This window comes from Pantherophis guttatus, chromosome 6, assembly GCF_059756535.1.
Source record: "Pantherophis guttatus breed Tessera chromosome 6, ASM5975653v1, whole genome shotgun sequence".
Taxonomy (NCBI): domain Eukaryota; kingdom Metazoa; phylum Chordata; class Lepidosauria; order Squamata; family Colubridae; genus Pantherophis; species Pantherophis guttatus.
Window position 1 is genome coordinate 3,926,088 of NC_142068.1, and position 115,339 is coordinate 4,041,426.

The 115,339-nt window shown below is 44.8% G+C and overlaps 1 protein-coding gene and 1 long non-coding RNA gene across 4 annotated transcripts; one reads left to right on the top strand and one right to left on the bottom strand.

The window, feature by feature from the left end:
- Positions 1 to 18,744: 18,744 nt before the first annotated feature.
- Positions 18,745 to 98,623, bottom strand: NMUR1 (neuromedin U receptor 1). Of its 3 annotated transcripts, XM_060684934.2 has the most exons (4): positions 98,539 to 98,623; positions 95,779 to 95,829; positions 26,580 to 27,553; positions 18,745 to 20,313 (listed from the first exon to the last, which is right to left on the bottom strand). In XM_060684934.2, the coding sequence occupies exons 1-4, from the start codon at positions 98,592 to 98,594 to the stop codon at positions 19,913 to 19,915; spliced, it is 1,482 nt and encodes a 493-aa protein (XP_060540917.2). In that variant the 5' UTR covers positions 98,595 to 98,623; the 3' UTR covers positions 18,745 to 19,912. The 3 variants fall into 3 exon arrangements, with proteins under 3 accessions (XP_060540917.2, XP_060540918.2, XP_087728147.1); XM_060684935.2 differs by lacking the exons at positions 95,779 to 95,829; positions 98,539 to 98,623 and adding an exon at positions 46,898 to 47,080; XM_087872021.1 differs by lacking the exons at positions 95,779 to 95,829; positions 98,539 to 98,623 and adding an exon at positions 43,920 to 44,096.
- Positions 98,556 to 105,300, top strand: LOC117658606 (uncharacterized). The gene is made up of 3 exons (XR_004589313.3): positions 98,556 to 98,629; positions 101,120 to 101,305; positions 104,939 to 105,300. It is a non-coding gene; the product is annotated as an uncharacterized LOC117658606 (long non-coding RNA).
- The last annotated feature ends 10,039 nt before the right edge of the window (positions 105,301 to 115,339 follow it).

Sequence of the window (115,339 nt, forward strand, 5' to 3'; positions counted from 1 at the left end):
TTTGATGCTTATTTAATTATCAATAAACTAGCTGGACGCCCGTGCGTCACTACGAAACTATGTGCTCGGGCTTGATAAATTGACACTTACAGCCTGAAACTTAATGTAGAATGTGTAACTCCGTAGCATCAGAGTCTGTTAATATAATGCAACTGGCAGTTGGAACAGAGAGGGAGGGGAGAATGTCCCAGCCTGCAGCATCCATCGGTATTCATCTGGCTAGCATCCTGTCAGTGTGTGAGAGAGTTGAGGGGTATTTGGAAACAGTATTTGCTGTGTGAGCAAGGAGGAGACAGGAAGGAGGCTGGGCGTGGCTTAGCTCAACTGTTCTGTAGTAAAGCTGCTTCCTGCTGTGAAAGTAAAACTGAAAGTGAAACTCCTCTCCTCTGCTTGTGTTTTGCATTTGGAACAGATTTCTTTTGAGGTGGGGAGGGGGAGTAGAACACCTTAGCATCAGAGGGCTGTTTGGAAAGTGAAACTGTATTTGCTGTGTGAGCAAGGAGGAGACAGGAAGGAGCCTGGGCATGGCTTAGCTCAAGTGTTTTGTATTAAAGCTACTTCCTGCTGTGAAAATGAAACTGAAAGTGAAACTCCTCTCCTCTGCTTGTGTTTTGCATTTGGAACAGATTTCTTTTAAGGTGGGGGGGGTTACAACTTCTTAGCATCAGAGCATGTTAATAATAATATAGGAAATACTAATGCTCTGATCGTCGTTTCGAAAAATCCTTCCTTAGTGAGCACCTAGAAGCCAAGAGGAACATACATGGCAAATTTCAAGGTTGTAGGCTTTACGGTTCTGGAGATTTCGTGATTAATGCGTGAGTAGTTTTCGCTTTTATATATATAAATGATTAAGAGTTTCAGCAAACATTCTAGACAGTTACAAGTACCAAAAGGGAAAAAACAGAGATAAACAAGAGGAAAGAGATCAAAGAACTTAATATCAATAATTTACATCATAGGTAGTCTTCAACTGATGACCAAAATTGAGGCCAAAATTTGTGTTGCTGAGAGAGACAGTAGTTAAGTGGGTTTTGCCTCATTTTACGACCTTTCTTGCCACCTTCATTAAGTGAATAGTTGTTAAGTTAGTAACACGGTCGTTAAGTGAATCTGGCTTCCCCATTAGCTTTGCTCGTCAGGTCACAAAAGGGATCACATGACCCTGGGGACATTATGAGCGTCATAAATACGAGTCAGTTGCCAAAAGTCCGAATGTTGATCTGATTCTGGGGAAGCTGCAATGGGCATAAGTTTGAACAACAGTCATCAATGACTTTTTTTCAGGGCTGTTGCAACTTTGAACAGTCACTAAATGAATTGTTGTAAGTTGAGGATGACTTGTATCTGTCTCTATTTATCTAAATCAGAGAACTTTCCAGAACCCCTAAAAAAAAACCATCCGGTAGCCTAGATAGTCACCAGATCTTTGGTTTTCCCAGTTTTAATCCTTTTATGCACATAACAGCAGCAGAATAGAGATGGAAAGTAGGCCACCAGGTGATCTTCCATTCCGCACCATCAAAGAAAGAAAAAAATGGGTGAAAAGATTTTCCTCAACTTATGACTGGTAGCTTAGCAAATGTTCAAAGTTACATGCCTGAAAAAGGGAACTGACAACCCAAGTCTGAAATTTTGATTGTCGCCTTCCATGGTTATGTGACTGCATTTTAGGCGCTCAACGAGAGGCCTACATTAGCATCTTTTTGCAGTGTCTCCTGGTCCCGTTGCCACAAACACTTCCTTTCACTTCTTGACAAAACTGCCGAAGCGAAACATGGGATTGCTTAACAACCGCTGTGTTCACTTAATGACTGCTGGGGAAAAAAAAGTCGTAACATGGAGTCGGTCCCACAACCGACCCGATTTCATAACTTTTTCGTGGCTATCGTTAACGACTTGTTGCAGTCGTAACTTTACGAGCGTTAAGACTTTTGACCCTAATAGTGGCAGCCTCCATTATGGTCGTAATGTGAGGACTAACTGTATTTCAGGGGTGTCAAACTGTATTTCTTGGAGGGCCGGATCACCATTGTAGTTGTCCTCTGCCGGCCGGCCGGTGGGGGGGAGAGAGGAGACAGGACAGACGGCCTCCTGCAGGCCAAAATGGGACGCAGGGGGGCATCAGCAGCCCGCAGGTGGCTTCCCTCGCCCCATTTGGGCCAGCAGAGTGCTGCAGGGTTCTGCCCCAGCTACGGACCACAAAGAACGCAGCACACACAAAGTCCGTACAAACCTTAGTTTACTAATTAAGGACTACTAATGAGCTTTCTTAGTAGTTGTTTGAACACAAGTACAGTTTAAATCAGTCTTTGCTGTGGTTGGCAGAATGCCCAGAAGCAATTTGCAGGAAGCTGATAAGATAAGCAAGACAAAACATGAAGGTATGTGAACTAATGAGCTTTCTTAGTAGTTGTTTGAACACAAGTACAGTTTAAATCAGTCTTTTCTGAACAAGGGCTGTTCATTTAACTTCATTAACAGCCGATAAGAGTCCAAGAAATAATAACTCAGTTCTGAGGTACAGTCTTTCAGTTAACTGTAAGCTTGCTGTGGTTGGCAGAATGCCCAGAAGCAATTTGCAGGAAGCTGATAAGATAAGCAAGACAAAACACGAAGGTATGTGAACTAAGATGAACTAAAGATCCTTGGTAGTACAGTGGTCTAAGGCACCCTGTTATTAAGCTGGTTATTAAGGTAGGTAAATTGAGGACCCAGTTGTGGGGGCAATAAGCTGACTTTGTATAAATATACAAAAGGATGAAGGCTATTGCTGAGCACATTGTAAGCCGCCCTGAGTCTCCGGAGAAGGGCGGCATATAAAACAAATTAAAAAAAAAAAAAAAGATGTTCCCTGAAAATTGCTTCAGTTGGCGTTCTTCCTTAAATAGGCTAAAGGAGTGGCCAATTAGCCCCAAGCCTTACTCTCGAGGAGACCTCCTCCTGAGGAGCCACTCCTGCCTTTTGGCAGCTCTGCGCGCCCGTGCATCGAGAAGAGGCTCCTCCTCTTCTTCCTCTTCACCCATGGAAGCTTCTGGAGGTTCTGAAGGTCGTGGCTGAATCCCTGCCTCTGGCACCACATCTTCTCCAGCCTCCTCACTGTCCGACTCGAGCGCCAGCTGCACAGGCTGCTGGCACAGAACCACACCAGCCTCCTTGCTGTCGGAATCAGCTACCAGCTGCACAGGCCGCTGGCGGGCCACAACAGAGGGCGTCCAGGCCGAAAAGGGGTACGGGGGGGCCACCTGCAGCCCCCCTGCACCCCATTTTCCCTAGCAGAGGCACCGCAGGGCAGTCCTTTGCTATTTCCAGGCCGGCCCCGCTGGCCAGATCTAAGCACCCTGTAGGCCGGATCCAGCCACGGGCCTTGATTTCATCTGGGTCTGCTTGAAGTGAACGATTGTAAGAGCTGTCCTAGTCAGTGGTGGGTGGTAGCGGCAGGGGTGGCGGGAGGCTTCTTCCACCCGCCCGGATGTCTTTGCGCATGTGCGGAAGCTTCTGCGCATGGGGAGAAGTGTTGCGTCCACGCGTGAGCGCCCGCGCGCCCACAAGCAAACCGGTAGCGACCGAAATTGAAACCCACTAACTGGTCCTAGTGGTGTGAAGGGAATATTTTCATTTAGCTTTATTTAGTCTGACTTAACAGGAAATTGGTTAGCTAGCTTCCACCAAGCAATATCGCAGCCGAGTTGTGTGGCATTAAGCTGCCAGGCAATTAAGGAGATTGTATAAGATCTACCTGGGAATTAGGCTGATTAAACAAATAAAGGCAACAGGCACTAACCGGATGGTATCAAGTCTGTTTAATAACAGCCTCGATATTTTCCTCTTGGTGCCTGTTACCTTACTCGCGTAATTCATCCGATTTCCAAGTTAGATCTTACGCAATACCCGGAATAACAAATTCTGGGTAATTGATATTTGAAAACCACCGTTGGGGGTTTTTAGCAAAGAGAAGGAGCGCAAATAAGCACCAGATTTAAAAAGCTGATTTCCTGAATGAGGAATTAGTGAGCCGTCCAATTGCTGCGATCCGGGGAGACGCTCGGCTCTCCAAATTAAAAAGCACATGGCTTCGTTTGCACAGCAGGGTAAAAACTTAGTTAACATTAACACCTTGGTTGTCCCAAATGTTTTTTCCCCCCAAGAAGCAATTGGATTTTCTGGTTTTTCTTTGAAGACGTTTCGCTTCTCGTCCAAGAAGCTTCTTCAGCTCTAACTGGATGGCAGGGAATGGAAGGATTTATACTCCTTGCAGACAGCTGGTCATTTGCATCCTTTTTAGAGAGTCCTTGAGGTCAACTTGGAGATTTATCTGCGTCCTCAGGGACACCCGAGTGGTGCAAATGGGTGTGGAAGCCTTCTGGGAACTGCTGAAAGGACCGTGTTGTAGGCTGGAGATAGATAATGTTGTATTCTCTCTGTTGACGCTGTTCAATTCTGACCTAGACGGCCTCTTTGACTCCTCTTTCAAACCAGCGGCCCTCTCTGTCCAAAATGTGGACTTTGCTGCCTTCAAAAAAGCAGACAGACAGATTAACAGAGATGGAAGGGACCTTGGAGGTCATCTAGTCCAACCCCTTGCCCAAGCAGGAGACCCTACCTACACCATTTCTAACTGACGGCAGTCCAGTCTCTTCTCGAAGGCCTCCAAGGATGAAGCTCCCACAACTTCTGAAGGCCACTTCTGTTCCATGGGTTGATTGTTCTCCCTGTCAGGAAATTCCTCCTCATTTCCAGGTTGAATCTCTCCTTGGTCAGTTTCCATCCCTTGTTCCTTGTCTGGCCTTCAGGTGCCTTGGAAAATAGCTTGACCCTCTCCTCTCCTCTCTGGGGCAGCCCCTCAAATATTGGAAGATGCTATCCTGTCTCCCCTGGTCCTTCTCTTCACTAGTCTAGCCATGTCTTCTGTCCATCCATGGTTCACTCAGATGTCTTTCTTTCTTTCTTTCTTTCTTTCTTTCTTTCTTTCTTTCTTTCTTTCTTTCTTTCTTTCTTTCTTTCTTTCTTGTGCTTTGGAAAATAGCTTGACCCCCTTCCTCCTCTCTGTAGCAGCCCCTCAAATATTGGAAGATGCTCTCCTGTCTCCCCTGGTCCTTCTCTTCCCTAGACCAGCCATGTCTTCTGTCCATCCATGGTTCACTCAGATGTCTTTCTTTCTTTCTTTCTTTCTTTCTTTCTTTCTTTCTTTCTTTCTTTCTTTCTTTCTTTCTTTCTTTCTTTCTTTCTTTCTTGTGCTTTGGAAAATAGCTTGACCCCCTTCCTCCTCTCTGTAGCAGCCCCTCAAATATTGGAAGATGCTCTCCTGTCTCCCCTGGTCCTTCTCTTCACTAGACCAGCCATGCCCAGTTCCTGCAACCGTTCATCGTATATTTTAGTCTCCAGTCCCCTCATCATCCTGGTTGCTCTTCTCTGCACTTTTTCTAGAGTCTCAACATCTTTTTTATAGTGCGATGACCGAAACTGGATGCAGGACTCTAGATGTGGCCTTACTAAGGCTTTATAGAGTGGTATTAGTAAATCCCTTGATCTTGCTTGTATCCCTCTGCCGATGGACTGCTGAATCTTGTCTGCAAGGAATATAAATCTTTCCCCTCCCCACCATCCAGTCAGAGCTGAAGAAGCTTCTTGGAGGAGAAGCGAAACGTCTTCAAGGAAGAACAAAGACCATCCAGTCAGAACTGAGGAAGCTTCTTGGAGGAGAAGCAAAACGTCTTCAAGGAAGAACAAAGACCATCCAGTCAGAACCGAGGAAGCTTCTTGGAGGAGAAGCCAAACGTCTTCAAAGAAAAACCAGAAAGTCCAGCTGCCTCTTGGAAAAAAAGCACTTTTGAGACAACCACTATCTGGATGACTGAGAATCTCAATAGATATTTAACCTTGGTTGCTTTTTGGTGGGTGGGTGGTGTCAGGTTTCCAAGTGATGAAACCCATTCAAAAAAAAAACAAAAACGAAATAAGGCAAAGTCCATCTTCCAAAACAAATTTCTTTTATTTAGGTAGGCATCAAATCGGCAAAGTCTGTTGTAATTGTAATTGTAAACCCATGGTTTACAAGTTGCCTTCGGAAGTTGTGGAAGCTTCATCACTGGAGGCTTTCAAGAAACGATTAGACTGCCATTTGTTAGAAATGGTGGAGGGTCTCCTGCTTCGGCGGGGGTGGACTAGATGACCTAGAAGGTCCCTTCCAACTCTATTAATCTGTTAAATTCCGGATCTGACACAAACCGGAATTACGCCACGTAATATTGTAAGTTAGAAACATCCTTCAAAAGTCACATTCTCCAATAAACACTTGAAATTTACTCCTCAATTGTTTTTACCGGGTATAACGACGGATTGTACAGTATTAGAGACTAAATTGATTTTGAATTTAATATCAGCAGCAAGGCTGTTGGTAGCGCAATACTGGAAGAAGGACTCTTTGCCTACTATTGAAGAATGGACACTGAAAGTCACGAACTTAGCAGAAATGGCGAAAATTTCAGCGTATTTGAAGGACTACACGCAAGAAAGATACGTATCCGAATGGAGAAGATGGATTGATTAAATTCAAAATAAGTATCAGACAAGAAAATATCAAATAGCTTATGAATGAACGTTAAGTATGAAGTATTATGTTATCTATAGTGGAGTTAAGGTTTCAGGGGGGATTTATAGTCTGAGGATAAATAGGTTAATTTAGCTTATGATTGTTAATTGAAATACCTTGTATTTTGCTCTGAGAAGTCTGGGGGGAGGGGAGGGAAAGGGTGGGGGGAATATTGGGGGGAAAAATTCTTTTTTTTCTGTAAAACTTTTCAATTAAAAAAAAAAAAAGAATGTGGTGAGCCCGAAAAACCCCCCTTACCAGGTAAAGAGAAAGAAAAGGAACAAATGAGTATAATAGAGAACGAAATAAATGACTACACATAGAAATTGAATGTGTACAGGTGGTCCTCGGCTTATGACCACAATTGAGTCCAAATTTTATGTTGCTAAGTGAGATGTTTGTTAGGTAAACTTTGCTCCATTTTACGATTGGGAATTGGACTGGAAGACCTCCAAGGTCCCTTCCAACTCTGTTATGGTGATACAAGTACTCCTCGACTTACAACAGTTCACTTAGTGACCGTTTGAAGTTGCTGAAAAAAGTGGCTTATGAACATTTTTCACACTTGTGACTGTTGTAGCATCCCCACGATCACGTGACTTACGTTCAGGTACTAGACAAGTGACTCACATTGTCCCGGGGTCGTGTGATCCTCTCTTGCGACCGTCTGACAAGCAAAGTCAACGGGGAAGCCCGATTCACTTAACAACCGTGTGACTAATTTAACAACTGCAGTCATTCGCTTCATAAATGTGGAAAGAAAGGTCATAAAATGCGGCAAAGCCCACTTAGTAAATGTCTCACTTAACAACCGAAATGTTGGGCTCAATTGTGTCATAAGTCAAGGACTACCCATTATTCTGTTTCGTAAACTTTATGGATCTGGAAAACGGATTGATTCGGCAATTGTGAAGTGAGTTTTGCCCCATTTTATGACCTTTCTTGCCACGGTTACTAAGTGAACCACTGCGGTTGTTAAGTTAGGAACGAGGTTGTTAAGTGAATCTGGCTTCCCCATTGATTTTGCACCCCGAGAACAAATATCAATCCCAATCTCAAGAAATTCCAGGGGCTATTTCGGAAACTAAAACTCAAATTTTCGGAAATGATGGCCCAGACATCTTCATGAGGAAAACAGTCAAAAACGTCATTGATCATTCCACTTCAGGGAGGAAGCCTTCCAATGCAGGTAGTCCTCGACTTAACGACCGCCATTGAGCCCAACATATCTGTTGTTAAGGGAGACATTTGTTAAGGGAGCTTTGCCCCATTTTACGACTTTTCTTGCCACCGTTGTTAAGTGAATCACTGCAGTGGATAAGTTAGTCAGCTGGTTGTTAAGCGAAATCAGGTTTTCCCCATTAACTTTGCTTGTCAGAAGGTCGCAAAAGGTGATCCCGTGACCCCGGGACACTGCGACCGTCGTAAATCGAGTCGGTTGCCAAGCATATGAATTTTGATCATGTGACCCCCGGGGAGGCTGCAACGGTCATAAGTGTGAAAACTGGTTAGAAGTCCCTTTTTTTCAGTGCCGTTGTAACTAAAAGAACGGTAGTAAGTCGAGAACTATCTGTACTTAAAACTCTGGAAGAAAATAACATTTTTTTGAGCGATCTGCTGAAATTGATAGAAACTTAGCCAGTTTTTTCCTCCCCGATTTGTACAACAGTGGGAAATTTTCTCAGGGTAGCCAAGAGTTTCTCAAGGCCAATAAACACTCCGGCTTTGAATTATTGCCTTTCTTGGAGATTTTCCTGCAGCTTCTAACTTCTCGGCTGGTGAGATTTTTACGGCTCGCAAACTTTCAACCCTATTTTTTGAGATCTTTCAGGAAAGGAAGAGCCAAAACTTTAGGTGAACATTCAAATCTTAAGCTTTTGCCAGCCGTCGATCTGCCCCAGCTACGGACCAGGGGTGGGTTCTAAATTTTTTTACTACCAGTTCTGTGGGTGTGGCTTATTTTGTGGGTGTGGCTTGGAGGTCATGTGACTGGGTGGGCGTGGCTAGCTGGTCAGTCATTTCTGGAAGGTCCTCGCACTTACGACCAGTCCTCGCACTTACGACCCGACTCATTTGTTTGCTTTTAACACTGATCAGCTGTAGGACGGCCCTTTGAAGCCCCGCGGCAAGAGTTTAAACAGTTTTTTTCCCTCTAGTCATCAGCTGGGACTCAGGAGGCAGCAATAGGTTGGGGGTGGGACCAAATAAAAGGTAAGAATAATGTGGGGGGCTGTGAGGGCGGGAGGGGAGAACCGGTTCAGTGACGTCATATCGTCACCGCTACCGGCTCGGCCGAACCGGACCGAACCGGGAGGAACCTACCACTGCTACGGACCCCAAAGAACGCAGCACACCCAAAGTCCGTTCAAACCTTAAGTTACTAAACAAACCAGTATTTTACAACAATGGCTGTTAATTAACTGCATTAACAGCTGCCAAGAATTCAAAGAATAATAAATGAAAGCTTACTAGGGTTGGCAGAATGCCCAGAAGCAATTTGCAGGAAGCTGATAAGATAAACAAGACAAGACAAGAAGGAATGTGAATGAAGTTGTTCCCTGCAAATTGCTTCAGTCGGTGTTCCTCCTTAAATAGGCTAAGGGAGTGGCCAATTAGCCCCAAGCCTTATTCTCGAGGAGACCTCCTCCTGAGGAGCCTCTCCTGCCTTTTGGCAGCTCTGCGTGCCCGTGTATTGAGAAGAGGCTCCTCCTCTTCTTCCTCTTCACCCATGGAAGCTTCTGGAGATTCTGAAAGCCCTGGCTGAATCCCCGCCTCTGGCACACATCTTCTCCAGCCTCCTCATTGTCCGACTCGGGTGCCAGCTGCACAGGTTGCTGGCGAATCACCACACCAGCCTCCTCACTGTTGGAATCAGCTACTAGCTGCACAGGCCGTGTACGGGCCACAACAGCCATTGTCGAAGGGTGGAATATAAAAACCTTTTTATGCGTTTGGCATTTTAACAATCACTGTGTTTGCAACAACACCCCATAAATCTGGCTTCCTCCCTGATCAGTATTTGAGAGTTCAGGATAGAATGGCTGATTTTAAAAATAAATAAATATATCAAAGGAACAAAGGAAGAAATCAGATTTTGTAAGAAACATTTTTTTTAAAGAGGCATGCAGTCAAACATCAGCTAGCGTCTGTTTGGTCTGTCAGATTGCCAGACAGACAGGCAGGCAGGTGGTCCTGGACTTACAACAGTTCATTTAATGACTGTTGGAAGTTACAACGGCACTGAAAAATGCGACTTAGGACCGATTTTCACACTTACGACCGTGGCAACTTCCCCAAAATCACATGACCAGAATTCAAAAAAACTTGATGACTGATTCATATTTATGACGGTCACAGTGTCTCTGGGGTCATGTGATCCCCTTTTTGTGACCTTCTGACGAGCAAAGTCAAAATGGGGAAGCCGGATTCACTTAACAACGGTGTCACTAATTTAACAACTGCAGTGATTCACTTAACAAATGTGGCAAGAAAAATCATAAAACGGGGCAGAACTCACTTAAGAAATTTCTCCCTTAGCAACATGAATTTTGGGCTCAGTTGTGGTCGTAAATCGAGGACTACCTGTACAATGTCACTGCAATGTCAGACAGTCATTAAGTGAATAGTTGTAAGGCAAAAACCACCTGTATGTGCAATAGAATAGAATAGAATAGAATAGAATAGAATAGAATAGAATAGAATAGAATAGAATAGAATAGAATAGAATAGAATAGAATTATTAATGGAATGGAATGGAATGGAATAATAGAATAGAATAAATATTGGAATGAAGAATAGAATAGAATAGAATAGAATAGAATAGAATAGAATAGAATAGAATAGAATAGAATTATTAATGGAATGGAATGGAATGGAATAATAGAATAGAATAAATATTGGAATGAAGAATAGAATAGAATAGAATAGAATAGAATAGAATAGAATAGAATAGAATAGAATAGAATAGAATAGAATAACAGAGTTGGGAAGGGACCTTGGAGGTCTTCTAGTCCAACCCCCTGCCCAGGCAGGAAACCCTACACCACTTCAGACAAATGGTTGTCCAACTTATTCTTCAAAACTTCCAGTGTTGGGAGCATTCACAACTTCTGGAGGCAAGTCGTTCCACTGATGAATTGTTCTAACTGTCAGTAAGACAGGGAAGAAATAAAGTTTCTTTATTTCTCAACCTGAACAACTTTAAGATAGGTGGACTTCAACTCCCAGAATCCCAGAAGCCATGAAGGAATAGAAAATGACTTGATGGTACATAATCAATCAATCAACCAATCAATCAATGCCTATCCTGTTGACAGATTTATCCCTAAACCGGACTGCCAAATGAACCTCTGATGCTTCAAACCAACTTTTATCATTCGGCCAGGTGATTTTGACTTCACAACAGCTAAGACAACTGCTCTATCAATATGAATATTGATTGATTGCTAAGATATATCCTCCCCATGCAAAATCTAGTAAGGTAAATAGCAAGTAAAGAATAATGTAGATAAAAGAAATAATGTGAATAAAATAGGAATCATACAGAGTCAGATATATGGGCTCTGGGGGACCCTCTCTATTCACATTATTATAAGGGGAAGACGTGCTTAGATACATGAACTCTGAGAGACCCTCTCTATTCACATTATTCTAAGAGAGGAAAGTGCTTGTTGGAAATTACATTAACAAACAGTTAAACCCCTTTAAGTGGTAATATATCTTCTGAGACCTAGATGTCACGGAAAGGACTGCTATATGGAAAAACATCTGAGTGACCTGACTGTGAATGACACAAAGACCTACATGTTACAAAGAGTTACTTAATCCAATGAATTTACCCAAGGATAGTAGTAACTCTCCCATTAGCAACTCCGAGCACTTAAGAAAAGTTGTGTGGCTAAGATAATTTTGTAAACTAAGATTAATGCTTTAAGTAATTAGATGAACTTATTATACAGTGTATATAACCATAGAAGGAAAATCAGATGTATGATCTCATGATTAACCATATATGGAAAATGTATGATCTCACTGAATCCTTTGTCTTAGAAATGTATAAAAACCATTGTATCAGAGTTCTTTCTTTGTTCAAAGCTTCAGGTACAAATCTGGCTCTGAACCTTGCGCAATAAAGCTGTCTCTGACTGACCTGGGAATGTTTTTTAGTCCTTCCATTCCACTACACTAGCAGATGGATAAGGTGCAGATGGAGCTTTTTTCCCCCCTTTGTAAATAAATCACCAAAAGCAGCTTCTGTTTCTTAGCTGGGGAATTAAGAAACAATATAAGAATAAGAAGAGAAATAAGATGTGATTGGATCTAATTAAAGAGCAGGAAGAAGTTCTTCAGAAACAAGACGGTTGAGGTGAATCTGCTCAGTTTTTCATTCATCCTGAATCTAATGCTAATCAGGACTGTTGCATAACCTGAGTAAATTAGGAATCCTTAGCCTGAAGGGCTCTCTAGTCTGTCATAACTCCCGATCAAGAACATAATAAGGAAGAAGAATTAAAATCCAGAAATCATCAGCTGTTAGCAGCAGAGATGGGGGAAGAAATCTCATTTGAAAGTTAGAAATTACTGGTACTCAGAATAATAGGGTCCTTCCGGGACCATGTAGGCAGGGGTGAAATGCTCCTGGTTTTGGACCGGATCGCCCGATCCAGTAGCGATGGCAGCGGGTGGTTCGGAGAACCGGTAGCAAAAATCCCTGCAACCGCCCCCCCATGCCCAGCTGAGCCGCGAGATCATCAGAGGCTGGTTTTTTTTACTTTTAAAAGCATTTTTTCTACAGCCGAAGAGGTTGCAGAAAAAAAAAACGCTTTTAAAAGCCTCTGACGATCAGGCAACTCAGCTGGGATCGTCAGAGGCTTCTAAAAGCATTTTTTTCTGCAACCTCTTCGGCTGTAGAAAAAATGCTTTAAAAGTAAAAAAAAAAACAGCCTCTGATGATCTCGCGGATCGTGGCTGATCCCAACGATGAGGAGGCTGGTGTGGGGTCGCGCCAGCAGCCTGCGCAGCCGGCGCTCGCGTCGGACAGCGAGGAAGCTGAAGAGGATGTGGTGCCAGAGGCAGAGAGACTCAGCCTGGGCCTTCAGAACCTCCAGAGGCTCCTTCAAGTGGAGAGAGCGAAGTGGAGGAGCCTCTCCTCAATGCTCGGGCACGCAGGGCTACCAAAAAGCAGGAGTGGCTACTCAGGAGGAAGAGGTCTCCTCGAGAGTAAGGCTTGAGGATAATTGGCCACTCCCTTAGCCTATTTAAGTCGCACGCAGTTAGTAATTTCTTGCTGGAAACAACGTGCAATTATTACAGAGCATTTTTGAAGAGTGAGTGTCTTACCGTATCTTGTTTTCTGGGCTGGTTGCCAACCTTTGCCGGACTTTGTTTATTCTTGGTACGTTATAACTTTGATAAGGACCGTTGGTGTGTGTCACAATCCTTGGGAATCCGGAGCTGGGGCAGAACAACTATCCATCTTGTACACAGCCCCTTTAGCCTGGTTGAAGATCAATTAATCAGAATAGAGTTGGAAGGGACCTTGGAGGTCTTCTAGTCCAACCCCGTTTAAGCAGGAAAACCAATACAGTTTGAGACCGGTGGCTGTCCAATCTCTTCTTTAAAACCTTTGACCTTTGCACCATGCCCAGGATCACGTGATCAAAATCCAGATGCTTGGCAACTGACTCATACTTACGACGGTTGCAGTGTCCGGGGGGGGGTGTCACGTGATCCCCTTTTGCGACCTTCCGGCAAGCTAAGTCAAGGGGGGCAAGCCAGATTCGCTTAACAACCGGGTGACTATCTTTTCAACTGCAGTGATTCACTTAATGACCCTGGCATGAAAGGTCGTAAAACGGTGCAAAACTCACTTAACAAATGTCTCACTGGACAACAGAAATTGTGGGCTCCATTGTGGTCGTAAGTCAAAGACTACCTATGCTTAACTATGCACCAGAAGGGTTTGGAGGAGGAAATGAGATTTAATTTGAATGAAGTGTTTCATCCTGCAATTTCTTTCAGCCCACCCAGATTTATTCCAAGAATAGAACAAAATACAGGTAGTCCTCCACTTACAACAGTTCATTTAGTGACCGTTCGAAGTTACAACGGCACTGAAAAAAGGGACTTATAACCGGTTTTCGCATTTACGACCGTTGCACCATCCTTATAGTCACGTGATCAAAATTTGGGTGCTTGGCAACCGGCCTGTATTTATAACGGTTGCAACGTGTGATCGCCATTGGCGAGCTTCCCAGCTGGCTTCAATAGGGGATACCGGATTCACTTAGCGACGGCAGGTGATTCGCTTAAGAAATGTGCCCAGAAAAGGCCGTGAAATGAGGCAGAACTCACTTAACGACTGCTTTGCTCTGCAAGAGAAATTTTGGGCTCAATCGTGGTCGTAAGTTGAGGACTTCTTGTACGAAAAGGTAGGCAAGGTAATGAAAAGCCAAATGGGAAAAAAAAATGGCTTACGTGTGTCTGCCTGTGTGAAATCCCGGGTGCTACTAAATGAAAACGTCCTTCTTTAATTAAGATATATTTCTTCAACCCGATTGCATTGAAATCACCTTGAGGCTATCTGAAACACACCGGAGGCGTTAGATAATAAAATGCGCTTTATTACTTTTATTTATTGCTCGGTGAGCAATTGTGAATCAACCAAGCCAAGGTGAAGGAAAGCAAGAGAAATATTTGTATTTTCTCTTACTGGTTGGGAATGGGTGAAAATTCCAAAGGGGACACCTGAGGAATACAGCGGTTCCTCAATTTACGATCACAGTTCAACCCCAAATATTTATTTATTTATTGGTTCGATTTATATGCCGCCCTTCTCCGGAGACTCAGGGCGGCTTACAATACGTTAAGCAATAGCCTTCATACTTTTGTATATACCTGCTTAGTAGGGCTTTCGCCCCCCCCCCCAGCAGTGCTCTTTTTTATACAAAGTCAGCTTAATGCCCCCCACAAACCGGGTCCTCATTTTACCTACCTCGAAAGGATGGAAGGCTGAGTCAACTTTGAGCCTGGTGAGATTTGAACTCGCAATAATTGCAGGCAGCTGGTGCTAGTTAACAGCACTTTAATCTGCTGCGCCACCAAGGCTCTATCTAATATTGAGATAGATGTTAAGTAGGTTTTGCCCAGAGGTGAAATCTGAACCGGTTTACTACTGGTTCGCTGGCTGCGCATGTGTGCCATGTGCCAAAGGCGTGCTATGCGCACACATGCACTGTGCACACAAAATCCAAGCTGTGCATGTGCAAGCACAGTGCACGCCAAAAGGAGACTTGGGAAGGTAAGTAGAACAGCGCAAGGGGGGGGGATGATCAGCTGTGCGCGCGATCATCGGAACCTTTTTTTACCCTTTAAAAGCATTTTTTTACTACCGGCTTGGGCAAATAGGTAGTAAAAAAAATGCTTTAAAAAAGTAAAAAAAAAAAAAAAAAAGGCTCCAGCGATCGTGCGGCACAGCTGTGATTGTCGGAGCCTTTTTAAAAACTTTTTTAAAGCATTTTTTACTACCTATTCGCCGAACCGGTAGTAAAAAAAATGCCTAAAAAGTAAAAACAAAACAAAACAAAAGTTCCGACGATCAGCTGAGCGACTCGCGATCATTGGAACTTTTAAAAAAAAACCTTTTAAAGCATTTTTAACTTTAAAACTTTAATTTTAGCAAAAAATGCTAAAAAAGTTAAAAAGAAAGTTCCAACGATCGCGTCGCTCAGCTGATCATCGGAACTTTTCTTTTTACATTTTTTACTACCAGTTCAGCGAACCAGTAGCATTTTTTACTACCGGTTTGGGCGAACCAGCCTGAACTGGTAGCATTTCAGCCCTGATTTTGCCCCATTTTATGACATTTCTTGCCACCGTTGTTAAGCGAATCACTGTAGTTGTTTAGTAAAGGTAGTCCTTGATGTACGACTACAGCTGAGCCCCAATGTTTTGTTGCTAAGGGAGATATTAGTTCAGGGAATTTGCTCCATTCTACGACCCTTCTTGTCATCGTTGTTAAGTGAATCACAGCCGTTGTTCAATTAGGAACATGGTTGTTAAATGAATCTGGCTTCCCTGTTGTCTTGTGCCTTTGCTAAAGGCCACAAAAGGAGATCACGTGACCCCAGGACAATGGTCATAAATGCGAGTCGGTGGCCAAGCATCTAAATTTTGATCACATGACTATGGGGATGCTATAGCGGTCGTTAAGTGTGAAAAACGATCATAAGTCACTTTTTCCAGTGCCGTTGTCCCTTCAAATGGTCACTGAATGAAGTGTTGTAAGTCAAGGACTACCTGTAATACGGTTGTTAAGTGAATCTGACTTCCCCGTTGACTTTGCTTGTCCGAAGGTCGCGTAAGGGGATCGTGTGACCCCGGGACGCAGCAACCGTCATAAATATGAGTCAGTTACCACGTGTCCGAATTTTGATCATGCAACCATGGGGCTGCTGCAAGGGTCGTGAGTGTGAAATACTTCCTTAGGATTTAACGGTCCTAAGTCGCTTATGTCTTAACTGTTAGCAAACAATTTGTTGTAAGTCAAGGACTGTCCGTAAAGGAAGAACAACACAATTTTCACAGGAAGAGTAATTTATTCTTTATGCCATGGCAGCCATCTTCTCTGACCTTGGAGTCGTAAGCCAAAATATCAGGACTCTGTCCCCAAACTGCTTAGATTCCCTTAAGCATGTTCATACCTCACCTTTAATCCAGTTTAAGGGTCTATCGCAATGATGGCTAACCTTTTTGCGATCGCATGCCAGGAGGGGGGGGGGGCTGCGCACGCCCATACCCACACCCATAATTCTGTTGTGGCTTCGTTACCTGAGCCTGTGTCATCGGCAGGAGAGGACTCCGAGAGTGAAGGAGAGGAGTTGGCAAGGCCTCCCTCTCCAGGACCCTCCTCTCTGGCAATGCCTTCGGTGTCCGCCGAAGGGCAAGAGATAGGGCCGGGGCCAAGCACGTCCACGCAGCCACAGATGGACAGTGATGAGGGTAATGAGTCTTGGCTGGATCCACACCAGCGTCGCAGAGAAAAGGCGTGCCTGAGATTAGGCTGAGTCACTGGACCACTCCCCACAAGTTATAAAAGGGAGCGTGGTGGCCAGTCAAACCTTGTGACGAACAAAGCTGAAAGCTTCCACGCCATTCTGCATTGCCGGACTTTTTGCTATAGACTTTGCTGGATTATCTCTGGACTTGATTGACTCCGTAATTATTGAGCTGTTTCTTTTGATGTACCAGAAGTGGGGAGAAGTTATCTCTCCTCTTTGTAACTAATAAACTCCTGGCAGGCAGCCACTAGGTTGTTGCCAAGGTCCGTTATCATAAGGAAAACGATTTTGCCGGCTGGTTTGGTCTTTAACTCTTGAACGTCTGTTGGTGTGTGTGCGTGTGGTTGGGGACAGAACAAATTCTATGCGCCCTGCCTCCACATGACCCCCCCGCTCCTGGCATGCGATGGCATGGTAGGCCTGTTTTTTGCTCTCCCCAGCCTCCAGAGCCTTTCTAGGAGTCTGGGGAGGGCAAAAACGGCCTTCCCCACCTCCCTGGAGGCCCTCCGGAGGCGAAAACGGGTCATTTTCAGCCTCCGGGGGTGGGGAAGGCCATTTTCGCCCTCCCCAGACTCCTAGAAAGGCTCCGGAGGCTGGGGAGAGAGAAAAACGGGCCTTCCCCACCACCACCCGAGGCCCTCCGGAGGCAGGAAACAGCTTGTTTCCCTACTCTGATGGGCCCAGAAGGCCCGAAAATCAGAGCTGACCTCGCGTCCCCACCAATATGGCGACGCATGCCACCTGTTCGCCATCACGGGTCTAGCGGTTGCATTCACACAATCTGCTGTGCTTGGTTAGATTAAAGCCGGATCGCCGCTGTTACTAGCTACTGTATGAACTTGGTTTGTTGTGGACGGTCCAATCTATGGAGCTGTTGTGGCTCCGTTGCCTGAGCCTGGGCTATCGACAGATGCAGACTCTGAGAGTGAGGGAGAGGAGTTGGCAAGGCCTCCCTCTCCAGGACCCTCCTCTCTGGCACTGCCTCCGGAGGACACCGAAGGCCAAGAGATAGGCCCAGAGCCAAGCACGTCCCCACAGCCACAGGTGGACAGTGACGAAGGAGATAAGTACTGGCTGGACCCTCAGCAGAGGCGCAGGGAGAAGCGTGCGCAGCAGAGGGGAAGACGTGCCAGAGATTACCTGAGTCACTGGACCACACCCCACAGGGTATAAAGGTGGGTGAGGTGGCCGGTTCAGTTTGTGACGAGCAAAAACTGGAAATAATCCATGATCTCTGCGTTACTGGACTTTGCCTGCTTTATTGGACTGCATTTGGATTAATCCTTGTATTGTTGAAACTCTGCCTGTTTTATCAGAATGCTTGCAGTCTAATCTTTGTTTTGTGTGAGTAAAGTCTGAATTGGCAGCTAGCCACTGGGTTGCTGCCAGCTTTATCTTCAAAGAGTTTTGTCGTGTGGCTTATTAACTCCGGGCCGTCTGTGGGGGTCCGTGTGTGGTACGGGGACAGAACAGGAGCGAATCCAGAAAATGGCTCCCTCCAGAAGTTGTGGGAGCTCCATCATTGGGGGTTTTTAAAGTAGAGACTAGACAGCCCTTTGTCCAGTGATGGGATTCAAATAATTTAACAACCGGTTCTCTGCCCTAATGACCAGCTGGGTGGGCGTGGCCATGGTGGGCGTGGCCATGGTGGGCGTGGCCATGATGGTGTGACAGGCAGCACTTGGCTTCCTGCATCCCCAGGGACCAAAAACAGGCCACAAGGGGGAGGGGGATGGGGATACGCCACCCACCCCTGCGCCCGTTTTGGGCCTAGTAGGCCTCTCTGCAGCCTCCTGGGAGTAAAAACGGGCTGCTGGGGGGGCACACTGCCCCCCCGCGCCCCATTGTGGGCCTACCTGGGAGCCAAAATGGGGCATGTGGGAACTGCTGGAAGGGGCGGGGTGGGGAGGGGCAGAGCCAACCAGCAATTTAACTACCGGTTCTTCCGTACCAGCTCAAACCGGCCCGAACCGGCTGAATCCCATCACTGCCTTTGTCCGGAATGGTATAGGGTCTCCTGCCTGACCAGGAGGTTGGACTAGAAGACCTCCAAGCTCCCTTCCAGCTCTGTTAATCTGTACAGGTAGTCCTCGATTTATGACATTTTAAATTTTTATTAAGTTATAAGGTATTATAAAATACAAAAGCAAATAAGAGGACAGTGAGGGGGAAGGGAAAAGAGGAGAGAAAAGTGAGGAAGGATAGGGAAAGAAAAAGAAAAAAAAAACCCATTGACTTCCGACTCTCTCTGTTACAGTAGAATAAGGCATGGACCACAAATCACAACTTTTTGTTTTACCGTAATAGTGTGAACCAGCCATTTCTATAAAAATCTATCAATCTAATCTGTAAAACCCAAAATTAAGAGTTACATTCTTTTCCACCGCAAGCACAAAGTTCAGAAGCAGTTTCCACGTGGAAACAAAAGTACTTGTATTCTTTTCTTTAAGCAAAGTAGTCAGTTTTTGCCATTGCAGGCCAACTCCATCAGCTTCTGCAACCGTCCTTCCGTAGTAGGAATCGAAGGTAGTCCTCGACTTATGACCACAACTGAGTCCAAAAATCTCCATGGCTAAGCAAGACAGTTGTTAAGTGGAGTTCTGCTCCATTTGATGACTTTTCTTGTCACGGTTGTTAAGTGAATCACTGCCGTTGTTAAATGAGTAACCCGGTTGTTAAGCGAATCCGGCTTCTCCATTGAGTTTGTTTGTCAGAAGGTCGCAAAAAGGGGGGTGACTTGACCCCCCCAGGACGCTGCAACATAAATGAGCCAATTTGCAAGCATCCAAATTTTGCAAGCATCTGGCCATAAGTATGGAAAATGGCCATAAGTCCGTGTTTTCAGCGCCGTCGTAACTTTGAATGATCCCTAAATGAACTGTTGTAAGTCGACGACCACCTGTATCACAATAACAGAGTTGGAAGGGACCTTGGAGGTCTTCTAGTCCAACCCCCTGCTAAGGCAGGAAACCCTCTACCCTTTTCAGACAAATGGCTGTCCGAAAGTCGTCAAACTCCTGGGGACACGGCAACCGTCGTAAATATGAGTCAGTTGCCAAGGGTCTGAATTTTGATCACAGGACCAAGGTGTATGCGACAACGGTCGTTAAGTGTGGAAAACGGTCATGAGTCACTTTTTTTCAATGCCGTCGTAAGTTTGAACAGTCACTAAACGAACTCGAGGACTTCCCGTAATTCTCACCACAAGCTTTTAGCTCCTGGCATGAAGGCCGCCAAGGAGACCGACCCGTTGGGAAAGCCCTCAGAGATACGGGTCTTCTCGTTCAGCCATGTTGTCTCCTGCAGGGCCCCCTTCGTTGTCCTCCATGTCAGACAGGGGCAGCCCATGGCTTCCTGGGACGTGCTCCAAAACGGTGCTGCGGACGGTGGTGCGCAGGCTGCTGGGCGAGCGCTTGTGGGACCTCCATTTCTGGGACCGCCTGTGGCACATCACGTCCTTGAACATCTCGCGGAAGCGGCTGGACATCAGGTTGTAGAGGATGGGGTTGGCGGCCGAGCTCAGGTAGAAGAAGACCCCCGAGAGGATGTGAACGTACTGGAACATGCGTTGCATCTGGTCCGTCCAGTGAGTGACGAAGCTCCAGACGAGACGGTCGGTGTGGAAGGGGGCCCAGCAGATGCCAAACACGACCACCAGCATGACTGAGGGGGAGAAGGACGGGAAAGCAAAGTTAGAGACAGAGGATCCTTTGGGTCGATTGGCTGATTGGACAGAAGGTCCTCCCGTTCTAGCCGATCGACGGAGAAGAATCGAAAAGAATAGAAATAATAGCTTGGGATTGAACTGACGGATCCTTGGGGCTCTCTGAGCTTGGCAGTTTTCTTGCAGATATTTCATTAAGATCAAGGTAAAGGTTCCTCTCGGACATCTGTGCTAGTCGTTCCTGACTCTAGGGGGCGCTGCTCACCTCTGTTTCAAAGCCGAAAAGCCAGCGCTGTCCGAAGACGTCTCCGTGGTCATGTGGCCGGCATGACTCAACGCCAAAGGCGCACAGAACACTGTTCCCTTCCCACCAAAGGTGGTCCCTGTTTTTCTACTTGCATTTTTTACCTGCTTTCGAACTGCTAGGTTGGCAGAAGCTGGGACAAGTCACGGGAGCTCACCCCGTTACGCGCCACTAGGGATTCGAACCGCCAAACTGCCGACCTTTCGATCGACAAGCTCAGCGTCTTAGCCACTGAGCCACCGCGTCCCTCACAGACGCGGTGAAATGAATTTGGTAATGAAAAAACATTTCATTACCAAACTAGAAAACATCATCAGTGCTAGGAGGGAGTGGGGTTTGTGGAGAGGAGGAGGAGGAGGAGGAGGAGGAGGAGGAGGAGGAGGAGGAGGAGGAGGAGGAGGAGAAGAAGGATGACGACTGTGGAGACTTTGGTACTCTGTGAGCTTGGCTGTTTCTTGCAGACATTTCATTACCCAGTTAGGTAACATCATCAGTGCTAGAAGGGAAGAGGGTTTGCTCCCTGTTTATATATAAGTGTGTTGCCCTGTCAGTTGGCAACTCAAAGAATGTAATAGTAAACAACAATCTCATCAAGGAACTACAAAGAATTACTAAGAACATTTGCACTGACATTGACAGCGCTAGCCACTACCGTATTTCCCCGAAAATAAGACCCTGTCTTATATTTTTTTGAACCCCGAAATAAGCGCTTGACCTTATTTTCAAGGAGGTCTTATTATTTTGGGGCGCATAGAGCAAGACGGGGCTCCTCTTGCCGTCTTACCTGATTTCCAGCTCTGTCTCCCTAACCCTAACCAGAGGAAATGGCGGGGACCATGCATGCGTTTAAATATTTTCGGGGAGGGCTTATTTTTGGGGAAATACGGTAGTATATAAAAAGAGAACAAACCCCACTCCCTTCTGGAACTGATGATGTTCCCTAGTTGGGTCATGAAACGTTTGCAAGAAAACAGCCAAGGACCCCACCGCCCTCCTTCCTCTTCCTCTTCCTCCTCGTCCCCTTCTCCTCCTCTCCGCAAATCTCACTCCTTCTAGCACTGATAAGGTTACTTAGATAGGTCATGAAACGTCTGCAAAAAACAACCAAGCTCAGAGAGCACCAAGGACCCCGCAGCCCTCCTTCCTCTTCCTCTCCTCAAATTCCACCCCCTTCAAGCACTGATGATGTTCCCTAGTTGGGTCATGAAACTTTTGCAAGAAAACCACTCAGCTCAGAGAGCACCAAGGACCTTCCAAAGGTAGATAAAATCAGGACTTGCATCGAGATCCGGAAAAAGAGAAGGTTCTCTCCTACGCATTGTAACATTAAAGGGGAGACCGAGTGGCGAAACAGTGAAAGTGCTTAGTTACCATCAAGGAGATACGGGTTCTAATCCTCTAATTCCTTCGGTTCGTATATAATCTTGGGCTATTTTCTTCAATTGTGCTCACACTCTTTGTGTGTTGTGCAACCTGTTTGTCGGTTTGCGGCTCTCTGCATTGGGCAATTTCAGAAGATAGATTGATCGATGTATTTTTTTAAAATATTTGTTTATTTATGTAAGTATTAAATTTCAAAACCGCTCATCAATCTCGCAGAGGGACTCCCTCCGGGGGACACTGAGGGTTATTAAAGCTGGTAATTCAATTACCAGGTTCAGCTTGTCGTTCGAGCTTAACCGGGATGTAGGCTGTGAAAATGTCAAGACCTTTTGCAGTGTTGCATTTTTGCATTTGCTAACCGCCTCTAATTTTCTGCCTGATTGCAATATTTCTGTCAGCACTTCAAGCTGCATTTACTCTAGTGCTGACATAAGAAGGAGAGGCGGAGGCGTCTGGAAAGGGACGTTTGACTTTTCACCTACTTATTTTCCCTGGAGATAATATCCCCTAGGAGATGGGATGGGAGAGGGGAAATTCCTTTGAGCTGGAGCAGTAGATTAGGGGTAGAGTGACTTGGAAGATGGCCAATGAGTGCAGGGGAGTGGGGAACGGAAAGGGAGGGTTTTGGGTCTGGAAGTCAATGTTGGCTACGATGGAGTCGGAGTTAGAATGTCGTGCTTAATAAATGGGAGTTTTTCTTCAAAGACTTTGTTTGAAATGCAATTTATTTGAGACGACCTCGAAACCTGACAATTTCATTTTGTTGCCGTTTCTTCCCTCCTGAGGAGGGGAAAATCAATTGTAGGGGGTGAAAGATGATTCAAGCAAGTGAACAGTTCTCGGCGTGTACTTGAAAGGGCTCTTCAAATCAGCTGCTTTGCTCTCCTGCTGAAATGTACGCTTAACAGAATGACCGTGTTGGAAGCGACCTTGGAGGTCTTCTAGTCCAACCCCCTGCTCAAGCCAGGGGTCGGCAACCTTAAAACTCAAAGAGCCACAAAGGTCTTAACCGGAAGCTCCCGTTCAATTCTAGAGCCGACCGGAAGTCCGGTTCCCCCACCACAGAGTCTCCTCCTAGCATGGCGTCCTTTTTCCTCTGCCGACTGGAAGTCCAGTTCCCCCACCATAGAGTCTCCTCCTAGAGCAACATCCTTTTTCCTCTATCTGTCCTAACCGAAAGCCCTATCAACTGTGGAGCCGACCAGCAACAGGGAGCTGCAGCAGAGGAATGAAAGAGCCACATGCGGCTCCAGAGCTGCGGGTTGCTGACCCCTGCCCTAGATCAGAGGCACCCAATCTTTGGGGCATCAAGGACTGGTTCTGTGTAGAGAGTTTTTTCCGCAGATCTGCATCCTCATGGATGGGGTTTCGCTTGTTTGCGCGGACTGGTTTTTGGCATGTCGTTGTTGTGGCCTGCCAGCGGCAGCCAATTCAGACAGTGAGGGGGTTGGGGAGGAACGTGGGCCAGTCCTGGAGTCTGGGGAAGGCTCGGATGAGGGCTCTGAGTCAGAGGCAGAGAGGGGGCAAAGGGCATCTGGTAGTTCTTTGCTGCCTCCGGAGTCTGACATCAGCGAGGCAAAAGAACGGCGGGAACCTGTTCCCAATGTGCGCATGCACAGAGCTGCCAGGAGACAGGAACAAATAAGGAAACAGGGTCGACTTGGGAGTAAGGCTTGGAGATGATTGGCCCCTCCCATAAGACATAAAAGAGAAGCGAACAGGAAGTGAGCTTTTGCAAGAAGCAATTAGTTCATCTGGTCGGTAAAAGCTGTGGAAAAGTTCCATTTGACTCTGTGCTAAGTTTGGCCTTGCCCTGCCTGTGGCAATTAGTTCTCTGGCAGCATTCCAAGGGAGATAAGGTGGGTGTTTGTAAACACTCCCCTGCAAGACTGTTTGAGAAGCCTTTCGGACTGGGAATGACAATAATTCACAGCCACATGAATTAAAGAGGTTTGCCAGGACTAAGATTGCGCTGTATACTTTCTAGGGAAGCCTAGGTCAGAACAGACATGACCCGGTGCCAGTCCATGGAACAGGGCTTGGGGACCCCTGTCCTAGAAAATTCCAGACAAATGGCTGCCCAATCTCTTTTTAAAAACCCACAACTTCTTGTGGCAAGCAGTTTCACTGGTTAATTGTTCTCACTGTCAAGAAAGTTGTCCTTATTTCTAGGTTGCTTCTCTCCTTGATCAGTTTCCATCCATTGCTCCTTGTCCTGCCTTCGGGTACTTTAAAGAATAGAGTTTCCTGCCTAAACAGGGGGTTGGACTAGAAGACCTCTAAGGTCCCTTCCAACTCTGTTATTCTATTTCTATTTCTTTGTGGCAACCCCTCAAATACTGGAACACTGCTATCATGTCACCCCCAAGTCCTTCTTTTCATTAAACTAGACAGACCCAATTCCTGCAACAGTTCATCATATGGTTTACCTTCCAGCCCATTACAGGTAGGCCTCGACTTATGTCGTAAAATGGGGCAAAACTTAACAAATCCTCACTTAACCGCCTACATTTTGGGCTCCGTTGTGGTCGTAAGTAGAGGACTACCTGCAATCATCTTTGTTGAACTTCTCTGTACTTTTTTCTAGAGTTTCAACATTTTTTTTATATCACGGCGACCAGTGGTGAAATTCAAAAATTTTCCCTTACCGGTTCTCTGGGCGTGGCTTGGTGGGCGTGGCTTGGTGGTGGCGGTCATGTGACTGGGTGGGCGTGGCCTTTTTTTTTTTTTTTTACTTTTTAAGCATTCTTTAACTAAAAAAAGTTTTTAAAAGTTCCGACGATCAGCTGTGACAATCAGCTGTGCCCGCGATCGTCGGAATCTTTTTAAAAACTTTTTTAAAGCATTTTTTTACTACCGGTTCAGGCAAATAGGTAGTAAAAAATGCTTTAAAAAGTAAAAAAAAAAAAAAGGTTCCAACAATCAGCTGTGACAATCAGCTGTGCCACGCGATCGTCGTTTTTTTTTAACTTTTTTAAAGCATTGTTTTACTACCTATTCGCCCAAACTGGTAGCATTTTTTACTACCAATTTGGGCGAACCGGCCAGAACCGGTAGCATTTCACCCCTGACAGCGACCGAATTTGGGTTCAGAATTGGATGCATTTCATTAATGGACATATTTGTCTGCCTCCGCAATCAAATGGACTCTTAGTGACTTTTTTTTTATTTTTTTATTTTTTATTTATATGCCGCCCTTCTCTGGAGACTCAGGGCGGCTTACAATGCGTTAAGCAATAGTCTTCATACTTTTGTATATTTTATACAAATTCAGCTTATTGCCCCCACAAACTGGGTCCTCATTTAACCTACCTTAGAATTGTTGGAAGGCTGAGTCAACCTTGAGCCTGGTAAGATTCGAACCTGCAGAAATTGCAGGCAGCTGTGTTAATGACAGGGTGCATTAAACCACTGTACTACCAAGGCTCCTTAAGACTTCATTTTGAAAATGCAATACGAACGGACCCCGTGTGAATATTAAAACGGAGCTATAAAAATAGAAAGAGGATAAGTGCTTTGCATGCATTTGCATTCAATAATACTTAAGAGCAGTGGATTATGGGCGCTGAAGCTTTGCGGCGAATTGCTAATCAGTTCTGCCCTCTGATCTTGTACTCACAATTTTTCTCCTTCCTTTTTGTGGCTTGCTGAGGTTTTATGCTGCTCAGAATCAAGTTTTTGGCATGCTTTGGAACTGAATAAACAGGTTAGAAGAGGAATAGATAAAATACTGGAGGAAATATAGGCAATCCTCGACTTACACTTCACTTAGTGACAGCTCAAAGTTACAACATCACTGAAAAAAGTGACTTACGACTATTTTTCACACGTGATCATTGCAGCATCCCTCTGGTCACGCGATTTACATTTGGATGCTTTTGACAACGGATTCACATTTACGACGGTTGCAACGTCCCGGGGTCAGGCGATCCCTTTTTGCGACCTTCTGACGAGCAAAGTCAACGGGTGAAGCCAGATTCGCTTAACGACCGTGTGACTAATTGAACAGCTGCGGTGTTTCACGTAACAAATGTGGCGAGAAAAGTGATAAAAAGGGGACCAACTCCCTTAACGAAGGTTTCGCTCAGCAACATAAATTTTGGGCTCAACTGTGGTCGTAACTCAAGGACTACCTGTAATACAGATTGTCCTTGATTTATGACATTTTAGGAGCAGAATTTCTACTGCTAAGGAATTCTTGAGTGAATTGCTAAGCGGGCCATGCTCAGTTTTACAACTTTATTTGGCATGGTTGTTAAGCGAATCGCGCAGTCGTTAAGCAAATCCAGCTTCCCCCATCGACTTGGCTGGTGTGAAGCCTGCTGGAAAGTTTTTTACGTGCTTTCAAACTGCTAGGTTGGCAGAAGCTGGGACAAGTAACGGGAGCTCACACCGTTACGCGGCACTAGGGACTCGAACCGCTGAACTGCCGACCTTTCGATCGACAAGCTCAGCGTCTTAGCCACTGAGCCACTGCGTCCCATTTTCTTCCCTACGTCAACCCAAATTGGAAGCCTCTTCAGACGCCCAACTCTGGGTTCTAGATACTTGGGGGGGGGGGCTTCCCCTTCAACTTACACAACATATTGGTCACCTGCCTCCGCCGAGCTTTCTTCTGTTGGAGGCGGACGCTGTGGTAGTCGGAGTGGCTTCCCGTTTTGGCCTCCAGGGCCTCCAGCAGCTTCTCCTTCCGCAGCTGCAGGCCGATGAGCAGATACAGGACGCTGATGACAGCCATGGGGATGAAGAAGAAGATGATGGTCGTGACCTGGATGAGGAGGTTGTAGACCAAGGGCGACTTCACCAGAGTGCAGGTATCCGAATCGGGAACTACACCCCATCCGGGCACGTAGAGAGTCTGTATCCCGTGTAGGCTGGTGTTCGGGATGGAACAGATGACGGAGAAGATCCAAACCATGAGGATGACCTTCTGGGCGTGGTTCTTGGTCACCACGTACTTGGCTTTGAGCGGGTGGACCACGGCAATGTAGCGTTCCACGCTGAGGGCCGTCACGTTGAGGATGGACGCGAAGCAGACGGCCTCGAAGAGCAGGGTCTTGAAGCAGCAGCCCCCGGCTCCTAAGAGGAAGGGGTAGTTGCTCCACATCTCGTAGATCTCCAACGGCATGCCGAGGAGGAGCACCAGGAGATCCGAGATGGCCAAGCTGAACAGGTAATAGTTGGTGGGAGTCCGCATGACGCGGTGCTGGACGATCACCAGGCAAGTGATAATATTGCCTACGGCCCCCACCACAAAAATCAGCAGGTAAGTAGTGCAGATGGGGATGAAGAAACCCGACCGGCGGGGACCCAAGTATCTCACGCGCAGTTCCTCGGCCGTCATGTTCAGCAGCTCGGGGTTGAAGGGACTCAGTTTGTCCTCCGGCGTGCTGCCATTGATCGAGTCTCCAGAAGCCGCCGGGCCCGGCAGCTCCATGGGGAGGTGGCGAATTGGAAGTCCAGCTTGGAGCAGTTGGCCGAAGATGGCAGTCGTTAAGGGAAACATGCGGTCATTAAGCGAATTTGGGTCTCCCCCTCTCCGTTGAATCAGGCTGGAGAAAGAGAAGAGAAGTAGTTAGCAAGCTGTGGGGATGGAGTGGAGGGGGGACAAGTCCGAAGGCCAGTTTTTAGGATATACGTAGGCAGGGAGTCCTCGATTTACGACCGCAATTGAGGACAACATTTCTCTTATCGATAGCAATAGCACTTAGACTTATATACCGCTTCACAGTGCTTTCCAGCCCTCTCCAAGCAGTTTACAGAATCAGCCTCTTGTCCCCAACAATCTTATTTTACCGACCTTAGAAGGATGGAAGGCTGAGTCAACCTTGAGCCTGGTGAGATTTGAACTGCCAAATTGCAGGCAGCCGCCAGGCAGCAGAAGTAGCCTGCGGTACTGCGTTTTATGCATTCTCTTGCTCAATGAAACATTTCTTAAGTGAGCTTTGCCTCGTTTTGCGACATTTCTTGCCACCGTTGTTAAGTGAACCGCTGCAGTTGTTCAGTTAGTAACACGGTTGTTAAGCGAATCTGGCTTCCCTGCTGACTTTGCTTGTCAGAAGGTCGCAAAAGGGGATCACGTGACCCCAGGGACACTGCCACCGTCATAAATAGGAGTCAGTTGCCAGGTGTCTGAATTTTGAACATGTGACCATGGGGGAGGATGCTGCAATGGTCGTAAGCGTGAAAAACGGTCATAAGTCCCTTTTTTCAATATTGTTGTAACTTTGAACAGTCACTAAATGAACTGTTGTAAGTCGAGGACTACCTGTATCACAATAACAGAGTAGGAAGGGACCTTGGAGGTCTTCTTGTCCAACCCCCTGCTAAGGCAGGAAACCCTATAGTACTGTTTCAGACAAATGGCTGTCCAGTCTCTTCTTAAAAGCCTCCAGTGATGACGCACCCACAACTTCTGGAGGCAAGCAGTTCCACTGGTTAATTGTTCTCGCTGTCAGAAAATTTCCCCGTGATCACAACTTGTGGGGTTTCTTTGGCCAGTTTCCAGTAAAGCATAAAATAACACCCAGTGGGGAAAAATAGGATCCATTTAAAGATCCTGTGATTTGCTTAACAACCATGCAGTTCACTGAACCACCATCTAAAAAAGTGTCATAAAATCAGTTCGACTCAACTCACAACTATAACTCTATGATGAAAATTCCGCTTCCAACGGTAGTTGTAAGTCAAGGATACTGCTGACCAACCTCCTCTGCAGGAAGTCCTTGGTTACAAAGATTCGTTTAGTGACCGCCAGAGTGGTGGGATTCAAATAATTTAACAACCGGTTTTCTGCCCTAATGACCGGCTGGGTGGGTGTGGCCATGGTGGGTGTGGCCAGGGGGTGTGACAGGCAGCACTCCGCCTCCTGCACCCCCCTGGGAGCAAAAACGGGCTGTGGAGACAATGCTGCAGCTCCCTGCGTCCCGTTTTGGGCCTAGTAGGTCTCCCTGCACTTACCTATGAGCCAAAATGGGGGGTGTGGGGATTTCTGGGAGAGGAGGGGAGGGGCCAACCAGCTATTTAATAACTGGTTCGGCCAAAGTGGTGCAAACCGGTTGAATCCCACCACTGTTCTGTCCCCGTCTCACACACGCACACAAACAGACAGCCGGGGGTTAAATAAACTGGCAGACAACCAATTCTTCCGATAAGAAGCTTGGCAGCAATCCAGTAGCTGCTTGCCAAGAACTTTACTCATAAACAAAATACCCACAGTCAAGAATTGTCCAGTTCGTAAAATAAATCCAAGGCCGATAATGTTGTTTCCAAAGATGCAATGTGACTCGATAGTAGTTAGTTTTGTCCGTCACAGAGTCTGAATGGCCACCACGCACCCTTTTATATCCTGTGGGGTTTGGTCCAGTGACTCAGCCTAATCTCGGGCATGCCTTTTCTTCTGTTGCGCGCGCTTATCTGTGTGACACTGGCGTGGATCCAGCCAAGACTTATCTCCCTCATCACTGTCCATCTGTGGCTGCGTGGACGTGCTTGGCCCCGGCCCTATCTCTTGCCCTTCGGCGAACACCGAAGGCATTGCCAGAGAGGAGGGTCCTGGAGAGGGAGACCTTGCCAACTCCTCTCCTTCACTCTCGGAGTCCTCTCCTGCCGATGACACAGGCTCAGGTAACGGAGTCACAACAACCACTGATGACTGCTCAAAGTTACAATGGAAAAGTGACTTGTGATCATTTTTCACACCCGTTACAACATCCCCATGGTCGCATGATTGAAATTTGGATGCTTGGCCACTGGCTGATATTTAGGACGGTTTCAGTGTTGTGTGATCGCCATTTGCAACCTTCCCAGCCAGCTTTTGACAAGCACAAGTCAATGGGGGGAGGGTGTCCAAATTCACTTAATGACGGCATGATTCGCTTAACAACTATGGCAAAAAAAAAGAGAGATCATAAATGGGACACAACTCACTGAACAATTGTTTTGCTTAGCAATGGAAATTTGGAGGGGTTAGTTGTGGTTGTAAGTCGAGGACTACCTACAGCCAATTTCCTGTAATGCTGGCAACGGTCCCCATTTTGCAAAGTAAAAAAAGAATAAATTCTTCTTTTTTTTCCTGTGCCATATCCGTCATCGGACGTTGGTGATCCATGTTGGCGATCCTATTTTTATCAACGGTCAGGGAAGAAATTTGAACCCCACACGTTACTTGCTTTTCCAAATTAAACAGACCAATATCAAAGTGCTTGAAATGATCCACGTATAATTTCTTTTGTGCATAAAATTTTCCCGCAGAAAAAAATGCCATTGCTTGTTATTATTTTCATGGCATTAAAAAGTGGACATGTGGCGATTTTCAATAAAATATTAATTCCCCCAACCAAAGGGGAAGAGAGACGGAATTGCAAGCTGCTGCTTGTTAAAAAAAATACACGCAGCTCTTTATTTTAGCCAGTTGGGAAATTAGGAAAAGAAGAGAAAATAAAAATTGAAAGTCAAATAAACACAGTTTTATTACCAGGACTGATCTAATTCTTTTGCAGAAGATTGAAATTTACTATTTTTTAGAGAAAAAGCACAGAAATGAAACTGATGCCTAAATAAACGGAACAATGTGCAATTTAGGTGCAATAAATGTATGATTATCATTTGCAATGAAATTTAACTGAATGGCATTAATTGCCACAGCAGGACACAATGAAATTGTCGTGATTGAACATCTGGTCAAAATTAGCAAGTGCCCAACAATTTCCATTTCTTTGAAACTCTATTTCTCCCCAATTTAAGATCATAAGAAGCGAGAACAGTCGTAACGGGAGATTAAAAACTCACCGTAATTGTACAATTCAAAAACCCCGAATCTTATGATTCCAGGGAACTAACGAAAAAAGACACAAAATGGGGATGTTTTAAGCGAGACATTTGTGAAGTAAGTTTTGCCCTGCTTTACGATCTTTCTTGTCCTGGTTGTTAAGTGAATCATCACAGCTGTTAAATTAGGAATGATGTTGTTAAGTGAATCCAGCTCCCCCGTTGACTTTGCTTGTCAGAAGGTCACAAAAGGGGCCACGGGACACTGCAACCGTTGTAAGTATGAGTCGGTGGCCAAAAGTGTCTGAATTTTGATCACGTGCCCATGGGGAGGCTGCAATGGTTGTAAGGGTGAAAAACGGTCGTAACTCAAGTTTTTTCAGCGCCGTTGTAACTTTGAACGGTCACTAAATGAACTGTTGTAAGTCGAGTAGTGTAGTATAGTGTAGGAGATGGATCGCCAGGTGGGAGGGGCTGCATTCCAGAGGAGGAAGAGGCAACTCAGCCCAGAGATCGTGTGTGAGAGAATGAGGGTGAAGACAACTCCTTCCTAACAGTCCCCAGAGAATATTGCAGATTCAGATTAAAGTCGAGTCTTCAGCATGGCAATATTTTTTTTTTTCTGTAGGTGTGAAACAATAAAGATCTCAGCTTGGAAGAATCGCCATGTGTCATTCCTGGTTTGAGAAGAGGGGGTCAACCCAGTGGTGGGATTCAGCCGGTTCGAGCCGGTTCGGGTAAACCGGTTGTTAAATTGCTGGCTGGCCCTGCCCCTTCCTGGAGACACCACGTGCCCTGTTTTGGCTCCCAGGAGGCTGCAGGGAGGCCTCCTAGGCCCAAAATGGAGCACAGGGGAGTGTGGCACCCCCCCCGGCCGTTTTTGCTCCTAGGAGGCTGCAGGGAGGCCTACTAGGCCCAAAATGGAGCCTGGGGGGCGCCCCCCCCGTGGCCTGTTTTTGCTCCCAGAGGGTTGCAGAAGGCTGAATGCTGCCTGTCACACTCCCTGGCCACGCCCACCATGGCCACACCCACCCAGCCGGTCATTAGGGCAAAAAACCGGTTGTTACATTATTTGAATCCCACCACTCTGGCGGTCACTAAACGAATCTTTGTAACCAAGGACTTCCTGCTCAGGAGATTGGCTAGCAGTATCCTTGACTTACAACTACCTTGGAAGTGGAATTTTCATCATAAGTTATGTCTGTCACACACCCCTAGCCACGCCCACCAAAACAAAATAATTCTCTCAATTATTATGGCAGTTGGAATGCCAAGGACATTCCAACTGCCGGTTGGCCAGAGGAGGAGGAAAGGAGTAACCAGGCAACCAGCCCATACCCAGATTGGACAATGTGATTTATTTTGGGGGAGAAAAGGGAGACTTTCACTTCCCCCCCACCCCCAAGTTTTTTAATTTTTTTAATTAAAAATAACAAATCAATGCGGGAACAGCGTGGCACCTGGGTGTCATAAATTCTAATACAAATAAAACTAATCAGGTTAATCATAATCATTGCATTCAATCCAGTGGTGAAATGTAAAATTTGTTACTACCGGTTCTGTGGGCGTGGCTTGGTGGTGGTGGGGTTAATATGACTGGGTGGGCGTGGCCAACTTTTTTTTTTTTTACTTTTAAAAGCTTCTGAGGATTCCAGCTGAGCCGCAAGATCATCAGAGGCTTTTTTTTTAACTTTTAAAAGCATTTTTTCTGCAACCTCTTCAGCCAAAGAGGTTGTAGAAAAAATGCTTTTAAAAGCCTCTGATGATTCCAGCTGAGCCGCGCAATCATCAGAGGCTTTTTTTTTTACTTTTAAATTAAAAGCATTTTTTGGCCGAAGAGTTTATAGAAAAAAATGCTTTTAAAAGTAAAAAAAAAATAAAAAAGCCTCTGATGACCGTGCGGCTCAGCTGGGCATGGGGGTGGGGGCCCGCAGGGATTTTTGCTACCGGTTCTCCGAACCACCCGCCTCCATCGCTACCGGATCGGGTGATCTGGTCCAAACTGGGAGCATTTCACCCCTGCCCTGAACATATCGTCATCTCCACTGTCTTGACAATGATTCCCAGTTATTTCCAGGATATTCCAAGGAACTCGTTCTCTGGATCTAGCCGCAGATCCATTCTCTTTCCCTTCTCCTATTTCTCCAAACTTTATCAAGCATATCTGGGATAATTATCAAGAGTAACTGACTCTAGCCAGGGTCGATTTAATGTGCTACTTTTTCTAAATACTTTACTGATTAGAAAAAAGTCTCACTGGCTTGTTAAAAAAGTAGAATGAAAGTCATCTTCCTTTAATTTTAGCTGTACCCCGGAGTTCCAACTCTCCGTGTATTTGTGTGTGTTTGTGTATCTGTGTGTGTACAGCACTTTTTAATATTTTTTGAAATCCTAGGTGGAATAGATCTGATCAATGACTTGGCCATAATTTCAAACAGTGGATCATTTGCCAGAGTTATTTTTTTAATCAAGAGAGCAGAGAACATTTGGAGATGGTTTAATGTCTTCGCTGATCAATCATTGAAAAATCCAGATGAGTCTTTTATAAAAAGTTGTGTGGAAACACCGTTCTTTTTCTCTGCAGTCATTGATCCCTTCCTTTTGCACGTTAGTGTCTTTATGTATTGTTTCATGCTGTCTTCTTTATCTTAATTGTCACGAGTAGCAATTCAAGATAAAGAGCAAGTTAGAAGGCATGACAAAAACTCCTTAATTGTACAACATCTGGAATGACTTCATCATAGTTTCAGTTCAGCAACTGAATCCTAGACTCAGCCAAGTGCAAAAACGCCAGAGAATTCCTGGAAGCTTGCTTGGCATGCAGACAAATCAGCCATCAACAGTCACATAAAGATAAGCAACATTTACCCAACATCCAAAAGAAATAATCAAAAAGCCAAAAGGAAATAAAAAGATTAAAACACCTCCTTACAAGCACCCAGATAAGCAGAAATTAACACTAAGATTAATACTAAACCCATGATGGTGAACCTATGGCACGCATGCCACAGGTGGCACACGGAGACATATCTACGGGCATGTGAGCTGTTACCCTAGTTCAGCTCCAGCGTGCATGTGCGTGCCAGCCAGCTGATTTTTGGCTGGCCCCACCCACACCGCCCCTCCCCTCACAGGAGTCTCCATGCAGCCCATTTTGGATGCCAAGTAAGTACAGGGGTCGGCATTTTTGGCCTTTGCAGGGTCTCCGAGGAGGTGGGGGAGGCTGTTTTCACCCTCCCCAGGCTCCAAGAAAGCCTCTGGAGCCTGGAGAGGGTGAAAAACGGGCTTACTGGGCCCACCGGAAAGTCGGGAAACGGGCTGTTTCTGGCCTCCAGAGGGCCTCCGGTGGGGGGGTGCTGTTTTTGCCCTCCCCAGGCTCCAAGAAAGTCTCTGGAGCCTGGGGAGGGCGAATAACAGGCCTACCGGGCCCACTGGAAGTCGGGAAATGGGCTCTTTCTGGCCTCTGGAGGCTTCAGGGAGGCCTGCTAGGCCCAAAATGGGGCGCACGGGGGGCGGGGGGGCGGAAGGTCGTGCATGCATTTGAGGTGGGGAGGGGTGTGGGGGGCATTGAATTATGGGTGTGTGCATATGCACGTGCGACCACCCCCGCTCCCCGCGCTTTTGGCACGCAGCGGCAAAAAGGTTAGCCATCACTGTACTAGACCAACAATAAAAAACACCTTTTAAATAATACCCTTATCAAGGACCAACCAACTTAGATAAACAATCAAACGGTAAACAACAGCTTAATCAAAGAACCACCAAGAATTTCCCACCAACACTGACAGAGCAAGCCACTAGTATATAAACAGGGAGCAAAACCCACTTCCTTCTAGCACTGATGACATTACTTAGTTGGGTCATGAAACGTCTGCAAGAAAACCATCAAGCTCAGACTCAAAGGTGTTTTTTCTAACCATGACCTTGATGATTGAGAATCTCCATAGACATCCAGCTCAGAAAGAGTCTTGTGGCCCGCCATGCAAGCTATGGATTAAGAATCTAACCTGTATATATTGCCCTGTCCAAAGGGGAGAATGTTAGGATATGGTTTGAGCCTAACAAGTTGTCCAGGCAATATATGTGTTCTGTGACTTTAATATGAATATGTATTGTGTGACTTTAAAGTTTTACTGCTGATTCATTGTAATGCTGAGTCATGCTGTAATTAGATAATCACTAGTTGTGAATGTATTTGAGAAAGGTACTGTAAAGTATTCAGTTGATGATAAGCTACCATTGTGTGAGGAGTTGCTATCATTGTGCTATCATCGTTTGGATGGATGTGCTACCATCGTGGTTTGTTACCAGAGTGAGTTTGTTATTCTAACCAACTACTGTTTGTGTGGGAAGAAGAGTTTTTGTATCACTGGACTGATTTAACTGGCAAAGACTTGGATTGATTTAAAGACTATGAGATTGTTTTTTCACTATAAAGGAAACTTTTGATAAACCAGTTTGCACATCTCTTATTCATTTCTCTCAGCAACGTTTCTCTGTGCTCTACACTCTGCTGGTTGGTAACACAACAACAATATCCTTAACAAGCGGCCTGGGTGGATCGTGGCTGATCCCGACAAGGAGGCTGGTGTGGGGTCGCGCCAGCAGCCAGCGCAGCCGGCGCTCGCATCGGACAGCGAGGAGGCTGAAGAGGATGTGGTGCCAGAGGCAGAGAGACTCAGCCAGGGCCTTCAGAACCTCCAGAGGCTCCTTCAAGTGGAGAGAGCGAAGTGGAGGAGCCTCTCCTCAATGCTCGAGCACCCAGGGCTGCCAAAAGGCAGGAGTGGCTACTCAGGAGGAGGAGGTTTCCTCGAGAGTAAGGTTTGAAGATAATTGGCCACTCCCTTAGCCTATTTAAATCGCATGCAGTTAGTAATTTCTTTCTGGAAACAACGTGTAATTATTACAGAGCATTTTTGAAGAGTGAGTGTCTTATCGTATCTTGTTTTCTGGGCTGGTTGCCAACCTTTGCTGGACTTTGTTTATTCTTGGTACGTTATAAATTTGATAAGGACTGTTGGTGTGTGTCACAATCCTTGGGAATCCGGAGCTGGGGCAGAACAGAGAGCACCAAGGAGCCTGTAGTTCAGCCCTGAGCTAGATGACCTCCCAAGGTCCCTTCTAACTGCATCTTTCTATGTTCTGAATATTCTCTTCTATAGGTGAGTGAGTTGCAATTCAGGGATGCAATCGCCAAAGCTCGGTAAATGATTTTTTTCTAAGTACATACCAGGAAGAATAGTTAAGTAGTCCACATATTTCCTCAGCTGGCTGCCTTATCCTTTCTACACAGGTGTTTCTTACCTGCAAAAAGGAGATCCACACCATTACCTCCTGGCCATCAAACATGATGGTATCTTTGAGGCCCAATCACACTTTCCTTTCTCTTCGAAACCAGCCATTCGTGTCACCCAATTTGAACGGCATTCATTCCAACCCTGCGTAACATTTCCCTGAAGTCGCACCTATGTTTTCCCATTATCATCCTTCACTGAACATGCCACAGTCGGCAAAAACAGCTGTGAGAAGAATGTCGCATGCCCAAAGATGGAAGGATACAGGGAGGAGTGGGGTTCAAAAATTTTAGCAACCGGTTTTCTGCGCCGTTGCTGGGTGGGCGTGGCCATGGTGGGCGTGGCCTACTCGGCCTCCTGCACCACGGAGAGGGCTCTGGAGGCTTTCTTCGAGCCTCCAGAAGGGTGAAAACGGCCACCCTTGGACTCCAGAGGCCGGAAATGGGTCCGTTTCCGGACTTCCGGGAGGTCCATTTTTCACCCTCCCAGAGCCTCCGCGTGGGTGCTGCACTTACCTGGCATCCGAAACTGGCCGCGTGGAGACTCCTGGGAGGGGAAGGGCAAGGTGGGCGGAGCCAGCCAGTCCTTGCAACTACCGGTTCGGCGAACCAGATGTAAAATTAGCATCCAGTTTACCCGAACCGGTCAGAACCAGCTGAATCCCACCCCTGAATACAGGTAATCCTTGACTTACAACCGTTCATTTAGTGACTGTTCGGAGTTCCAAAGCACTGAAAAAAATGACTTAGGGGCTGTTTTTCACAGTTACAACCACTGCAACATCCCCCGTAGTCACGTGATCATAACCGACTTTGCTTGTCAGAAGGTTGCAAACGGGGATCACATGACTGATTCATATTTATGACGGCTGCAGTGTCCTGAAGTCATGTGATTTCCCCCCCCCCCCGCTTTGCGACTTTCTGACTAGCAAAGTAGATGGGGGAAGCCGGATTCATTTAACAACCGTGTTGCTAACTTAAGAAATGCAGCGATTCGTTTAACAAAGGTGGCAAGGAAGGTCGCAAAATGGGGCAAAACTCACTTAGCAAATGTCTAGCTTAGCCACAGAAATGTGGGGCTCAGTTGTGGTCGTAAGTCGAGGACTACCTGTACACCAATTCACACCCTGGAAGAAGGGATGGTGATGCTAGAGATGACAGAATTGATTATTTTAATCAAAGAGAAGAATTTATCATGTTTTATTTCCGTCGGTAAATTACTTCTGGATTTCACACTCCAAACTGGGAAAAAAAGAAAAAGAAAAAAAACTCTGATTTTAGGTTGTGACGATTAGAATTATGTGTTGTTGCAGGAATGGCTTGAAACATTTAGAAATGTAAAGCAAAAGGTTGAGGCTGTAATAGGAGTGAAATCCAGCAGGTTCTGACAGGTTCTGGAGAACCGGTAGCGGAAATTTTGAGTAGTTCGGAGAACTGGCAAATACCACCTCTGGCTGGCCCCCGAGTGGGATGGGAATGGATATTTTGCAATATCCTTCCCCCAGGGGTGGGGAGGGAATGGAGATTTTGCAGTATCCTTCCCCTGGAGTGGGGTGGGAATGGAGATTTTGCAGTATCCTTCCCCTGCCACGCCACGCCCATCAAGCCACGCCCACAGAACCGGCAGTAAAAAAATTTGGATTTCACCACTGGGCTGTAATATGTTTGCATTTTTTCAGAGCTGTGAGCAAGCAGTGAGTCTGTTGCTGGGTGGGTCTCCCAGTGAATAATTGGACTATATTGAGGTGATTTCATCGTCTCCCACAAATTCTACAAATCGAAATCCAGCTCTGGACAAATCACAAACATGACCCGCTTTGGGAGATCGGTAAAGTAAAATACAGATAGTCCTCGATTTATGACTGCAACCGAGTCCAACATTTCTACTGCTAGGAGAGACAGTTGCTAAGTGAATTGTCAGGGATCCAAGTAACAGATCCAACGCAATCAAAACTCTGAGGCCTGGAGTTTCCTCAAAGTAAGAATTTATTAGGAATGCCACATTGGCACAGCTGGTGAAAACCCAACTCTGAAGGATCCAAAGTTTTCCCCTCCCAAATCGAAACTCAAAGTTCTTTCCTTCAGTTCACACATCCATCACACGGTCCAATCAGGTCACAGTCCCCACTCCGGCTGGCTTTAGTCCACGCCTTTCAAACACCTGATTAGAACGTCCTTGGCTCCCACGGGAAAGAATGTTATTTTGGCTACAATTCCCCCCCCCACCCAGTTATCTCATCTCCCCCCTTACGTTCCCAGAGCAGCAACCGGCTTTCGTGTGGCAGCCCTGAAGACTTTCAAAAAGGTTCCGGGGCTGACATGAATTTTGTCCTATTTTATGACCTTTCTTGCCACACTTGCTGAGTGAATCATTGCGGTTGGTAAGCGAGTAACATGGTTGTTAAAACAAAATCTGGCTTCCCCCGTTGACTTTGCTCGTCAGAAGGTCGCAAAAGGGGATCACGCGATCGTGGGACGCTGCAACCGTCATAAATATGAGACAGTTGCCAAGCGTCTGAATTTTGATCAGGTGACCCAGAGGAGGGCTGCAATGGGAATAGAATAGAATAGAATAACACAATAGAATGGAATGGAATGGAATGGAATAGAATAGAATAGAATAGAATAGAATGGAATGGAATGGAATGGAATGGAATGGAATGGAATGGAATGGAATGGAATGGAATGGAATGGAATGGAATGGAATAGAATAGAATAGAATATAGAATATAGAATATAGAATATAGAATATAGAATATAGAATATAGAATATAGAATAGGAATAGGAATAGGAATAGGAATAGGAATAGAATAGAATAGAATAGAATAGAATAGAATATGGGGATGGGGATAGGATAGGATAGGATAGGATAGGAGGATGGGGATAGGATAGGATAGGATAGGATAGGATAGGATAGAATAGAATAGAATAGAATAGAATAGAATAGAATAGAATAGAATATAGAGAATAGAATAGAATAGGAATAGAATAGAAATAGAGCTAGAATAGAGAATAGGATAGGATAGGATAGGATAGGATAGGATAGGATAGGATAGGATAGGATAGGATAGGATAGGATAGGATAGAATAGAATAGAATATAGAATATAGGAATAGAATAGAATAGGAATAGAATAGAAATAGAGCTAGAATAGAGAATAGGATAGGATAGGATAGGATAGGATAGGATAGGATAGGATAGGATAGGATAGGATAGAATAGGATAGAATAGGATAGAATAGAATAGGAGGATGGGGATAGGATAGGATAGGATAGGATAGAATAGAATAGAATAGAATAGAATAGAATAGAATAGAATAGAATAGAATAGAATAGAATAGAATATAGAATATAGAATATAGAATATAGGAATAGAATAGAATAGGAATAGATTAGAAATAGAGCTAGAACAGAGAATAGAATAGAATAGAATAGAATAGAATATAGAATATAGAATATAGGAATAGAATAGAAATAGAGCTAGAATAGAGGATAGGATAGGATAGGATAGGATAGGATAGGATAGGATAGGATAGGATAGGATAGGATAGGATAGAATTCTTTATTGGTCAAGTGTGATTGGACACACAAGGAATTTGTCTCCGATGCAGAAGCTCACAGTGTACATACAAGCAATAAGTGTGGGGGGGGAAAGGTCATAAGTGGTGTTTTTTCAGTGGTGTTGCAATTTTGAATGGTCACTAAATGAATGGTTGTAAGTTGAGCATTACCTATAAGACTTTGATTCTCTGAATCTCCATTTAGCACATTTTGGAGGCAAGGAAAAAAACAACAACATTTATCTTTCTGATTTCTTTTCCAAACCACCAGACCTCGTTTCCAAAGGGGCCCAAACATGATTTACGCTGTGTCATTTCTGCTCATTTATAATACGGGTGTTAATTTTCCAGCTGATATTTTTATCACGGCTGAAACTGTCGTTTGCATACTTGCTTTCCTAGGTAGAGGATGCAAATTTCAGCAAAAGTGCTAATTGCGTCTTTGCACAATTGACATAAATTGTACCCGTAACAAGTAAATCTGGATTGGACACTCTCTGGGATCAACAGATATTGTTCCTCTCCAGCAACCTATTAAACTGATTTTATTGCAACTGAACTATCGTACACGCATAGAAGTGTACCATAAGGAGGGTCAAAGAAGTCAAGATGGCGGCCGTACCTGTGAGATTAAAGCCCCGTTTTGTTAAAACACCTTCTAGTTTACCAGTTGAAATAAGAGTAAATCCAACCACTTTAGGACAGTGATGGCTAACTTTTTTGCCATTGCGTGCCAAAAGTGGGGGAGGGGCGCGGGGCAGGGGGGGCGGGGGGAATGACACGGACGATAGGGGGGTCGAGTGTGCACGTGCCAACAACCATAATTCAATGCACCCTGCACCCCGTGCATGCACGCACAACCCCCACTTTTCGCATGCGATGGCCCGGTAGGCTCGTTTTTTGCCCTCCCCGGGCTCCAGAGGCATTCTAGGAGCCTGGGGAGGGTGAAAACAGCCTTCCCCACTCTCCCGGAGGCCCTCCGGAGGCCAGAAACAGGCTGTTTCCCGACTTCCAGTGGGCCCAAAAATCAGCTGGCCAGTGCACACATGCGGGCTGGAGCTGAGCTAGGGCAATGCTCGTGTGCCCACAGATATGGCTCCGTGTGCCACCTGTGTCACGCGTGCCATAGGTTCTCCATCACGGGTTTAGGATGTTATGCATATCCAGTGCGTGTGCATCAATTCACCCTCATACATCAATCAATCAATCAATCAGAATAGAGCTAAAAGGGACCTTGAAGGTCTTCTAGTCCAACCCCACCCACCCCCACTCAAGCAGGAGACCCTGTATACCGTTTCTTCTGACCTTGCTGTCAGAAGGTCGCAAAAGATGCCCTTGAAGTGATGTCCCAGTGCCTGGAGGCCGTGCGGATCTGGATGGGGAGGAACAGGCTCAGGCTCAACCCATCCAAGACCGAGTGGCTGTGGTTTCCGACGTCCCGATATAGTCAGTTGACGCCATCACTGACTATTGGGGGCGAATCGTTGGCCCCCACGGAGAGGGCTCGCAACTTGGGCGTCCTCCTGGACTCACGGCTATCTTTAGAAGAGCATTTGACGGCCGTGACCGGGAGGATTTTTCATCAGGTTCGCCTGATTTGCCAGTTGCGTCCCTTTCTGGATCGGGACTCCCTACACACAGTCACTCATGCCCTCGTCACCTCCCGCCTGGACTATTGTAACGCTCTCTACATGGGGCTCCTCTTGAGGGGCACCCGGAGGCTCCAGCTAGCGCAGAGTGCGGCCGCGCAGGTGGTAATGGGAGCAACATGGTGTTCCCATGTAACACCCCTCCTGCGCGAGCTGCACTGGCTCCCGGTGGTCTTCCGAGTGCGCTTCAAGGTTTTGGTCATCACCTTCAGAGCGCTCCATGGCTTAGGACTTGGTTATCTATGGGACCGCCTACTACCACCAATAGCCTCCCACCGACCAGTACGCTCCCATAGAGAGGGGCTCCTCCGGGTGCCGTCGGCCAAACAATATTGACTGGCGGCCCCTAGGGGGAGAGCCTTCTCTGTGGGGGCACCTACAATCTGGAACAAGCTCCCCCCAGAGATACAGAGGATCCCAGATCTACACACCTTCCACCGCGCTCTTAAGACCTTTTTATTCCACCAGGAGGGCCTGGCCTAATTTTTTTCCCTCTTTTTAATTACGCAAATTTTAAATTGGGTTTTTAAATGATTGGGGTTTTAATATGTCTTGGGCCAAATTTGTTTCATTCGATTTTACTTGGTTCTTAAATTTTGTATTTATGTCTTTTTACTGTTTGGCTGTTCGCCGCCCTGAGTCCTTCGGGAGTAGGTCGATATATAAATAAAATAAATAAATAAATAAATAAATAAATAAATAATAATAATAATAAAAGGAGACACCGCAACCGTCATAAATAGGAGTCGGTCGCTAAGCGTCTGAATGTTCATCATTGCAGAGATGCCGCAATAGTCAGAAGTGTGAAAAATGGGCCACGAGTCACTTTTTTCCCCCCAGTGCTATTGCAACTGCGAACAGTCGCTAAACAAACAATCGTAAGTCAAGGACTAGCTGCATTCATTTATTAAAACGGATCGATGGAGCCACCCAGCTCGTGGCCAGTGAAAATGGAGGTCTGGGTTGATTTTGATGCATTGTCTATGCTGCAGTCCGTCCCGTCCCCGTCATGCAGGTGAGTGACTCAGAACTGTGATCCACCCACCTCAAAGCTGTCAATCCCCAGTGGCTATGCTGATGGGGAAGGGGGGAGCATGAGATTTTCCAAAGCCCCCCCGCCCCGCCTTTTTAATGCTACCGGTCCAAAATCAAGCCACAAGAATTCAACCTTTTATTTATTTATTTTTAAATTTGTATACCGCCCTTCTCCCTGAGGACTCAGGACAGTGAACAGCCAAGTAAAAGCATAAACTACAAACATTAAAATACAATTAAAAAGATATATATAAATTTGGCCCCATGATTAAAAACAATAACAAACAATTAAAAACATTTTAAAAAGTGTTAGGCCAGCCCGGCTTGCTGGAAAAAGAAGGTTTTAAGGGCACGGCGGAAGGCACCGAGATCCCTTGATCCCTTTCGTGCATGGAAGGCAAGAAAAACATGTGAAAAAAGAGGGGAGGGGGACGGACTGGGGGGGGGAGACACGATAGCAGTGTTACAGTATTTGAGGGGCTGCCACAAAAAGAAGAGGGAGTCAAGCTATTTTCCAAAGCACCCAAAGGCCAGAGAAGGAACAATGGATGGAAACTGAATAAGGAGAGATTCAACCTGGAAATAAGGAGGAATTTACGGACCGTGAGAACAATCAAGCCATGGAACAGAAGTTGCCTTCGGAAGTTGTGGGAGCTTCATCACTGGAAGCTTTCAAGAAGAGACTGGACTGCCATCTGTCAGGAATGGGGTAGGGTCTCCTGCTTGGATGTGGGCTGGACTAGATGACCTACAAGGTCCCTTCCAACTCTGTTCAATCTGTTTCTAATCTGTATCCATCATATTCCATCTCTGCAGCAAGGAAAACTCCGGAGAATTAGAACGATTAATTAGTGGACAACTTCCCTTCAGAAGTTGTGGATGCTTCAACACTGGAGGCTTTTAAGAAGAGATTAGACAGCCATTTGTCTGGAGTGTTATACAGTCTCCTGCTTGAGCAAGGGGTTGGACTAGAAGACCTCTAAGGTCCCTTCCAACTTATTCTGTTTTTTTATCTTTTTCCTTTGTTCCTTCCACTCCCGGCCCCCCCATTTTTCCCCTTCTCCCCCAGAGCGTTTGGAGACCAGAAGAAACTCCTTGATGGAATCTCTCCATGCATCATTAAATACAAATAAAATACATGGAATTATTTTAAATACAAAAATCACGAACTTTCAGATGCAGGATGGAGCAAGGGAGCCCACAACCTGCCAGGATTAATTGAAAGAAAAAGAGAGAGAGAGAGAGAGATGCAAATCAGACAGAGATTGAAAATGCGGGATTATCCAAAACTATTTTCTATTTCACAGCTGCTGCGCGCTGAAGTGGGAACCAGAGACTGGTTAGCACTTAAAAAAAAGAGAGAGAGAGAGCAATTATCATCCCCATTTCACTACAGACACCCAAAAAAGCCACCATCAATTCAGCATTTAAGAGAATTTAAAAAGACAAAAAATACGAGTCTATGATAACATGCAAAGAAGAAAGTTGTGTAACCTACCAAGAGGCTGCAGGCGAATTGTGTCGGAAACATGAAACTGTCCATCAAATGCCCACCGCTAGCTACAAATATTTACAAATATTCAAAAGCAGAGTTTTTGTCTCTAATTTTTACCTGTTTTCTTACTTCCGGGGTCAGCTAAGGAGATCGGCATTCGTGGACAAGAAAGAATACGTTTTGTTTTTCTGGATCTGAGTTGCAGATAAGTCTCTTAAAAGAGCTCCTTAGAATTAAATGCTTCAAGTCGGCATCCTGTTGCTCTCAAGCAGGAAAACACATCTGGAACATCTGCAGAGATGCTGGCTACGTTTTGAGCAAAACGTCCGTCGATGTTTCAAAACCCAACAGTTTGGCAAAGTCCCTTTTTTTCCATCTTAACCCTCCTCCATTGGTGCTTTCTGCTGTGGAGCGCAGCCAGAGGGACTGCATTGAAATGTTGCAGAAGACTGCTGTCTGTCTGTCTGTCCGTCCGTCTGTTGACTTTGACTCTGTCCTCAAGTCAAATGCCCTTCCTGCCTGGATTTACCACGTCACTGCAATTTTTTTTTGTTCTGCTCCCCAAAATCAGGCATGAATTCTATGTACAACGAGGGTGCTCCATCGTCCTTAGAATTCGGGGGAAAGGGAACAGGTGGGTTTATTTATTTTTTTTCTCCAAAATTTCGGCGCAGGGTTTAAAAGATCCCCTGCAAACCTGCATTTTTGCAGCCAGCTGGCTGATTCGAAGAGTTTGCTTGGTTTCACTGCACTGATTTGATTATTGGCATTTTGGATCAATGGAAGCCACTCCGAGGGGTGGCAGGGACAGAAAAATGGGAAATCAATTCAGACAGACCAGCCAACTACTAACCAATTACTGTATACAAGTAAATAAATAAGGCGAATTAAAATACGTTTCTGGAACTGTGTTTCTCCACTCCTGCCTTCGCTGGTTCCTTATCTCTTATTTGCTTTTTAAGGCATCTTATACGGTAGTCCTCAACCTGCAGTATTACACATTTTATTGGTTTGTCGAAATGTAAAATAGAAAGAAAAATTAAAACGATGGGAAGGTAGGGGAGGAAAAAGTGGAAGGGAAAAAGGGAAAGAAAGAGAAAAGCATTGACTTCCGACTCTTTTTAGCACAGTAGATTCAGGTAGCAACGTACAAGCTCATTTTTTTACTTTTGCATAGTAATATATGTAGTCATTTCTACGTAATCCTCAACCTGCGACCACAATTGAGCCCCAAAATCTCTCTCGTTCCATGAGACGTTGGTGAAGTGGGTTTCGCCCCATTTTACCTTTCTTGCTACCGTTGTTAAACGAATCACTGCAGCCGATTAAGTTAGTGACCTGGTTGTTAAGTGAATTGGGCTCCCCCATTGAAGGTCGCAAAAGGGCATCATGTGACCCCCCCCCCAGGACGTGGCCACGGTTGTTAAGTAGGAACCGGTTGCCGAGCATCCGAATTTCGATCACCTACTGCAAAGGTTGTAACTGTGGAAAACGGTCATAAGTCACTTTTTTCCAGTTTCATTGCAAAATGCTGGGAATTTACCCTGATTCCCATCAACGCCACCAGTTTCGAATCTCTCCTTTTTCTTTTCTTCCCGTTTTACTTAAAATGTGTCGCATTCCACATTTTGGGTGCCGGTTTGCAAAATTTCCAGGAAGAGAGAGCGAGATTGCGCCAAAGGCATAAATCCAAAGCCGGGGAAGGAAGAACAGAAAACCGCCTTCTGACCTTCCGATTATTCCTGCAATTTGCCGATTTTATAGCCGCTCTCTCTCTCTCTCTCAATCTAGCCCGCATCGAAGGAAAATGAACTCTAGACATGCACGAAGGACTGCGGCCAAGTCTCACCTTTGCTTTGGATAATCCTCTATTGGCAGACTGCGCGAGAGGATAAATTTTTAAGCTTCCCATCCGTGCTGCCTGGCAGCACTCGAGAAATAAGTCGAGGGAACTGACCCTTCAAATGCGCCAAATTACAGTTTCCATCCTCTCTGATTTAAATATGACGGAAGTCTCATTTTTTCCAAAGGCAGAACTGAGTTAGGAGAGAGGTCCCATATGGTGGAGAAGTTTTTCCTGGGGGTTACAACCGAGGAACAGCCATCTGGGTGTTCTCCAGGAGGTCAAAAGCACAGCCTTCCCTCCCCTTCCCTAGCCTACCTCACAGGCTTGTCGTAAAGGAGGATTCAGTTCCCTCTTTAGAGACAAGAGAATGAAAGGGGGAAAGCCCCCTTCCGATCAGAAATTCCAATTTTAAGTCACGCATTCTGGGTTAGGGAGCGTGGACCCGCAGAAGCCCGCAACAGAATAGTAACAGAACAACAGAGCAATAGAATAAGGGAGTTGGAAGGGACCTTGGAGGTCTTCTAGTCCACCCCCTCTGCTAAAGCAAGAAACCCTGTATCATTTCAGACAAACGGCTGTCCAATCTTTTCTTCCACAGCTTCTGGTAGGGAATTAGGGGTCCTTAACCATCACTAAGCAATCATGATGTTACCTAGTTTGGGTCTGGCAGGAAAACCAAAGCCCCCACATTCCTTCTCCTCCTCTCTGCAAATCCCCCTCCTTTTTAACACTGATGATGTGATCTAGTTGGGTCATGAAAGGTCTGCCAGAAAAACCACCCAGGACCCCTCCCCACACCACCTACAAATATTCTCCTTGATTGGTACCATTGGGGGGTTTGGATTGTCTCAGAAAGCACCAAGCTGCGCAGCCCAGCGAGCGATCCAAGCGCCCTTTTGACGCAGGAGCCCCCCCTGCAGCCTTCCAACTGCGCATCGATGGGGCTTTTGGTTTCCCCCCCCCCGCGTCCCAGCTGATCTCTGCGGGATCTCCACGATCCCGGATCTTTCGCGGGATCCCGAGGAACCCCTTTGCCTTGCAACATACACCCCTGCGCTTCGTTTGCGCCGGATCGAGTCCACCCAACTTTGCAGCCGTCCAAAGATGCGCTGCGCTCTCTTTTCTCTCTCTCTCTGTTCCCCACCCGCCTTCGCTTCTTCCTTTCCGAGAAAAAGAAGTCCCTGCCTCTGTGCGCGTGCAGAGCGCCGGATAGCTGGAGAGGGGCTGGGAATGCAGCCCCGGGACTCACCTGTCCGGCTCCAGGTAGGTAAGAGGAGTCCCCCACTCCCCCGGCCGCGATGCTTCGGCTTTGGATGGCTGCTGGACAGTCGGAGCCTCCGCTTGTGCAGCTGGGAAAGGGGGCACCTTCGCCCCGTCGGCAGCCTCTGCCCGGCCGCGCGTCCGCCCGTCTCAAGCAGCGCTCGGGCTGTCTGCGAGAGCCGGCTCGGCCGCTCTTTTAAAGCGCCAGCAGGGGGCGTGCCCGCCCTACCGCGCCCCCTGCCGGCCGCTCCCCCCCTCCCTTGCAAACTTCAGCGCTTACACTGCGGTTTGCGTGCGCTGCGGAGTTCTCCCCACCCCCGAGTTTGGCAGCGCTCTGCACGCGCTCAGAGGCACGCTTCCTCCTGGACTTGGCTTTGCTAAGGTTGGGAAAGGTTGGGAAAGAAAGGAGGCATGGAGTCTAGGGCAGAGGTCTTCAAACTTGGGCAGCTTTAAGACTTGTGGACTTCAACTCCCAGAATTCTCCCAGAATTCTCCAGCATAGCAGAGCTGGCTGGAGAATTCTGGGAGTTGAAGTCCACAAGTCTTAAAGCTGCCCAAGTTTGGGAACCTCTGGTCTAGGGGGCTTAAGGCGAGCAATGCAGCTTTCGGGGGTGGGGTGCATTAAGAGGAAGTTTGAAGAGTGGGGAGCAGAGCTTCCTTCACTGGTGTGTGTGGGTGTATGTATGTATATATGTGTATATATATATACATACAAAAAGCCAGCATACGTCAGCAGCAGCAGCATACGACAGCTCCGACCTCGCAACAGAGAACCCATAGCTTCTAAATGAAATAGAGCCTGAAGATGACAGGGTTGTGAGCCTGTCGAAACGTTGCTATAAGAAAAACTTTTAAAGTCACTGGTAGGATTTTAGCTGAGGTTTTAAAGACCTTGCAGAGTGCTCTGTAAGGATTTTTAGAAGATTTTACGCTGGAATTTAACCAGGATTTTAAATATTTTAACCAACTTATTTACAATGACGTGGGAAAACACCCGAGATTTTAATTTTTTATATATGTGTATGTATATATATGTGTGCAGGGGTGAAATTCAGCAGGTTCTGGAGAACCAGTAGCGGAAATTTTGAGCAGTTCAGAGAACCCGCAAATGCCACCTCTGTCTGGCTCCACAGTGGGTGGGAATGGAGATTTTGCAGTATCCTTCCCCTGGAGTGGGGTGGGAATGGAGATTTTGCAGTATCCTTCCCCTGGAGTGAGGTGGGAATGGAGATTTTGCAATATCCTTTCCCCAGGAGTGGGAAGGGAGTGGGGATTTTGCAGTATCCTTCCCCCAGGAGTGGGGTGAGAATGGAGATTTTGCAGTATCCTTCCCCCAGGAGTGGGGTGGGAATGGAGATTTTGCAGTATCCTTCCCCTGGAGTGGGGTGGGAAAGGGGATTTTGCAGTATCCTTCCCCTGCCACGCCTACCAAGCCACGCCCATCAAGCCATGCCCACAGAACCTGTAGTAAAAAAAATTGGATTTCACCACTGTGCCTGCGTATAAATAAAGCTGCCTTGTTCGACTAAGCCCAGTTGAGGCAATGCCAGCTTCCCCAACCAGGCGCCCACAAGGGTGCGGTGTGTGTGTGTGTCCCCCATTCGCATCGCGCCTAGCAATCCTGCGGAGGTTGCAAAACCCAGCGCATCTGGAGGGCGCCAGGTTGGAGTAACTGCACACTCGTCCTGCATTGGGTCCCAGGGGAACAATTCAAATCCAAGGAAGAAGTGTGCCTCTGAACGTGTGCAGAGGGCTTCCGAGCTGGGGGGGTGGGGGCGGCTCAGCATAAGGGAGAAAGGGGCAACCCATTGCACAGAAAAGGAGTCTTGAAATAGGAGCGGCCTCTGAAAAGGAGCCGCTTGGACTGACACTTTGCATTGCTTATATTCACGTTATCCTCACGTCGATTATATATTTTCTTTTGTCTCTTTCCAGTCCCTCTTTGGCTATTTGCATATATTTGGGGAGGGGGTTCCATTTGTTGTGACTCCGACCCCCGAGCCCGTCTTATCGGAGGGAGAAGACTCCGAAGGTGAAGGAGAGGAGTTGGCCAGGCCTCCCTCTCCAGGACCCTCATCTCTGGCAATGCTTCAGGTGTCTCCCGAAGGAGAAGAGATTGGCCAGGAGCCAGGTATTTCCGAGCAGTCGCAGTCGGACAGTGACGGAGATAAGTCTTGGCTGGATCCACGTCAGCGCCGGACAGACAAGCGCACGCAGCAGAAAAGGAGGCATGCCAGATATTAAGCTGAGTCACTGGACCACACCCCACAGGGGATAAAAGGGGGTGTGGTGGCCATTCAGGCTCTGTGATGGACAAAACTAAACAACTAGCGAGTCACATTGTATCTCTGAAACTAAGTTATCTGCCTGCCTTGGATTTAATATATCTCCACCCCAGGCCACCCCAACGATGCCCTTGAAGTGATGTCCCAGTGCCTGGAGGCTGTGCGGATTTGGATGGGGAGGAACAGGCTCAAGCTCAACCCTTCCAAGACTGAGTGGCTGTGGCTCCCGGCATCCCGATATAGTCAGTTGACCCCATCACTGACTATCGGGGGCGAGTCTTTGGCCCCCACAGAGAGGGCTCGCAATCTGGGAGTCCTCCTGGATACGCAGCTGTCCTTGGAGGAACATCTGACGGCTGTAGCCAGGGGGACCTTTTGTCAGGTTCGCCTGATTCGCCAGTTGCGGCCCTTTCTTGATCGGGATTCCCTGTGCACAGTCACTCATGCCCTCGTCACCTCTCGCCTGGACTACTGCAACGCTCTCTACATGGGGCTCCCCTTGAAGAGCACCCAGAGGCTCCAACTGGTCCAGAATGCGGCCGCGTGGGTAGTCACGGGAGCCGCATGGCGCTCCCATACAACACCTCTCCTGCGTGAGCTGCACTGGCTCCCAGTGGTCTTCTGGGTGCGCTCCAAGGTGTTGGTTACCACCTTTAAAGCGCTCCATGGCATAGGACCTAGTTACCTTCGAGACCGCCTGCTGCTACCGATGACCTTCCACCGACCTGTGCGCTCCCACAGAGAGGGCCTCCTCAGGGTGCCATCAGCCAAACAATGTAGGCTGGTGACCCCCAGGGGGAGGGCTTTCTCTGTGGGGGCTCCCACCCTCTGGAATCAGCTGCCCCCAGAGATCAGGAGAATCCAAGACCTCGGTGCCTTCCGCCGTGCCCTTAAAACCTTCTTTTTCCAGCAAGCTGGGCTGGCCTAACATTTTTTAAAATGTTTTTAATTGTTTGTTATTGTTTTTAATCATGGGGCCAAATTTATATATATTTTTAAATTGTATTTTAATGTTTGTAGTTTATGTTTTTACTTGGCTGTTCACTGCCCTGAGTCCTCAGGGAGAAGGGCGGTATACAAATTTAACAATAAACAAATAAATAAATAAATAAATAAATAAATAAATAAATAAATACGGACTGGACTTGACAATTCTTTGACTTTGTGTATTTGTTTCGGTTTATCTGACGGAGGACGAACACCTCCCTCTGTGAGTAAAGTTCTTGGCAAGCAGCTACTGGGTTGCTGCCAATCCTGTTATCGAAGGAATTTATTGTCTGCAAGTTTTATTTAACCCCTGGCTGACTGTTTGTGTGCGTGTGACAATCATCGCAGCAAGACTGTCTTGACTCTTTGTACAGGGAGTCCTCGACTTACAACCATTCATTTAGTGACCGTTTCAAAGTTACAACGGCACTTGAGAAAGTGATTTAACGACCGTTTTTCTTCAACTTCAACTCCCAGGATTCCCCAGCCATCAAAAAGGGGGTCACGTCATCCCGGGACACTGCGACCATCGTAACTGTGAGTCAGTTGCCAACATCTGAATTTTGATCATGTGACCACAGGGACGTTGCAACGGTCGTAAGTGTGAAAAACGGCCATACATCCCTTTTTTTCAGTGCTGTTTTAACTTTGGTCAGTTAATGAACGGTTGTAAGTCAAGGACTGTAAATCTTTTTAACTGCACGAAATGCAAATTGCTTTATTTCAGGGCAATTCAAGGTAGAAGTTGATTTTGGGCCCATCTTAAATCAAACAGAAGAGAAAAGGAGAAAGGGAAAACAAAATACAGATAGTCCTCGACTTACGACCACAATTGAGCCCAAAATTCATGTTACTAAGTGCGAAATTTCTTAAGTGAGTTCTGTCCCGTTTTATGATTTTTCTTGCCACATTTGTTAAGTGAATCACTGCAGTTATTAAATTAGTGACACCGTTGTTAAGTGAATCCGGCTTCCCCATTTTGACTTTGCTTGTCAGAAGGTCACAAAAAGGGGATCACGTCACCCCAGGGACATTGTGACCGTCATAAATATGAATCAGTCATCAAGTTTTTTGAATTCTGATCATGTGACTTTGGGGATGTGCAACGGTCATAAGTGTGAAAATCGGTCGTAAGTTGCATTTTACAGTGCCGTTGTAACTTTGAACAGTCACTAAATGAACCGTTGTAAGTCAAGGACCTGTATTTATGACGGTTGCAGCCTTCCCTTGGTCACATCATCAAAATTCAGACACTTGGCCACTGACTCATAGTTATGACGGTTGCAGTGTCCCAGGGTCACAATCCCCTTTTGCAACCTCCTGACAAGCAAAGTCCATGGGGAAATCAGAGTCACTTTATAACCGTGTTAACTAACGTTAACACCTGCAGTGATTCACTTAACAACTGGGGCAAGAAAGGTCATAAAATGGGGCACTGAACAATTGTCTTGCTTAGCAATGGAAATTTTGAGCTCAGTTGTGGTCGTAAGTCGAGGACTACCTGAAGCATCGCTGGCTGGGGAATTCTGGGATTTGGAAGCCCCCCCCCCATCTTAAAAATTGTTGAAGTTGTGAAACGCTGCTTTTGTGGCGATTAGCTTTCCTCGGGATTTGGATATGGGTTTTTATTTCATTTGGGTATAAGAATAGATTGCTGTTACGGGAAAAATACAGTTTCCACCCCACTTGGCTCTCATTTATTTTACAGTTAACGTAGTAAAAAGGTATCGCTGTAATATGATTATTCTGTTTTGATGCTCTTAAAATGCTCTCTTATGTGAAACTGCACTAACAAAATGTAACCGTTAAAGTAGAGGTTTCCTTCGGGGAAAAAGTCAGTCTCTTATTTAGACCTTCATTGGTCTCCGATTTGAATGAACGATGGGAGGATTTAAGGAGGATTTGAGGACCCAGATTGTGGGGGCAATAAGCTGACTTTGTATAAATATACAAAAGTATGAAGGCTATTGCTTAACGCATTGTAAGCCGCCCTGAGTCTCCGGAGAAGGGCGGCATATAAATTAAAGCAAAAAAAGAGAGAGAGAGAGAGAGAGAGAGAACAGAAATAGAAATAGATTCACTTAAAGACAGCACGATTCGTTTAACGATGGCAGTGATTCACTTAACAACCCTGGCAAAAAAAAGTCATGAAATCAAGGGCACATCACTTAACCACCACTGAGGTTGTAAGGCGAGGACTGTTGTGACCCATCAGCAGCCTGTGCGGATTGTAGCTGATTCTGACAGCGAGGAGGCTGGTGTGGTGATGCGCCAGCAGCCTGTGCAGCTGGCACTCGAGTCGGACACTGAGGAGGCTGGAGAAGATGTGGTGCCAGAGGCAGGGATTCAGCCAGGGCCTTCAGGACCTCCAGAAGCTCCTTTAAGTGAAGAGGACAAAGAGGAGGAGCCTCTTCTCAATGCACGGGCGCGCAGAGCTGCCAAAAGGCAGGAGTGGCTCTTCAGGAGGAGGTCTCCTCAAGAGTAAGGCTTAGGGCTAATTGGCCACTCCCTTAGCCTATTTAAGGAGGAACGCCGACTGAAGCAATTTGCAGGGAACAACTTTAGTTCAATCTCCTTTGCGTCTGGATTCTCTGCAAAATTGTTTTTGGGCTTTCTGCCAACTCTAGTAAGACTGTGATTACCTTATCTTAGAATTCTGGTAGGCTGTTAAAACAGTTTATTTACAGCCTTTGTTTTGAAAAAGACTGAGTTATTTTAGTAAATTCAGTTTTGTACAAACTTTGTGTGTGCTGCGTTCTTTGGGATCCGTAGCTGGGGCAGAACAAAGACTACCTGTAGGCTAAATCACCCAGAGAAAAGAAACCAGGGATAAAGCAAGGTTAACCTACTACGGGATGCATGCAAATGATAGTTTTCAACTTATCTAGAGGTTGTAGGAGGTTCTAAGAATTCAGTCTTTTTCATCTCCTTGGGATTGCCCACTTTTTCAAACAGTTTTCCTTGAATTATGTCTGGTTCTTCCTTTCCTGACTACAAGCAGTCCTCGCTTTATGACCACCACTGAGCCCCACAATTATGATGCTAAGTGTGACATTCATTGAGTTTTGCCCCATTTTACGGCTTTCCTTGCCACATTTGTTAAGTGAATCACTGCAGTTCTTAAATTAGTAACACGGTTGTTAAGTGAATCTTTCTTCCCCATGGACTTTGCTTCTCAGAAGGTCGCAAAAGGGGATCAGGTGACCCCAGGGATACTGCGACCGTCGTAAATATGAACCAGTTGCCAAGCATTTGAATTTTGATCACGTGACCATGGGGATGTCGCAACGGCCATAAGTGTGAAAAACGGTTATAAGTCAGTCCTGTGGAAACTTCAAACGGCTACTAAACAGATGGTTGTAAGTCGAGGACTACCTGTACTCAAATCTTTGTCAACATTTATTGATTTCTTTCTGATAAATTTTCGTGAACTCTACTAGTATGCTTTTCCTGGGACTAAACTTATTCATTTGTAAATATTATAAGATCCTCAGTTAATTCTCCTGAGCAAAGTAACATTGGAGATTTTATCTTTTTCCTATTAGAATGACTTAGATACTGATCGTTATTGATTTTTTTTTTTAGGATTTGAAGTGTGTGCATTTAGTATTTTTAATTAAGTTTAATCTGCTTTGGGAAGGGCTTTGTTCTGAACAGCAGGATACAAAGATATTAAATGCTGATTACATATCAGGATTTTGCGAGTTAAGGAGACCCTCCTTCTTCAGATTATATCATTCAGCTCTTGTGTAAACTCAATTACTTTTTTTTAAAAAAAAAATAAGACCAAAGTCTTCTTAGAACCAAGCTGGTAGCAAAATGCACATATCTGTAGAGTCTTTTTAAGCAACAATCTAGAAATAAGTTTGCCCCTGACCTCTCCAGGGGTGGATTTTTAATTTAGCAGCCTATCCTAACCATGGCAAAAAAAAAAAAAGGTCGTAAAATCGGGGCAACTCACTTAATGACCGCCTTGAGCACGGAGTTGTCACATGGATGAATTTCTGTCTCCATCTGTAACTGGAGGAGCAGCGTGCAACCATGCATGTCCAGACAGGCGCCTGGAAGGACACATGTTTCTCCTGATGTGGTGCTGGAAGTGGGAGGTTTACTTGGTTTTTCAGGGATGTCCGGTGGAACCACGATTGCCCGAAATAATCCCTGGGTGGCAAGAGAACTATCGACTTGGCCTGGCACGGCATGAGAACAGGAAGGATGCTTCGAAAACGGAAGCCTCCAATTTTAGGCTCGGCACAGAGAAAAGCTGCCTGCGTCAGCTTATTAAAGGTCAGGTAGTGTGTTTAATGTAGTGAGAAGTCATTTAGTGCCCAAAGTGTGGTTAATTACCCAGGAATTTATGACAGACCCTCCCCAAGGAGAGAGAATCAATACAGAAGAGGTTACTCGGGGCAGAAGTGTCTGGAGTTTGCAGAATACAGCATAACAGAGTTGGAAGGGACCTTGGAGGTCTTCTAGTCCAGCCCCCTGCTCAATCCCTATACCAGTTCAGACGAATGGTTGCCCAATCTTTTCTTTAAAAAACTTCCACTTTTTTTTTGTTACATTCACAACTTCAGGAGGCAAGTAGTTCCACTGTCTAATTGTTTTCACGTCAGGAAATTTCTCCTTAGTTCTAGATTGCTTCTCACCTGGATTAAGTTGGTTTCAATAGATAAAATTTTTGTACAGGTAATCCTCAATTTACAACGGTTTGTTTAGCGCCTGTTTGATGTTACAACGACACTGAAAAAGTGACTTATGATCCTTCTTTATATTTATGACTATTGCAGCATCACCACGGTCACATGATGCTGTGGTCCGTCAGCGGCCTGTGCGGATTGTAGCTGATTCTGACAGCGAGGAGGCTGGTGTGGTGCTGCGACAGCAGCCTGTGCAGATGGCACTCGAGTCGGACAATGAGGAGGCTGGAGAAGATGTGGTGCCAGAGGCGGGGATTCAGCCAGGGCCTTCAGAACCTCCAGAAGCTCCCATAAGTGAAGAGGACAAAGAGGAGGAGCCTCTTCTCGATGCACGGGCACGCAGAGCTGCCAAAAGGCAGGAGTGGCTCCTCAGGAGGAGGTCTCCTCGAGAGTAAGGCTTGGGGCCAATTGGCCATTCCCTTAGCCTATTTAAGGAGGAACACCGACTGAAGCAATTTGTAGGGAACAACTTTAGTTCTCTCTCCTTTGCGTCTGGATTCTCTGCAAATTGCTTCTGGGCTTTCTGCCAACCTTCGTAAGATTGTGATTACTTTATCTTTGGTTTCTTGTAGGCTGTTAAGAAAGTTTATTAACAGCCTTTGTTTTGAAAAAGACTGAGTTATTTTAGTAAATTAAGTTTTGTACAGACTTTGTGTGTGCTGCGTTCTTTGGGATCCGTAGCTGGGGCAGAACACATGATCAAAATTCAGATGCTTGGCAACTGACTCACATTTACGACCATTGCAATGTCCCAAGGTCATGTGATCCCCTTTTGCGACCTTCTGAAAAACAAGGGGGAAACCAGCTTCACTTAACACTGTGTTACTAATTTAAGAACTGTAGCGATTCACTTAACAACAGTGGCAAGAAAGGTTGTAAAATGGGGCAAAACTCGCTTAACAAATGTTTCACTTAGCAACAAAAATTTGGAGCACAATTTTGATTGTAGGTCAAGGTTAGCTATACAGGCAGTAGTTGGTTGTCTTTGTCTGAGACCTGGAAGCTAAAACAGCATTCAGTTAACTTAGTCCTTGGAGAAGAGACCACTCGGCGATCCCAAAACAGCAGGCTCGATTGGGAATTTTAACTGTCCAGGAAGAAGACAATGCGAAACCATTTTTGTATTCTTGCCAAAAAATTTTACATGGAAGGATCTGAGGTTACCTGAGATTCCCCTGAGCATGACTCAAAAAAAGAGGCTGCCTTTTATGACGTGTCATTAGAGCCGTGTTTCTCAACCTTGGCAACTTTAAGATGTGTGGACTACAACTCTCAGAATTCCCCAGCCATGATGAGTCAAAAACTGAATGTTGAAGTTGCCGAGGTTTGAAAATATTATTCTAGAGCACAAGTCTCCAAACTTGGCAGCTTAAAACTTGTGGATGTCAACTCCCAGAATTCCCCAGGAGAAATGAAGAATTACCATCTTGTGCGTTCTTTGTTTCCCATATTTCTCTGGAGAAAATCCACAATCTCAACTGATTTATTCCAGAAACCAATTATATATATGCTTTCTCCTTTTCTCCTTCTGAGTTCACAACTGCTGATCCTTAAAGAAAGCTGGAATAGGCTGCAATAATCCAAATGGCCAATAGATGACAAGAAAGGTTGTTCCTGTTTCTCTTTACTGCCATCTAGTGGTTATCAGCAATATTGCTGAGTATAGAATAGAACAGGGGGTTGGACTAGAAAACCTCCCAAGTCCCTTCCAACTCTGTTATTCTGTTGTTACTATTATTATAAAGCAGTCCTTATCTGATAGGACAAAAGGATAAAAACAAATTGGACTTGTATGGTTTAAAACTTGGCAATTTTAAGATTTATGGACTTCCACTCCCAGAATTCCTCAGCCAGCCAACAGATACATTTTCTTAGTTAAATAGCATTATCTAACAATGGCTTTGTTGTGTCTCTTTCCTACCACATTGTGGTTAACTATGTTTTTGCAACCCAAAACCCACAGCTCTTTGTGGGAGTTGAAGTTCCTACTGTTAGCAATGAAAACCTGGGTCTCTTTCAGAACCCCCAAGGCAGGAGTGAAATCCAGCAGGTTCCGACAGGTTCTGGAAAACCGGTAGCAGAAATTTTGAGTAGTTCGTGTTACAGGTTTCCAAGGATCTAACCCAATGATTCCAACACGAGGTATGCTTGATTCAAGGTATCTTTATTTATATCATGTTTCTATTATAGGTAATCGTCTGGAATGGACCTGGGATGCCTGGACTGTACCTTTTATACCTGGGAGGCGGAGCTAAGGTAAGGAGGGGTCAAGGGAAGGGTCCGGTGGGTGGATGTTAACCCCTGCTATACCATAGACAAGGCGTGTTAGGCAGTCTATCTAACAGTTCGGAGAACCAGCAAATACCATTTCTGGCTGGCCCCAGGACTGGGGAGGGAATGGGGATTTTGCAATATCCTTCCCCCAGGAGTGGGGAGGGAATGGGGATTTTGCAATATCCTTCTTCCAGGAGTGGGGAGGGTATGGGGATTTTGCAATATCCTTCCCCCAGGAGTGGGGAGGGAATGGGAATTTTGCAATATCCTTCTTCCAGGAGTGGGGAGGGAATGGGAATTTTGCAATATCCTTCTTCCAGGAGTGGGGAGGGTATGGGGATTTTGCAATATCCTTCCCCCAGGAGTGGGGAGGGAATGGGAATTTTGCAATATCCTTCTTCCAGGAGTGGGGAGGGAATGGGGATTTTGCAATATCCTTCCCCTGCCATGCCCACCAAGCCACGCTACGCCCACCAAGCCACGCCCACCGAACCGGTAGTTTAAAAAAAATTGAATTTCACCACTGCCCCAAGGTGCTGACATTTTGACACACAAACACATCCTTTGTGGGTACCCCTGCCCTCACCCAAGCCCCTTGCAGACTTCATTTCAACAACATTTGCATTTGCCCAGTAGGAAGCCAGTGAGGATTAAGTCAATAATCAATTTAAACCTCTTTGTGTGAATGGGAGTAATAAGAGCCGTGCCGAATCTTACAACGGACTTCTGAAGCTTTGATTTAAGGCTACAGGTTTACAGTTGCTCCAAGCCGTCTACGAAATACGACATTTTCCAACTCTTATCTTGTTATTTGGCGACAGGCCTATATTTTCTCTTAATGGAGCCATTCCGATTTATCTTTCTGTCCTTTGCTCCACCTTGAACTTGATGGCCTTTAATTTCACCAGATTTTTATCCGGATATCCATTTACAGGTTATGATCTCTCCCCCCCCCCACCCATTTCAGACTACCTGACTCCAGCCAATAACACGTTATATATATCCCTGCTGAGTCTTGCTTTCAAAATTTAACTTTCCCCCCCCTTTTTTAATTAGCTATTAATAGGCTCCGTTAGACTTTAGTTGTCCCCCGTGCTCCATTGATACAGAAAAATAAGGAAATAATAAGGAAAGTTTGATGTGAGCAATACTCTTATGGCTGAAATGGTATAGGGGAGTGATGGCGAACCTTTTTGCCATCGCGTGCCAGGAAGGGGGGGGGAGCGGGGGAGGTTTGTGTGTGTGTGTGCCCACACCCATAAGTCTATGCACCCTACCCCGCGCATTTGACCCCCCTCCCCCCCGCTCCTAGCACACGATGGCCCGGTAGGCCCGTTTTTCTTTCTCACCTGGCTCCAGATCCTCTCTATGCATCTGGGGAGGGCGAAAACAGCCTTCCCCACCGCCTCAGAGGCCGAAACAGCCCATTTCCCAACTTCTGGTTGGACAGGAAGTGACTTTTTTGCTGTCCCCAGCCTCCAGAGACTCCGACACATGCGCACCGGAGCTGAGCTGGCGTGCCAGGCGACGTGGCTCTGCGTGCCGCCTGTGGCACGTGTGCCATAGGTTCGCCATCATGGGTATAGGGTTTCCTGCCTGAGGAGGGGGTTGGACTAGAAGACCTCCAAGGTCCCTTCCAACTCTGTTATTTTATATTCTTAAGTGCTCCAGGTGATAGTTTTGCACTGATCTTTTCTCTCTTTCAAATATGTTTTTAGAGATAGTCCTCAACTTACAACCATTTGTTTAGTGTCTGTTCGAAGTTACAACAGCAGTTTAAAAAAAATGACTTATGGCCGTTTTTTGCACTGAGGATCGTTGCAGTATCTCCATAGTCATGCGATCAAAATTCAGACGCTTGGCAATTGACTCATATTTATGACGGTTGCCGTGTCCCCGGGGTCACGTATTCTCCCCCTTTTGCAACCTTCTGACAAACAAAGCCAGATTCACTTAACAACCATGTTACTCACTTATCAGCTGCCGTGATTCACTTAACAACCATGGCAAGAAAGGTCGTAAAAGGGGGCAAAATTCAGTTAACAACTGTCTCACTTAGCAACATAAATTTTGGGCTCAATTGTGGTCGAGGACCACCTGTACAATTGGTTCGTTTAACGACTATGGAGTTCATTTAACAACCACTGCAAAAAGGGTTACTAAATTTGGGGCGGTTTTGTGGTGACCTGCTTAATGACCACCATGACACACAACTTACAAGGCTAAATTATAGCAATAGCACTTAGACTTATATAAGGCTTCATAGTGCTTTTATAGCCCCTCTCTTAGCGGTTTACAGAGTCAGCCTATCTGGGTCCTCATTTTACCAACCTCAGAAGGATGGAAGGCTGAGTCAACCTTGAGCCGGTGAGATTTGAACTGCCAAACTGCAGCTAGCAGTCAGCTGAAGTAGCCTGCAGTGCTGCACTCTAACCACCTCGGCTCTAAATTATGACTAAATGTCATAATTGCCACTCTTATGACTAAATTATGGTCGTCAGTAGAGGTCTACTTATACTGACTTGGAAATGTGGATTAATTTGGTTCACTTCAATGATGTGGGATGTCTGCAGAGCGTGATCAAATAAAGTCAAGATAATGGCTTCCACCAGACGATTGAAGCTCTGCCTGTTTTTATTTCATCGTATCTTGGTAGATTCCCTCCCTCCCCAGAAAAGACAAGCAGAAATATACTTGATCTAAAACTCAAAAGAGTTGCCTTGAACCATGAGATGGGCAGGAAATAAATGTGATAACACCCCAGACTAAACAAAAGTGGATAAGAAAGACAATGAAGTCTGGATAGTGCCTGGAGATCGCAGAATAGAAGAGAGCGGATTGGAGAAAATCACAAAATGCAAAAACCTGCAAATAGAAGTAGAATGACTGTGTCAAAGGTTCTTTTTCAAAAAGCAACTGGTTTTTTATTTTGGGGTTGTTGTTTTTTTGCCCTTGGAAACGTTTCGCTTCTCATTCAAAAAGCTTCTTCGGTTATTCTGAACCGAAGAAATTTCTTGGATAAGAAACGAAACGTTTTCAAGGGGAACCCCCCCCCCCAAGAAAGTCCAGTTCCCTTTTTATTGGTTTGATTTATATGCCGGCCTTCTCCGGAGACTCAGGGCGGCTTACAATGCATTAAGCAATAGCCTTCATACTTTTGTATATACCTGCTTAGTAGGGCTTTCGCCCCCCCCTAAGCAGTGTTCTATTTTATACAAAGTCAGCTTATTGCCCCCACAAACCGGGTCCTCATTTTACCTACCTCAGAAGGATGGAAGGCTGAGTCAACCTTGAGCCTGGTGAGATTTGAACTTGCAATAATTGCAGGCAGCTGCAGCTAAGGGCTATTTAATAGCACTTTAGTCTGCTGCGCCACCAAGGCTCTTATAATGCGGCAAATGTCCGCCACCGAAGTCTGCGTCGCCCAGGCCTCAGAAGTGGCCGCGCTATGGGTGGAGCGTGGCAAAACCTTTCCAGGCAGTGGTTTGGCATTCAACTCATACGCCAAAGTGATACAGGCCTTGATCCACCGACCAACCGTGGAGGCCGAGATCTTCTGGCCCATAGAGGCTGGATGGAAGGAAACCAGAAGAGCCTCAGTCTGACGAAACTCAGCAGTCCGACGAATGTAGTGACGGAGAGCTCGACGGACATCTAGAGTGTGCCAACGCTTCTCCCTGCGGTCATGAGGGGACGGGCAAAAATCCGGCAAGATGAGGTCCTGGGCCCGGCGAAACCAGGAGTTCACCTTGGGGGTGAAAGAAGGGTCCAGACGCAGGATCACCGTGCTATCACGAAAAATACAAAGGTCCTTCCTGATAGACAGTGCCGCGAGTTCCAACACCCTCCTGGCGGAGGTGCCGGCAGGAGGAAGGCCACTTTAAAGGACAAAAACTTCAGTGCCACCGACCCCAACAGTTTTGGGGAAAAGGCACGTTTGGGACAACTATGATCTGGATGATTGAGAATCTCCATGGCCAAGTAGAATGACCGTGGCAAAAGAAAGCGAAGTAGAACTAATAGTGATAGGTTCTGTGGGTACAATCCCAAAACATCCGAAGCATCCCTTGAACACCATCGGTATTGACAAAAATCCCCATCAGTCAATTGCAAAAGGCAGCTTTTGATTCAGAATAGCTTACATCCTGCGACGAGAACCTTTTTTTTTCCCCTTGCCAAATAAATTTCCTCATTATCTTATTAAGATATTGAAAGTAAGTCTTTTCAATTTTTATTGGCACAGTTTGGAATAGAAATAATAAATCTTGGTAATATGTTCATCTTTATCAATGCAATCCATCCCATAAGTGATAATTGAAGATTCTTCCATTTTTTCCAAATCTTTTTCAATTTGTTGTTTTAATTTGTAATAATTTTCTTCTTTTATTGTCGTACATCTTGAGGTTAAATATATTCCCAGGTATTTAACTTTTTTCACCACTTGTATATCTACATTTTCTTTTATCTCTCTATTTTGTTTTTCTGTTGTATTTTTCACCAAAATTTTTGTTTTATCTTTATTTATTTTCAAGCCAGAAACTTTTTCATATCCTTCTATCTGCATTTAGGGCCTGTTGTTTGCAGTTTCTCTATAATGAATACCAAATCATCTGCAAACGCTTGCAATTTGTACTCCTCTTTTTTAATTTTCATCCCTTTTATCTCATAATTTCATCTAATATTTCTATTTAAAACTTCTAGAGTCAGGATAAACAGCAATGGTGATAGAGGACATCCTTGTCTGGTAGACGAGAACCTTTAACATCATCAGACAACCTCTGCCCATCCCAGGAATTTGGAAAGGACTAAATAAGTGGACCAAGATGCCAAATCCAGTCTAAACCTCTGGTTGCCTGTGTGACAAACCATAATAATAACCATCGGCACTGACAAAATCCCCATTGGGCAATTGCAAAAGGCAGCTTGACTTGGAACATCTTCCATTCTGCGACGATCCCTCGAACATCCACATCTGCCTATCCCAGGTCCTTAGGAAGGCCTCCAGAGGTGGACAAAAATGCTAAATCCAGTCTCAACATCTGGCTGACTGTGCAATGAACCTTTACAGAAACGCTAAAATTTTCAGATATTAGGAGAGATACGTAGCTAGAACATATTTACTCCAAGTTACACGATTTATTCATTCATCAGATTCCCATCCTTTCACTTGGGAGTGTTCCCTACTCCTGTTTTTCCTTGCAACGACAACCCTGTGAGGGAAGTTGGGCTGAGTGAGAAAGAATGATCCACCAGAGCTCCATAACAAAGAGCAGACTCAGACTTGGTTCTGTTGTGTGAAACTGACTCATATGGTTAGATTCAGAGGTGGTATTCAGCTGGTTCGGGCAAACCAGTAGTGGCGACCTGCAGGATAAGTCACCCACCTAGGCGCAATCCCGTCCTATATCGCTCTGTTTTTGATGCTGCATGCATGTGCAGACGGCGCATGCGAATGGCTGTGTTTTGTGACACTGCACGCATCAGAGGTGGGTTTCAGCAGGTTCTGACCAGTTCTGGAGAACCGGTAGCGGAAATTTTGAGTAGTTCGGAGAACCGGTAGTAAAAATTCTGACTGGCCCCGCCCCCACCTATTCTCTGCCTCCCGAGTCCCAGCTGATCGGGAGGAAATGGGGATTTTGCAGTATCCTTCCCCTGGAGTGGGGAGGGAATGGAGATTTTATAGTATGCTTCCCATGCCACGCCCACCAAGCCACACCCACAGAACCGGTAGTAAAAATTTTTGAAACCCACCAACTGGCACGCATGCATGCTTATGCTCACATTTCCAATGCTGGCTGAACCGGTGGTAAAATTATGTGAAACCCAAATCTGGTTAGATTCATGGTCCCACTAGCAATGTGTTGTGTGAACTCACATTGGAGGGATTAACTGGGAAACCAGGTTGGGCAGTTTTTTGGTTTTTCATGTTCTTCCATCATTTCAGTGTAAATTACCGTATTTTTTGGAGTATAAGATGCACCTTTCCCCCCCTAAAAGGGAGTGAAAATTTAGGTGCATCTTATACACCGAATGTAGCCCTGCCCACCCACTGGCCCCCACCCTTTGGCCTCTGCCTCCCAGCAATTACCTCCTTGCAGGAAGCAGCAAGAAGCAGCAGCCCGTTTCAGCTTCAGCACAGCCTAATTAGCACAAGTTGATTGGATCGGCCTCCCGACTCTCAGCTGTTTTGCTCTCGGCTGTTTTGCTCGGGCCTCTGCTGCTTGCTGCAAGGAGGTAAATTGCTGGGAGCAGATTTTTTTTCTTGTGCTAATCAAGCTATGCTGAAAACGAAAATGAAAGTAAAGCAGGCTGTTTGCTGCAACGAGGCAAAATTGCTGGGTGGCAGAGGCAGATTTCTTTTTTTTTTTGTTTTCCTCACCAAAAAAGGTAGGTGCGTCTTATACTCCGAAAAATACGGTAATGCTCTTTCACGTATGCCTCAATACAAAAGTGCCAAGGAAAAAGTGGTAAATTCTATAAATCTTTCCAGCTAACTTGCAGAGGCCAGCTCGAGGAGTTCTGCCCAGAGGAAAACCCTCCAAGTTAGTGTTAGAAGCACTGAAGCAGAAGTTTAAGGAGACTTTGGAACAAGACAATTGGTTCCAGAACTACAGAGGTGATCTAAAAATAAAACATGGTATGACACGGAAAGGGACCAAGGTGTACGTTCCAGAGAGTCAGAGGATGCTAGTGTTAAACAGAGTGTCAGGGTTCCAAGTAATAGACCCATAGTGAACAAAACTCTGAGGCAGGTAGATTCCTCAAAGAATGGCTTTATTGGATATATCATATTGGCACAGATCTGGTGAAAACCGACTCAGAAGCTTCCCACGGTTTTCACCTAATTAAAAGTTTGTCACTTTCTCAAAGCAATCAGTCACATGGTCCAATCACGGCGCTGTCTGGTTGCTTGGCGACATCGCTCCCCCTTCCTCCTACCAGGTGGGAGAATGTCCTTGGTTCCCAAGAGAAAGTATTTTGTTTTGGCTACAAAATCCCATCTATCGAAAATCTCCCCTCCCTCCCTATCCCTCAGCTCTAGTGTGGCAACACTGAAGCCTCCAAAATGGCTTCGGTCAGGCCAGCTTCAGGGTTGACACAGAGCACGTGATGCAAAAGTGCATTGAAGCATACGTGAAAATACTAATGAACATACCGTACGTACTCCTGGAAGGACTGTTGATAGGACGCTGGATAGAAACACCTTATCTGTTGCAGCCTCAATTTTTCTCAGCTCATTATTAAGAATCTCGCCAGGATTTAATGTGACCCGCCAGAGCTGTTGCCGTCATCCATCACAAACTAATCTGCACACCTGAATTGTGCAGGGAAGGAACCAAGGTCATCCCGCAATTCAGGTTAGAGCAGAACTATTTATTTATTATTTATTATTTATTAATCAAATTTCTATACCGCCCTACTCCCGAAGGACTCAGGGCGGTGAACAGCCAAGATAAAATACAAATAATACAAATATTTAAAAAATCCCTTAAAATTATTAAATATTTTGGCCGAAACACAGATTAAAACACCCAATTTATAAAATCACAAATTAAAAATTTTAAAGATAAAATTGTATTTGTTATCCACTACATTAGACTTTAAAAGTGAATAAAACCAGATACAGGGAGTCCTTGATTTACAACAGTTCATTTAGTGACCAGTTGAAGTTACAACGGCACTGGAAAAAAAAAGGGATTTATGACCATTTTTCACATTTACGACTGTTGTGGCATCCCCGTGGTCACGTGATCAAAATTCAGACCCTTGGCAACTGGCTCGTATTTATAACGGTTGCACTGTCCTGGGGTCATTCCCGTTTCGCAACCTTCTGACGAGCAAAGTCAGTGGGGAAGCCAGATTCACCTAAAAAATGTCTCAGTTAGCGACAGAAACTTTGGGCTCAATTGTGGTCGTAAATCGAGGACTACCTGTATTCATCCTGTTTGGATTGACTGAAAGAGGTAGGGAGTCGGGAACAACATGCATCAGAGCATTATCAGACCCATAAAAAACGAACCAACAGATAAACCAGTGGTGAAATCCAAATTTGTTTACTACCGGTTCTGTGGGCATGGCTTGGTGGAGCGTGGCTTGGTGGGCGTGGCAGGGGAAGGATACTGCAAAATCCCCATTCCCACCCCACTCTGGGACCAGCCAGAGGTGGTATCTGCCGGTTCTCCAAACCACTCAAAATTTCCACTACCAGTTCTCCGAACTACTCAAAATTTCCGCTACCGGTTCTCCGAACTGCTCAAAATTTCCGTTACCGGTTCTCCAGAACCTGTCAGAACCTGCTGGCTTTCACCCCCGAGATAAAAATGTTCCAGATACAGGTAGTCCTCGAATTACAACAGTTCATTTAGTGACTGTTCAAAGTTACAACAGCACTGAAAAAAGTGACTTACGACAGTCTTTCACAGTTATGACCTTCCCAGCATCCCCATGGTCATGTGGCCAAAATTCAGATGCTTGGCAACTAGTTCATATTTATAACCGTTGCCATGTTCCGGGATCACGTGATCCTCTTTTGTGACCTTCTGACAAGCAAAGGCAATAGGGAAGCCAGATTCCCTTAACAACCATCTTACTAACTTATCAACTGCAGTGATTCGTTTAACAACTGAGGCAAGAAAGGTCATAAAATAGGGCAAAGTTTGCTTAACAAATGTCTTGCTTAATAACAGAACTTTTGGGCTCAACTGTGGTCATAGGTCGAAGACTACTTGTACATACAGATCCTTCCCCACCGGCACCAAGCATAGAAATACAGGTAATCCTCAACTTACAACTGTTCGTTTATCGAATATTAGAAGTTATAATGGCACTGAAAAAAGTGACTTACAATTGGTTCTTGCAGTTGCGACCGTTGCAGCCTTCCCATTGTCACGTGATCAAAATTCAGGGGCTTGGCAACTGGGATGTCTTCATGACAACCGCAGCATCCCAGGGTCAGGTGATCAAAGCAAAGTCATGGGGGTGGAGGGTTCACTTAACGGCCACATGATTCATTCAACGACTGCATTGATTTGCTTAACAAACAGATGGCAAGAATGGTCATAAAACTGGGTGTGACTCATTCTGCTTAGCAAGGGAAATTGTGGTCCAGATTGCGGTCGTAAATTGAGGACTAGTTTGTATCATCTCCCGTTTGCTCATGTTTTCCTTTTCATCCCTGGTATTGACAAAGACGTCCTGAACAGCCCTAGTCCTAAAATCAACTTTCCCCCCTGCTTCTATCATCCAGAAGAGCTTCAGTTTGTCATGCTTAAGCTTGGAGGGACCTCTGGTGACCGGAGTGAGGCAACAGAGAGTTTACGTGTTAAGAGAAAAATTGGAATGACACCCATACAGATGAGGAGGAGAATTACGAGTGGCAGCACAGAATTCCTAATTCTCCTTTTGGAACTCGTTGCCACAGATGTACAGGTAATCCCCAATTTACGACCATAATAGCATTTAGCAATAGCACTTAGCTTTATATACCACTTCACAGGGCTTTACAACCCCTCTCTGAGTGGTTTGCAGAATCAGCCTCTTGCCCCCAACAATCTGGGTCCTCATTTTACCAACCTTGGAAGGATGGAAGGCTGAGTCAACGTTGAGCCAGTCAGGATCGAACTCCTGGTTGAGGACAGTCAGCCTGCAATGCTGCATCCTAACCACTACGCGATCATGGATGGATGGATGGAAGGAAGGATGGAAGGAAGGATGGAAGGAAGGAAGGAGGAATAGCAATAGCAATAACACTTAGACATATATACAGCTTCGCAGCAGGGGTGAAATGTAAAATTTGTTACTACCGGTTCTGTGGACGTGGCTTGGTGGTGGTGGTGTAATGTGACGGGGTGGGATGGCCAACTTTTTTTTTTTTTTTAATTTTTCAAAACATTTTTTCTTTTTTTTTTTTTATTGCAAAAGTTTTACAATTACATTTTCACCCCTTTTCCCCCCCCACCTCCCCCCCCAAACTTCCCAACCTCCCTAACCCTCCCTAACCCTCCCCTCCCCCCAGACTTCCCTATAATATACTCATAATCATGAAGAACCCTAATATAACACTTATATATAAACTTGAGCCCCTCCCTCCCCTGTATAATTTTTCTCTTTATCTCATTACTTTAAAAAATTTCTAGTACATTGTTTTCAAGTAAAAGCTATTTGATACTTTCTAGTTTGATATTTGTTCTGAACATATTCTATCCACCTTTTCCATTCCCACTCATAAGTCTCTTGTGAACAGTCTTTTAAATATGCTGAAATCTTCGCCATCTCTGCAAAACTGGCCATCTTCAAAGTCCATTCCTCAATAGTGGGCAAACTTCATTCTTCCAGTATTTACCTATCAACAATCTTGCCGCTGTTATCATATACAATATCAATTTTGTTTCACCCAATGTAAAACCCTTAACTATACCCAATAAAAACAGTTGTGGAGAAAATTGAATTTGAAAATTGAAAAAGCATTTTCTAATGCTTTGAAAAGCCTCTGCTGATCAGGCAACTCAGCTGGGATCGTCAGAGACTTTTCAAAGCATTTTTTTGTACCACCTCTTCGGCCAAGAGGTTGCAGAAAAAAATGCTTTGAAAAGCTTCTGACGATCTCAGCTGAGCCGCACGATCATCAGAGGCGCTTTTTTTTTTTTACTTTTTTCGTCGGAAGAGGTTGTAGAAAAAATGCTTTTAAAAGTAAAAAAAAAAAAAGCGCCTCTGATGATCGTGCGGCTCAGCTGGGCATGGAGGGGGGGAGTGCAGGGATTTTTGCAACTGGTTCTCTGAACCACCCACCGCCATCGCGACCAGATCGGGCGATCCGGTCTGAACCGGAAGCATTTCACCCCTGCCCTGTCTGAGCGGTTTACAGAGTCAGCCTCTTGCCCCCAACAATCTGGGTCTCAGTTTACTGACCTCGGAAGGATGGAAGGCTGAGTCAACCTTGAGTTGGTCAGAATTGAACTCCTGACTGTGGGCAGTCAGCCTGCAATGCTGCATCCTAACCACTACGCCATCACGGACGGACGGAAGGAAGGAAGGAAGGAAGGAAGGAAGGAAGGAAGGAAGAAAGAAAAAAAGAAAGAAAGAAAGAAAGAAAGAAAGAAAGAAAGAAAGAAAGAAAGAAAGAAAGAAAGAAAGACGGACAGTAGCACTTAAGACTTAAATACCACTTCACAGTCCTTTTCAGCCCTTTCTAAGAGGTTTACAGAGTCAGCCTCTTGCCCCTCAACAGTCTGGCTCCTCATTTTACCGACCTGGGAAGGACAGAAAGTCAAGATCGAACTCCAGGCTGTGGGTAGAATTAGCCTACAACACTGCATTCTAACCACTGGGCCACCACAGCTCTTAATGTAGCCTGCCCATCATGGTTGTAAAAACGGATTAGTCACATGTCTGATCTGATTTTAAGACATTATTTGTGGTAGTTGCTAAGTAAGCGCCATAGTTATAAACTGGCCGCTGTGGTTGTTCCAGTTTTTGTCAAAAAACGTCCAGATTTTGGCAGAACCGGATCCATAAACATACCATTGGTTTGTTGTTGTTTTTAAATTTGATTTATATGCCGCCCTTCTCCGGAGACTCAGGGTGGCTTACAATGCGTTAAGCAATAGCCTTCATACTTTTGTATATTTATACAAAGTCAGCTCATTGCCCCCATAATCTAGGTCCTCATTTTACCTACCTTAGAAAGGATGGAAGGCTGAGTCAACCTTGAGCCTGACGAGATTCGAACTTGCAGTAATTGCAGGCAGCAGATGTAAGTGGATGTTAATTAGTCTGCTGAGCCACCAGAGCTCCTTAGTTTAACTTAAGTTTGCTTAACTTAAACTGGAAGTAAGTATTATTAAAATACTAATAATCAGCATTTAAAAGAAACCCAATACAGGTAAGTTCTCAACTTATAACCGTGGATGTAAGTTGAGGACTACCTGTATATTAAGGTGGAAAATCTCTTTCAAAGCTTTTTTTCTGCAGAACCGAGAACATTTGTGACTTAGTAAATAAGCACAAGGATTTGTTTTAAGGTTGTGGGATTTAAAGGGTTACAGCTGGAAAATCGCAGCATCGTACAATTGCATTGGCAAACACAGTTAAGACACACCCCAAAGGTGAATATTCTTAGTCAAAAGACGGCACAATTGTTGTCAGGGAATTATGAGCCGTGTTGGTAGGTAGTTTATCTCCTTGCTAGCACAGTTGACTCCCACTCCAGGGAGAAAAAATGTTATTAGATATTTTCCCTAGGCGAAAATAAAATTTCACTGCTTGTAACTTGCTGATAAAAACAGGCTGTTTTACAGGAGAATTGGGTGACTGGATTATTTCTGCCATCCCAGCTACCCGTTGAAAGTCAATCCGGGACCATACATCATTTTTGTTTTAATTTTACGCCCCTTCCCCATTCATCTCTGCTAGACACTGAAGTCAGAAAAGCATTCAAGGATGTTTGGCATGGACTCCAGGCAGAAACTTTGCAACACGCAGCCCATTCTCATTTTCAGAATTACGTGCCTTTCGTTAGCAGTTTATTTAAACATTGCCAGTTGCCCAAGACACTGAACCAGCTGCGTTCCCACAATCAGCTGAATGTGTTGTGGGAATGCATTAGGGTGCTCCGTCAAAGGTGCACCCACAAAAAGCCTGATGCATTTAAATGTTGACTGCAGTGTTTTCTCTTGGCGATTTTTAAGATGGATGGGCTGTAGCTTTGCGATTTTAAGATGGGTGGACTTCAACTCCCAGAAGTCCACGCACCTTAAAGCCGTCAATGACTATCATTAAGTGTTGTACCTTATGATTCTTGATGAACGTATCTTTTCTTTTATGTATACTGAGAGCACATGCACCAAAGACAAATTCCTTGTGTGTCCAATGACACTTGGCCAATAAAGAATTCTATTCTATTCTATTCTATTCTATTCTATTCTATTCTATTCTATTCTATTCTATTCTATTCTATTCTATTCTATCCTATCCTATCCTATCCTATCCTATCCTATCCTATTCTATTCAAGGTGGAGAAACACTGGTTTACTGGATTCCAGGAAGTTCACAATTCTAAATACGTCCTTTTTGTCTCACACTCATTGTGCAGATTGATTCTTGCACAAACACAGGTTTTCTTTGGCACCTGACAGTCACACAGCAAATACTACCAAAGGAGGCTTAAGTCAAATGCAGGCAGTCAACTTACGGCCCCAATTAAGCCCAAAATTTCTGTTGTAAAGTGAGACTTTTGTTAAGTGAGACATTTCCCCCACTTTTACAACCTTTCCTCCGGCAGTTGTTAATGTGAATCAGTGCAGTTGATGAATTAAGTTACCCGGTAGTTAAGTGAATCTGGCTTCCTCATCGACTTTCCTTGTCAGAAGGTCACAAATCATGTGACTTCGGGATACAGCAATGGTCATAAACACGAACCGGTTGCCAAGCGTCTGAATTTAGATCACATGATCCTGGGGAGGCTGCAAAAGTCATAACTGTGAAGTCACTCTTTTCAGGGCTGTTGTTAACTTTGAGCCGTCACTAAATGAACTGTCGTAAATCAAGGACTACCTGTATATACTTCATGAAATGCTGGCGCACTTAAAAAATATGAGTATTGTCAATTATGCTCTGATCCAGAGGTCTTCACAAGACAAGTAAAGCTTAGCAACATTCATGACCGGCTCATTGTAAGAAGAATGGATTAATTCAATAACCAGGTTAATAGCAACTGTACGTACGCTTATAATAGCTGTCAAAATGCAGTTCAAAAATTAAATACAAGCAGTCCTCAATTTATGACCAGTCCTTGAGGTCTATCTGTTTGGAATGACGACGCCCACGCCCAAATGATCGTATTTTGGGCGCTTGGCCACAGGCTCACATTTCAAGCCGTTCGTAGCTTCCCACGGTCACATAACTACGATTTGCAGCATTTTTAAACTGATTTCCAGCATTTCCTTTCAGCTTCCAGCAAAAGCAGCCCATGAAAGAAAATGGATTCAGAATACAGAATAGCAGAGTTGGAAGGGACCTCAGAGGTCTTCTAGTCCAACCCCTGCTTCAGCAGGAGATTCTATACCATTCTACCGAAAAAATGCTTTTAAAAGTTAAAAAAAAAAAAAAGCCTCGGATGATCGCGCGGCTCAGCTCGGATCGTCAGAGCCTTTTAAAAGCATTTCTTCTAAAAAAAAAATGCTCTTAAAAGGCTCTGACGATCCCAGCTGAGTTGCCTGATTGTCAGAGCCTTTTAAAAGCATTTTTTTTACAACCTCTTCAGCTGAAGAGGTTGTAGAAAAAATGCTTTTAAAAGTTAAAAAAAAAAAAAAGTTGGCCACGTCCACCCAGTCACATTACCCCCCCAGAAAGCCACGCCCACAGAACCAGTAGTAACAAATTTTACATTTCACCACTGAACAACTAATTCCCACAACATTCTCTATGTCCTGGTAGGTCAAACTACCTAGTAGGGCTGTATTAGTATCATCGTTTTCATCAGGGGTGAAATGCTACCGGTTCGGGACGGTTCACTCAAACCAGTAATAGAAAATGCTACTGGTTCGCTGAACCCTTTCCTATTATCTATTTCCTTAGCTTCTTCTGACTATAACTTTATTGTTTATATCTCATGATTTATGTTGATTGCTTTTATTTAGCAACCTATTATGATGTATGTTGATTGCTTGTTTATGACTATCACTGAGTGTTGTTATCTTATGATTTATGACGATTGTATCATTGTGATCATGATTTAACACTTGTTGCTTGTATGTGCTTATGCACTGGAGATAAATTCTTTGTGTCCCCACATTTGGCCAATAAAAGAATTCCATTCTAACACAGAATTTTATTCTTCTGATCTTGCACCGCTTCTTTTGAGTTGTTCTGTGCTCTGGCTTGTGTCTGCTTTGATGGTGTCCAGCCGCCATGTTCTTTGGTGGCTCGGTTTTCTTTTATTACCAACTCTTCCCGAAATAATTGCTTTCTCCTGTGAATTCTCCAGCATTACGTGGCCAAAATAAGTGAGATGCAGTTTTGTGACGTTGCCTTCCAGTGATGCGTCTGCTGTTATGTGCTCCAGGAATTGCTTGTTAGTCACCTTTGCTATCCAAGGAATACGCAGGCGCCTTCTCCAGCAGCATAGTTCAAATGAGACCAACTTTTTCCTGTTTTGCTTTTTTAAGGTCCACCTTTCACAGGTACAGGTAGGCCTTGACTTACAACAGTTTGCTTAGCGACTGAAGTTACAACGGCACTGGAAAAAGTGACTAATGACCATTTTTCACACTTATGACTGTTTTTTTTTTATTGCAAAAGTTTTACAATTACATTTTCACCCCTTTTCCCCCCCACCACCACCCACCCCAAACTTCCCATCCTTCCTAACCCTCCCTAACCCTCCCCTCCCCCCAGACTTCCCTATATTATACTCATATCTGGTAAAGAAAGATAAAAAAAAAACAAAAAACCCCTTAATATAAAACTTATGTAAAAACTTGAACCTCTCCCTCCCCTTTATAATTTTTCTTTTTACCCTCATTACATTAAAATATTTCTAATACATTATTTTCAAATGAAAGCTATTTGATACTTTCTAGTTTGATATTTGTTCTGAACATATTCTATCCACCTTTTCCATTCCCATTCATAAGTCTCTTGTGAACAATCTTTTAAGTATGCTGAAATCTTCGCCATCTCTGCAAAACTGGCCGTCTTCAAAGTCCATTCTTCAATAGTGGGCAAAGCTTCATTTTTCCAATATTTACCTATCAACAATCTTGCTGCTGTTATCATATACAATATCAATTTTGTTTCACCCGATGTAAAACCCTTAACTATACCCAATAAAAACAATTGTGGAGAGAATTGAATTTTTTTCTTCAAAACATTCTGCATGACCCACCAAATTTTTATCCAAAAAGCCTTAACTTTCCTACAGGTCCACCAAACATGATAATACGTAGCATCCAAACATTCACATCTCCAACATTTTGGCTGAACATTAGGGTACATACATGACAACTTTTTGGGATCTAAATGCCATCTATAAAACATTTTATAGAAATTTTCCCTCAAGTTCTGCGACTGTGTAAATTTAACATTCTGAACCCAAATTTTTTCCCATGTTTCCAACATCACTGGTTCTTCAAAATTTTGTGCCCACTTAATCATACAATCTTTAACTAATTCAGTTTCTGAATCCCTTTCTAGCAAAACATTATAAAGCCTTTTGATATGCATTGGACCTTTCTCTTTTATATGTCTAACCAATTCTTCCTCGTGCAACATAATACCAGTTTTTTGGTCCTCTTTCCATCTCAATTGTAATTGATTATATTGTAACCAAGTTAAATTAATCCCTTCGTCCAACAGTGTCTGCAATGTCTTCAGCTGCCATCTGCCCGCATCTGTAAAAAGAACCTCTTTATATAAAACCCCCCCGAGTGACATTATATTTGTATTCCACAAAGTATGACCAAGATCCAGCCATAGCGGTATTTTATAATCCCATTTGAATCGGTGCTTCTTCCAAACTCTCATCAAAGAGTCTCTAAGTATATGACTTTTAAATACTTTATCAACTTTGTCATCATAAAATAAGTAAGCATGCCATCCAAATTCAAGATCAAAACTTTCTGCATTCAATATTCCAGCCTTTTTCCTTCCAAACCAATCACTTGTTGAAGTTAAAGCTGCTGCATCATAATATAACTGTAGGTTTGGAAGTTTAAGACCTCCTCTTTCTGGAACGTCTTGCATAATTTTCAATTTCACTCTCGGCTTTTTCTCGTTCCAGACGAACTTATTCACTCCAGTTTGCCAGACTTTCAATTGTTTATCACTTTTAAGCACCGGAATCATTTGAAACAAAAAAAGAAATCTTGGCAAAATGTTCATCTTAACTGCTGCTATTCTTCCAAGTAGAGACAGCTGCAGTTTTTTCCAAGTCTCCATGTCTTTCTGCACCTCTCGCCACAACACCTCATAGTTATTTTGAAACAATTTCATGTTTGATTCTGCAACCTGAACTCCTAGATATTTTACCTTTGGTACAATCTCAAAACCTGCCCTCCTTTCAAGCTCATGTTTACGATCTTGTGTCATGTTTTTAGCTATCATTTTAGTCTTTTTTGGATTCAGTCTAAAACCTGAAACTTTACCATAGTCTTGTATAATGTCCTTCATCAGGATTATTGATTCCATTGGTTGTGATAGGGTAACAACCAGATCTTCTGCAAATGCCTTTATTCTGTAATCCTCTTGCCTAATCATTATGCCTTTCAAGATATTAGAGTCCCGTATTATATTTAGCAAGACTTCTAGTGTTAAAATAAATAAAAGTGGGGACAACGGACATCCCTGTCTTGTTCCTTTTTCAATTTTGAACTCTGTTGTCAAACTTCCATTAATAATGATCTGTGCCTTTTGCTCTTGGTAAATTGCTGAAATTGCTGAAAACACTTATGACTGTTGTAGCATCCCCCTGGTCATGTGATTTACATTCGGATGTTTGACAACTGGTTCATATTTATGACAATTGCAATGTGATCCCCTTTTGCGACCTTCTGAAAAGCCAAGTCAATGGGAAAGCCAGATTCACTTAACAATGGTGTTACTAATTTAACAACCGTAGTGATTCACTTAGCAAACGTGGCAAGAAAAGTTGTAAAATGGGGGCAAAACTCACTCAACCAATTTCTCAACAACATAAATTTTGGGCTCAGTTGTGGTCGTAACTCGAGGACTACCTATACAGGGAACACAATAGAGCGAACTGACTTACACTTGGTTGCCATCATTCCAAGAAGTGCAGTGCAACAGGGAAGTGCATTTATTTCATTTTGTAGAGGGGAGAGAAATGCTTGAAAAAGTGGAAGCACTTGTGGGCAGCATTCATGAATTAAAAAAAAAAATTGAAGTTCTTTTTAAGTTTTCTTTTTTTTTTTTTTAAGGGAAGCTGGCTTGCCACAAAAAATAATGGACTCCAGTATCATCTTTATTTACAACACTGTTTCTCAACAGCTGTGGACTTGGGTGGACTTCAACTCCCAGAATTCCCAGGGATGGAGTCTTAAGTCCCCAGGGTTTAGAACATTTAGAATAACAGAGTTGGAAGAGACCTTGGAGGTCTTCTAGTCCAACCCACTGCTTAGGCAGGAAACCCTACACCATTTCAGACAAATGGTTGTCCAATCTCTTCTTAAAAACTTCCAGTGTTGGAGCATTCACAACTTCTGGAGGCAAGCTGTTCCACTGTTTAATTGTTCTAACTGTCAGGATATTTCTCCTTTGTTCTAAATTGCTTCTCTCCTTGATTAGTTTCCATCCGTTGCTTCTTGTCCTGCCCTCAGGTGCTTTGGAGAATAGCTGGACTCCCTCTTCTTTGTGGCAACCCCTGAGATATTGGAACACGGCTATCATGTCACCCCTAGTCCTTCTCTTCATTAAACTAGACATACCCAGTTCCAGCAACTGTTCTTTATATGTTTTAGCCTCCAGTCTCCTAATAATCTTTGTTGCTCTTCTCTGCTCTTTTTCTAGAGTCTCCACATCTTTTTTACATCATGGTGACCAAAATTGGATGCAGTATTCCAAGTGTGGCCTTACTAAGGCCTTAAAAAGTGGTATTAATACTTCACGTGATCTTGTTCGCAAGAATGACATGCAAATTCGTGAAGGGTTAGGGTTTAGAAACACTGATTTACAAGAATAATATTGAGCCTTAAATAGAGGCCAGAAAACAAACATTATGGGCAATTACAGCTGAGCAGGTTGCGGGCATAGTTCGAAGACTGAAAGATCAAGGTTGTCAAATTTGTGTCATCACGGCGTCATCACACAATGTATCGTGACTTTTCCCCCCTTTGCTAAAGCAGGCAGAGATGCGGCCAGCGGGTGATGCATCCAGCCCACGAGTTTGACAGTCCTGTGAAAGACCAAGTTAGTGACAGATCATCATTGAGAAATTTTACTTATGAAGTCATGAAGAGTCCACATAACCAATTAGTCGTCCTCAAAAGGAGCAGAGATAAATTAGATCCACACCAGCATCTTGACAGCTGGGATTTTCTTAGCTGGAAAACGAACAAATGACGTTTTAGTCAAGCATAATAGGATCTCTCATGTCACACTGACTTTACACTAACTGACTTTAATTTAATAAGGACCACATCTTCTTGACTGGGGCCAGTGGTTTTCTTGATCCTCTTGGGAAGGAATTGTCTTGTGGGAATCTCTCTGGAGCTAGCCAAGATTCATGGCTCATTTTCACAGGAAGAGGGATGGGTTTTTTGACCAATTAGCAATCAAAAAGCAAAGTTCAACTTCCTTTGTTTGCATATATCCGAGTCTCGGCGCACCCATTTGAAGGACTGTATTCCTCTTTTGATCCGAGTGTCCCAGTGCAACCTGTGAACATCTAATATTGTGTTTCTTGTAGGCATAATTGCATTCTTCTGTAATTATTGAGGAGCAGAGCCAGATCAGTCTACGTTAGCCACAAATCACGAAGGCGTCTGCTTTTGAACATATTTGCTCGCCTGAAAAGCTGCTTCCAGACGCCTTCTGATTGTACACTTCTGTAATTTAATTCCTTTTGCTGTCTTCCAATTAACGGCTTCCTCTTCTCTTCTTGCAGCCATTCTGTTAGGAGATGAATCTATCAACCAATCTATTAGAATAGAGCTGGAAGGGACCTTGGAGGTCTTCTAGTCCAACCCCCTGCTCAATCAGGAGACCCTAAAAGAATGCAAGCGACCAGATTTTCTGCAAGGAGTATAAATCCTTCCAGCCCCCACCACCCAGTCAGAGCTGAAGAAGCTTCTTGGATGAGAAGCGAAACATCTTCAAAGAAAAACCAGAAAGTCCAGTCGCCTCTTGAACAAGCACTTTTGAGATCTCAACTCCCTTTGAAGTGAAAAGGCACGTTTACTAAAAGGCGCTGGTTGCAGGAGAGTCAAGCGGAATCTAAAATTCCTGTGTGCTAATATTGAACTAAAACCCCTGGTTCTCCTGAGCCCCCCCCCTTTAATTTACAACAGTTCATATAGTGACCATTCAGTTACAAGACAACGAAAAAAGTGACTTATGAGAGTTTTTCAGAGTTACGACGTTTGCAGCATCCTCATGATCCTGTGGTCAAAATTCAGATACTTGGCCACTGGTTCATACTTATGACCATTACAGCATACTGAGGTTACTTGGTCTTCTTTTGCAACCTTCTGACAAGCCAAGTTAATAGGGAAGCCAGATTCACTTAACCACCAGGTTACTAATTTACCAACTGCAGTGATTCACTTAACTAGCTGCCCAGAGTCCCTTGGGAGTTGGGCGGCATAGAAATGCAACAAAATAAAATAAATAAATAAACAAACAACTGTGGCAAGAAATGTTGCAAAATGGGGCAAAACTCAATTAACAAATTCTCACCTAACAACATAGATTTTGGGCTCAATTGTGGTATTAAGTCAAGGACTAACTATACAGCAAATTACCTATTTGTTCCTCCCTCCCTCCCTTCTGCAATTGATGTCAATATTGATGACAGAATGCCGGCAAGGCGCCAAGCCGAAGCAGGTGGTTTTCACAGACCACAAAGAAGTCAGTTGTTACTCGAGACGCCAGATTGTTTTAAGGTAGAGAAAGGAGTGGGACAAAGTACCATTCTCTCCCCTTTCTTGAATAACCTGTCTGCTGAAATGATCGTGAGGAAGCTAGATCTTGAAAAATTAAAAACCCGGATTGAGGAAGAAACATCAACGATCTTCGATATGCTGACAATACAACTCTCCTCTCAGAAACCAAAGGAGGCCTGAAACATCTGATCAAGAAAATCAAAGAAGTGGGAATTTTGGTCTCTTTCTGAGCATCAAAAAGACCAAGTTCATGACCACTGCAAGGAATGGAAACATCAGAATAGAAATGGATGGTGAAGAGATAGAATGCGTGGGGAAAATCCACTTTACTAGGACTGTAGACTGCTCAAAGCAGTGAATGCAACCGAGAAACAAAATGTCGAATTGCACTGGGTCACCCAGCAATGAAGAACATGAGTGAATGGAAAAAGAAGTGTCAGGGTTCCAAGTAACACCCCCAACGAAAGAAAACTCTGAGGCTTGAGTTTCCTCAAAGTTCCATTTTATTAGAGAAGTCATATTGGCACATCTGGGAAAACCCGAATCTGAAAGTTTCCAGATTTTCCCCACCCAAAGGAAAGTTCAAGTCCCTGCCCAGCACCCACATGTCCATCACATGGTCCAATCATCCACCGTCCAAACTGGAGACACCTCCCAGTCATCCGACTCCAGGTGCCAGGGCAAGGCGTCCTTGACTCTCTGAGAAAGGAGTGTTATTTTGACTACATATCACCCATACTCTATGCACTCCCCACTCCCATTTTCCCACAGTAGAAAATGTGGCAGGCCTGAAGGCCCAAATGTAAAAGATGGCTTCCAGGTCTGACAACTAGGATATGAGGCTGGCAACGAAATGTAGGTTAGTCTACTCTGTTTCCCATAGCTATCTATGGTTCTGAAAATTGAATCTTAAAAAAGTGTAACAGGAAGAAAATTTACTCATTTAAGATGTGGTGCTGGAGAAGGCTCCTGCGGATTCCTTGGGTATCGAAAGTGACTAACAAGCAAGTCCTGGGGCCTATAACACCCAAAACATCACTGGAAGACAAAAATCACAAAATGAGTCTTACTTTCCTTGGTTATATCATGCGGGGGTGTTCACTGGAGAAAGCGATTATGCTGGGATGAGTTAGCGATAAAAGGAAATCGGGCTTGGAAAGAACACGGTGGCTGCACACCATCAAAGCTGACAGCAGCCAGAGCATAGAAAAAATTCAAAGAAGTACCGCAAGATTGGAAGGTGTAGGGAGACCTGGCCCAGAGAATCGCCAAGAGTCAGACACAACTGAATGGATCACATCAACATCCTATAAATCAAGGATCATCCTGTATTGTTTCCCCGCAGTTTTTCATTTTCACTTTTTTTCCCCCCCACTTCTTTCCTTTTCCTCCAGGCATGTTTTTATATAATTCGTTTGTTTTACTGGGCTTGTAAACTGGCTTAGTTGTATCTCTCAGCAGTGTGCATCCTCTCTATCTATAAATAGAGATAGACAGAATTATAGCATATTGCAACCGACTTGAGATTTATGCTTAATCGTGCATTCAAAACTCATGTTTTTCTAAGCAGCTGCTCACCGGATACTTCCTATTTCTCACTCAATTGGTTTTTCTCGGTACTCTCCTCTTGGTCCCACTTGTCTGCTCGTGCCACCTGACACAATAAATAAACCCATACACACAGTATATATTCCCCTGAATCTTATTCATTTCCCCACATCTGCTCACATCACCAAACAGAATATATATGTTATCTATTCCCCTGAATCTTTTTCAGTAGCCCCACAACTCATCACCAGTTCTTTCGTTATCCCCTTCCCCTGGAGTGGAACAAAATCAGTTGGATGACTTTGGGCCGGTTATTTTCTTTCAGCCTCAGGAAAGAAGGAATGGCAAACTAACTTTGCAAATCTTGCCAAGAAAATGGCAGGATTTGTTTGTGCAGATACCAGGAGCCACATGTGATTTAAAGGTGAAAAATAAACTTCAAATCCTGGGTAAATAGAATAGAATTTTATTGGCCAAATGTGATTGGACACACAAGGAATTTTGTCCTGGTGCCTATGCTCTCAGTGTACATAAAAGAAATGATAGACATAGGGTACAAATAAGCAATCAAATCATATTAGACAGTGTCTTAGGGCAGGGATATTTTTCTGCACGCCTGGTAGTTTCCACCACCATCAATAGCACTCTTCAGGTTGGTTGTGATCTGAATCAAAAGAAGTAACAGAGTGGCACAAAGGGGTAGTAACACATCTATGTTGTGTAATCAGAAGCAGAATTCCATAACTGGTGGCAAATGAGACTAGAAAAAAAATCTAGAGATTTCTCATCCTGGGCAACTTTAAGAGAGGTGGACTCTGCTGGCTGGGGAATTCTGGGAGTTGAAGTCCCCTCCTCTTAAAAGTTGTTCAGTTTGAGAAACACTGAGTCAATGGTTTTAAACCTCATAGTATCCAAGGTGGATGTTACCTTAGAGATTGTCTAGGCCAATCTTCTACTCAGGGCAAGGGATCCCCAAAAGCTCACCAACCCACTTGAAGTCTTCCAGAAAAGAATAATTCACCACTTCAGGTTACAGCCTGTTCCGCTGGCTAGCAACTTCTGTACAGTGAGGAAATTCTTCATGGTGCTTGGTCTAATAGTCTTGTAATTTTAAACCTTTGGTTCTAACCTCCTACCCATCAGGACAACAGATACTAAGTCCTGTTCTTCTGTGAGTCAGATCTATCTGTCTGTCTATAATGGGGATAGGATAAGATAGGAATAGGAATTGGTTTATTTGGCCAAATGTCTGGTGCAGAAGCTCTCAATGTACGGTACATACAAAGAAACAGAGTAATAACTATCAATGAAGGTGGTAGAGAAGATGAGAAGGATAATGATCATCTTAGATCTGTCTATCTATCTTCAGATGGCCATCTCATCTCCTTTTTGTGGAAGTACAAACTGGAAAACCACCCATTAGGAACACAAAATATGAATTTTTAAGAAGATGTTGGATAACCATTTGTCTGAAGTGGTGTAGGGTTTCCTGCCTGGGCAGGGGGTTGGACTAGAAGACCTCCAAGGTCCCTTCCAACTCTGTTATTCTATTCTATTCTATAATTTGGTTTGGGCTGTCCTGTCAAATGCACAGAATTGTCTGGACACACACCAAGAATTGTCTAAAAGTTTAATCAAAGGCAGAAGTCAGAAAAAGTGCTACCTACCAGACTCCTGATTTTTTGGGGGTGGGTGGGGAGGGGATGCTAATTCATTTCTACCTTTCACTCCAGCCATCCCACATTAATTTGCAATGGCAACCAGAAAACCTCACATTGAGAAGTGCTTAATTTATTGTTATTGCACATGGTACAACAAAATTAAATGCCGTCTTCAGTGTACATTATCACTATAAAAATAAAAACACAAACATACATCCTTTACATCCTATATAACTGAAATTGAAAACACGATATGAGAAGTGTTACAGACAGGGCACTGTATCTAATAATATGTACAACAGATATGTTACTCCTGTTGGGGAAGCTCTGCTTTAAACAATGTAGGCCCAAAAATGAAGAGGTAAGTCTATTAACAAGCCAGCTAGTGGTAAAGGCATCAGGCTAGAAACTGGGACAGTAAATTGTAGTCCCACTTTAGGCATGAAATGTGGGGCGACTTTGAGCTTCTCTCTCAGCCCAACCCACCTCAAAGGATTATTGTGGAGAAAATAGGAGGAAGGAATAGATGTACACCACCTTGAATTATTTATAAAAAAAATGCAAATAGGATTAAAAAAATTCTAAAACGATAAAAGAAAAAGGCTGAATTATCTAGCATCAGCTCTCAAAAGGAAAGTCAGCCTTCATCCCCTCTTGAGAAAGAACACGATGTAATCAAAATATCTCATCCAGTCATTTGTCTTGAAAATAGTTAGCAGAGATCATGGTGCATCTGCCAGAAATATTCATTGTTAAGAGGACTGAAGGTGATAGGTTCTTTATCTGCATTTCTTTATGTGCTTTGATGTTTCAGCTGTACCTTCAAAGGATGCATTTGTTAATATCTTCTCGCCCAACCGTAATTTTTCAAGGACTCTTGAAAACTTGAAACACCTTGTGTTTCTTCCAGACTCTCTGTCTTACATCTGTTGTGAAATGAACATTGCTGCAATTTTTACTCTGGCCTGAATTTTATTCCCAGGCTTCCAATGATGGTATAAAGATGATTTGAGAAGCTTCATACCAGGCAAATTTGCATCCCAGAGAACAGATCCAGAAGCCCTTTAAATAAAGATGAATATGAGATAACTAAATCTCTATTTAGCTGGGGATAAATCCAAGAAATGGATTATCCGTTAAATTAACCAATTCAATTCAAATCTACAGTTAAGTGTGACGTGAAAGCTTACTTACCATAGAGGCAAATTTATCATTTTATACAATTTGTTTTTTAGCCATTTTTATGCATCCTTTTAGAACCTGCCCCGTCAAAAAGTAAATTTTTCGAAGCCAAACTGCATTGGCAAATCATATCAAGTGCAGAATGAATGAGATGGAATGCTTCTTTTTAATAATATGTTTAAAAACAAACTGGGGAAATTGTGAATTTGAATCCTCAGCCAACTAGGGGACTTTGAGCCAGCCCCTCCATCTCCACCCAACCCCTCTTCACAGGGTTGTTATGGAGAAAAATTGTGGAGGGGAGACCATGATGTAGATCAGGGAACTCCAAACCTTGGCAACTTTTAAGACTTAAGGACTTTAACTCCCTGGCTGAGGAATTCTGGGAGTTGAAATCCAGAAGTCTTAAAGTTGCCACGGATGGAGACCACGATGTTACACAAAATAAAGGCAGGATCAGAGGTGGAGAACCGGTAGCAGAAATTTTGAGTAGTTCGAAGAACTGGTAGTAAAAATTCTGACTGGCCCTGCCCCCATCTTTTCTCAGCCTTCCAAGTCCAAGCTGATCAGGAAGAAATGGGGATTCAAAAAAAAATTTGAAACCCACCACTGGGCAGGATATGGAGATGGATCTGGACTTTGACAGTAAGCTGAACTTGAGACAGCAGTTGAAACATGTTGCCTGTAAGGGCTCTGTTAGAAGTATTGCACTGAAGAAAGAGAAATCATTCTTTCTCTCCACTCAGGGCTGGTGAGACCACATCTGATATCCTGTGTACAATTCTTAGCACCACGTTTCCAGGAGGATATTGACAAGTTAGAATAGGTTGAGGGAAGGGTAAGAAAAATGATCCAGAGATTTGAGGATATGCCCTTAAAGGCCAGCTAAAAAGAAAAAGGCCAGTTCATATTTTTGACCATGCCTGTGTCAGTAGTTCTTAAAATGTGTGGCCCAATTATCCTCTCTTCCTGTCATTACTCCGTAAGAAGTCATTTTTCACAAGCAGCCCCAAACTGAATCCTCAACACATGTACAAGCAAACAGGGTGATCGGGAAGGGTGTGTGTGAGAATATACCACTTTTAAAATAAAAATAAAACATTGCAATCGGTTGCAGCTTTAAGATTTGCTGCCTTGGGGAGTGAAGGCAAGCCCTGTTTTTGAAAGCAAAACAAGTAACACTGACTAAAGAGAAAGGGGGAAAAAAATCCCATCTAAATTTTATGTATTTCAATAAATTTTCAAAAAGATCATCTAGATGAAAGAGAGGGAGACTGCACAAGGACTATTTATATAATTTCTTTTAATTTCAACATTCCACTTCAATTTTTCAACCAGGAAATAAAACCTCAATCGTGAAGTATTGTATTGTCTGCTTTTTTTTTTTTTTATTTGATTTATATGCCGCCCTTCTCCGGAGACTCAGGGCGGCTTACAATGTGTTAAGCAATAGCCTTCATCCTTTTGTATATTTATACAAAGTCAGCTTATTGCCCCCCCAATCTGGGTCCTCATTTCACCTACCTTAGAAAGGATGGAAGGCTGAGTCAACCTTGAGCCTGGCGAGATTCGAACTTACAGTAATTGCAGGCAGCTGGTCTTAATAACCAGCTTAATAACAGGGTGCCTTAGACCACTGTACTACCAAGGCTCTGCTTGATCTTCTTTCAGTTTAAAGTCCTGAGAGTTGATAATTTTCAGGAAGTGCAATCCAACATTTGGGGTTTTGAAAAAGGAGCAATTGTAGGAAAGGGAAGATTGGGGCATAGGCAGGAACAGTGAAAATGGTCAAGGGGGTGGATGAAGCCCCTTCCCCCTTTAAAAGACAACCTTTTTGTACAACAACCCCTAAACTGCGGAAGGGTTTAGGAAGTTTTGGCACCTACCATTATTATTATTATTAATTATTATTATTAATTAAGCTTAAATGTGCCCATTTCTCCTCAAGCCACCCCTCAGACGATTCAGGCAGCTATCCTCCGTTGCCCCTCCAACGGTGATTTTCCACCACCAATGACCCCCTGGCCCTCCGCCACAAGCCCTTTGCTCTGGCCCATTGCCCAACCCATGTGATTGGCTCCAGGGAACAAGTAGCTGCCAGCCCATTGGGCGGCAACAGTGGCACCGGGGGGGGGGGCAGCAGGCGAGTGGCAGCAATGGGGCAATTGGGGGGGCTGGCAGCCCTCCTGGTAAGCCTCGTAGCTCCTGTTTATTCCCCCTCTGCAGCGCACATAGAGGCAAGGGGGAAATTGAGGGGGGGGCTGGCAGCCCTCCTAGAAAGCCTCTCAGCTCCTCTTTACTTCCTTGGGCAGTGCCTGAGTGCTGGCGGGAGACAATCATGGGGGGGAGGGCACCTGGCAGCCATTCTAGCAAGTCTCACAGCTCCTCTTTACTCCCCATGCGCAGCGTGCAAGTGGTAGCGGTGGGGCAATCGCAGGGGGTGAAGGGGCTGGGTAATCCTGACAAAACCTCACAGCTCTTTACTCCCCATGCGCAGAGCATGAGTGGCGGCAGCAGAGGGGTGTGGGGGGGGGTTGGCAACCCTCCTGGCAATCCTTGCAACTCCTCTTTACTCCCCATCAGGGGTGGGATTCTACCGGTTCGCACCTATTCGCTAGAACTTGTTGTTAATTTTCTAAGCAGTTTATTTATTTATTTATTTATTTATTAATCAAATTTCTATACTGCCCTACTCCCGAAGGACTCAGTTTGGAGAACCGGTTGTTGGAAGAAATCTCCTTTTGTTTTTTTCCACTTTACAGGGCTAATCCTGTAAGGAAGGCAGGAAGGAAACATTCTGGTGGTGTTTCTAGCCTAATCTTTATTGCCCTGCTTACAGAAACTGCCTCTCTGTTAACCCTTATTACATTCTTGGCAGTATGCCTAGATTTACTGTTGCCTGAGCTTCTCTGGAATTTTTTTTTTTTTCTTTGCTGGTACTTTGCTGGGGCTTGACTTTCTTAAAGGGGAAGGGTTGTTTTAAGCTTTTTACACTGCTATTGGGAGGAAATACTCCCCTGTTGGAGTTCTTCTAGCCGGGGATGCAACAATCAGCACTTTGAAGAAATAATTGAATAACGAAGCAGTACTGAGGCAAAAGACAAAAATTGCACAAAAATTACCTGCAGATCTTGATGCCAAAGTAAATAGTTTCCATCAATATGTAATAAAACAGCGCAATAAACATGGCTATGCATTAAGTAGTATCGGAAATATGGATGAAACTCCAATGAATTTTGATATGATTGGAAATAAAACTGTCCATCCAAAAGGTGAAAAAACAATTTTAATTAAAACAACAGGACATGAGAAGTCCAGTTTTACAGTGGTACTAGCATGCACAGCTGATGGCTCCAAACTGAGACCAATGATTATTTTTAAAAGAAAAACAATGCCAAAACTAAAGTTCCCTGTTGGTTGTTTTGTACATGTGAATGAAAAAGGCTGGATGGATGAAGAAGGGGTAAAGCTATGGCTTGATAATGTATGGAGCAGGCGACCAGGTGGACTTATTCAAAAACATAGTCTACTGGTGTGGGTTGCTGGGAGCGGGGGGCGCATGTTAGAGGTAACCAGAGCATGGCAATGCTATCTAAGCCAAGATGGCCCCCTGGCCCTCAGCGCCCAGCCCTTCACCCAGACACCATTTGAACTGGGCTTTTCGCTCCACGAGACAAGTAGCCGCAAGCCAATTGGGCACCAACAATGGTGCAGGGGGAGGGGGGCAGTGGGTGAAAGGCAGAGGGTAGAACAATTGCCATTGCATGGGCATTGAAGGGGCTGGCAGACCTTCTGGCAAGTAGCTGCATTACAGGAGTGTTGGGAGAGCATGCAATTACGGGGGCTGGGAGGGGGGCTGTCAGCCCTCTTGGCAAGCTTCATGGCTGATTTTTATCCACGGGACATCGTGGGGATTGGCGGCAGTGTGCAGAGAGGATTGTGGGGACAAACAACCGAACTGCCCGTTCAGTGTTCGGGCCAGAGCCAAGGCGCAGAAGGTGTCAAAATGGGAAGCTCTTGCCCACTGCTGACTCCCCGTTGGCCGTACTGCCCCCCCATCCCAGAGGAACTGCCAGTTTGTCATTGGAGCCAGAGCCAACCTCCTGCCACCGATACAGACTCCTCTCAAAAATCCCAACTGCACATTGCGGCTGAGGTGCATGCCCTGCATGCTGATTATTTCCAACTTCCTGCTGTGGAAGGCAAGGCACATTCCAGAAGCAAAATGCAGCACCTGGAAGAGAGATTTGCCAAAGTGCGGAGATATAGACATTTGTATGATGTAAGCCATCAGTACTACAAAAACCAGGAAGTAGCAGCCAAGGCATGGAAGGAAACTGGAAAAACTTTGAAGCCCAGACAGACACAAAGAATTCGCAACTGCGAGACAAATTCATGAGGGTAAAAAGAAAAAACAAAAAAGCAAAGAGCAGGAACCGGAGAATTTGGTCCAGTGGGCCAAATTGTGTACCCCTCCCCCGCACCTCTGCCTCCACCTGATGTTTGGAGGGCAGGCCCGGTGGTCCAGCACTCAGACTCACCTGTGCTGCACAGGTTGCGCAGGCCAAGTGCACTGGCCAAGGGGCCAGCGGGCTGCAACTCTTGCTAGATACTAGGGGTGGGTTCTAAAATTTTTTACTACGGGTTCTGTGGGCATGGCTTATTTTGTGGGCGTGGCTTGATGGTCATGTGACAATTCTTTAGGATTTAGCAGAGGTACTAGTCTACCAGGCTTTTAACTGCTTGCAGAGCTGTACCGGTCTACTCATTTGTTTTTGCAGGCACCGGTCTACTCATTTGTTTTCTTTTAACACTGATCAGCTGTAGGGCGGCCTTTTGAAGCCCCGGGGCAAGAGTTTAAACAGTTTTTTCCCCTCTAGCCGATCAGCTGGGACTCAGGATGCAGCAATAGATTGGGGGTGGGGGCAAATAAAAGGTAAGAATAATGCAGGGGGGGCAGGGGAGGCAGAACCGGTTCGGTGACGTCATATCATCACTGCTACCGGCTTGGCGGAACCGGGCGGAACCCCGGAGGAACCCACCACTGTCGGACACCATCAGTCCCCCTGGGCATGCTGCCTCCTGTGTGCGTGCCACAGCGACACCAGGCTGGGCTAGGCTGGTCCCTCGCCATCTCTAGGGCTGCCCCACAGGTGAGATATGGGCCTATCTGGCCCGTGGGCCTTATGCTTGATGTCCGTTGTACATGAAAAAAATAAGATATCACCTGAAAATAAGCCCTAATGCATCTTTTTGAGCAGAAATTAATGTAAGACCCGGTCTTATTTTTGGGGAAACACGGTAGGAAAGTCTGCATGCAAATTCTGCTAGCCTTTAAGCAGTCAATAGTCCCTAACATGCTTCTTAAAATGAAGCCTTTTCTGAGTTCCTTCTCGATCTTCCCAGGACACGTCTTCCGCTCAGAAACAGTCATTTTACTTCTGGATTGTCTTTCCCAAGAGGATACTATCAGTTTAAAACCTAAGTTTAGCACTTCAAACCTAAATAATTCCGGGGATGTTTTTTCAGCAATGTCCTTGAGAAAGAAGAGAGATAATCAACAAACTGTGAGGGAGCCTGCCGAGGAAAAAAAAACGGATTGACTCATTTGCTGCACTTCAAAATTTACAGCAAGCAGACATTATATAGAGCAGAGTCTAGTGGTGGTGAACCTATGGCACATGTACCAGAGGGGGCACGCAGAGCCCTCTCTGGGGGCACATGCGCCGTCGCCCCAGCAGAGTTCACCAGAATTTCTTACTAGAAAGCCAGAGGGACACGGGGCCGGGCTGATCCCCTCCCTCTCTCCACACCTGCCTCAGGACATCTGCCCAGCAGCCCAATGGGAGTGCTTCCTCCCTCCCGTCTGGGGTAAGACAGGCAGCTCATGTGCAGTGTGAGGGTGCAGCACTGATGACAGCCTGTTGAGTTTGTGGTGAAGGTAATTCCCGTGGTGGGGATGGAGAGGAGCTAGGTTGGAAGGGAGTACAGCTCACAGCATGGCATAGCTGCAGGAGAACGGAGCGCTTGGGCGACAGCGCGGGCTTTACAGTGCCAGCCCTGGATGTGCCACTGGCCCTGCCTTGTTGCTTACACCTCATCTTATTTATGCAAATTCCCCAAGAAGTAGGTCCAACGCATGGCTGAGCAGAGGACGAGTACTGGAGAGATTGGAAGCCTGCTTGGATGAAATTAGGCTGTTTATGAATGAAAAAAGAGCAGGAATATCCACAGCTCACTGATACGGCCTGGCTTACCAACCTGTTTTTTACAGATTTTACACTACACTTCAATGTACTGAACAAACAACTACAAGGTGTAAGGAAAACAGCAGAAAGGATGGTTTATGATATCAAAACATTTGAGAGAAAACTAGGTTTTTGAAAAAGACCTTGAAATATTTTCCAAATCTAAAAATGCATTTAGAAAATTCTACAACGTTTGCAGACAATCCTACAAGCCATCAGGTAATCTACAAGGAATGTTTTTAGCATTATAGCAGCTGCAAAGGTGAATTTTAGTAACAGGTTGGAGACGGAGACAACCCTGTGTTTTCTTACTTCTCCAGATAAAGCCAAATTTGAAGAACTTTTATCTTTCCTGCTTACACTGGTTAGATTTAGAAAATCTGGAAATGGAGCTATTGGAAGTTCAAGAAAGCTCTATGTGGAAAAATAGATTCTATGACCTTGGAACCGTGAACTTCATGAGACATTGTAGGACTACGCAGCTGCTAAATTTCCAGTGCAGCATAGCAGGCCTTTTGGCTTCTTTTTGGGCTATCTTCTGCAATTTTGCGTCTTCAATCCTCTGAATGTTCTGTAATTGGGCCTGGGAAGGCTGCCTGGGAAATTCTGGGGCTGGAAGTGAAAGTTGAGTAAGAGGCAAGTGTGTTGGTCCCTCTCTCCTGGGTGAGAGCTATGGGGGAGGAGTGGCTCCTTGCCTGGTGGGTGAGCAACCTGGCAGCGTGTTGTTTGTGCACTGAGTGGATTCATTCTGAGTGTTTTGGGAGATAAGGGGGTGCTGAATGTGATCCCTCTGCGGCAATGAGGTGGTGTGAGTTTGAGGGCGCTGAGAGCAATGCTGTAGTGCCTATAAGGCTCACCTTGCCCACAACTGTTTGTCAGTGGGAGTAGATTTTCCCCTTTTTAAGGAAGAATGGTGGAGATGGGGGATGGAATGATTCTCAGGCAAGGCAGAGGAGGGTGACCTATTCCAGTGGTGTCGGGTAACGGGAGATATGGGAGGTAAGGAGGGCCCTGGCACGGGGAACACGACCTTGGTGTTTAGTATTGGTCTCGTGTTCTGCCCCCTTGCACTCACCTCATTTACCTGGTCAGAAGATCTGTGATGGCCCTGGTCTTAGGCTGCTGCTTTTAAATGTCAGATCAGCCTGCTATAAGGCTACCCTTATTGTTGATTTGATCCTCGAAGAGAAGGCTGATCTGGCTTGTATAACTGAGACCTGGCTGGGCCCAGAGGGAGCCGTTCCCAGTGATGGGATTCTGCCGGTTCTAGGCGGTTCAGCCAAACCGTTCGTTAAATTGCTGGCTCACTCCGCCCCTCACCCCACCCCGCCCACCACTATTTATTGGCCTCGCTTGCAGTGTTGCACAGCTTGCCTGCAGTTATTCTTTGGCTCCTCGATCACATGGCCCAGACTGCTTTCCTAACTTTGCCCACGGCAGCCTCCCATTCTGTTCCCGAACACCCACATCTGACTGCCCCTGACCGCTCCAGCAGCAGAACAGGCAAGTACAGCCGAGTGCTGCCCTCGGGAAAGCGGGGCTGGGAAAGATGGTCGACCTGCACCCACCCAGCTGCCGGCCACAGCCTACTCCCATCCAAGCACCGCGCTAGTGGCTGGCGGTGGCGTGACTAGTGAGGTGCTCGGATGGGGTGGCCAGAAGCTGTGAGCCGTTGGCCACCCCATCCAAACATCTCAGGCTGCTGCTGACCCAGCAGAACTGTCCTGCAGCCACCTCCCACCTGTGCGGCGCCAGCCTACCCTACCCCATCCAGTCGCTGGGGGAGAGGCGTGACTTTTCTCCACCCCGGAATATTGGCTGCCCAGGCTGCAGCCGATGCTCTGCATCGTAATGGGCTCCAAGAGGAGGAGGGGCATCGTCTGCCCCATTGCGAAGCTCAGTAAGAGCAACCAGAGCTGGCTGCAAGTGCAGGTGGGCGGGCGCACGTGCAGTGGAGCGCAGGCTTAAGGTGCTGCCTCCAAGTCGAGGGACGATCCGATGGTGCAGTAAGTGCGCCACCGCCACCCGGGCAGGACAGGAGAAAGAGATGGAGAGGAAGAGAGATGAAGGAGAGAAAGGGGGGGAGAAAGAGATGGAGAGGAAGATGGATTGCACCCATGCAACCTCTCCTCACCAATAGACCTCTCTGTGTCCCATGGTATACAGAGGAACTGAGAGGGATGAAACGCATGAGATGTCTAGAGTGCAGCTGGTGGAAGACGGGATGAACTTGACTAAACACGGGTACGAGCTGCTACTAAGGCCTACCTCGTGGCGATTCATACAGCAAAGTGCAAATACTTCTCCACACTAATTGCGTCTGCAGATAATCGCCGAGCGACTCTTTTTAAGGTAAGCCTCCTCCTCCTGGGGAAGGAAAATCCTTTGCAGATTTTCTGGAAGACAAAATCACTCAACTTCGTTCCTAGTTAGATGCCAGCATGGTTGCTGGTCCGGTGGAAGCCCCTGAGGCAGGTTCTTGCCGTTATCTGGGAACAGTTTGACCCTGTTGCTCCCGAGGAAGTGGACAGGATCCTAGGGAGTATGTGTGCAACCACCTGTTTTAGATCCAGGTCCCTCCTGGGTTGTGAAAGCTTCCCAGGAGGTGACAGGCGGGTAGACTCTGGTGGTGATTAATGCTTCCCTACAGGACCGCCCTCTTCTTAAGAAGCCATCGCTGGACTCCACCCGGTTGGATAATTTCCAACCTGTCTCCAATCTTCCCTTTTTGGGAAAGGTGGTTGAGAAGGTGGTTGCGCAGCAGCTCCAGAGATTTTTATATGCTGCCCTGAGTCTTCGGAGAGGGGCAGCATATAAATTGAATTAATTAAATTAAATTAATTTTTTGGATGGAATGGATTATCTTGACCCCTACCAGTCAGGATTCAGGCCTGGATTTGGGACAGAAATGGCATTGGTCGCACTTTTGGATGATCTCTGGCGGGAGCGGGATGGGGGTAGTGCATCCATCCTTGTTCTACTTGACCTCTCGGCAGCTTTCGATACCATCGACCATGGTATTCTCCTGGGGTGGCTTTGGGGGATGGGAGTGGGAGGCCTTGTGCTATCCTGGTTCACTTCCTTCCTCTGCGGCCACTCTGTCAGTGTTGATAGGAGGGGAGAGATCCAGCCCTTGCCCCTGTTTTGCAGGGTTCCGCAGGGCTCGGTACTCTCTCCACTCTTGTTCAACATTTATATGAAGCCGCTGGGTGAGATCATCCCTCACCATGGACTGAGGTATCACCAATATGCTGATGATACTGAGCTGTATGTCTCAGCCCATGGTGAGTTAAATGATGTCATGTCCTTACGTAAGCAGCATTCCCATCACTTGTGCAAATGGAGCGCACATGCTGCTCATGCGAGTGGGGGTGCATGTGCACGCTCGTCTCTTCTGCAGCCCTGTCCCAAAGGGTTCAGTAGTTTGAGGAAGGAAGTGCTTAAACCCAATAGGCTCAAATGGGGTGTTGCTGGCAAATAACAACACACTATGTGAATGTGGGAGACAAAGAGTCTGACCATCTGTTGATCTGTCGATTACTACCAGTAGAATACACCTACAGTGATTGTTTCTGGTATAAAGTCAAAAAGGTGGCCTCATTTTGGCAGTTTAAAGTTTGATCTGGACATGAAATAAAATAATAACCCTGCCAGAATCTGGCACATTAATCTGAACAGGATCTCACCGACTCAGTCAGGGTCTACTGTAGTTGGTCTTATTTCCTGCTAGTTTTTCAGCTATCCCGTCAGCCCTTCATTTTCAACTTTAGCCCAAAGAATTCAAACGAAGTCAAACAAGTTCACATTATGCCCTAGTTCTGAAGATATGTGGGCAGGCATCCCATACAATGGATAAGTGTAACCCAGTTTAGAATCATCTCTTCAACTGAGATGTTTGGCATGTCTTGTGAACACCATCCATAGTTTTGCGAAAGCTTACCCTCCTGTGTGCATTATTTTTAGGGGTGATATAGGATTGTTTTATTTGCTGCCACTAATAGGCAAATGAAAATGATTGGTGATACTCTGGCTCCCTCAAGTGGGACTATTCCAACAGTAGCTTGGAATATGGTTTCCCCAAGTTATTTCCCACAGCAATTTCAGCTTTTCCAATCTTCAAGTGGCATTCACCAAAGGAAAAGAAGAATATTGAATTCAGTGAATTGTGCCTTCTAATCTGAGGGATCTTTAGATGAGAGGCAACCACTCATGGGGTTATTTTCAATTACACTAAACATATCGGTACAGTTGTTCTGTATGTTGACCACTTTCCTTCACTCCCTTGAGTAGTCAACTTTCAGAAGTTTTACTGTATGTACCAAATGTAAACTAAATAAATTACTAGAAGAAAAACTAAAGGATCTAGAGGAAACTCTAGCCACTGAAACTGAAACTGGTTTCTGGGTAACCAGGAAACTGGGAAATTATTCTCCAAAGGATTATCATAACCATTTTCATAACCATATTTACAGACTTCTCACATCCTGGACATAAACTGTTTCAACTCCTGCCCTCAAGATGACACTATAGGGCAGTGGTCCCCAACCCCCGGTCCGCGGACCGGTGCCGGGCCGTGGAGTACCTGGCACCGGGCCGCGTAGCGGCCGGGGGACATGAACGCTGCAGCGCACGGCCCAGGAGCCTTTGCGCTGCAGCGTTCATGTCCCCCGGCCGCTTTTGCGCACTGGGCCGTGCGCAAAAGCTCCTGGGCCATGGCCCCACCCCTGCGCGCGCTCAGCGGGCCGCGGCGTTAAAAAGGTTGGGGACCACTGCTATAGGGTACTGCACACCAGCTCTAGACACAAGAAGAGTTTTTCCCTGCACTATTAATCTTTTCATCGTTCCTATCACCCATCTCCTCCCACTTATGACTGTATGACTGTAACCTTGTTGCTGGTATCCTTAAGATTTATATTTTCCCTGCACTATTAATCTTTTCATCGTTCCTATCACCCATCTCCTCCCACTTATGACTGTATGACTGTAACCTTGTTGCTGGTATCCTTAAGATTTATATAGTTTCCTAATATGATTCGATTGCTTATTTGTACCCTATGGCTATCATTAAGGGTTGTACCTTATGATTCTTGACGAATGTATCTTTTCTTTTATGTACTCCGAGAGCGTATGCACCAAGGCAAATTCTTTGTGTCCAATCACACTTGGCCAATAAAAATTCCTATGCTATGCTATGCCATGCCATGCCATGCCATTCCCATTCCCATTCCCATTTCTATCCCTTCCCTTCCGGGAACCAGGAATTTACTACTCTGACTTAAAAGATTTGCATGTAGAGCCTTGTTTTCTCACAGGGGGCATCACTTTAAGTGGCCTCAGTGGGATGGTTCCATGGGATGGTTCTCTCAGGAGGATGACAAATACAGGTGAGCCGCTTCATCAACAGGCACAGCAAAACAAGAGACCCAAAACCAATAGTTTCAACTGCCAGTAAAAAGGAAGTATGTATTGAGCTGTTGTTTAAGGAGGATCAGCCCCTGACGACCCGATGTTTAAACACCTTAATTGAAACAATGTTCAGTATGGCCGGATTTTACGTACTGCATCAAACCCTGCTACCATCAATCAAGGAAGCACAACCTATCAGCGCCAAAGCCCATTGTATTTACCAATTTGTTTGTAATTGCAGAGACATCAGCAGAACTGATAGTTGCCTGGCTTTCAGAATGAAGAAGCACTTTTCAAAATGGGTTCAGACAGTACTGAGCAATCCAACAGCAAATCATGGCCACAAAATGCCTTCTTCTGCTATCACGAGACACATACTAGCTATGGATCACCAAGCCAATTCAAATACTGTGTTCAAAGTTTTGCTGCGCCACAGGAACTCTCATTTTCTATGTTTTGCCGAAGCAGTTGCCATCAATCGATTGAAGCCTCTTTATGTGTGCAGAAACAATTGTACGTCAATCTAGGCCTTCTGTGGGCGTAAGGTTTATCATGGGCTGGTTTCCGCATATGTCACATGTTTAATTAACACTCTCACTAGACTCTATGTTCTATGTTGCTTTTAACTGTTTTATTTAAGTTTGGTACTGACGAGTCAATATGAAATGCTTGCATTTACCACTGTTCGGTTTTTAACTGCATTGTTTAAATTATTAGAGGGGACTGTTTTAAAAATACAGGTGAGTTAAGATGCATAGTTCAGGTTTGTAATGCTGAGGACACCAGGATCCCATATTTCAGGGGCCACCGATCATGCCCTCAAAAGACATGGAGTAATCTGTGGATATTTCCAATTTGTATAAATTGATTGTGCTTGGATGGAGCCATCTCCCAGCTTTGCTACATGCTTTAAAGTTGGATGGCTGACTAGCTGCCTGAGGGTGATTTGGAGCAAAGAAATGGCATAAAGGGAAAAAGTTAAATATCCTTGCAATCAGTTTTCCCTGATTTCTTTCATGTGTTCAATCTGCCTTTTACAGTGTTCACCCTGAAAAATGACTTGCACAAATCGTAGGAGATGCTGTTTGAATGTTGCTTTAATTGTCCTTTACTGAAATATTTCTCAACCTTGGCAACTTTAAGATGCGAGAATCAACTGCCAGAATTCTCTAGCCAACAGACTGGCTGGGGAATTTTAAGAGTTAGAGTGCAAACATGCTGGCAGGGTAATTCTGGGAAGCAGTTTATATCCATTAATGGTTCATAATTTTTAAAAAACATGATTGGCCACTAGATGTCAGCAGCTGCATTGCAATTCAGAAGAACTCCCTTTACTTTTAAACAGTGATTTCAATTATCTTCAAATAGATTGCAGAAATTCACAAGGAAGACAATTGCTCATTCTCCAATCGGCTTTTTCCAATCTAGCACCCTCTAGAAGGGCTGGGACGAGAAGGTCAATTGCCCACCTGATTGTGCCCTACAACTGGAGTTTTTAAATTGTATTTGATGAGAACTTGATGGATTCCATGAGAAACTAAGAGAAAAACCGCTAAATTCACTCAAGCACAGCCAATTTTCTAGCACTTGAGCTCTGCCTCTAATTCAGGCTTCCAGGAATTTTTATTTTTTTTTTAACACTTCTGCAGCCTGAAAAAGTCTAAAAACACCTGTTCTAGAATTCCTAAGGGGAACTCTTAGGCATCAATGCCACAACTAGGAGCACCAGAAAGGCCTTGTCCCTGTTTGCTACAAATCAATCATTTGTAGCATTAACCGCATGAAAATCCTTGCTGGTTCATTACTTTTATGTTTCAATGGTTTCGTTCATGAACCAGGGTGCGCTGTATGAAGCAAGCCATGGGACCTAGGAAGAGTTGAGATAATGGGTAAAATGGGACAAAATGAACAATTTCTATGGCTTATTGGGGCATTCTTTGAAAAGAAGGATATGTTCACATTACCATCTCTCTTTGGTGTGCTTTTCTTTTCCTGTTATGGATCTCTGGAGAACCCTGTAAGGAAGAGAGGATGGAGGGCAATTAGTTAATAGGAACAGTTTCCTCCCATCCCCACCCCCATTATAGATATGGATTCTAGATAGATCCTGCAACTCCTCTTATAAAAGGCCATTTAGACCGTCTAGCAGGATGGGCCACATACAAGACTACTGAATAAATAAATTTTATCTAGATCTTAATATCTCACACTGTGGTCTTCTCAGAGCGGGTACACAAAGAAAGATGGCCACATGCTTTTCAGAAATTTATAGATTTAGAGATCATGAAGTCCTTGTGCCTTGCTTTCATCAGTTCTCCTTCCAGGAAAGCACTGTGTAGTCTCACGGTGCTGGACTTCCTTCCCAGACTTACGATGAAGAGTCATGCAAGGGATATGTCCCAGAGGAGTGTTTCCCTCCCACCCAGTTATGCATTAGTGGCAAATATCTGTAGCTCACGTGTAGGATGAGGGTGAAGGTTCATTCTCCAAGCTTGTGGGTTGGTTTCCGAACATTTTGAAAGTGTAATAGGACAACACTGACATCTCCTAAATTCCACTGAAGATATTACCTAGCCTGGTAACAAAATGTTCAGAAACCAACCCACAAGCTTGGAGAACCTTCATTCACCCTCATCAGTTATCCATCTCCACCCCTGGCTGACCAAGTGATGCAGGCCCTATTACATCCCGTTCCAGCTAATACCAAAAGGGACACCAGGCAAAATTTCTGAGACTCTATTGCTCAGCCAAGCTGCAGCTAGTGCCAGGGGGCTACCCATCCATTCCAGGAATGAAGCAAAAAAGCCACTTCCACAAAAATACCCAGAGAAGATTCCTTTTCACCTCCAAGAAAACCTGAGGCCACCCTAATTACGCTTTCATTAGTCAGTTTCACCGGATATGGTTATCTTGTTCTGGAGACCCACAACACCTGTTCATACAGGTGTTGTGTTCATACAGGTGTTGTCCAAATAAATCAAGCATATTAGAACTTGGTATCACCTATTGTGTTAAATACTAGACTGCCCAACAAAACCAATTGTGCTGGGCATCTTCAAGGAGATGGGTGTCGAAGTCATTGTAGTGGTTGCAATCACATTATGCCTGTCATAAAGGGCAAGACTTCAACCACACAGGAGTAGCCACCATGCTGACTTTTTTCATTTTTTAATAATCTTTTATAAAAATGGCTTTTCTTTACTTTATATTTTATGTATTAATACTTCCTTATTACTATATATTATAGTTTGTCATAACTGTAGGACTGTTTTGATCCCCTTAGACACTCTTATCTTTTTAATCACTATCTTTTTAGTCTTCTCAACTTTACACATTTGTTTTTCCAATAATTGGAGCTCAAGAGATAGACAGAGTGGTGCAGCAGGAAAGGAGTTGAGACCTAGGAGTTTGAGGATTCTGCATAGTATCTTAGTTTTTCCTAGTCCTGTATTTTTCTGGAGAGAAAGCTGTAATGTTGTTCCTGGGATCTGTTGGAGCCACTTTCCCAGTTTAGGAGCCACGGCTCCAAATGCTCCCTACTTCCATTGGGACCATTTTGGCCTTTATTTCAACATCCGCTTTAGTTCTTCCTTCAGACCTTGGTAATTTTCCAGGTTCTCATACTTCATGCTGCTGCTGTCACTTGGCTCTGCTGTATCCATGGCCACCGTTGTCATCTGGTTCTCGTCAATTACCATGTCTGGTTGATTAGCCAGTACCTACATGACCTTCTGGATTTGGAAGTCCCATGGGATCTTAAGCCTCCATAATTAGTGGTCTCTGTAATTCTGTGGAATCTGCCATCTGAACTTCAGAGGATCTGGTACACATATTCTTATACAAAATGCCCCGTACTTGGTTGTGGAGCTCAGTGTATGCTGTTTCTGCCTACATCTTACACCCTGCCTAACACAGTAGACCCCTGCATCTATGGATCTGGGGCTAAGTGCCTTTTTTGGTGCTGCTACAATCAGTGCCTCAGTGCTCTTTAGTCCCGCCCTTCCCTTTTACTGGTATAATAGTAGAGGTAGAGGTAGAGGTAGAGGTAGAGGTAGAGGTAGAGGTAGAGGTAGAGGTAGAGGTAGAGGTAGGGTAGGGTAGGGTAGGGTAGGGTAGGGTAGGGTAGGGTAGGGTAGGGTAGGGTAGGGTAGGGTAGGGTAGGGTAGAGTAGAGTAGAGTAGAGTAGAGTAGAGTAGAGTAGAGTAGAGTAGAGTAGAGTAGAGTAGAGTACCCGGATTGTGGGGGCAATAAACTGACTTTGTATAAAAAAGACCATCACTTAGGGGGGCCCCCGAAAGCCCTAAACATGTATATACAAAAGTATGAAGGCTATTACTTAACGCATTGTAAGCCACCCTGAATAGAATAGAATAGAATAGGAATTTTTTATTGGCCAAGTGTGATTGGACACATAAGGAATTTGTCGGTGCATATATATGTATTATAATACGTATTATAGATAGATAATATATATATAAATATAAATAAAATAGTGCGGGCCACCCTGACCAAGAGCTTCTGAACCGACTCCGAGGAGCCAGATTCGGCCACAGGCCTCGTTTTATCGCGTCGTGTGAAGCGGCCAACACGCCAACTCCAAGAAGGCACGTGCGCATCCCCGGGCCGCCGGAGAGGCTCTGTCTCCCTCTCTCTTTCCGCCCCCCCCCCCCCATTTCAGCTGCTGCTTCGAGCGAACGGCTCCGGCAGCGGACAACGAAACCCACCAGGGACGACTCCGCCTCGGCCACACGGCCGCTCCAGCGCCCGCCTGAGGCGCCATTTCTGCTCGTTAGTTCAGGCGGGAAAACGAGGCGGGTATGCGCAGCTGTTGCTGGGTGAAATCTGCCGGCTCGGACCAATGGGAGCCTCTCTTGGTGACGTCAGGCGCCCCCCCAATGGCTGTCCTGCCAAACCTTCCAGCCAATCCCACAAGGGGAGGCAATTCCCCTCAGAGAGAGGCCCCGGGAAGGGGAAAAAGGGAAGATGGGCAGAATTTCAAAGGCAACCGCCATTAAAGGACGCCCCCCCCCCTCAGCGCCTTTGTACTGCGGGGCTTAGCTTTTTCAGCGTTGTTGTTTTTTAATTCCCCCGGGGTGGATTCATAAATAAAGTCCCTGGCGCAGAGGAAGCCGCGCCGGGAAACCGTTGGGGGAAGGCAAACCGGCGCGCGCGCGCAAACGGTTGCAACAATTTGGCAAATGGCGGCAAACAGCTTCGCCTCAGGGTTGCTTCCCGCGAGGGTCCGCGTGCCGTTGCGGGTCTCTGGAGAAGGAAAACTCAGCCATTCCATCAATAAGGATTAATAAATAGATGGTTTACAACAGTTGTTTGTCAACCTTGGTCACTTGAAACTCTGTGGACTTCAATTCCCAGAATTCCCTAGCCAGCTATGCTTGCTGGGGAATTCTGGGAGTTGAAGTCCACACATTTTGAGTTAGCCAGGATTAATAAACAACAGTTGTAAACCATCAAGGTATTATTAATCCTTATTGGTGGAATGGCTGAGTTCTCCTTAAATATATAAAAAAAGATTTATTATAATGATTGTATTAAGAAATAAAACCCCTTTGAAAGCTGGGAACTTCTTCCAGATAGGTGGACTTCAAACTCCCAGAATTCTCAGCAATGGTCATGGCAGCTGGGGAATTCTGGGAGTTGAAGTCTATCTATCTTAAAAGTCGTTCAAGTTGAGAAATCCTGATCCAGGCAAATAATACAGGTAGTCCTCGGCTTAGCAGCAGTTCATTAGTGACGGTTCAAAGTTACAACAGCACTTCAAAAAAAGTGACTTAGGACTGTTTTCACATATGAGCGTTGCAGCATCCCCATGGTCACATGATCCAAATTCAGATGCTTGGCAACTGGTTCATATTTATGACGGTTGCAGTGTCCCGGGATCATCAACTCTTGGGACCTTCTGTCAAGCAATGTCAATGGGGAAGCCAGATTCACTTAACAACCATGTTACTAACTGAACAACTGCAATGATTCACTTAACTAGGGCAAGAAAGGTTGTAAAATGGGGCAAAACTCACTTAACAAATGTCTCAAAAAGAGAAATTTGGGGCTCAATTGTGGTCATAAGTCGAGGACTACCTGTACAGTTTTCTTGAAAGTTACCTAGCATCTGAGGCTATTTCTGGTCATCCATGATCCTTAATTGCAACTCCAGGAACTTCTACTTATTCGTGGTCAATCTTTTTCATTGCCAGGATCCAATTTGGATGTGGCAAAAACTATAGAAGTTGGTGCTCCCAAGCTCTGGTGCATTCCATAATCCACAGCCATCTCAGCTATGCTGGTTTGGAATTATGTGACTCCCAGCCTCTCTGGAGGATAGCAGGTTTACCTGGAAGTAAAGAGTTAAGGGAGCTTAACTTGTGGTTAACTGGGTAAGCAAGCCTAGCTGCAAACTCTCTTTTCCAAGAGGTGATTCTGCTACTCAGTCCTAGAGTTTCCTAGTGGTCTCCCATCCAATTACAGTTAGTCCTCAAATTCTGACCACAATTGGGTCCAAAACTTCCGTTGTTAAGCAAGATAGTTAAGTGAGCTTTGTCCCATTTTGAGACCTTTCTTGCCACAGTTGTTAAGTGAATCACTGCAGTTGTTAAGTTAGTAACACAGTTGTTAAATTAATCTGCACTGTTATTAACATCAACTGCCTGCAATTACTGCAAGTTCGAATCTCACCAGGCTCAAGGTCAACTCAGCCTTCCATCCTTTCTAAGGTAGGTAAAATGAGGACCCAGTTTGTGGGGGCAATAAGCTGACTTTGTATAAATATACAAAAGTATGAAGGCTGTTGCTTAACACATTGTAAGCCGCCCTGAGTCTCCGGAGAAGGGCGGCATATAAATTAAAGCAAAAAAAAAAAATCTGACTTTGCTTATCAGGAAGTCCCAAAATGTGATCATGTGAATCCGGGACACTGCAAACCATCATAAACACATGCTCGTTGCCAAGCATCCAAATTTTGATCATGTGACTGTAGGGATGCTACAATGGTTGTAACAATCATTAAGTCACTTTTTTCAGTACCATTGTAACTTTAGTCACTAAACGAATAGTTGTAAGTCAAGGATTTCTTGGATGTCTCCGGTTAGCTTGAAAAAGTCAGCCATGGTGAGCCAGGCTGGGAAAAGCTCCCTTCGTCTTTTTTTAAAGTTTTTTTTTTTTTAAACATAATCTTGTTCTTATTTTTCGTTTGAATTTTGTTTTGCTTTTAACTTCTGGGCCACTTTCTTCAATACCCTGAATCTGTTTTATTCGAATTCAACCATTTTCTACGTTCATCAAATTACCAAGAGAGCGCTGGTTCATATGCATGGCCAACTACAGAAACCATAACCGAGGTCATCACTAACCAAGATGAACTTCCTGAGGAAATGCAGCTGCTAATACGAGTTCTCTCAAGCCATTATTTGAGCCATCCTGGTAGGAAGACGTCTTCCCCTACCTCTCTTCATGGTTCAGCTCAGACAACGAACTATGGTTAGTATAGTCGTCCATCATTCTTATCCCAGTTCCTGAATTAACCTCTCTTCTGGATCGACACCATACATGGCATCTAACTAGGCCTTTATCATCCCCTCTTAAAGATGTTGTGTGAACTGACTCCAGTGATGGTTGCCTTACTGAGAGGAGCGGAGAAAACCCGAGTTGTGGTGTTATTTCGAGAGAGGCCAGCAGATGGTGCTGTTGATTCACACACAGCGCAGCCATCTCCCGAGCTTCTGGCAGCCAGAGGGAAGGTGTGAGCTTGGCAACTGTCTGGATGCTTGCCAGATCGCTTGAAGCTTTGCTCCTGTGAAAGGCTCTCCTGGTCTCCAGGGGAAAGAGGAGCTGCTGTTTTGTACACAGAGGCTGCTTCTCTCCAACTCTTTGTAAAGCAGCCGTTGCTAGGTGGAGTGTGGCAACCGCAGGATGACAGCACCACAAGAGCAGCAGAAAACAACAAGCCCGGCATTGAACCCAGAAGCTGATGGTTGCATTCACAAAACCCAGCAACTGCATTAACCCATTTCCAAGATTTGCATGAGATCGAGAACCTTACATTATTTCAAGAGGCTGGGTTTGCACAGCGCACTAAGCTACCGCAACCACCAAAGAGAGATAAGCATGTTGTGTGAACATGCCTCCTTAAGTCTTTTCCTGATGTGGTTAAGTGTGTTGATCAAACACAGCCCCCAAAGTCAGCCTGGAGCTGGGAGGATTCGAATCAAACATCCCTTTTGTTGTCAGCCAAATTTCCCTAATCATTGTGGTCTGACTGAGGCAACTCCCCTAGAGTCAGGCCGGTGCCTTTTGGAGTTTGCTCTAATTCCATACTATAATATACTACAAGTAGTCCTCAACTTATGACCACAATTGAGCCTAAAATTTATGTTGCTAAGTGAGAAACTTGTTAAGTGAGTTTTGTCCCATTTTACGACTTTTCTTTGCCACACTTGTTAAGCGAATCGCAGCAGTTTTTAAATTAGTAACATGGTTGTTAAGTGAAACTTATTTATTTATTTATTTATTAGTTCAATTTATATGCCGCCCTCCTCCGAAGACTCAGGGCGGCTTACAATGCACTTGTAGCAATAGCCTTCATTCTTTTGTATATACCTGCTTATTAGGGCTTTTGGCCCCCCCTAAGCGGTGTTTCTACAAAGTCAGCTTATTGCCCCCACAATCCGGGTCCTCAATTTACCTACCTCGGAAGGATGGAAGGCTGAGTCAACCTTGAGCCTGGTGAGATTCGAACTCGCACTAATTGCAGGCAGCTGGCAGCTAAGTGTTACTTAACAGCACTTTAGTCCACTGCATCACCACGGCTCTTAAACTGGTTTTGCCATTGACTTGGCTTGTCGGAAGGTCGCAAAAGGGAGACACATGACCCCAGGGGCCCTGCAACCGTCATAAATGTGAGCCAGGTGTCAAGCATCTGAATGTAAATCAGGTGACCATGGAGATGCTACAACGATCGTTAAGTGTGAAACAAGTCACTTTTTTTCAAGGCTGTTCAAACGATCACTATGCTAATTGTTGTCAGTCAAGGACTACCTGTATAATAATATTAATAGAGAGGGAGGCATCCTTGAAAGTTTTCAGATTTCGTTAGACGAAGCCAGCAAGGCTGAAACACCACCCCCAACTTGTGTTTTGACACAGGATGATGGATTATGAGTCATCATGACACCGGTTGCTGTTTTAAAAGTTAACTATTTTTAAAATATTCAAATTACAGGCATTGAAAGTTGTATTAGTAGAGGGCTATTTTTCACCCAAGCTATATAACAAGCTATATAGTTCAACTAAAACAGAGAAGCTGCAGAGAATGGAAGGGAATGGAATGGAATGGAATAGAATAGAATACCCTGTTTCCCAAAAAATAAGACATCCCCTGATAATAAGCCCAATCAGGCTTTTGAGTGCATGGCAATAAGGCCAAACGCTTATTTCAGGGTTCAAAAAAATATAAGACAGGGTCTTATTTTCAGGGAAACACGGTAGAATAGAATAGAATAGAATAGATTAGAATAGAATAGAATAGAATAGAATAGAATAGAATAGAATAGAAAAGAAAATATGGAATAGAATAGAATAGAAAATATGGAATGGAATGGAATAGAATAGAATAGAATAGAATAGAATAGAATAGAATAGAATAGAATAGAATAGAAAATATGGAATAGAATAGAATAGAATAGAAAATATGGAATGGAATAGAATAGAATAGAATAGAATAGAATAGAATAGAATAGAATAGAATAGAAAATATGGAATGGAATGGAATGGAATAGAAGAGAATAGAATAGAATAGAATAGAATAGAATAGAATAGAATAGAATAGAATAGAATAGAAAATATGGAATAGAATAGAATAGAATAGAATAGAATAGAATAGAATAGAATAGAATAGAATAGAAAATATGGAATAGAATAGAATAGAATAGAAAATATGGAATGGAATAGAATAGAAGAGAATAGAATAGAACAGAATAGAATAGAACAGAACAAATTAAAGAGTAGAGTAGAGTAAATGAGTAGAACAGAACAGAACAGAAGAGAAGAGAATAGGTGATGGGACAGGACGGAACAGAACAGAACAGGGTTCCCCAACCTCCAGATTATGGACTGGCACCAGGCTGCAGCATGTCAGCAACCAGGCCGCACAAACAAGCAAAGCCCCAGGGTGCAGGCAGCACACAAAACCGCCCCCACCCAGGTCTGTGGAAGTATCTTTCTCCCCGGAACCGGTTCCTGGCGCCCAAAAGGTTGGGGGGCTGCTGGAATAGAATCCGGAGGGCTTCCAGTCCAACCCACTGCCTCGTTCAGCCCTTACTAGAAAAGGTGCACTTGTGGAAAGCTTCAATAATTCAGTAACCATTGTGCAAATGCAGCTGCAGTGTGGCGGAAACATTCCCACAAGGCGCGAGATGATTGCTGAATCTTGAATGTGGGAGATCATCAGTTTCCCCAGCAACAAACTGCAGGGAACATGAAATGCACCGATAATCCAGAACTCTCAACCGCAAAAATATAATAGAGCAATATGAGGTTTTGTTAGCATGAAGCTCCCACCAGATGGCAGCACGGAGCACCACCTGGATCATAGAATACAAGAATCAGGAAAAGCCCTTTGCGGGACAGGTAGTCCTCCATTCGTTTAGTGACGGTTGTTCAGAGTTACAACAGTACTGAAAAAAGTGACTTATGACCATTTTCCACACTTACGACGGTGGCAGCATCCCCGTGATCAAAATTCAGATGCTTGGCAACTGACTCATATTTATGACGGTTGCGGTGTCCCGAGGTCATGCGATCAGCTTCTGTGACCTTTTGACAACTAGTCAATGGGGAAGCCAGATTCACTTAACAACCATCTTACTAACTTAACGACTGCAGCGATTCACTTAGACACCGTGGCAAGAAAATTCGGAAAATGGGACAAAACTCACATAGCCACTGTCTTGCTTAGCAACAGAAATTTTGGACTCAATTGTGGTCATAAGTCACAATTTTACTTCAATAGGTCACCTTTAATTCATTTTTTTTCCTTTTTAACACAAAAGCCACCTTTTTCTACCTCTTCATTTCTGGTCTTGTTGCTGAGCTCTCTTCTCCCTCCAAAAACAGAATCCCTCTGGAAAGAAACCCATTGAGTGCTGTGGATGTGTCCCTGGCATCACTTGAAAGAAAGAAAGAAAGAAATTAGCAAATCCTAATTCTGCCCTGGCCTACCTGTCTGGGTTGTTGAGAGGATCGAATAAAAAACCCAAGGATCAATTTCCCTTTGCAGTGTTTTTTTTTTTTTCTTTGTTTCATTTAGTAATGATTTATAATTTCATTTCATTTCATTTAGGAACAATTTATAATGCCTTGGTGAGACCACATTTGGAATACAACATCCAGTTTTGGTCGCTATGATACACATAAGATGTTGAGACTCTGGAAAGAGTGCAGAGAAGAGCAACAAAGAGGATTAGGCAGCTAGAGGGTAAAACATAGAAACAACAGTTGCAGGAATTGGATATGCCTAGTTTAATGAAAAGGAGGACTAGGGGAGACATGATAGCAGCCTTCCAATATTTGAGGGGGCTTCCCCAAAGAAGAGAGGAGTCAAGCTGTTCTGGAAAGCACCTGAGGGCAGGTCGAGAAGCAACAGATGGAAACTAATCCAGGAGAGAAGTACCCTGGAACTAAGGAGAAATTTCCCGACAGTTAGAACAATTAATCCGTGGAACAGCTTCCCTCCAGATGTTGGGGCTGCTCCAACACTGGAGGTTTTAAAGAAGAGACTGGACAACCATTCGTCTGAAATGGTTTAGGGTCTCCTGCTGAAGCAGGGGGTTGGACTAGAAGACCTCTGAGGTCCCTTCCGACTCTTTTATGTACACTGAGAGCCTATGTACCAAGACAAATTCCTTCTGTGCCCAATCACACTTGGCCAATAAAAAATTTCTATTCTATTCTGTTCTATTCTATTCTATTCTATTCTATTCTATTCTATTCTATTCTATTCTATTCTATTCTATTCTATTCTATTCTATTCTTTTTCTGTTTTCGAAGTATTTAATTCTGCCCTGAACCTCTCTTGTCAGGGTATCAGCCATGAAGCAGAAAAGGAATTATCTCAGCAGCCTGCTTGGAAATCTCCCTTGGTGCCCGGGTGGGGGGGGGGACAGAAGGCTCCAGACTCCCCCTCCCACCCCAATGCAAAGAAAGGCTGAATAGCAGCAGCCTTCTCTGGGGAGGGAGCCATTAGGGGTGCAGATGGATTTATAGGGGGGCTGGGCAAATGGCCAACAAAGCCCCCCAGGCCTTTGCAAATGGCAGGGCCTCCCCCTCCTCCCTCCCTGGTTTTATAGGGCATCTGTGTCCTTTGAAGGCTTGTAGAAACAGAGGCCGTAAAATGTCACCATCTGGGCCATCAAAGGCCCCAGAAAGACAGCCTTTGTTCCCGCCTGAGCCCTCTCCTGGCTGCACAAAAGACTCCGTTTCGGGGAGCTCTGCACCCCGCTAAATTCTAGAGGCGTTCTTCTCCTTGGTCTGACCCCGTGCATTGGGGGGGGGGCTGGGTTCTCAGCAGCAATTGCAAGGAGAAATGCCTCTGCCCATGCGAAGACTGCGCATGCTGCCCCGATAGCGAGGAACAACCCCCCCCCCGAGTTTTGGGGGAGGAAGGAGAAAAAGCGTCCCCCAGTATTCTGTCCTGCAAATGTTTTAGACCAGGGGTCTCCAATCTTGGCAACTTTAAGCCTGGTGGACTTCAATTCCCAGAATTCCCCAGCCGGCTTAAAGTTCCCAAGGTTGGAGAGCCCTGTTTTAGACAACAACATTCAGGATGCCTGGTGGGCCTAGGCAACAGCTTGGAATTCTGGGAGATGTAGTCTGTGGCATCTGGAAAGAGACCAGGTAGGAGATGGTCAACTCTGCAACATAAATGGGGATGGTCAGGTTTGCAGGACAAAGGCACCTTTCCAGCAACCACCTGAGAAGACTGCACCAAGGAGGAAAGTGTCCAGGGAGGCCCTATAATTGCCCTGGGATTGTTCAGGTGTGCAACACAATAAGGTCACCTGTCTTCTCCAAACGGTCAAAGAATATCTCAGAACGAAGCCTGTGTAATTTTCTGCCGCGGTTTTTATTCTTTCCAAGTAGAGAGGACAACATCTGGAAATAAATGAAGGTGAAGAAAAAGGAAGAAGAAGGAAGGAAGGAAGGAAGGAAGGAAAGAAGGAAGGAAAAGAAAAAGAAGGGAGGAATGGAAAGAAAGAAAAGGGAGGGAGGGAAGGAAGGAAGGAAAAGAAAAGGGAAGAGGGAGGGAGAGAGGAAGGAATGGAAAGGAAAGAAAAAAGAAAAAAGGAGAGGGGAGGGAGGAGAAGGAAGGAAAGAAGGAAAAAAGAAGGGAAGAGGAAAGAAAACACGGGCTCAAAAGCGAGTTGGATCTCATCAGATGCTGCGGAGGAGAGAAAAGGCCACGTTTCGTTCTCCACCACATCCCTCTGGGAACAGCAATGGAGCAGCAGCCAAGACCCTCCCAAGCGCTCTTTTCTGAGCCCCCTGACCCAGAGCACGCTCTCCCCTGAAGGGGTGGGAAAACTCCCACAGTTCTCCTTTGCTTGGTGTAAGCTCCAGTGGCGCCAAGTTTTTGCAGGCCTCGTCGAGTCTCTGCCACGGGTCTGTGACTCACCAAAAGTTGCCACGATATTAAAAAAAAAAGTGTTGAGATTCTAGAAAGAGCCTGGAGAAGAGCAACAAAGATAATCAGAGGGCTGGAAGCTAAAACATACGAAGAACGGTTGCAGGAACTGGGTAGGTCCTGTCTAGTGAAAAGAAGGACTAGGGGTGGCATGACAGCAATATCTCAGGGGCTGCCCCAAAGAAAAGGGGCTCAACTATTCTCCAAAGCACTTGAAGGCAGGACTAGAAGCAACAGATGGAAACTAATCAAGGAGAGAAGCAACCTAGAACTAAGGAGAAATTTCCTGACAGTGAGGACAATTAACCAGTGGAACCGCTTGCCACAAGAAGTTGTGGGTGCTCCAACACTGGAGGCTTTTAAGAAGAGATTGGGCAGCCATTTGTCTGAAATGGTATATAGAATCTCTTGCTTGAGAGGGGGGTTGGACTAGAAGACCTCCAAGGTCCCTTCCCGCTCTGTTATCCTGCTAACAGGCCTCTCTCCCTTCCCTTCTGCACCTGAAGGTTGCCTGGTGCACCGAGAAAGGAATCTCGTAGCTAGTTGGCTGCGGATCCCGCGGGAAGGAATCTTGGCTTGCAAGGGGGAGATCTGGCAGCCAAATAACCACCCACTCCTCTCGAACAAGAAACGGCCTGCTCTTCCATTTCACTGAAGGGTAAGAATGGGAAAAATTCAAGGCCTGCTTTGCTACCTCCTGGCAGGTGATTGGTATGGTATTCCCAGCCTCCATTCCCACACAACTTGGATCCTAAACCAACCAGCTGCCCTGCGTTCAGAAGTTCCCATGAACAAGGTTTATACTTACTTGAAGGTGGGTGGACTTCAATTCCCAGAATTCCCCAGCCAGCCATGCTGGCTGGGGAATTCTGGGAGTTGAAGTCCACCCGTCTTTCAAGGCGCCAAGCTTAAGAAACACTGCATTGCACGATCGCTCCAATTGAGCTCCCCATAACTGGTGGGAGGAGAGGAAGACTATCCTCAAAACAGCGGGATCTATAAAAAAGGTGCTTTTTTTTTTCTTTCAAGAGGCAAACTGGATTTTCTGGTTTTTCTTTGAAGACCTTTCGCTTCTCATCCAAGAAGCTTCTTCAGCTCTGACTGGGTGGTGAGGAATGGAACCATAAGCTGGATGACTGAGAATCGCTACAGGCTTTTAGCTGTACAATTTGGGATGGACAGCCTTGGAAGGGTGTGGGAGTGAGAATGGATTTCCAGAGGAAAAAAATTGCAGGCTACAGGAATCATTTGCACCACTTCAGGTGACCCAGAGGACACAGATAAATCTCCAAATGGCCTCAACGACCCTCTCAAAGGATGCATATGACCAGCTTTTTCTGCAAGGAGGAAATAAATCCTTCTGTTCCCCACTATCCAGTCAGAGTTGAAGAAGCTTAATAATAATAATAATAATAATAATAATAATAATAATAATAATAATAATAATAATAATAATAATAATAATTTTAGAGAATGAGAAACTCAAGATCTTGTGGGACTTTAGGATTCAGACTGACAGGCACTTGGTCCACAACACACCTGACATACCAATAGTTGAAAAGAAAAAGGTATGGTTCATTGACATTGCAATACCTGGTGATGCACGGATTGAAGATAAGCAGCAAGAAAAAATCACAAAGTACCGGGGATTTGCAAATTGAAGTTGAGCGACTGTGCAAAAAGAAATCGTGTGTTGTCCCGATTGTAATTGGAGCCCTCGGAGCAATACCCAAAGGGCTACCCCGCTATTTAGAAATTCTAGATTTGCCGGACTTGAACATTTTGACTCTACAAAAAACCACCTTACTCGGAACAGCTTACATCCTCCGACGATACCTTAACAGTTCCTAGGTCCTTGGTTAGGACTCGAGCTGCTGAGCTATTAACCAGCCTCAAAGGCTGTGAATCTCACTAAAGATTAACTTATTATTATTATTATTATTATTATTATTATTATTATTATTATTATTTTGACTTACTCAGAACAGCTTACATCCTCCGACGATACCTTAACCGTTCCTAGGTCCTTGGTTAGGACTCGAGCTGCTGAGCTATTAACCAGCCTCAAAGGTTGTGAATCTCACTAAAGATTAAATAATAATAATAATAATAATAATAATAATAATAATAATAATAATAATAATAATAATAATTTTATTTATATACCGCCCTTCTCCCGAAGGACTCGGGGCGGTGTACAGCCAGAATTAAAACATAAATATACAGATATCATGGTTAAAATTAATTAAAATCATTAAATAGTTTTGGCCGAATTTTAAATTAAAATTCAATTTAAAATCATTCAGTTAGACAGCTCCGCCTGTCGGAACAGTAGGGTCTTGAGGGCACAGCGGAAGACCCAGAGGTCAGAGATGTTACGAATGTCCGGGGGCAATTCATTCCAAAGGGCAGGAGCTCCGACAGAGAAGGCTCTCCTCCTGGGTGTCGGCAGCCGGCATAACTTGGCCGACGGTACCCTGAGGAGTCCCTCTCTGTGGGAGCGAACTGGTCGGTGGGAGGCTGTTGGTGGCAGCTTCTTGGATGAGAAGCGAAACATCTTCGAAGAAAAACCCCCAAAAGTCCAGTTGCCTCTTGAAAAAAAAAAAAAAACTCTGACCAGAATGAGAATCTCCATAGACATTCAATTTCAGAAGTTGCCCCCAGTCATCCATTGGCTGCAGGGCCAGTTCCTGTCATTTTCCAGGGTGATTTTTTTCCCCCATTTTCCGTGATTATTAATATTTTTTTTAAAAAAAAATTGATTTATATGCCACCCTGCTCCGGAGACTCAGGGCGGCTTACAATGCGCTAAGCAATAGCCTTCATCCTTTTGTATATTTTATACAAAGTCAGCTTATTGCCCCCACAATCTGGGTCCTCATTTTACCTACCTTAGAAAGGATGGAAGGCTGAGTCAACCTTGAGCCTGGCGAGATTCGAACTTACAGTAATTGCAGGCAGCTGGATGTTAAATGCTGCCTTAGGAGGCATTAGCCTCCTACGCCACTCACGCTCCTTTATTTACTTTATTCATTAAACATGAAACTCAGTCAACTGAACATTTAAAAATGTATGACAAATATTATTGACTGGCACTGATGGTTGATAGGGGTTGCTGCCAGCGTCCTAGGGATCAACCAAGGACCTTCTTAAGATGTACGATGTTCCAAGTGGCGCAGTTTTTTGCAGTTCCGTTGATGTTATTGCAGGAAGCTGCAATTTGTTGACGTATCTTATAAAATTCTTGGACATGGTACCAAGTGCCCCGATGACAATGGGTATCACTGTGACATGTTTCCTCCGTAGCCGTGTAGTTTTGATGGCCAGGTCGCGATATTTCATGATTTTTTCCAGTTCTTTTTCTTCGACTCTTGGCATCTCCTGGCACTGCGATGTCAATAAATTGTACCTTTCGGTTTTCGACAACTGTGATATCTGGCGTGTTGTGTTCCAAGTGACGATCCGTCTGTATTCGAAAGTCCCACAAGATCTTCACCTTCTCATTTTCTATAACTTTTTCCACTTTATGTTCCCATGACTTTTTGGATACAGGAAAGTCATATTTTTTACATAATAACCAGTGGATTAATTTAGCAACTTGGTCGTGTCTAGCTTTGTAATCAGTTTGCGCGATTTTGCTGCATTCACATATTAAATGTGAAACAGTTTCGACTTTTTTGTTGCAAAGTCGGCAGTTTGGATTGTCGGTGGATATTATTATTATTATTATTATTATTATTATTATTATTAGTTAATCTTTCGTGAGATTCACAGCCTTTGAGGCTGGTTAATAGCTCAGCAGCTCGAGTCCTAACCAAGGACCTATTATTATTATTATTATTATTATTATTATTATTATTATTATTATTATTATTTATTGGTTAATCTTTAGTGAGATTCACAGCCTTTGAGGCTGGTTAATAGCTCAGCAGCTCGAGTCCTAACCAAGGACCTAGGAACTGTTAAGGTATCGTCGGAGGATGTAAGCTGTTCCGAGTAAGGTGATTTTTTGTAGAGTCAAAATGTTCAAGTCTGGCAAATTTAGGAGTTCTAAATAGCTGGGTAGCCCTTTGGGTATTGCTCCAAGGGCTCCAATTACAATCGGGACAACACACGACTTCTTTTTCATTATTATTATTATTATTATTATTATTATTATTATTATTATTATCTTTATTCATTAATGAAACTCAGTCAACTGGACAGTCAAAAATGCATCACAAATACCATTGACTGGTGCTAATGGTTGATACGGGTTGCTGCCAGCGTCCTAGGGATCAACCAAGTACCTTCTTAAGATGTACGATGTTCCGAGTAGCGCAGTTTTTTGCAGTTCCGCTGGTGTTATTGCAGGAAGCTGCAATTCGTTGATGTATCTTATAAAATAAGTCCCTTGGGAGTTGGGCGGCATAGAAATGCGACAAAATAAAAAAAGTAAAATTCTTGGACATGGTACCAAGTGCTCAGATGACAATGGGTCATTTTCCAGGGTGATTTTTATGCATTTTCTGGGATGATGATGATGATTAGCATTGGCATTGGCATCAGCCTTTTTCCAGGACATTATTTTGGGGCATGTTTTCGCATCTTACAGACCTAGAGTTTCCTGGTGGTGCCCCATCCCAACACTCCCCCCAGCTAACAGAATTAACAGGCGTCGCTCGGCATGCCCTACGAGGCTGGGGTCGGTCGGACCCTTCTCCCCTGTGCCCTGGGCAACTGCCCCCCTAACCCCCACCTTGGCATGCCCGCAAAGCAAATCCAGCAGCCAAACCCATCCAGGCTTGCATTCCCACAATTTCACAGCGACGTTGCTGGAAAAGCAGAGAGAGATGGAACAGCCGGATGGATTTGCCGCTTTTCCCAAACCCGCGAAGCCGGAGGATTGGCAAGGCTGCCCGGGAGTGCGAGCGATGGGCTGCCTCCTCCTCCGCGATCCAAGGGCGCCGCTCCTCATCCGGAGCCCGCCCAGGCTCCCTCCCTGGCTCCTGCGGGGGCTGAGCCCTGCCAGGCCGTCCTCCGGCCAGAGGATTGCCATAAAAGGTCCGGCCGAAGCAGCAGCGGGCTGCGGGCGGAGACTCCCTGGCAAGGACCGGCCCTCCCTCTCTCTCTCTCTCTCTCCCTGGAGGGAGGGGAAGCCCAGAGGCGAACATGCCAATAGGGGAGGGAGGAAGGAAGGGCTGCCTATATGATGCCCATCATCCCCTCCCTGGAGGCCTGATGCCCATCCGGCAAAGGCTACGCTCAAGCCAATGAACAGCGCAGGGTCCAAATTTGTAGCTCGGGGTCTTCCGTGCTCTCTCTGGGTTTTTTTTGCAGACATTTCATTGCCCGACTGGGTAACGTCATCAGTGCTGGAAGGGAGTGGGGTATGCAGAGAGGAGGAGGAGGACTGTAGGATCCTTGGTGTTCTCTGAGCTTGGTGGTTTTCTTGCAGACGTTTCATAGCCCAGCTAGGTAACATCATCAGTGCTGGAAGGCAGTGCGGTTTGTGGAGAGAAGGAAGAGGAGGAGGAGGATAACTGTGGGGTCCTTGGTGCTCTCTGAGCTTGGTTTTTTTCTTGCAGACGTTTCATTGCCAACCTAGGTAATATCATCAGTGCTAGAAGGGAGTGGGGTGTGCAGAGAAGAGGAGGAGGAAGAGGAGGAGGAGGAAGAGAAGGACTGTGGGGTCCTTGGTGCTCTCTGAGCTTGGTTGTTTTCTTGCAGACGTTTCATGGCCCAGCGAGGTAACATCATCAGTGCCGCAAGAGAGTGGAGTTTGTGGAGAGGAGGAGTACAACAGAGAAGACTATGGAGTCCTTAGTGCTCCCTGAGCTTCGTTGTTTTCCGGCTCAACATCCTCAATGTTAGAAGGGAGTGGGGTTTGCAGAGGGAGGAGGAGGAGGAGGAGGAGGAGGAGGAAGAGGAGGAGGAGGAGTAAAACAACTATGGAGTCCTTGGTACTCTGAGCTATGCAAATGTTTCATTGCCCAACTAGGTAACATCCTCAATGCTAGAAGGGAGTGGGGTTTGCCGATGGAGTAGTAGTAGTAGTAGGGAATCCTTCGTGCTCTTTGAACTAGATTGCTTTCTTGCAGACGCAAGATTGCAAAGAGCCTTGGTAGTACAGTGGTCTAAGGCACCCTGTTATTAACACAGCTGCCTGCAATTACTGCAGGTTCGAATCTCGCCAAGGCTCAAGGTTGACTCAGTCTTCCATCCTTTCTAAGGTAGGTAAATTGAGGACCCAGTTTGTGGGGGCAATAAGCTGACTTTGTATAAATATACAAAAAGAATGAAGGCTATTGCTTAGCGCATTGTAAGCCGCCCTGAGTCTCCGGAGAAGGGCGGCATATAAATTAAATTAAAAAAAAAAAAAAAAAGATTACACAAGCTACCCACTAGCACTGATGATGTTACCTCGTTTAGTTAACGAAACGTCTCCAAGAAAACCACCAAGCTCAGCGAGCACCAAGTACACCCAGGTGGCGTGCAATCGGGAGGGTCTCAGATCATGGTATTTTATTTTATTTTATTTTATTTTTATTTTACTTCGAATTTATATACCGCCCTTCTTCCTGGGAACTCAGGGCGGTGTACAGCCAGATTAAAAACATATAATATAAACATTAAGAACAGATTAAAAGGAAATATCTCAATTTGGCCAAAAATTTAAAAAAAAGCATACAAATTTAAAATCATTTAAAAGGCATTGTTAGGCCAGCCCGGCTTGTTGGAAAAGGAAAGTTGACTTACGACTTTCTGGTGGGTGCAAAACAATCTCTGGGATGAAGTTTGCAACCCCTCCCATCTTTCAGCTCTCTGCTTGTATCGCCAATCGATTTTCCAGCCCACCCAGGCTGAGTGGGTGGAGGACACTTGGAGATGCACCGTTGGGCGCCTAGGTTCCAAATGGCATAGCAAACAACCGGAGACATTCTTGCCTATATGTGCCGTTTAGAATCTAGGAATCTATCTATCTATCTATCTATCTATCTATCTATCTATCTATCTATCTATCTATCTATCATCTATCTATCTATCTATCTATCTATCTATCTATCTATCTGTTGTGACTCTGACCCCCGAGGCCGACTTATCGGAGGGAGAAGGCTCTGAACATGAAGGAGTTGGCCAGGCCTCCCTCTCCAGGACCCTCCTCTCTGGCAATGCCTCAGGTGTCTCCCGAAGGAGAAGAGATTGGCCAGGAACCAGGTATCTCCTCGCAGTCGGACAGTGACGGGGATAAGTCTTGGCTAGATCCACGCCAGCGTCAGAGAGACAGGCGCGCGCAGCAGAAAAGGAGGCGTGCCAGAGATTAAGCTGAGTCACTGGACCACACCCCACAGGGGATAAAAGGGGGTGAGGGTGGCCATTCAGACTCTGTGACGGACAAAACTAAAACTACTAGCGAGTCACATTGTATCTTTGGAAACAACCTTATCTGCCTTGGATTTAATACGGACTGGACTTGACAATTCTTGAACTGTGTGTATCTTGTTTGGGTTTATCTGACGGAGGACGAACACCTCCCTCTATGAGTAAAGTTCTTGGCAAGCAGCTACTGGGTTGCTGCCAATCCTCTTATCGAAAGAATTTATTGTCTGCCAAGTTTATTTAACCCCTGGCTGTCTGTTTGTGTGCGTGTGTGAGACGGGGACAGAACACTATCTATCTATCTATCTATCTATCTATCTATCTATCTATCTATCTGTCTGTCTATCATCTATCTATCTATCTATCTATCATCTATCTATCTATCTATCTATCTATCTATCTATCTATCTATCTATCTATCTATCTATCGGCAGAACTGTGAAATAACCCCAGATTTGAGCATCACTGTAAGATCT

What these genes read in the sequence shown, in the direction of transcription:
- NMUR1 (XM_060684934.2), bottom strand. Translation starts at nt 98,594, where the DNA reads ATGGCGCCTCAGGCGGGCGCTGGAGCGGCCGTGTGGCCGAGGCGGAGT. An exon ending in AAGCACACCAAAGAGAGATG is followed by an intron (nt 27,554 to 95,778) that starts GTAATGTGAACA and finishes CTCTTTCTCCAG; the next exon opens with CCTGATTCAACGGAGAGGGG. An exon ending in GCAGGTGACCAATATGTTGT is followed by an intron (nt 20,314 to 26,579) that starts GTAAGTTGAAGG and finishes TCTCCCCCTCAG; the next exon opens with TCATGCTGGTGGTCGTGTTT.